The following is a 144,179-nucleotide window of genomic DNA, read 5'->3' on the forward strand; positions in this document are numbered from 1 at the left end:
GTCATGGAGAGAAAAGTAATACATGAAACAGTCCTTTCCTTCAGAGTGTTCATTTTTTTATTAAAATCACATGCTACCTATACACTGTAACCCTGGACCATGTACACAAAGATGGCTGAACCAAGGGGTAAGAGTCAAATGCCTACCATGTGCCAGGCTGTGTTAAACACATCACCAAATACTGGGGGAAAACCCTAAACCAATCAAAAACTTCCTTGGAAGAATGTTAATTTTTAAAAATAGTGTGCTCTCTACAATTCTATTTGCATCATAACCTATCAATAAAAGAATCTTAGCTCTCCAAGACAAATCCTAGAGCTTTCCAAGTGACAGGAACAATACGCTTACAACTGCATTTTGAGCTATTTAGAATAGATTCTAGAGGGGTCACATGTAAAGTTGAACCCCAATCTGGCCCAGTGTGGTTAGGGAAAACAACACACATTTTTATACATATCTTGTTTGTCCTTTGTTTTCGAAGAGGACCAGCAGCATTGGAGGTGATGTCTTGACTCTTGTATGAATTGGATTTCAGCGAGGCAGAGTTGCACAGTCATCAACCTCACTCTCTCTTCCACATTCAATGTGGTCCAATGGCCAAGACAAAAGTCAAGATGACGGGTGATGGCCTGGGATGCAGTGGATGACCTTGAAGTCTTCCATGTCTGACAAAGCTCTAGGTGCTCCATAGAACCTGCTTCAGTCATCTTCACGGCCATTGGAACAAATTATTCACATCCACCCATACCTTTGGGGAAAGTCTTCACATGGTTGGGGGTAGACATTCGCTGTAACTCACCAATGGATTTGAGTTGAGGCCTGTTGGTTATCCAACCCATACATATGCATGTGCATGTTCACATGTATATATATATATATTCATATGCATACATATATATGCATATGTATGTGTGTGTATATACACACAACAGTTTAAATTTACTAAACAGATGATGTTTGTTTTCTCATTTGGCTTTCACAAACAACCCTGTAAGGTAGGTATCTCCATCATCCAGGTGAGGACACTGAGCCCTAGAGGTGAAATAACTTGCTCAAAGTTACATTTGTTCAAGGTAACAGAACTTAGGATTCAAAACTAAACCTTTGGACTGGAGTCCCATGTTCTGCTCACATATCCTCCGCTATCCTCACTGAATTTTCACCAACCCTTCTTATCATATCTAATAAGAGGGAGCATCAGTAGCCTGGAGAAATACTGCATAGTAGAAACAGTAGTCCTTTGAATTGCATTTTCAAATTTTATTAAAACTCTCTAAGATGTCTTTCAGAACTGATCTCATTTCTCTTAGAACCAGGACAGGAGTTGAAACTCATTGGCAGGAATAATTTGTTTTGTTTTTTTTAAATGTTTCCATCCGTCCTTTAACTCTCCTTTAAGGAGCATAAAACCCAGAAATGTTTCAATTACATTTGTTGGATAGGATTAGACTATCCCTTGGGGATGCTGGGTGAATTTCCAGTGTTTGAGAGGCTGTTAAACTGCTCATTAGCACACTCTCTTAAGGTCTTTAGAAGAAATAAAATGAGATGGAACTCAAGCATACCAATTTGGCCACTTGCAAAATAAAGCTTTGGTTTATCTGTACATTTCATTTATTTATGCGACCTCTGACTTCCATGGTGGCAGGATGAAGAATATCCTGGCTAGACACAGGAATCTGGAAGAGCTAGGCTTAAATCCCCCCTTTTCTAGATATGAATTTGTGACCATGGATACCACCTAACCTCTAAGGCTGGTCTTCTAAGCTACAGGCAAGTTGTCATCTGCGTTGGTCACATATTGACATCGTCCTTCACCTCTAGCACTGTATATAACAAACTTTAAAGTTAAATCCACATGCATTTATTAAGGACTTGTTATGTGCTAGGCAGGCACTGTACTAGGCACCGGGGATATAAAGACAAACATATCCATCACATAACCCAACTGCTTCCAGTTGATTATTTGGAAGGTTGCGCTATACAGCATTTTATTGAGAAACTCTAGCAGTACGGATTCTCTCTCCAAACACACAGGCTACAACCCATCCATGCCCAAGGGTATAATACTCATGCATTTCCTTAAAACCTAACATGAGGGATCTACCCTAGATACCCAGAGTTCTCTCAACATGGCATGGATAAAGAATATGCAGATTAATTGCTCTCTCTCAGTTCTTGCTTCGTCACCAAGCCATCTTTTCTTCAAGTCATGAATCTCTTTGATTACATCTTTTCCACTGATTCTCGTTTAACTGTGCTAAAATGTTCTCATTCTCACCATGAATCTGTGTAGCAACGAGCTAAATTTTAAAAGTTACCTCTCTTTAATAGCTAGTCTAGAGGTTACCATCTCAGAGCAGGAAATTTGTGCTGTAGAGTATGAAGTCTTACTAGGTATTTCATTTCATTAAAAATATCCTGTTAAGGAGTTATATTTATAATCAAGAATGTACAAGATGAGAGGAAAGCTGTGAAAGGAAGATTCTCCAGAACATCAGGCCTTGCCCAGGGGAAGCTGATCTCATTTCCATGATGTCTGATTTGGTTTTTGATACATGACACTTTCTCAGGCTCCTCAGTTGCCTCTCCCCTCTGATTAGAGGACTGGAGGATGGAGCACTAAATTCTTCCCAAGCCTTCCAGTATAGGGACTGGGATCTGACCTTTCCAGATAACTCTCCATTTTCCATCAGCAGCTCTGCTTGGCTTTAACTCTGGAGAACATCATGCCCTGACACTGAGAGACCCTTGGTCATCCCTAATACTGGCTTTTCAGCTTTCTTTTGTGTTCTGTCTTTCCCCCTTATATTGTAAGTTCCATGAGGGCAGGGAAGTCTTTTTCTCATTTCTTCCTCAATGAGTTCGATCCTTAACTCACAATTTTCTCTCCTTCTGTCCTCATACTGGAGGACTTCTACAAGCATATTGATTTTCCTACAATATCCTAACCACTCATTTCTCCAACCTACTTACCTCCCATGAACCGCTCCTCCACACATCAGACACACACAAAGATGTTCATACCTTTGATCTTGCCATCACAAGTATACCACCTCTATGTTCAAGAATTCTGAAATCCTCCTTTTCAGTCATAATTTACTATGACTTTTCACCTCTCCCTCTGCCTTCTCTTACAAAATCAAAATCTTCATGTATAGTATGACCAACAATCCCTTGACCCCTCAACACTCTCCAAAGTCATCTTTGGGCTAGCCACTCTCTCTTTTTCTCCTCATCTTGACTCTTTGGTGATTCAGCTTAATTCTACAGTCTTCCTCTCTTGAATCCTTAGCTCCCTTATCATATCACCAATTATGTCCAACTAGGCCTCAGCCTTGATTACACCCACTATTCACCACCTTTGCTCTTACACACATGCTGTTGGATGAAGGTACAGAAAAATCTCACTAGTGTTCTCAGTCCATTACACATTTATGTTCTACAACCTAAACTGGTCCCTTGCCTTCCCTATCAACTTAATATCACACTTTCCACAGCATCTTTTCCAAACCTTTTAATCCTTGCTCAAACTTCCAATAGCTCCCCCTCCCCTCCCCTCTCAGCTGAGAACCTTGCTCTATATTTTACAGAAAAAATTGAGGCCATTCACCGTGAGGTCTTTTTTCTTCTCCTCTTCCTAGTCCCCAATCGGTTGACTTCTGCCACTCCCTTCTCCTTCACCCATCTCACATAATGTAGTAGCCTTAATCCTCACCAAGGTTTAACCCCTTTACTTGATCAAACCATCCCATTCTATCCCAACTCCTCCAATAGATTGCCCCCCTTGTCATCCCCACTCATTCATTTATTTTCAATTCCTCCCTGTCTACAGGGTCATTTCCTACTGCCCACACACATGCCCATGTCTCCCTATCCTGATGAAACCCTCACTGGACCCTTCCATTCCTGTTGACCATCATCCTAGATCTCTCCTTCCCTCTGTGGCCAAACTCTTCAGAAAGGTCACCTCCAGTAGGTACCTCCACTTCCTCTCCTCTTACTCTTTTCTTAATCCCTTGCAAACAGACATCAGACCTTTTCATTTCACCTAAACTTCTTTCTCCACAGTTACTAATGATCTCAACGATCTTTTCTCGGTCCTCATTCTTGACTTCTCTGCAAGCTTTGACACTACTGAGAACTCATTTCTCCTTGATATTCACTTCTCTCTGTTTTCAGGATATTCTCTGACTACCCCTCTGATTGTACCTTCTCTATCCCTTTTGCTGGATCCTCTTCCAGATCGTGTCTTCTAACTGCAAGTCTCTCTCAGGGTTCTGTCCTGGGCCCTATCTTATTAAAAATATAATTTTTACTGATGTTTTCTCCTTCTTACACCACCAGAGGATCTCATGTATCCTTCTCCCAATACTCATGATAAATAAGAGCAAGGGCAAGTAGGGTTATTTGCTTTTTAGTACAGAAAAAAAATCAGCTTAACCGATCAATACATGGAGAAATTCTGAAAACATGTGCCATGTGTAATAGCTCTAGACCTCCCACTTCCACCAAGGAGCAGGTCAGGCTATCTTCTCATATCTCTTCATTCAGGGCCCATTTGAGCTTTATAGTTTACTTTTGCATTCTTTCCTTTCACATTGTTGCAGCTATCATGCATTTCTTTTCTTGGCTCTGCTTACTTTCACTCTGCATCAGTCCACATAGGTCTTTCTACTTTTCCCTGTTTTCATCATAGGAATCATTTCTTACAGCAGTGTAGAGTATCCCATTCCATTCATGTACAACAAGCTGCTTAGTAATCTCTCAATGGACGAGAATCTACTTTGTTTTCAATTCCTCAATTCCCCAACATATATACTCTTGGAGCCACTGACACTTATTTCCTGGCTATTCCATAAACAACTCTCTCCATTTTTGGCTTTAGGCATTTTTTTTTCTGGCTATCCCTCATGTCTTCCTCCTCTACTCCAACCACTGATCCCCTTGGCTTCCTTTAAGTCCCAACTCAAATCTCACCTTCTACAGGAAGCTTTCCCCAGCCCCTCTTATTTCTAGTGTCCTCTCTCTGCTAATTATTTCCTATTTGTTCTGTATATAGCTTGCCTTGTGAGAGTGTGTAATATATATATGTATGTGTGCATGTATGTTTGTATGTATATATACATACACACATATATCATGTGATGTCTCTCCTATTAGGCAGGGACTGTCCTTTGACTCTTTTCATATCCCAAGTGCTTAGCATAGTGCCCAGCACATAGGTGCTTAATAAATGTATGTTGATTGATTATTTATATCCCCAGCACTTAGCATAGTGGCACATAGTAGGCTGTTGATATTTATTGACTTGGATTGAAAGATAATATTTCTAATATGTTATGTTTTTCTGGAAAGAGAAGTCTATACTAATTGTTTTCATTTACTACCTTTTCTTTCCTTGTGATCCACAAGTCAGCTGAACTTTTCTCTCCAAGGCCAACAATAAAATTCATGATTTCTAAATTCAATGATTTTTTCTCAGTCCTCGTCTTACTTGACATACATATTTCTTTGTCATGGCCTTCTATTCTGGAATACCTTGAATACTTGTCATATCCTCACTTATGTCTTGTTACTTCTAACCATGGATGATCCACACCATATATTTCCTGCACTTTTATTCACAGGCTGGGAAATAGAATTGAAGGAAGTCATTGAACTGAGATGATTGGGTGACATTACACATTCATGTCACTTAATATCACCTAAGCCCATCTCACTATAAGGAAATCTTTTTACTCCTCCCAAATCATGTTCCATTCCACTCACCACCATGGATGTTCCAAAGCCTTTGTCGTCTCTCTGCACACCTCCCATTCCTTTTTGACCCTTTCTCCCATTGTTAAGGTAGACCTTCTCCTTGCCAAGACCAGTACCTCTATATATGTTCTTGATTCCATCCCTTTTCTTTTTCCAGTTGATTGCCATTTCAGTCATCACCTCTTCCTGTCTTCTAATTCTTTCTCTGTTGTCTACAGAAAGGCCCAGGTGTCTCTCTCATCTTTAAAAAAATCCTCACTAGATTCTACCGTCCCCTAAAGTTATGGGTCTATATCTCCTCCTTTTCTCAGTCAACTCCTAAAAAAAAAAACCCACTGATACTTATTGTTTCCAGTTCCTCTCCTCGCAACTCCTCAACCCTTGGTAATCTGGCTTTCTTTCTCATCACTAAATGAAAAATTTCTCTCCAGTTAACAACAATTTCTTAACTTACAATTTAATGGCCTTTTACCAGTCTTCTCATTCTTGTTTCCCTCTATATTTGACAATAAGGACCACTCTTTCCTCCTGGACACTCTCTTTTCCATGTATTTATGACCCTACTTTCTCCTGGTTTTCCTACTTTTCTAACTCTTTACTACTGGCTCATCATCCATATCATTCCCTTCAAATGTGGACAGATTCCAAGGTTCTGGGTTATCTTTATCTATATCCTTTCTCATTTGGTGACTTCATCAGCTCCCATGAATTTAAATATCACTTGTATGCAGGTCAATCAGCAAGTATTTTTTTTTTAAAAATTGATTACTGCTATCTTTTATTTTTATATCCTCCTAGATTTTTCTCTCTCCTTCCCATTTTCAAAGAACAATCTTTTATAACAAATAATTTCTAAAAGAAAAAGAGGAAACGAACATTACATATACAATGTTTCACCTCCCCTCCATGTCTCTTCCTCCCTCCTCCCCCCTCCCCACTCCCTCTCCCTGCAAAGGATCAAGGGGAGATGTCTTCTCATATTTCTTCTTTGGCACCAAGCTTGTTCTTTATAATTCCACAACATTCATCTTTGTTTTCTGTCAACAACTTTTTTAAGCACCTACTCTTTGCCAGCTTTTGTATTACATACTGGGGATACAAAGACAAATTGACAGAAAACCTGCTCTCAAGGAGTTAACATTTAATCACATCCCAAATCTATACATTCAGCTCCAGTTTCTCTCTCCTGAATTTCAGTTCCACATCAACTGTGTATTGGACTTTTCAAACTGTATGTCCCACAGATGCCCAATAAAGAATTCATTATTCCCCTTCTCTCATCAACCCATCCCTCTTCCCAGTCTCCCGGACACTACCATCCTTCCAGGTACAGTATCAATGTCATCCTTGATCCCTCGTTCTCCCTCACCCAACATATCAATAGAGAAAAAGTCAAGCCTTTTCTACTTCCACATGTCTTGCAATCATCTTTTCACTCAACCACACCCTAACCCTAGCTCATACATTTTTTTCCTCTTGCAGGAAAATACAGGAATAGTGATACTCTATTTCTCCCAGAAATCAGTCTCCCAGTCTTGCCTCTCCCCATTTCAATTCATCCTTCACACAGCTGTTAAAGTGATCTTCCTTAAATGCAAGCTTGCCGGTCACTGCTCTTCTCAATCAATCCAAGTGCCTTTAGGATAAAAATAAAGTCCTCTGTTTTGCTAGTAGAGTCTTTCACAACCTGACCAAACCCACCTTTCTGAATGTATGGGACATCACCTCCTGTCCCACAGTTTTGGATCCAAACCGTCTTTGCTCTTCCTCACATGGCCTCCATCTCCTATGCCTTGTACTCCTTAGTCTCCACTAAATGCTATGGTGGAGGGTATTGCTGGCAGTGGGGAAAAGGCTGCGGGACCAGGAAACAATGAAGACAGCAAATTCCTTCTTTAGACAGAGCTTATCAGTTCCATTAATTCGGACAGGATGCCTACTTGCTTCAACACTCAGCTCAAGCATTACCTTCTACATGAAACTTTCCCTGAGAATACCCTCAAACTTTCCTGTCCTACTTTGAATCTTTCCTTTGCCCAGATTACATTTTAACTTGTATTCTACTGATGTATGTGTTGTTCTAGCAAACTGGAAGTGCCCTGAGAAGTGTCATTTTTTGAGTCTGTATACCCAAATCTATGATAATCTTGCACGCAACAGGCACTTAATAAAAGTTTGAGTAGTCTCTGGTGCCTTTGGAACGTTGAATTCCTACCACTTGAAGGGAGAGATTCTAAAACACTGCTCTAGAATGCTAATGTCAAATGCAATTGATGATCTGAATGAGAGGTATATGGTTGAAGGCAAATTCCAGGATATGACTCTTTGTGGGAGAATAGACCAATTCCATCCTTTTCCCCCTCAGTGTTATATAACCTGTAGTTGGTTATTATGAAAATTGCTTAGCCTGCTTTAATAGAATATTCTGATAAGGTATGAAAAGAATCTTGTCATTTCACAAACTGAAAACCCAGTCCTCAATGACTGTTAACTGTGTTAGATTGCATTTCCTTTAAGAAAACGAAAATCTTAACTGACTTGCATGGTTAATTTTCTTCTAAATTCTGGAGAATTTTTAAAAATTTTCACTTGTTCATTAATTTAACATTGATCTTTTATGATGTAATACAAAAGGTTTGTGGACCTTTGAACACACAGCAGAAAATTATTTCTGGTCACTATGACCCTAGGCAAAAGGCCTGTAAGACGTAGTGACTTGACAAAATGAGAGGAAAGAATGGCATTGGTAGAAGGTGTTAGGTTAGGGAGAGTCTGGGGACTAGCGGAAAATGAAGAAAGCAAATTGCTCCTTTGGACAGAGGTTAGGGGTTGAAAGTTTTATGCTTTTTTTTTTAAATCAAGGGCTGCAGCTCTACAGTAGAAATCAGACACATATTAAAATAACTTTTGCAAATGAAATTGTTCGAACTCAATTTTCATGTAAAAATTTACATATGAAAACAGGGAACATAAAAGTTGACTTTATTTCTTTGGTGGATCTTCCTCCTGCTGTGCTGGCTGCTTTCTTTTGGGTTTCATCCTTTGTGACCATTTTTCCATGTCTTTTATCAAACATCTATCTCAATACCAACAGCCATTCTACAGTTAGCATCTCAAAGATAATGACTCCTTTACTGTCGTCATCCATCCATTCTCCCTTATGGGCTCATCCTTATTTTAGGCCATAAAAGTCCTTAATATTTTTGTACTATTTAGATATCGCAACAATGTTGACATGCTGTAGACTTTGTATGTTTTCCTTGTGTCTTTAAAGGGCCCTTAATTTCCTTGCCATTCTTCTAGAATTGCGGTGTTCTAGTTCACAGCCTGGATAGGATCACACTGGTGTTTAAACAGGTGAGGCAATATGCAGTTTGGTCAAGATAAATTAAAAAAAAAAACAAACCCAGTATCTCTAAAATTTAATTTATTGTACTTTCTCCTAATCAATTCTATGTCTAGCTCATTGCTTGTCCAAGACTGTGATGAATTTGGCTGACTGTTCAATGGCCCATCAACTAGAAGCAGCTGGTAGTGCAGTGGATGGGGTACTGGACCTGGAGTCCGGAAACCCTGCATTCAAATTCATCCTTGGACATTTATGAGTTAGTGACCCTGGGCAAGTCACTCAACCTCTGTTCGTCTATTTCTTTCACTGTAAAATAGGGTTAACTAGTCCCTTACAGGGTTGTTGTGAAGATCAGGTATTTGTGAAAAGGGTTAGCACAACACCTGCTACATAGCAGGTATTATATGTTTATTCCCTTTCCCTCTTCCTTGTCAGTTTTGGCAATAGGCATTTTTCATCCATTTTGTTTCTCTACTGTGCATGGTGACACCAGTCTTTTTGTACTTCTGTGGATGTCACCGAGAGGAATTTGTAGTGTCCCAGCGCTGGCTATGATTAGCACAGCTGACCCTACAAAAAGCTTTTATTAAACCTTGCCATCAATAGGAAGTCTTTTTAAAATACACCTAACTTTTCAACAAATGTGTTGAAATATTTTTAAAAATGTAATCTGGTTTCATATTATAAAGGGAAGGGAAGACAGAAAATAACAGAGTAAAGGAAAGGGAGCAAGAGGTTCAAGATGGATGGATGAAGAGTCCTAGAGAGGCAAGAGGTTCATCAGACTGGAACATCATTCATTGTAGCTCACCTGGGCTGTGAAACAATTAACCATTATCAACAGTTCTTTGCATGAAGACAAGAAACTTCAGGGCAGGGTGGAAAACGGAACAGTTGTCTGATTGAAAGGTTGAAACTATTAAAGAATATTATAAGGAAAACTGTGAAGTGATAGCAGATTGTACAAGACCATGAAGGCCAATCACAGGAGCTGACACCTGCTTTGGTGGGTGAGTATCTATCACTGAGGCTTCCTGGGCAGAGGCAGTTATAATATCTATTGTATGGATTAGAGGGGTAATAATGATCAAAATATTATGTGTTAGCAGTGGGAAGAGGCAACAGACAAAAGGGAAGTTGCAGAAGTACAAGGGCCTCAGGGGCCATCTAGTCCAACTACATTTTATAGATAAGAAAACTGAGGTCTAGGGAGCTTAAGGGAACAGTCATACAAGTAGCGAGGCTGAGAGGCAGAGGAAATCAGAAAAGGCCTTTGTGTACAAGATGGTGGCACTTGTAAGACTTAAAGAGGGCAATGAAAACCTGGTGGAAAACCTACACAACAATATTGAAACAAGAGAAATGCAGCTTACTTTGAGGAGTACCAGACACCAATCTGGACCACTAAATGTGTGATAAACAATGTGAAACGCAGCTATAAAACATATCAGGACCAGGTCACAAAGGGCTTTAAATGACAACCAGATTTTATTTTATCCTCTAGATAATAAGGACAACTCACTGAAGTATAGTGAGCAAAGTGGTGACATGGTTTACTTCTATAGATGGCAGAGTGCTTAAAAACAATGGTAGACAGGTCAGTCTGATGTGGAGTCCTTGAAGGGCATGTACTGGGTTTCTAAGGGACCTTGCACAGTTTATCACCTGATGAAAATGGGACGATTCCTTTGGAGAAGAATGTGACTCTGTGTTCTTTTCCTCCCTCCTCCAATTTTACTCCTTCTCCCTCTTTCTATTCTACAGCAATCATAGGAAAGGCTGCATTTAACAGCATTTTACACTCAACGTGCCAGTGTGTTAGGAACTGGATTATATAAGGAACCTTTAACAAAATGCTGTCCCATAAAGTCACACCAAAATGTTTCAATAGTAAATTCTAAAAGCTACACGGCCACTTGACATCTCCAGCTGGAACAGATGCTCTAGCTAATGGTAGATAATTGCTGCTGTGCCAAACAAATATCAAGATAATCAATACTCTAACCATCAGAAACATAATTCTGAAATGTGTTATTTTAAAGGCATTTCTGATTCCACTCCCAAATGATATGTGTATATATAAAAATTTCTGTGTGTATATGCAACACATATGTATACACATACATACATATAATATATAAAAATTGTCTTTTTAAATAATAGATCCATGGTTTAAAACCCAAGTAAATAATTCCTACAGTAATCAGTAATACACTGTAAAAACTCAGTTTCATAAGAATAGCTTTTTCATATTTATTGCCCAGATATATTTAAAAAGTCCAGTCTTTTAATATAATATGGCAATAGCCCTAATACATCTGTAAACAGAATATTACTAAAAAAGGTTTAAATTGGCATGTAAAATACTATGATTATGGATGCATGAAATTATCAAATTTTAAAGCATCTTAACATAATCATGTACAACTATGTACAAAACATACATAAATCTCAATTTAAAACATATGAAAGAGGCAATTTCAAATCACACAAGACGTAATAAATATAGAGCTCGCTTTGTTAAAAATCTACATTGTACATTCAAGTAAAGGCAAAACTTCCAATGCCAGTTTACACTTGAGACAAAATTAAACATTTACAATAATTGGTTTCCTAAAAGTGCTACTTTTTATATCTATAAAAGGAAACGCTCCTTTTCTAGTGCTTCGATTTCCATCTGCAATGTCTCTACATTCCTTTGTTCACAGAACCAGAAGCTTCTGTTACTAAAAATCCAAAGCTTTTGTATCTTTTTCAATAGATAACATTTCAATTCTTTGGGGAAGACAGGAGAGGGAAGTCAGAACAAACAACTCAGACAATCTTTCTTAAAACCATTAAATATGATCAAGTTTATCCCACTTTGCATCTTAGACAAGACAATTTACGAACACATTAATTCCACTCGGTATGCCTATGGTAAGCCATCTCTGTGTTCTATGGATGAATCTGTACAAGCCAGAGAGCGTGAACCAGAGCAGCCTCCTTCCTGTGAGTCCGGTCTTGATGCCATGCTCCATTTCTGAGTTGTACATCCCCTTCCTATCTGATTTGGTGTAGCGTCTTCAGTAATCACATTCAGTACACTGCTTGAACTGTTGAAAAAAAAATGTCAGTATTACTCTATTTATATTTGCACTTCATTTCCAAGATGTTTTAAAAACTTCATGTCTCACAAGCAAAGTTTCCAAATTATAGGCTAACTGGAGGGGCAAATGATTTCACTGCAGTCTCCAAGTACGCCCTGACTTCCTGGCCCCCAGAAAACACCACAACAAATAGGAGTCAGTTCTGTCTCTCTGAAGACCGGGGCTCTTAACAGACTACAGGACCAGTGTTCCACTTTCTCCATGTCTTCCCCACATAACCACTTCATTTCTCCAGATTACCACTTAAAAGCAGCTAGTACAATTTCAATAATATAGTCCAAGATGTGTTAATTTAAAGTGATATCTACTATTGTCACTCAGAAATACAGGAAAGCTATTTATTTTTCTTAAACTAAAAGTACTGCCCCATTGAACAGTCATTTGTAAGTTGAGTCCAAGCTTTACAGAAGAAATCCTTTTATTAAGGGGATTTGTTCTACGAATTTTAGGTTCAGTCAAAAAGCCACACTTGAGGACCTGGAGGGCCATATGTGGTCTCAAGGCCACAGGTTCCCCACCCTTGGCTTAGAACATTTCTCAGAAGACTTAATTTTGGCTTCCTATATGCTATTTTCACATGATTGTAGGAACTAAAAGATGTGGGTTCAAATCCAGGCTCTGCTCCCACGAGGTTCTCTCCAGAATTCAACATCTGCATGGTAAAATGAGCTTTGTGGGCTGGATGTTCCCCCTAAGGTCCTTCTCCTTGTTCAATATTATATACTCCTCAAAAAGATTGTGGAAAGGTCTCAAAAACTGTTGTCTTGAGTAATAAAAATCTGAATTTTATTACTGAAATTACTGAAAAAAGGGCCATCTCTGTTAATAACTAAAACTTCTTCACATGCCAATACTGTAACAAATACACAACTGGACCTCTCTCAGATAATGTCCTTGAACTCTATGCCATGAAGATACAGGACAAATTAAATTACCTTAAGGATTTTTTAGGTCATTTAGTAATAGAATGCCCTGCACCAGAAGATTTAAGACACTTTTTACTGAATTCCACTTCATAGTGAAGTTACATTAAAGTTGTAGTAGCATGGTTTCTTTTTATAAACATATTTTTGACAGTTAACCTTGTTCTAGAATCACTTTTTACAGTTTTGTTCTAATTTCAAAGGCTGTTAAGTATGAAATAAGGTAATAATATCAACTTCATATGTTTTTATTATATTGGTGGGCCTTCAGAGTAACAGAAGAGGAAATGCTATTATCCATTTTATTGATATAAATCTACATTACTAATCAAATTCAAAGATAACTTTTGGAAGAGGATAATTAAGCCAACCATGTTGTTTTGTTGTTGTAATAAAATTCAAATTTTTCCACTCAAAAGAAAATCCTTACTTTTTACAGGTTAAGTAAAAAACATACTTAACAACAACTATGCCACACAATTCTTACTGGCCACTCCTGGTAGAAGACTTTTTAAAAGAGTTCCATAAGTATATTCTCTGGACTCATATTATTTCCATTTTGACTGACAATTAGTCACTCTTTCACTTAATTTAAAATTTTGTCTTGGATTTAGTTAAGATCCAACAAATAGTAAAAGACATTGTCAAGCTTGCTACTATCTTTCTTTAATTATCTATTTCAATTCTGATGAATGATAAACCAAAAACCTCATGTTTTTGCTAACATTTTCAATGATTTGACAAGCATTTTTTCCTTGGACATTTTTTTCTGTAACTGCACTCTTATGTTCCCTTAAATTCTCACCTTTCTTTTCAAATCATGTACAGATTAATACAGAGGGCTATTCTTTTTTCCCCCAGATTGGTACTTTTTCTTTTAAACAAAGCCAACCAATCCTGTGACTACTGAAGGAGAATTTTTTATCAGCATTCCTGTTGCATAGGGCTTGGCTGCTCTCACTCTCCTCAGCTCCCTGCTCCCTGAAACCCACATGCTCCAGAGTCCCTGAGCTCCAGCTCATGGCTGCTTCTACTCTACTCTTTTCTTTTCTGGGGTCTAGGCCACACCAATCAGCTCCTACCCTGCTGTTAACTGATGACCTTGCTTCTCTCCCAGTACTTGTTTCTGCTCCAACTCCCGACCTGCCCTTTTGTTTGCTCACTCACTCTTTGTCCCTATCATACATCCAGCATTTTCTTAACAGTCCACTGGGGAAAAGTCCAACCCAAAGTGTAGCATATGAACCCAAAAGAAAATAAACAGGATGTAAATGTAAGGATACTCTAACATAGGCAAAGGGGAAAGAGTAGAAAAGGTGAAATCTAAAACACATCAATAGACATCTCTCAGGTGATTCAGTTATTTTCCCATATCAGATTGACTCTTCTTCGAAACTCATACTTAGTAGACTGTTATATGTTCCTTCTTTTCCTATTTAAAGAAATTTTAAAAATAGATATACAATAGATGTTTTCCCCATAAACAAGCTTCTAATTGTTAGGAAAGGATTTGGTATTTGAAGTACTTTTTAAAAAGCTAACTAAATCTTGTCAGTCATCTTAAATCCCTGCATTTTAAGAGGATTTTAAGTAACTGAACTAACATTATCACGTCTGTATGTGATGCCTGTATTTGGTCATACGTTAAGTTACTTTCTTTGGACAATGGAAAGTTCTTCCGTGGGCAAAGCCTTTGACGTGGCAGCTTCGGCTTCACAAGTCTATAAAGATAAGGTCACCCATTTAATACCTAGATTCTGATATATGGTGAATTGTCTGGAAAAGCTCTGAAGTAGAAGGAGAAACAGGAAGAGATTTAGTGAGTTTAGACGCGCGTACTGAAGACTCGTTATACGCAGAATAAGGTTTTTGTCCAGGTTTGGAGTGCAGCGTTAGATTGTCCTGATCAGAACCTGAAAAAGAAAAAGAGTAAAAAATGTTCATTTCTTGAGAGATTCTGAACTGCAGAAAGAATAATCATGTGAAATGGCCTGGTGCAGGGTTGGGGAACCTATAGCCTCAAGGTCACATGTAGCTTTCTAAGTCTTCAGGTGCAGCCTTTTTGACTGATCCCAAGTTTTACAGAAGTAATACTTTAAAAAAAATTTTTTAATACATTTAAAAAAAATTAACATTCACCATTTTTTCTTTTATTAAATTTATTTTTAGTTTTCAATATTCACTTCTATAAAGATTTTGAGTTCTAAATTTTCTCCCACTTCCCTCCCTAGAAGATGGCATGTATAGATAGGCTATACAAATACATTCATGTTAAACATTTTCACATCAGTCATGTAGCAAAAAAGAATTAAAAGTTAAGGAGAAAATTACAAGAAAAACAAATCCTTTTATTAAAGGAATTTGTTCTGTCAAGTTTGGACTGAGTTAAAGGGTCACTCCTGAGGACTTAGAAGGCCCCAAGTTCCCTTTCCCTGGCCTAGTGATAGAGGTTTTGAGCATCCTTTCAGTCCTAGGATTCCAACTTCTTCAGGAATGCTTTTCGGTTATTAAAAATAACTCTGAGAAGTGTTTTGGAGTAAGGAACTCCACCGACACATATTTGGATGTGTCAGTGACTGGGCAATCCACTAATTTTTCAGTGACTCAGTTAATTTTAATCTACAATTAATCTCAGCTACAGATCAGTCATTGAATTGTAATGATGAAGGGAACTTCCATGTAGGGAGTTGTCCCCTGAACTGATAAAATCATAGAACTTGCCAGAGATTTTATAAGACTTTAAAATGAGTTACTCTGTACTTATTTCAAAAGGATAATTTTATCTGTCTGGATACTCCTTCCATTGATACGGCTCTAACTCCCTCTGGAATTATGTAAATAGTCATTAGGAGTTGTTTTGCCTGAAAAATTCATCACCTGATACGGCCAACCTTGCAATGAAGCTCTGAACTCAGGCCAGCTGGTGCTCAGACAGCAGTCATCATATCTGTCACTGCAACTGTAAGCTAAGAAGGATTTGCCACATCTTGTGTTCCACCGCAGGGCCTCCTACATCCTGCTCACTTTCATACCAAAATGAGGCATCAAAGGAGGAGCTCAGGAGGATTCTTCAGAATATTTAATATATTACAACTGAGTTGAAGGCTGTGAATTTTTAATTATCATTACTGATGCAGTCATGTTCAGTCTGATTGTAAGAAACAAAAATCCAAACTGATTTTGAAAAACAAAAATAACATCTGCATAGTAATTGCTTGCAGTAATAAACATGCAACCAAATGGATAAATATCCTCAAGTTTGTTTTTCATTTGCAAACTACTTACTTCCTGAGAAGGCACTTGGAGGTTTCCCATTTTCTGAGTTCTTATTGTCAAAAGAAGTCATGTTTAAGAACTGTTGCTTTAGCCAACCAGCTCGGTCTTCTTCAAAGGCCTTTCTCTATGAAAGGACAGACACAATCACATAAAAATCTAACAAATGCCTCTATACATGCCACCATTTCATTTATTTCCTTGTGGTCATCCCTGGAAACATTAGCTAAAGTGAGTTTTCCTAGAAATTTATGGAAAATCTATTAGTTCATTTAAGAGAGCTAGACTTCAAACTTACTATAGGCAACATTTACCCTCTGTCTAGTATATCCAAGTGTGAATGTCCTCTGAATTAAGCAGTTTAAAAAAAACAAGGCACAGTGGTGCATAACTTGTAAATAATATAAAATGTTAAGAATCTAAAGTTTCAAATGAAAGCAGAATACACTGATAGACTATGTTTCTGTACATCGTCAGTTATCAATGGGAGGCAATATCTGGTATTGAGAAAAAGTACTAGGCTAGTTCTAAGACAAAGGATTGAGTCTTCAGTCACTTATGTGCTGTGTGATCTTGATCATCACAATCACACCAATCAAACCAAATTTAGTTTCTATATTTGTAAAAGGAAGATATCTGCCTTTTCTACTTCACAGCGGGGTGTAGGGGTCAAGCAATAATATACGGAGAAATACCTTTTTATGTGTAACACATGACTGATCAATATAATGATCCAAAATAACTCCAAAGGACCCATGATAAAAAATGCTATCCACCTCCAGAGAGAGAGCTGAAGAACTCTCAGTGCAAAATGAAGCATATTATTTTTCACTTTATTTTTCTTTCCTTTTAGGGGGGGTGGTATGTGACATGGCTAAAATGGAAATATGTTTTCTAAGACTTTATATGTATAATGGGTATTGTATCACTTTTCTTCTCCATGGGCAGGGGAGAGAGATAATTTGGAACTCAAAAATTTTTAAATGAACGCTAAAAATTAATTATAAAAATAAAGGTAAAGCGTTTACCAATGTTAAATATTACATTAAATTGTCCTGTTAGGATCATTAGAACATAGTGAGTACTAAAAACTGGTAAACTTCCATTCCAGCTATAAAGGACAAGAGCCAAAGAAGTGGTTACAAGTAGCTTCTAAGCAGTTATGAGTGAGATCCCATAACCCTCTTCCCATATACACTAAAATAACCTCACAGAGGAAGGGACAGAAGTAAAATAGAGAACAAATCAATCTTGCTTTCCTTCCAGGAGATAGTAGACATACTGTCAAATAAGGAGGTCAAGCAGAAATGCTACTCTTTCTGGACACCGCCTCTTGATACAACATATATTTCTGACAAGAAATAACTGACTCTAATCAGTAAAGAGTTCCATTTTAAAATCAGTGTTAACCTTTAAAAAATAAGCTAGAAATGTTTGAAGAAACCAGGCATGGTAGAACACCCCTATAATTCCTGCCACTGGGGGAGGATGAGGCTAGTGGATCTCTTAGGCAATGGGGTACTGAAATGTAACAGGGTCAAAGCTGATCCAGGGCCTATAACCAAATATGGCCCCAGTACAGGGAGTCCCCAGGAGGAGAGAGATACCAGACTGCCTAAGGATGGAAAAACTTACCCAGAGCAGAAATATGGAAGTTAAAGCTTCCATGCCAAATGATATTTGAATCAGGCCCATGAGTGGCCACCGCACATCTAGCCTGGGTGAGATAGGGAAACTTGTTCTAAAAAAAAGTCTAAAGAGAAGTTTCCAAAAGATCCAGTGCACAGATTATTAATATGAACTAAACAATAAAAATAAAAATCCATGCTAATCCAAGAATATTCTAATTTGCTTCTAAAGAGTTTGAGCACAGACCATGCATTTGATTCGTTAGGTGAACACACAGAGAAGGCAGGAAGTGGTTTATAGTTTTTAAGGCACACTAATAATCATAATAAATGCTTTGGTATGGATGCTTTTTGAATATGACCATTCCAGCTCTAAACCTATGCTATGACTGACTCTTGGCAGAAATGCATACCTCTAGCCCCAGTCGGATAGCAGCTTCGGTAAAACTCCGTCTTTCTTTCTCAAAGTTCTTTTTTTGTTCTTTAAATAAGGCCCATTCCTCTTCAAGGCGTTCTTTTTCTTCCAACAAATAACAGTCTTGCAATAATGAGGAGGTGTCATCATCACATGCAGTGGTGAACTGCTGCTGCAAATCAGAAAGAAGCCTGTTACAATTCCAAGCTGCTCCCCCGGCAGGTGGAGGGCCCTGCAGCAGCCCTCTCTACAAGTCAGTTTGGAAAAACGCTTTCAGTACCATTAAAAGGAAAGAACACTATCTTCAGGGATCACAGGACACAGCAGTTAAACTAGGTACCAGAAATCTACCTACCTGTAAAAGTTGTTGCTGTGTTTGGATCATTTCCTTGCAATGCTGAATTTCCAACTCCAGTTTTTCAGTTTCTTGTTCATGATCCTGTCTTGAGATAACTTCTTCATCCTTAAAATCTCCTAAGTGTACCTTGGATACTGCGATTGAGAAATACATTTAACACTGGTATAAAAGTCTAATAAGGGTATCTAAGGTTCTCTTGCATATTCTTCCCATTCAAGACTTTTCATAGATTCTTATGCAATTTGACCATTTCTAAAGGAAGAGATCTTTCCTGTTCTAAATCTCAAAATGCACCTAAATAAATCTAGACTTCAAAATCAAATGCCTTCAGTATCACACACGTACAAAAATAAGTAGGTTCCACTGCGATTACAGCTAGCCTGCACCTTACTATGTTAGAAACTAAACAGAATAATTTCTTATGTATATCACAGTTTCCCACAAATTGTCCATCTAACACATGACTTTTACATTCATTTGTCCAAACACTTATCTTGGCTAAAGAAAGATAGTTTTCACAGCTATGGATATTACAGCAAGATTCTGCAATTAAATTCATGAATTATATTTTGTTGCCATTTTTATTTCAAAGCAAATTATTTAACTTGGGACTTACTACTGTATTACAGGCATCAGCACACAAAAATGTTAGCTGAGACTTGTTCTCTGGTATTAAATGCAAAATTTATAAACTTTAAGCCACTTGTAAAATCTAAGCACAATTTATTTATTGCTGATAATGGCTGAAATCAAAGTAATATAAACACTTAGTTTGGGGAATAGAAGTATAAACATTATCTTACTAGTCATTCTTCTCTGAAGACATTTGTCAGCACTGAGTTTATGGCTGGGCAATTTATGATGACTTTTTTCTGTAGAACAATAATTCCTTCAAATAAATAGGCTTGCCCAACAACCAATTTATTAATAACTAAAACTCTATGTAATTTCTGTTTGAAGTAAACATACAAAATATTAAAGAATGTATTCTAGAAATCTAAACTAAGAAATGCCTAAGGCATAAGGAAAGATGGAAACACTATGTCAATTGACATGGCATTATAATTAGTGCTTGATTTAAAAATGTTTAGAATAAAAACGAAATTACCTGATTCACTCCCATTGATAGACTATATTTATACTGCAGGCACCCAAATGTGCTTTTCTCAAAGATTTACTGTATATGCACAGTATGTTTCTCCAGGCAAAACAACACTAATAAAATGTCTAAAAGCAGACAAAATTTTGTATTTCTAAGTATCATGCTTTAAATATCTGTTCTAGGACATACGCTTGAATGTGACCCCTAACTAGTTTTCTAGGTATCTATTCAACAAAGGTTAAAAATTATATATGAACATAATACCACTATAACCTCTGCAATAAATATTTATATTCAAAGATGTTTCTGTAAGATTTATCAACACATTCATCTAAACACTTCTTTGGGAAGTGTTATCACATAAGGTGTCACAATTTAGCTAAAAATGGATAGAATCTACAATCACCTTGGTTATCAAGTTTTTCAACATGACTTTTCAGAATTCTCCACTGTTTTCTAATGCTATTAGTAAGCTGCTCTCTCACAGTTTCACAGGAGAGTTCCCACATATTTTCTTTACTTAGTTCTGAAGTATCTTCTTCAACATCCGACAGCACCTATACATAAATGGAAGAATTTATAGAAATAGAAAAAGAGAATAGAAAAAACAGAAAAACTTTGGATACATCAACATTGTAAGTCATTAATTGAACTGATGAAATGTTATCAATTTTTCCATGTCATCCTTACATAGGCTTTTTATAAATTTATTTTCTCCTGTTAATCATCATTTCTCTCCCTAACTTAGTCCTGCTGAGAAGTATATAGTGAATTCTATCTTAACACCTCACATAATATAGAAGTGACCCCAGCAATTCAAAAAGCTGCAGAGTAAGAGGAATGTGAACCCTTATAGCAGTCTAGGCCCTACAACAAACTGAAGAGCCCATGAGGAGCCCTTCCAAACCCAAGCCTATGATCCCAAGGACTCCCAGGGGCTAATTTTTCTGAGGATGAGTCTAGATAAACTAGAGAGTCTTTCATCACCAGGGTGACTGCAGAAGGACGAATCTGTAGATCCCATGTCCAAGGCAAGAGGCAGTATAGTATAGTGCAAGCGAAAAGACAGGCAGCTTTGACCTCAGGCAAAAGACTGGGTTTCAAGTCCTGCCACACACTGGCTGCGTGACTTGTCATCAGGCAATCACAACTTCATAAAACTTACTAGATTAAAAGAGAAATGAATATGCATGTGGAACCCAAAGAGTTCACAATCCAGACAGAAGTTTTCATTTTTCCAACAGCAGGACAAAGGAAGAAGGAAATAACAGAAATCACCACTCAAAGGTTCACGGCATGGAAGGGGGAAAAGGACAAAACCCCTCCTGAATGAAAGGAGCAAGGCAACGGCAAAAGACACGTTATTTTCCCTTGGGAACTGCTAGGGCCTAGATTGGATGGTCTCCTTATCTACAGGGTTCCAGCTGCAGAGTTTCTCAAGCCTAGCACAGAATGACTGACACCTGTCTTGACTCCCAAGGACAACACAGGGAGTCCAGCTTAGTATGCAAAGAACAAATAATGTCTGCTCAGGGGGGTGTAGGTGGGGAGGGGATGGGCTTCCTCCTTGACACATTCAGGGCCTCCTGCATTCTCTGGGTCCAGTGTTTCAGAAAAGTATGGCAACTCAAAAATACAAGTTTAGGGGAACCCCTAGCAATCCTTAATAGACTTCACAAGAGTTCCTGAAGCTCTCAGTGCTCCATGGAGCTCTCTTAGACTTCACAAGGCGCTGACCTGAACTAGTGGGTAGAGTCTCCTCCTGAGGAAGCATCACAGTCAAACCCAAAGAGAACATCTCAATCTGCAGGGCTGGGGGGTAGGAGGTCCTGATGCTAACTGAACAACAGACCCTGAAGTGCTGTGGAACAAGAAATACAATACACACACATTTGCTTTTTGATACTCCTTGGAACTAGTTAGATAACCATCAGGAGTAAGGCCCTTTATGTCTCTCAGATCCAGCTATCCTCTCTACAAAATGACTAAGTGGCTGTAAAATCTCTCCCAGCTCTAAAGTTCTATATACTATGTGTACCTCACAGAAAAGAAAGTAATGAATAATGAATTTCTTAACATTCTTTTTATTCCTCTGGTAGAAATCAGATTTAATCAAACCAGTATTTACCCAAATACAGGTCTCCTTAACAACAGGAGGGGGAAAAAAATCCATGAAGTTGTTTATAAAACAAAATGTACACATTAGCCCCTGCTTTCCAAATGACTTCCACTTTATAACTAGAGAAGCATTTCTTTGGAAAATTCCTCAGCCCACACATCAAATCACATTTAATGAGACTCTCTGAAATGTTAATAGCACTGAACCAAAGACAACCTAAACCTGAGCTCAAAAAACATCAAAAAATAAATGCCGAAGATAAAGTCAGCCTGAATAAATGGGAGCAACATACAGTATTTTTAAGTGACCAACCAAGAAATTAATTTTATAGTCCTAAAAATTAGAGGTGCAATGTCAATTTGCATTTTACTGAACAACATCAAATTCATTTTCTGTTACATTAAAATTTCATCTATTGAGCTTAAAGGAACTTTGTACTCACCCCCTGGTTTACCCATCATAGTGAAACTTAGAACCAACAAAAACTCATTCATACTAAATGGTGCTACATCATGTTACTTTTAAAACCCAGAATCTCGGATGTTTTTCTTTGACCTTTACCAAATTTCACCTCAATACAAACTGACCAGTCATGTTCCAGAATAAAGGGAAAATATTTTATTTGTGTCTTTGTATCTTTTAGGGCCTACCTACTACAGTGAATCAAACATTATGAGAATTTACTTAATGATTGCTGAATTGAAATAAACCACTGGTTTCAGGCTGCATTTTCTACAGATCACTCAGTCATGCACATAAACTGAGGGAAGAAAACCCTATACAGTTGTCTATCATACAATTAAATTAATATTTAAGCATGTTTAAAAAGATAAAATACAAAAGCTTCAAGCTGGGTTTCAAAGAGGAAAGGAAGACAGGAAAAGAGTTCTACAAGAAAACTTGGGTATTTTGGCTTCTCCAAAGTTAAATACAAAGACCCTAAAAAAATACAGCATGCTACTCACTTGCTAATTGATGATTTATAGCTAGTTTGCCCAATTATCAATTAAAGAGAGCTCCCTGGCTTAAGATCGTCTAGACCTGCCTAAAAAGAGAAGTTGGCAACATTGCCAATTAGGCAAAGGAAGGACATCTGAGAGGGCTTTACTGATACAGGCCACATGTGACTCTACAGGCCTAAGGTTACTGGTGTTAGTAAAATTCCTGCTTGTCTGAAAGCAACAGAAGTCTAGAAAGCAGCATGACACAAACCCCAAATTTACCTATCGAGTAAAAACCTAAATGTCTAAAGAAAAATGAAAATGACTCTGACTCAATCTAAATCACATCTGTAGAACTACTTGGATACAGATTAGAATCAAACGTTAGCTACACTTTAAAAAGTCAACCGCAGTCCCAGAAATGACCAAGGAGAATTGTCTACATTGGAGTGCCGGTCCTCTAAACAACAAAATCTAGAAGATTCAGGACACTGCAGCTCCTAACACCACAAAGCTCTAGACTGAGGCTCAGAGTAAGGGTCAATGCAAATAGACAAAGACTTGGATTCTGCATATATGGATATTTATAAGAAGACCTGGATTAAGAGCAGTACCTAGAAATAATAGTACCAACTGGAAATAGAGAAGCAGAGTTAGCATTTTTAAATAAACTTTACTGAAACAAGAGTCATAGCATATGCCCTCTGGTAGTCTGTCATACCTGCAGCCACGTTATTTGGAAACAAAAATAACCTCCTGCAGTCTTATGTATTAATGTCAAGGACCTGTGATTTCATCACTATGAAAACTCCCTCCTCCTCTGATACAGATTGTAGCTCCCTAATTTATAGCCTAAGAGAGCTGCCTGCCACTCAAAAGCTAAATGTCCTGTTCGTGGTCATTTGGATAATAAATAACAGTCAGAATTTGAACCCTGGTGTTGACTCCAAGTGCAGCACTCTATCAACTATACCCCACTGCCTTTTATTTTATAAATAGTCATAACAATAAATTAATGTTTACAAATGGCCCATTAAAGTTTGCAAATTACTTTTCACAACTTGTGTTGATGTATTGGGGTACAAGTGTTATCCCCATTTCTCACATGAGGAAACCAAGGTTCTAAGAGGTTGTGACTTGGCCATGCAAATATCTGAGGCAAGATTCACATCTCAGTAGGATAGTCAGTCCACTGTTCTCTCCATTACAGCACTGCCATCTCTCTACAGATATACAGAGCAATCATATTGGCTAGTAAGTGATTAGATCCTTTTTGGATGCAACAACTCAAGTTCTAAATTAAGCAATTCTTTTCACTAACCCATCTACCCTCTAACAGCATCCACCTAGCTTATGGGCTAGATACTTAATTTAATCTTTCCAGAAGACTTTTCATATCAAACTATTAAAATCAAGAAAAATTAATCACTATCTTAAATACTTTCAGAGAGAAACTGAGAAACAAATTCTACTTTCTATCAGTGTGAGGGCCATGTGCATACATTAAGGGCCATAGATATGGTACTAAAATCTCAGCAAAACCACTGTATCAAAATAACACATGTAGAGTTAGACAAAAGAATATGCTGTAATGGAAAAATCTATAAAGTGTTAATCAAAATACTTAAGCATGAGTCCCAGGTAAGCTATAAATTGGTTGTTACACCTTAAGTAAGGCCCTTAAGCAATGTAGGTCTTACTTTTCTCATCTGTAAAATTAAGGGGCTAAATAATATGATCTCTACAGACATCTTTTTATCTCTAAAATTCTAGGCTTTTATGAGCCAATTTCTTGGGTTTTAAAGTAGGTAGTATTTAAGGATATTTTACATTGTAACAGTAATATAAATATGCTTAGTAAAAAAACCAATATTTGCTAGGCACGTTATTAAAATTAAAGAAAAAATGACAAGAAATACTTCCATATGATATAAAACCTTCTGGTCTGAAATAAGAGCACATAGATGAGTTAAACATTGTTGTTCCCCCAATTCCTGGCTCCTAACTCTGGCAGTGACCACACAAGCTTAAGCTTTCCTTTATAGTAATGGCTGGGGTAGATCATTTCTAGCCACCATCCCCTCCCCTTGCCCAGCCACCAACTGAAGGGCATACCTAACCTGGACACTCAGAAGGCAACTAGATCACTCCATTCCATTCCTAACTCAAGGATCTGGAGCAAGAAAAAATTTAGGGAGGGGCATTAACTGAGAAGCCACAAAGTACAAACACAAGTGGCAGAGAGCAAGATGGCTAGAGAAAAGTATGGGGAAAAGTCAGACTTCTCAGGAGGAAAAAAACTGCAGGGAAACAGAGAAAAATGGATAGGCAGCCCAGGTCACAAGAAAACTAAGAAATATTACATAACAGAAAATATACTAAAATCTTCCAAAGACAAACAAAGCAAGGTAACAAATTTGACAGGTCTCCTAGATATAATGGAGCAACTAGTAGATGCTTTAGAATGGTTCAAAAAAAGGACTGGAAAAATTAAAACAGTAAGCAAGAACAGAAGAGCTCTCAATAACTCAGCAAGGTAAGACAATTTTCAAAATGTGGAAGACACACTACAAGGAACTGAGGTTCTGAAAAGGAGAATGGCAGGTGAATAACTCAAAACACATATCTAAAGAAAAAAACTGGCCAAACAAAAGGGGCAGGGGTTAGGAGGGAGTTGGAACACCTGAGTCCTATATAAGTCAAAGTAACTGACACGGAGAATGGAGTGAATAGAAATAATCTGAAGTCAAAGGGCTGCCAGAAAAACACGGAGGAAAGAGCCTGAACATTATAGAATAGTAAATAATTTAAAATAGAATAGGATTTAAAAGAATTCATAGGACACTGAATAAAAGACATCTCCAGCTTTGATCACCAAGGCATTATGGTTAAACTGTAGAATTTACACCCATCAAAACTACAAATATTGCAATCAAGTAAAAGTACTTATGCTCTCAAAAAAAAAAAATAAATTTGGGTAGTTCAGCACTATTTTTTGTCTAAAATGAACAAGCTATTGAAACATTTCAAACAGTAAGGGGATCAGGATAATATATCTTACAAAGGTAAGTCTGTAATATGTTCATCAACAAAAACAGAAACAATTTTAACAGGGGAGATATTAGAATTATTCCTTGAAAAGACTCCAAAAAATGAAAAGACTATTTGATGTGCAAATAATTCAAATGGCAGAAACACAAGAAATATAAATAAATAAAAGCAGTAAAATAAGTCTAAATAAGGAAAATAATTTTCTAGAGCTATCCCAGGCCATTGTTTAAACAGAAAATTTTTATATTGCTCAAGGAGTAAAGAGAATATATATTTATAATCCAGGGGCAAAAAGACTCTAAGAAGTTCTAATGGTCTAAGAGGAATAAAAAAATCGGGAAAAAGGAAGAAGAAAGGAATGGACAGACATTACAACACGTTACCTTATAAATTTTATTTTATTCCTTTTTTTTTTTTTTTTTTGGTTGGGGGAATTTGGAAGGAGGAAAAGGGTTGGAATTCAGAGGATAGTTTCAGGCCAGGATAAAGAAGAGAAATGATAAAAGGAGGTTGGGGACATGTCACCAGCAATTTGACTATAAAAAGGGAAGGAAAATGGGGCAAGTGGGATAAGAATATTGACAGGGATTTAGGATGAAGGAAACTGGAGGCATGCTGAAATGTACTTATAGAAAAGGAAAGAAAAAATCTAAAGGGAAGGATGACATCTTTGAGTCAAAGAACAAATCACAGAAATGATTAATAACTATGTAAAAAAATGACTATACACCTAAGATTGGGAATGTAGATACTAAGAGCTGTTAGAGGCAAAATTACCTTTGAAAGCATAATAAAAAAATAGAGAGAAAGTAAGCATATAATTTTAAAAGAAAGCCAGAAAATTAACAATTCTTAAGAAATCACAAACCAAACTGTCAAAATCACACAATAAAGAGACTAAATTAAAAATAAAAAGTTTATAGAAGTGAAAACAAAATCATGACTGCTTTTGGAAAATTCTAGTAACAGTTGGGGAAAATCAAATTATAAGAATAAAAAATGAACAAGGTGAATTCACAATGAATTATAAAATATAATTATAAAAATTACTAGAAATTACTATACTCCATTATAGGACAGAAAAAATGAAAATTTAAAGGTATTAGATGATTGTTTTTTACAAAAATATAAAATGACCAAATTAACAAAGACATTCCCCAATTGCAGAAAAAAAAAGTTAAGTCATAAATAAATTACCCCAGGGGAAAAATCCCTTGTATAGACAGATTTATGAGTAAATGTTATCAAATTTCCAAAAAGCAATTAATACCTATTGCAAAATCTATTCTCAATAATTAGAAAACATGGCACTCTTAACAACAAGCTCCTTAAATTCAGATGCCCAAATAAGGACATTATAAAATAAAGACAAAAAAGAGTCACACAGATCACTAGGATACTATCACAAGTAATGTGAAATAAAACTTTAGCAAAGGTACTCCTGCAATATATAAAAAAACTATTCACTAAAAATATACTTTATTAAGACCAAGCTGTTTTTCTACTAGGGGACACCAAGGATAGATCAACATTAGGATAAACAAAAATCACAGGATTATAACATATAGCATTAATTTATAGTGTTAATAAAAACCTAGCAAGTATAACCATGGAAAATTTCTTCTTTAATACATGAATATATGTACACGTACATACATATAGATACATTATATGTAATAGTTAAGGGGACAGAAAAAATAATCTGTAGTTGAAGATAAGATAGCCTACTTTAAAATCTCCAGATAAAGGAGAAATAACAGACAAAAAAAGCTTAAATAAAAGAAGAGGATAGAGAATAAAATAAAAATCATTGCTACTTCTATACAGAATCAACAAAAACTGAGAGAAAATAATAGAAATCCCACTCGAAATGATGAACTTCAGAAATGCAAAACTCTGAGAATAGGTAAGAATGTCACTCAGGACTTGGAATGGGGAAGCAGGAGGCTGTACCGGTAATGTATTGTTGCTTAAGGGAAGATCTCTGCCATCCATTAACAGGCGAACCTTCTGTCACGTGGAAGCCTGAGTCACATTAAGTCTACGTCACAGGAACAGGAGGGTGTGGAGCAGGAAGGTGAAACAGGAAGAGGCAGGGTCAGAGCAGTCAGAACTGAGAAGAGAGAAGCAGGCAGCTGGCTTGCTTGAGAGAGTGAGCTTTGTTTGTGATTTGTTGAAGGGAGCTGGTTTGTGGGAAGCCTAACAGAGGGAAGGCTTGGGATGTATGTTGCCCTCTGAATCGTGATTGTGCAAAGATTTCTTTGTTGCTGTGATGGGTGTTTGAATAAATGCTTTGGTTCTGTCTTCCATGTAAAAAGTCTGCTGTATTTTGCAACTCAGAATTGTGCTGGCATATGCCCCCACAGGTGCTATGAATATCACACTGGTGCTACTGAGCATTCTGAAATGTTCTTACAGAAGGAGAAGAAGAAGACACAGACACAAATGAAGAAGACGACGACATCCTGAACAAAGAGTGGGTCATGGAAATGATTAAGAGCCGTGTAAATACATATATACAAGTGATTAATAGCAACCTAAAGACACACATACTCAGGACTTAAACACAAATAAAAGGAGGCATTTATATAAACAAATAATTAAAGAATCATTTGTGTATAATAAAATCATGCCAGTATAATAAAAGTGACTATGCTACCTAAATTAATTTAGAGATTTGTGCTATACCAACCTGCCAAGGGAGAATGCTTTATAGAAATAAAGTAACAAAATTCATTTGAAACAACAAAAGAAGCCTTGACTCTCAAGGGCAGCAATCAACAAAAACTGGAGTGAAGGGGTCAATGGCATCATCAAGAAGTAATATCCAAGATTATTTAATGCTAATTACAAAATATAAACAATCAGTGGAACAAATTGGAAAGTAAGACCAGAAATCAGTGAACATAACAGTGCAGGTTTCATAAACCTAAGCCACCAACTAAAGAGGGCAAGGACTCCCTAGTCCAGCTGGACTGTTGGAAAAACTAAACTGAATGGAAGCTTGCCAGAATTTGAACTAACATCTTAGTCCATGTGCATACAGAAAGCTCCAAAATTATACACACCCCAAATATAAAAGACCACATTTTTAAGAAACCACGAGAAAATAGAATGAAGTGCCCACAAAAAGCAGGAGGCAAATTTGTAACCAAACACAAAAGAACACAAAAGAAAAACAGTGTTGGTCACATTAAAAGAAATTCTGCATAAATAAACTTAATGTAGAAGAGAAACAAGTGAATATGAAAAAAAGTCTTTCATTAAAGCTCTGATAAAAGTTTACTAAGACAAATAAGTAACTAGCATATACAGAAATAATCAACAAGCATATGAAAGCTTGCTCCGTCTCACTAGTAAGAGAAGCGCAATTAAAACAAGTTTTGCATCACACCAAGTAAATTGGCAAAGGTATTAAAAATAAAAGTAATCGATGTTAAAACAGCTGTGAGATGATAAAAACAATAATATTCTGTTGGTAGCCTATGAATCAGTCCAATCATTCTAAAAAACAATACGAAATTGTCTAAGTCACTTAACTGTTCAAACCTTTTAACCCAGAAAACCTACTAGTATATGCCCCCAAAAGAAGACAGACAAAAAAGGGGCAGAGGCAAGAGAGAAGATTTACTGTGACAGAAAATCCGGAAACAAAATAGATACTCCATAACTGGGGAATAGATCTGTCATGTCAACGCAGAAGCAAGCAGAAATGTTCTATGGCGAAATCAGCCATCACTGAACTTGAGGGCTGCAGGCCCTGAATTTGCCTGTCGCAGCTCAGGCTCTGCCTGCCTGTACTACTGGGGCAAGTCTTCTAAACTCCTCTGGTCTTCAGCCTCCTGATGTGTGAAGTGACAGAGTCAGACTCAACTCCTCTCTAGCTCTGGCTCTATGCTCCTCCTCCTGGAATGAAATGATTACTTTCTTCTCTCAAGAGAGGGCGGGATACAAAACACAGGGATAACTATGCATACAATATCCAACTATTAGAATCCACTGCTGTGTCATTTGGCTTGGCTTAAATGTTTTTTAGAAGAAAGGGTTCAGTGGAGATGGTAGCAGTTAAGAGAAAATAACCAGCATTATAAGCAAAAAGAAACTTAAAATTTCTTTCTAAAAGCCTTTTTATTTTTCAATTATACCAAAGAAGTCAGTGCTTACTTGCAATTATTAATCTGAACAAAAAGCTATTTAAACAAATTTGGCTGTATTATTCTACACTATTAGGGTTTTAACATTTATTCTTTTAAATGAAGAATAATCTTTATTGGGTAAAGACCATGTGCTACTGAACAAAATTATTTCATGGAGAGAACACTGAATTAGGAGTCAAGTAAAGCAGTAAATTTTAATACTGGTTCTATCACTAACTAGCTGGTACCTCTGGTGTTTCTATTTCCTCCCCTATAAAATGGGGATAATACTAAAATCAAGCAGTACCTATCTTACAAGACTGCCATCAGACAAAAATGAGATAATGTATCTATGAAAATGCTTAGAGAAGTGTGACTCACTTAAAGCCTGAAGGTTTTTTTAAGGAATAGTTATAAAACTGAGATACTTAGATGAAAAGTGTTACTAGTATTATTATGAATATAGTATGTCTCTGCATGCGGCTAACCTTGAAACAAACAACAATAAAAATCACTTCAAGTAGATTAAAATAATACAACCAATGAGATTCAAATTGTTTAAAAATCTTTGACAAATACATTTCTCTTCCAAGCCCATTCAAGCCAAGTAATTTGGTTTTTTGTTTTATTCTACAATGTTTAAAACCTTCCTTGGAGATGGGTTTTTTTCACCTGATGACCTCATCAGCTCTCAGAGATTCAATTACTATCTCCATGCAGATGACTCCCAAACCTACATATCCAGCCCTATGCTCTCTCTGAGAAGCTCTAGTCCTGAATTAACAATTGTCCCTACTAGACATGCTGACTGGATGCTCCTATTTCCCACCCAATGCAGCTCTCTTCTAAACTTCCTGTGTGCTGGTCAAGGGCATCAACCTAGCTTCCAATCCCCGAGGTTCATGAACCTGATGTCATCAATTCTTCACCCTCCCTCATCCAGTCGGCTGCCAAATCTCCTCATTTCTCTCTCCACCCCATCACTCCAATATGTCTCTTATTATCCACTCATCGAGTATTCATCACCTCTAGCCTGGAATGTTACAAATAAAACTCTTTTCTCTTCCCAGCCCAATTCATCTGCTACACAGTCACCAAAGCGGTTCTCCTTAAGTGAAGTTCTGATTAAGCAACGCACGTGGCCTCTCTCCCAGTTTAAGCAACTTCCAGTGGTCCTCCATTGCCACTAAGATCAAACATACACTACTGTTGGCCTCTGAATCTCTTCTAAAACTGGTCCCTTCCTAGCTTCCCAGTCTTCACACGCATTTCAGTTCTCCATGCACTGTGACACCGCACAATGAGGTCCTCTGTCCTGGCCGTCCCATACTCCTAGAATGCGTTTTCTTGCCTCCACCTCATAAGTCCTTTAATTTCAAGAATGCAGCTCAACAACCACTGTCTACACAAAACTTATCCCAATCTCTGTTCCCTACCTCCTAGTTCCTTCCCTAATGACCTTGTATTTATTTTAAATTTATTCTCTACATATTCTCTAACACTTATATATGTACAGGCTGGCTCTCTCAATAGAACCTAAGCTCCCTGAGAGAAAGGACTGCTTAACTTTTTGTCTTTATATCCCCGTGCCTAGCGTAGTCCCTGGCACACAGCAGATACTTAATAAATGCTTGCTGATTAAGACAGAGGATATTTTTTCCATGACATATTACAAAGAGCTGCGTGAGGCACTGAATATATAAGCAATAGTCCCTACCCACTGGGAACTAATACATTCAGGAGGGATACATTTAAAAAAAAATATAGGCTAGAATGGGATAAGTGTTTATGATATGATGAGAGCAGGATTATTTGTAGATGAGACAGAGGGAAAAAATCAGCACAGAGCTTTCATGAAAGAAATCAAAGAGGTAAAAGGAAGGAAATGAAACAAGTATTTATTAAGCACCTCCTTTGTGCCAGGCACTGTGCTAAATGCTTTAAAAAGATTATCTCATTTGATCCTCACAACAATCCTGAGAGGTAGATCCTATTATTATCCCCAATTTATAGTTGAGAAAACTGAAGTAAACAGAGATTAAGTGACTTTACCAGTGCTCACAACTAGTAAATGTCTGAGGCTAGATTTGAACTCAGGTTGTTCCTGACTCCAGGCCCAGTGCTCTATCCACTTTACCACCTAAATAAAAAAAAAAATCAACAAGTCGATGTGGAAATAATCCATTCTAGCAATAGGAAACAATGTGCACAAATGCAGGGGGTTGATCAAGAAAACCCCAGTTTGTCCATAATGAATTAAGTGTGAAAGGGAATAGTGTGAAATAAGGCTGAGTTAGACTTATAAGACCCTTAAAAATCTTCAATTCTTCTTGCAAGCAATGGGAACCACAGATTTTTGGCGACACTCACATGATTAGACTTATGTAAGAGGTCTAAAGAATGGATTGTGAAGGGGGAAAGGAGGCTGCTATAACAGTAATACAGACATGCCCAGGATGAGCTGATTATATTCCTTCCCAAAATGATCCCATCTAACCTTTCTATTTCTGGGCATCTCTATCATCCATGCTGAGTGGAAAAGAGGAAGAAATTAACAATGAAGCAAGAGAGGTGGTACCAGAGATACAAGAAGATAATGTGTAGTATGGTATCAGAAAAATTAAATAGATACATACAGTCCCAGGACTGTCTTCAGCTTTTCCTTTAGGTTTTTGCTTTTGTGGTGTCAGAAGAGAAATCATTTCCTTTTTCATTTGCTGAAGGACTTTCTTGAGTTCAGCATTTTCCAACAGAATTTGCTTCTGGCGTTGTTCATAGTCACTCAACAGAACTTTATACATTTCATCTTCATTCCTGTGAGAGAGGGGTCCAGTCAACATGAAGTGCATGATAAAAAGAAATTTAATTTAAATACATCAATTTGTCAATTTGAAGGAAATGTTACCTAGCTTCAGTTTTGCCAGTTCTCCAAGCACCTCTCTTTCCATCTGCTCTCCCTACATAGTTTAAAATATCCATAGCTAACAATAAGAAAAAAGAAAAGATATGTTACATGTTTTAAACTTATTGAAACCAGAATCTACACCATACAATGATAAGGAGGAAGAAAAGATTACAGGTCAACCTGAATCTTTACCAGGTTTCAAACTACATAATTCATGGGCCAGTCCAACTTTCTTCCCCCACAGAAGTTCCTACTGAGGGAAGATAAAATGGAAATGTTGAGAGGTGGGGGCTGAGATAAAGCTACAGCCCAATAAGAAGTAAAATAAAAATGAAAAAACCTATGATATAAACTTGTGTGTTTATGACTGGTTTTACATATTTGAATACCATCATTCTAAATGGCAGTCAAAACAATCTATGCAATTTTAGGCTATGCTGAGGCATAATAATGTCCATCTTGCTTAGTTCTGTGTATGCCATCCTAAGGAAGGGCACTGATAAACTGGAGAGTGCCTAGAAGAGAAAGACCAAGATGGCAAAAAGCTTCAAGATCATGCCTATATGAGCCTTGGTTGGAGGACCTGGGTTTACAGTGTCTGGAGAAATGAAGATTTTTGAGGGAGGGATATGAGAGCTTATTTCAAACATCTGAATAGCTGTCATATAACAGGGGGAACAGACCAGGGATGCTAAATCTGAGGTCTATAAACTTTCTAAAAATATTTGATAAATGCATTTCAAAATAATTGGTTATCCTTGTGATCCTAAATATTTTATTTTATGAATTTACAAACATTATTCTGCAAAGGGGTCTCTTGGCTTTATCAGATTACCAAGGGGGCCCAGGACAAAAAAAAGTTACAAACCAAACATATACAATTCACTGTTTCAGCCAAAACCTCTAAAAAAGCTTTGAGGAAAAGATGCTTTGTCATTTGCCATTTAAAAATTTTGTCATTACAATGTACTTTACAAAGATTAATATTTTTCATCCTCCTAATGTAAGTAGCATAAATGCTAGGGACTGGTGATCTCATCACCATAGGTATTCCTTTCAATAATGCAAATCACAATATATCTGGGTTCTTTAACCTTTGAGCCTTTGTCTATGCCCTCCTGTATATGGGATGTGGCTGGGGGCTAGAGAAGGTGAGCTTCCCATCCAACACACTAGGGAGCTTTCTTCCACATCTACCTCAGCTCTTCAAACTATATAGCTATCCATCAGCTATTTCTTGTTCTTGCTATATAACTTGCTTACCATCTTTTCCAGGTGTATATCAGATAACAGCCTTTATGCCATGTTTCTTGGGTAATTCTTGGTTGGTAAGAAGCATTAGGCTACTCACACACACAATGCACCTCATATACCTCATTATCCCCTGGGTGACTATAAGCTTTAATTTTTCAGAGAATGTATATCCAATGACTCATAGCCAAAGAGCCTCACCAGAACAGAAAAATACTGGTGTTTAAAAAACATCTTGTTTCAAGAAGAAAGTCTGGAATCATTAAACAGCAGTTGGTAAGACGTATTAGCCTACTCATACACACAGTGCACCTCATATCCTCCATTATCCCCTGGGTGACTGTAAGCTTTAATTTTTCAGAGAATGTAAATCCAATGACTCATAGCCAAAGAGCCTCACCAGAACAGAAGAATACTGGTGTTAAAAAAAAAAAAGTCTTGTTTCAAGAAGTCTGGAATTGTTAAAGAACAATACAATTTCCCAAAGACAATCTAAATCTAGGCTACTCTCAACTTCTTGTTCAATTCTAGTCCCAGCTCAGCATCCATTCGAGATACATATGTTGAATGATCAATTCCAAGGGATAAACCAACAAAGTACACATATCATAAACAGACAAACAGGCATTCTCCATCCTTTTTTTTGTCCCAGTGTGGAGAGTATCAGGCTGAAATGTAAGAAGGTCTGCAAAGTTCTAGGCTTGATCAAGAAAATGAGTGTGTAAAAAGTCCTACCCTTACAGATGAAAAATAAGTCTCAGAGAGGTTAATTTGCCAATTAGTAAGTTACAAAACAGAGATTTTAAGACTTACATCTCTTCAATATATGTACATACATACATATATATGTGTGTATATATATATATATATATATACACACACTACAATACTATACTATTATGTAGTACATGTGAATGCAAAGTCATGAACAAATGAAAGTTTCCAACTTTCAAGATTTAGGCAAAGTATATACTACTGAATGCTTGATTAGTTAGAAAGTATACAAAGTATACAAAATCTCAGAACTGGTAAAGAGTCATCAGCTACTCTACCTTAAAAGTTTTAATAGATGATGCTGAAGATGACTTCCAGCTCTACACATCCTATAGGCATATATTTATTTAGGCAGCTAGGTAGCACAGTGGATAGAGTGCTTAGCCTGGCCTCAGACATCTACTACCTGTGTGACCCTGGACAAGTCCTTTCACTTCTGTCAGTTTCACTTTCTCTAACTCTAAAATGAAGATCCTAACAGCAACTCTCTCTCAGGATTGATGTGAGGATCAAATGAAATAATATTGTAAACTGTTTAGCACAGTGCCTACCAAATCCTAGGCTCTACAGACATGCTAGCTGCTACTGTTATTCAGCTCTTATTAAATAGTATTAATAGTGAATAATTAATGGTGCTGATAATATTAATATTGCTAATATATATTTGAGGATGGTAGGGTATAAAGTCATGGAAAAATATTTCAGGTTTCAAGTTTCTTTTCCTTGATCTTTTTATCTTCCCTCTCTCTCCCAAATGTACACATTTTTAGCCACTTTGTATAATTAACATTTAGAACTTTAAATCAAAATTATATTGCAAGTTTTCAATTTTCTTACTGTAAAGGTGGTTACGTTGCTAATACAATGCTTCTAAAGTAGAGCTCAAACTCTTATAAAGCAAAGAAAAAGACCTAGTAAAGATATACACTGTGAAACAGGAAACTGTAAAATAATTCTCTAAAAAATATTTTGCCCCTCAATACTTTTGACAGTTGTGTGATCAATCCCCAAAGAACTTAAAATTCTCCTTGCCCAACCACAGCCCAAGTTAGTATGGTCTTCAAAAACAGTCCTGAAAGATTCTTGCAAGAAACATCAAAACTGCTACACCAGCAACAAAATTTTAAGGATTTGGTTTTAAATTACCATTGATGTTTTTTTTTTATATCCACAGCATCTACCACAGTGCTGTGCACATAGAAGGCATTTAATAACTTCATTTCATTAGCTCATAAATCATTTCCCAAGTAGGCAATCAACCAATCTTAAATTTCCCTAACAATTTTCTATCAAAATGTTTTGTTAGGTACATTAGACATAAGCTTTCCCAGATGGTATTACAATCAAAAGGGGGCAAAATATTCACTATCCCAAGCTCCAACAGTGGTCACCAATCTCCAAGTCATGCCCACTGAAACAATTGAATGCAGATTGGGATACCCATCTCAAACTGTGCCTCTCTTGCCAATCTAGCAAACTTTTATGATATTCCTAGGATAGATAATTTCCATTACTCTCTTTAATCTACTTTAGTTATCTGAAATAACACAAAAGCTTCAAGGTAATATCAACTAATAATTACTTTAAAAACACTAAAAAAGATTCATACAGAGTTAAAATAAGGAATAGCAACAAAATCTATTATGCTTCAGCTGAACTGAAACAAGGCCCAGCAAACATGATTTCAGAGAAGGTACCACAAGAGATAAGATGAACAGAGACAAACAAGAAAACCGTATTAGTTCTACAAGCACCACAGATGATGTAACGTGTATATACACCCCCCCCCACATACACCCACACATCTATATATACCAAATAGCAGAGCATCTAAATACTTAAGGAAAAAGTTAATTAAATTATAGGTGGAACTAGAGAGAAAAAACTATAATAATAATGGACCCTCAAATGGACTCCTTTAGACCTAGATAATTTAACAAAAATAAGAAATTAGGTATCTGAATAAAACTTTAGAAAAATTAAAAATTTTGGATCTGACTGATTACTGATTGAGAACAGAAAAAACCTCACTGAAATGCAAAAAAGTAGACATACTGAGCCCATCATTTACTGAGCACAATGCAGTAAAAATTATATGAAAGAATCCAAATTTAACTGTACACCAAATACTGAAAAAAAACTAGTGTGAAAGAACAAATCTTAGAAACAAAAAAAAATTCAATAAAATGACAATAATGAGATAACATACCAATGCCTAGAATTCAGCTAAAGTAGTCCTTAGAGAAAAAAAATATTTATAAACATTTTCAACAACAAAAGGAAGAAAAACTAAATCAACGAGCTGGGTATGTAACTAAAAGAACTAGGGCAAGAAATCAAAACACTTCAAAAATAAACAACTTCTAAAAGTCTAAGAGATGTGAAAACAAAATAAAAATGAATTGATGAATAAGCTTAGGAGCTGGTTAGAAAAGAAATTAATAAAATTGATAAAAAGTTAATAATTTAAGAAAGGAAAGCCAAAAAATAAAAAATGGAACTCACTGAAGAGCAAATAAAAAAATTGTTAGAAACTACCTTGTCTAATAATATGCCAACAAAACTTTCAACTTACAATAACTTAATGAATACTTACAAAAATATAAAACGGTAGACTAACAAAAAATAGACTAATTAAAATTCACTATCAGAAAAAGAAATTAAACAAAGTCATAAATGGACTTCCCAAGATAAAAGTTCTCAGACTAGATGGATTTACAAATAAATTCTATCAAAATTCAATGAATAAGTAATTCCAATATTACATAAACTGTTTGCAAAAATGGGGGGAGACTTCATAATTTCTTTACATGACACAAATATGGTCTTTAATACCTAAACAAAGAGGAAAGGTAAAGCAGAGAAATAAAACTACAGGCCAATATGCTTAATGAATACTGATGCCAAAATCTTAATATGAAATTGTAGCAGTCTACAACAACACAGTATTCAAGATCATATATACACTATAAGCAATTGAATTTACACCTGGAATGTGGAATTGTTCATTCAATGTAAGGAACACATAAATTAATATATAGTAAACCATTAACATTAATAATAAACCACATGATTATCTCAAGAGATGCTAAAAAAGACTTGACAAAACCCAATATTTCTATTAAAAACATTTAAAAAGGTAGAAATAAATTTTCCTTAACATAGCAAGCAGCAGTATCATTTAAACTAAGAATAAATATTAAATGTAAATGAGAAAAGTTGGAAGATTTTCTAATTAGGAAAGAAAGAATGTCCATTACTATAACTACTGTTTAATAACATATTGCTACAAATGCTAGTTAATAGTGATGAGAACTAGAAATGGAGTGAATAAAACATAGGCAAAGAGGAAATATACCATAGCTTTCTGCAAGATGATATAATTTTATCTAAAACTTTACAGTCAACTAAAAATTAATTGAAACAGTAAATTCAAAGTTGCAGGATACAATCTATAAAGATAAAAGCAAAATTTGTGGAATATAATAAATCCACATAAATCATCATGATTACTGTATGTTATTAACAAAATTATTCAGAAACAGAGAAATCTGCATTAAAATATCATATAAAATATTTGGGAGTTCATCTACCAAAACACAATCAGGAACTGTATACATATCCAAATACAGAATACTCTTTACAGAAATAAAGACAGCTCTAATTGGAGAAATACTACTCATTCATGAGTAGGATGAGCCAGCATAATAAAAATGACAATACTACTTGAGCTAACTGACTTATTCAGTGCCAAACCAATCAAACTATCAGAGGATTATTTTATAGAGCTAGGAAAAATAACTATGGTCATCTGGAGGAACCAACTGCTAAGAATACCAAGGGAAATTATGGAAAAAATAGGAACAAACAGGGCCTAAGCAGTACCCACTAATATCAGATCTACATTATAAATAACATATTATTATAAAGCAATAATCACTAAAACAACTGGGTACTAGTTAAAAAAAAGAAGCACTCAGTATGTGGAACAGAGTAGTTACATATGATAGAACAAATAAACACAGGAGAATAGTGTTCAATAAACTTCAAAACTCACTATTTGATAATAATTGTTAGAAAACCTGGAAAGTAATCTGGCAGATATTAGGTATGGATGAACATCTCATATCACAAATGAAGATAAATTCCAAATGGAGACATGAGTTAAGACATAAAAAGTGACCTCAAAAAGAAAGCAGAAGAGCAAGGAAGAAATTATCTTTCTGATCCGTAGATAAGGAGAGTTCATGGCCAAAAAAGGGACAGAATCAAAGAACATGAAAGGTACAATTATGATCATATACAATTTCTTATCTCTAAAACAAAGATAGTAAGAGTATCTACCTACAAGGGTTGCTGAGAGGATAAAATGCGATATGATTTGTAAACCCTTTGCAAACCTTCAAGCACTAACTATTGTTATTATTAGAAGTTTTCTACATAAACAAAACCAAGGCAGTTATAATAAGGAAAATAGGTAATAGGAGAAAAAAAATCTCTGTAAAAAGTTTCTATGACAAAATATCACATTCAAGATATGTATATATAAAATATATATATTCAAATTTTTACATCACTCACCAGTAGTAACACAGTTAAAGATTCGAAGTTTTAAAAGAAACAAATATAAGATATCAACATGAAAAAATTATGAAAATCACTAATAATTAGAGAAATGCAAATGAAAGCAACTTGGGATTCTACCTCACACCTATCAGAGGTTGGCAAAGATGACAAAAGAGGAAAATGACAAATGTCGGGGAAAATAGGCATAATAATGTACATAGTAGAGCTACATGTTACTTTAGTTATTCTGGAAAACAACTTGTAAAGATAGTTGAAAAATTATTAAACTGTGCATACAGTTTGATATACCCCAAAGAGATCAAAGACTCATATGTACAAAAATATTCATAGAGTCTCTTTTGGTAATGGCACAAATTGGAAACTAAGGGGTTGTTCATCTATTGGGAAATGGCTACACAAATTATGCCATATGGATGTAATTTAATATCATTTACTGTGCCATAAGAAATGATGAAATAATGGGAAGTTTCAGAGTATACTGGGAAGACACATATATCCTGATACATAGCGAAGTGAGCAGCAGCAGGGAAACACTTACACAATGACAGTAACATTAAAAATAACTTTAAAAGAACTTAGGAAATCTGACCTGTGCAATAACAAACCCCTATACCAGATCAATCACATAACCAGGTGATGGACTCATAAGGAGGGGCACACACATTTTTTTTAACATGACAAAAAAATCTGCTTAGTCTCATGAGGCATGTTCATTATGAGGGTTTTTTCTTTTTTGTTGCTGTTGTTTAACAGGGATGTGGGCAGAAAGAGGATGAAGTACAAATGTTTGGTAATGGAAAATGTTAAGAAAAAAACAATGCTATAAGAGGTTGCTTATTGCCTAACACAAAAGCTTTAAAATCTTTCTAAACAGATATTTTTTACAAAGCCAGAGCTACAGTTTGGACAGCACTCGATCTGCTTTGATTTCCTCCTTGATTCCTTGAAGCTATAAATGATCCGATTCCATAGGACTTAATGCTCATTTTTTATGTAAGCCACCTGCATTCTATTTTTTCCCCTCTACAAAACTATAAGGTCTTTGAGGGAAGTGACAAATATTTCACTTATCCATTTCCCCTAACACCTATCCCAATGAAAGACACACAGTAGGTACTTAAAGTGCGTATGGAATTAACTTTAAAAACTACATCCTTTTTCACTGTAATTTACTCTCACCCTGTTCTACCTTATTCTGAAGACCATGTCACAACTGTTCCTTGTCTTATCAGTTTTGTAATGGTCTTTGACCAAAATGAATTCAGAGCAGACTGTTTTGTATTACCTTTAAGGCTTATTATTTCTATACCTCCTCTCCAGTGTTAAAAAATAAACTATTAGCTGTTCACAGGCAAAGCAGATAATTCTCCTTTTCCACAAAGCAATACTCGGACTACTTTATGAATTTTCTCCATTTAAAACCATGAATGTATAAAGCATGAAAACACGTCACTCCAAATTAATGAGTATAGTCCCTTATATTTGAGTTCTCAAATCAAAATGTCCCCCCAATAATTACAATTTCTTTACCTCTTTACTACTTATTTGTCAGATGTTTACCTGTTTTTTTATCCTTTTTATTCATAACAAGTTGATGAAGACGTTCCTTTAGCTTGTTATATTCACGCTCTTTTCTCTTCATATCATGATTATACTGAGTTGCCCGACTCGCAATGATATTCTGTAATTTTTGTACCTTAAAAAAAGGCATTTGCTTTTAAATAGGTATTCCTTTAAACAATATATGCATTTGTATTAATAACTTCAAAAGTGAATAAGTATAAAGCCTTTTGCCCCTGGGTATTTTGGATGAGGACTATCTCATTCATCCCACCAGTCTCTATTAACTGGAAAGAAGCCAAATTTGAAGAATTAAAAAAACTAATCTTACATCAGTTCAAGAAATAATTCCCATACCTCCTGTGTGCAAAACGCCATACTAGTTTTAAGTCTTACTTTCTTCTATCAACTGAAATACTGCCTCATTAGAGGTGGCACAAAGAGGCAAAGACCATGTCTGCTGTCCAAGGAAAAGCCTAGCTAAGTTCGAAGAGCTCACTAACTGATATGGTGGGCCACCATTAGGTGATGAGATTTTTTTTTTTTGTCCAAAGCAACTCATCCAACCATTAATAAGCTGTGGAGAAAATGTAATCTGTATACACAACCTGAATAAATCACAAATCCTTGAGATTTTTTAATTTATCCAAAAATGTCGAAAAATGCTAAATTGCTTTAATTTTCAACTCAGATGAAAGTCCTTCTAGCTATACAATCTGCCCCCCAACACATAAAAAACACATAAAGGCCACAATTTTCCTATTTTTAAGACTTTTCTCCTAATTCTAAAGCAAGCTCACAAATTATTAATATAAGTCCAGTGCCAATATGGGAAAAAAATCCAGAACTGTTGTTCAATATTAGTATTTGTATGTCAAGAGGAGGACTCCTATGACAACAAATGATATTCTATCTATAATCACTTTCAAAATGAGAATATCCTTTAGGTCCTCAAGCCACAGTGCTATCTCAGAATTCTATACAAAATTGTCTAAATCAAAGTATTACATGGTTTTCACCTATTTACCACCTATTATATAATTTGTAAATATATAATATAAAATATATAAGGAGAGAGGAAAAATCATTTCAAAAATTATTTTTAAACCATTCTCTCATACTAGAAATTTTATACATTTATTGAAAATAAACAGGCATTCTGGATTTCTGAATTATCACCCAGCAGGAGTTATGTTGCAGGGCAATTAAGACAACAGCTTTCTTATACATAAATAAAAACTTTGAACTCTAATAACCAATTCTACAAACTTAAGTTTCAAGTCAGCAGGCCTAGATACAAAGCTAGAACTAAGAAATTAGGCCTGGAGACAAAAATGCTATTTGGGAGACAATATTCAATATTTTTGTAATGATCCTTATTATATAAAAAATCACTAATACGTGGGAATTCTGAGGGCATTATTAGGTGAAAAAGAGTGTGGGGCAGGAGTTGGAAACATCTGGTGGACATTAGGGGCTCAACTGTAAGAATAAGTGAAATTAAGTCACAAGAGCAGTTAGCCAGGAGAAGGAAGTTGATTAGCTATGACAAGTAAACCAAAAAGGATGGTAAATCTGGAGTGGAAACTTTATTGAATAAACTGAAACACGGCACACCGACCGACAATGTGGGACATGAGATTTTGCTCTTTCCTTCTTTAAGGAAAGAATGGACACAAAATCTATACACCTTATACTACCAGAAAAAAAATTCACTAGGACTTAATCAATAATAGCTATGACTCACCTCATCCTTCTCATTTTTAAGTAACTGGTGCAAGTTTCTGTTCTTGCCTTGCAGCTGTCTGTCTCTCTCCTGAAGCCCAATCATTTCCCTCCTAGATGTTTCTAGTTGTTCCTAAAACATCCATATTCAGCCTTAAGTAAAATTCAAATAGAATTCAAACTACCTACTTTTAGGAGTCTAAAGTAAGTTATAGATACATTTGAAATTTTTGCCATCTAAAATAAAAGATGGAGTTTATTCTCACACAAATTTTCTCTTTAAATGAAGAACGGCTATAAAATTAGGAAGACAAGTAGGTTTAAACAGCAGAATTTATACAGCCAAAGAAGTGTCATTCCTTGCAAGTTAAGCACTTCCAAAGGTAACACACTCCAAAAATGCTGCCATTTCTCAAAACGTTTTTGCCACTCCTAGAACCGGCTTCAAAGATTATGCCACAGTCTTAAGCATTCTCAGAAGAGACAAATCTTAACTCCTTCAGGTTCAATCTGGTTTTGGAAACGGACAAAAATAATTGAGTCAAATTTGGTGAAGATAGTTGATGACATGTTTCTGGATCAAAATTAGGTGACTATGAAGTAATATAACTGACTTTCTTACATGGTTTATTAACTCCAAAGACAATTTCTCAAAAAGGAATTATGAAAACGCTTTACACAAGAACATGATTAAAATAAAATACATAGCAACCCAAAGTGCCTGCCCTCTGAAGGGAACAGCATGCACTGTAGGACACAAGTTTTGGTGTTTGTGAATTTTTAACAAAATACAGACTTCATAGTCACACCTTCTATGCCTGCCTGGTGAGAACCCTCTGAAATGCTCCTGTTTTTCCAATCCTGGAGAGAAGTGACTATTAGAATACTGGCTCCCCTTCTGTTCTCAGCCCAAACTATTGAGGAAAATAGATCAGTTCCAGTTCCTAGCAGTTACTGTCTCAAAAATGAAGAAGGAATTCGACTCAGGGATCTATGTTGTAGTTCTGAGGTCTTCCAAATAAACTTTTGTCCTGGGAAGTGACTCTCATAATTAACTATCATGGTTTCTTCTAGAACCACAGAACCAGCCCAGAACCTGAACAGACCTGTTACAAAGCCTCTACCTAGCTACCCTAGGCCTGCAACTTTGATGATCCTGTGGGGCAGAGATAGTGTGCTAATTAGAGCACTGACCAAGGTTTTGTGTTACTTTCTGGACTATGAACTTTTCTGTTCAATGAGCCTTATATACTGAGCTAATCTCAAAAGATCTGCAGGATGTTAAATGAGGAAACATTCTTAAAACAAAAACAAACAACAAAAAATAAAACTGTTACTGTGAATGAGATGAGCTCAAGAGAAAATGGTTTTCAAAAGCAGCCAATATTAGGCTCTAAAGGGCCAGGCAGGCAGCAGGTGTGAGGAGCTGAGCAAGAAGCAGACTCTCTAAAATCCAAAAAGGAATCCAAAAGGTCACATAAAGGACAGACCAGTCACCATTCCAACATTCATAATATACCATTTCCCGGCAAGAAATATTAAAAAAGTTAATTTTTTTGTGTTGTTCAACAGAAGCAGGTAACAGACTGAGATAGATATGAGGAAATTGTCTGGGGGGAGAGAGAGAACGAGAGAGAGATAAGGAAGATGCTTGGATCATAAGACTATATTAAGAAAGATTCAGACTGAATATTGTCATTCTTATATAGTATACCTCATAAACAAAAGAAAACACATGGTATCCACTGCGCAATTAATTCAAAAGACCTTTTTTCTTAATAGACTGATTAGTAATTATTTAAAAAACTGCTATTGTGATGTAATAAATCAATGACCCAGAAAAACATTCTTCCATTTAAAAAAAGAAAAAAAAAGAAACAAGTAAAGCTATTATGACACTTTGCTATCGTCTTATCATTTGAAGACACAGGAGACTTCTGAAAGAAACAGCTCACCATCTAGGATCACTTTAACTCCTGGCCCACTATTACTCTAAGTACTGGCTCCTTTGGTACAAGCATTCTTTAAATACAAATGCTGCTCTCAAGGTTTCAGCTCTAAGCTTCTAAACAGGACTGTTTTCATTAGTGTTATCCACTTGGTTAGGAAACAAGTTCTTTAAAATTATAAATTTCATCATTATTATTCCTTAACTGTATCTGCCATATCCAGATGGTCACAAAAACAGTTCATAAAGTAAACATCTTCACTATAAATATTAAGATGTAAAAATTATTGCCTTCTTGCATTAAGTACTTGCATTAACACACAAACAACAATAGTAAGATAATTATCACTAACGTTTATTTAACATGTTTGGCAAATAAAACAATTGAAACTGTCTAGCATTAATTTATATAACATAATTCGAATGCAAATTGAATATAATTTCTACCTTCAGCTTGGAATAGCAGTTCTGCAGATGGTCCATATCACTTCCCAGTTTCAAATTCTGTGTTTCCACATTTTCCTGAGCTAGAAGGTTCTTTCGGTGAAGTACAAGTAGTTCATGGATACAATTTAAAACTGCAACTATATTTAAGTCTCTTTTAACCTCTTTACCTTTGGACTCTTCATATAATGAAGGAAAACCTAAAGTAGTCAGCTCCTGGTAGGAAAAAAATAATTTTTTTCTAAAAGCATTTGTTGAACAAACTTTAAGAAGTAGATAATGACTTTCCAATCTATCCCTGAAACACTTAAACATCACAATATACTTAATCTTTACTACAAAATTTTCTCTTTGAGCTATTAGATGCTAAGGTTGAAGAAACTGATTTCTGCCAGTTCTTTGTTTTTAAAATTACCTGATCAAGATAGGATATACTCTGGTCAACATTCTCTTCTGTGCAGAAAGCCCTGAAAAAATTGTGCACACTCTTTGCCAAAGGTAGTGAAGGACACAGAACTTGCTGTGAGTATAAACTTGAAGGAGACATATTGGTTTCTGAGGTAAACTGAGAAATATTTTTGCTTTCTGAAAGTCAAGAAAAAATACTTAATATAAATTATTTAGAATATTTACCAAAAAGCACTCTAAGTTACATGGATTTTAAGAGCATTTTCAAATAAAAATCAGAATTTTATTTAAAAAAATACAGTTATATTTATTCTCACAAAGGGCCAATGTGTAGAATAGCTTTTAAATCATTTTCTCTCCTTTTATCTCAACCACCATTAAATTAGAATATAAAGCTTTAATTTACACTTTACCATCAATTTGGGTCTAATAAATAACACAAATCTACTCAAACCATACCACACACAATTTATAAAAATGGTCATAGTCAATAAGCACTGATATTACGCAGTTACTATGTGTAAGTCCCTGCCCACAAGGAGCTCATAATCTAATGGATGAGATAACATGTAAATAATTAAATATATTTAAGATATACACAGAGTAGATGGAAGATAATGATAAGGGGCAAGACACTAACAGTAAGAAGAGGGTTTGAGCTGAGTCTTAAAGAAAACTGTGAAAATTAAGAGGCAGAAGTGAAGGAACAGAGAATTCTAGGCTATGTTCAAATAACTGCTAATTTAACAGAAGGATCAAGAGATAATATATGTAGACAATTGCGATATAGTCATTAAGTATTTAGAAAGCACAGAATTGCCAAAAATATCTTAACATCCGTAATTCATAATTCATCTCAAACTCTACCTGTCCATTATAACATATAACACCCTCTGAATTTCACTTGAAATGACAACTAGATTATTTATATGTAACAGCAGAAAACTGAGAATCCTGGGCTTAGAATCAAACAAAAAGAAAGTTCAAGTCCCACCTAACACATACTGTGTTTGACTATCACCAATTCACTTAACCTTTTGAGTCTCAATTTCCACATCTATAAAATGGAGACAATGTTTATAGTATCCATCTCATACACACATGTGTATGTATATATGGAGATATAAATGCATTAATGTTAGCTATTATAATATAGGATTAGGTTAAAAAAAAGGATTGATGATATAGTGAGAGAAGGGGATAACCAATTGACAGCCCACGTGATACCCTGGTAATGAAGCAATATTATGAGATCTAAATGAAAGCCTCAAGGACAAAAGGAAGGGATAAATGAGAGCTACGCAAGATGGACAAGCATGTAAGAGGGAGTACAAACCTCAGTGAAACACTGGCTTCAATGAAGCAGTCAATAAGCATTTATTAAGTGCCTACTACATACTGGGGGGCAGCTAGGTGGTGAAGAGGATAGAGCACCAGTGCAGGAGTCAGGAGGACCTGAGTTCAAATCTCACCTCAGACACTTGACACTCACTAGCTGGGTGACCTTGGGCAAGTCACTTAACCCCAAATGCCTCATCCTGGGACATCTCCAGTCATGCTGATGAATATCTAGTCACTGGATTCAGATGGCTCTGGAGGAGAAGTGAGGCTGGTGACCTGCACAGCCCTCCCTCATTCAAAACAAAGTCAAATGCAAGTCACATCATTATTTCTCTGATGGCATGGTCTTCTTCGGCAATGAAGGGCGAACACACTATGTACTGGGCATTTTGTTAAGTGTTGGGGATACAAAAAAAAGCAGGACAGTCCTTGCCCTCAAGAAGCTCATCATCAAGTATATATGTAGAGATTTTGGCCTTAGCAAAGAGGACCACATCTTTGTCAAAGAAAGGGAAAAAAAGATGATTTCCAAGTGTTTTAAGATGAGAAGAATGGGAAAAAATGATGCTAATACTAAATGGCTTCAATTATCTCAGTAAAGGGTAAGATCCACTGCCAAGTGACAGGGTAAGAGAGGGGAGAGGTAGGAATAGGAGGTGGATAAAGGGAAGAGAAGCTCTGGAACAGTTTCTGTGAGGAGTGGGCTAGGCAATCAATTAGGGAGGAATAAAGACTGCCTTGCTGCAATGAGGGCCAAGTTGAGGTTGTATAATGATTTTTTTAATATAATTTTATTATATTATTATTTATTTTTTTCCCTCCTATCTCCTCTATCCTCCACTGAACTACAACAAAAAAGAAAAAAAAAACCAGTACCAAATATGCATAGTTAAGCAAGCGAAGCAGATTCCAGCACTGAGCATGTCAAAAAACGTGTATTACGTTCACCTCTTGGTTAGGTATCTCTTTAGTCACGTTTTCAACAAACTATTTAGTCAAGGTAAGAATTTAAGTTCATTTAAGATACTACCTTTATTCTTTTTTAAACTATAATTACCTGATGATGGAATTGGCACTGTAATAGTCTTCCAATCTCCCATAGCAACCAAAACAGCTAGGATACCTGAGTGACTGGCTCAGCAATAATGCATTCGGTCCAACTGTTTTGAAAATCTTCTATGTAGGCATCATCTAAAAACAGAAAGAACATTTTGGCCACAATAGCAACTAGTAGAGCCATAGGATGTAGGTATATGAAAACCTAATACCCAACCAAACGATTATACTTATCGTCTCAAAAAAAAAAATCAAAGAAATGTCAACTATTTAGAACAAGAACAGACATAAACCAACGTATTACAGAATTCTACTACAGTGGGGTTACTATATAGCAAGACAAGAGGCAACTAAGTGGTAGGGTGGATAGACCACTGAGTCTGCAGTTCAAGTTTGGCCTCAGACATTTCCCAGATGCATGATCCTGGGCAAGTCACTTAGCCTCCGTCTGTCTCAGTCTCCTAATCTGTAATTTACAGATAATAACATCTACCTTACAGTGTTGTTTTGAGGATCAAATGAGACAACTGTAAAGCTCTCAGCACAATACCTGGTACACAGTAAGCACTATGTAAATGTTAACTGGGATTATTATGACAATCATGATGATGATTAAAAAGCACTTAGCACAGTCCCATGGCACATAGTAAGTACTCTATTAAATGTTTATTCCCTGCCTGCAATAGTCTTACAGGTTTTGCATGCTATACCGCGTCGCACTTGAGTGTTTCCATAAATGCCTTCGTTTATTCAATGCAGTAAAATGCATATATTATGAAGGCTGTGATGAAGCCTACAGAATCAACCTCTTTAGTACAGAAAGGTACTTTGTAATAGAATTATACTTTATATTTATTTCTTCTTAGATTCAAATATAAGTGCAACACAGTTTTAAAAACAACAATGACCAGAAACCCTGTTCTATGGACAAATGAAGTCCAATCTTTGTTCTGTAGCAATAGCTAATGAGTCTAGAACACACAGCACCTGAGGTTTTTTTTTTAAATGCTGCATGCTAAATAAAAAATAATATTCCTCTCTATGTAATTTCAAATTTTGTAAGTATTTAAACCATGATTTTGCTTGCAACAATATTAAAAAAACATAGTGAACCAAATGATGATCTTACTTGAATTAATGTTAAGATATATTAGCACATTTAAAAAAGTATTCTTTTAAACAGTATAAAACAAAATTCCATAATATCAAAATGCTATTTTTCCTGCCCATTTTCCTTATGAAAAAGTGGAAAGAGGCATATAGAAAACGTAAAAAAGTATTTATTTTTCAGTTAGGGTGACAGTTATGCAAGTAACAATTTTTTTAAAGAACAAAGACACCCACTTCTCTATATGAAACAAAAGAACATATATGGGGAGGACAGCAATAAAGGGCAAGTCAACCAATGCCTAGAAATTCTTCCTGGATTGGTCTCCTAATGCCATGAAGATCTAAGAAAAGGAAGCAGTCTCTGATTTCTTCCTGTTTTCTGCACACAACTCTGAAACAATGACAGGTGGAGATAAAAAGAAGATTCTTCCAATAAAAGATAGTACCCCATTTGGTGCAGCTAGGTGGTGCAGTGGATAGAGCACCAGTGCAGGAGTCAGGAGGACCTAGTTCAAATCTCACCTCAGACACTTGACACTCACGGGTGACCTTGGGCAAGTCACTTAACCCCAATTGCCTCATCCTGGGTCATCTCCAGTCATCCTGATGAATATCTGGGTCACTGGATTCAGATGGCTCTGGAGGACAAGTGAGGCTGATGACCTGCACAGCCCTCCCCTCACTCAAAACATAGTCAAATACAAGTCATGTCATTGTTTCTCTGATGGCAATGGTCTTCTTTGGCAACGAAGTTTTAAAAGCAGAGGTGTTTTCATTTTTGGTCCTGTTCTTGAGAGGTTTCAGTTTATCCCTGGATCCAAGCGGATCATCCCTCTCCTACTGTCCATCCATCCTCATCATTTTTATTACCTCTATGTCTGGGCAGTATTTTTAGGCAAATGGGAGAGGCAAGTGATAGCCTGCTTTATTTGAGTTCAGGAAAACGAAAACACAGTATTCATTCTATAAACACCATGTCAAAATAATTGTGCTTCTCTGCTCCCAGCCAGCAAAATATATAAGTTAAAATGAGAAAACCTTTACCATTTTACATTCTGAAATCTTCATGTCAAGGGAAATTAAAAATTCTTAAGATTAAAAAAACTCAATACATAGATCTAACTTTAAATTTACATTAAAGAATGAGTACTAAAAGTGGATCTATCTTTAAAAAATGAAATAAGAAAAACATCTATAGTAAAACAGCAGTACATTTTATTGAATTTTCATCTTCCACAAAGGTTAGTATGTGAGATGGTCCCACTAAGACTGCTCAAGATCTCAGTTTGGACTCAAGAGTCCCATTACACTATTTCTTGAACTTGTCATCCAAATCTGACACCAATCCTTTGTCCTACAAAATATGATACATATCAGTCTTTCTGAGAACACCAGACACTATATATGAAGTACTTCCCACTTTGGGAACCAAGGTAGAAGAGTGAGGACTACTCAGCAGAATAAACAGTTAAGAGTCCAGGCGTTAGGTGGGAGAGGTGGTCCAGTAAATTTTCGCCTGTGGCTTTCAAGAACAAGGGAACAGGTCACAAAAGGTGACACTCCAGAAGAGGATGTTCAGCACACCAAAAGGTCAATATATTCTTCTTAGTCTTTGGGACAAAATGTGACATGAGATGGGAAGAACTGTATGTTTACATCTTCAGGTTCTTGATCATTTTCTTAACAATCCACAATGATCAATGATCTCCATAGTGTTACGTACATACCCCAAAGAAAAAGTAAAATTCTCTACTGGAATATATATGTGGTTTTTATTTTCACAACTTTTTCAAAGAAATTAAATTTACTAATATTTATTCTACAGTTTGAAGCTAGTACTCTGTGAGGTCAAAAGTGAAATGGTCACAGTATATACTCTATGCTAACCTATACTAACCTCCAACAAGGAGGAAATTAAAACAATAATTAGAAATTACTTTCCCAATTGTATGTCCGTAAATTCAACAATCTAAATGAGATGGATGATTATTTTAAAAAATATAAATTGCCCAGAATAACAGAAGAGGAAGTTGAGTACTTAAATAGCCCCATCTCAGAAAAAGAAATTGAATAAGTCATCAATGAACTCCCTAGGAAAAAAATCTCCAGGGCCAGATGAATTTACAAGTGAATTCTATCAAACATTTAAAAAAACAGTTAATTTCAATACTATTATATAGACTATTTGGGAAAATCTTTTTATGATACAAATATGGTTCTGATACCTAAACCAGGAAGAACCAAAACAGAGAAAGAAAATTATACACCAATTTCTCTAATGAATACAGATGCAAAAATTTTAAATAAGACATTAGCAAAAAGAGTACAGCAAGTTATCACAAGAATAATATATGATCAGGTAGGATTTACACCTGGAATGCAGGGCTTGTTCAATATTAGGAAACTATTAGCATTATTGATCATATCAACAACAAAACTACTAGAAACCACATGATTATCTCAACAGATGCAGAAAAAGCTTTTAACAAAATACAACACCCATTTCTATTGAAAACACTGGAAAGCCTAGGAATAAAGGGAACTTTCCATAAAATAATATGCAGCATCCACCTAAAACTATCAGTAAGCATTATATGCAATGGCGACAAGCTAGATGCATTTTTAATAAGATCAGGGTTGAAACAAGGATGTCCATTATCACCACTGTTGTTCAATGTGGTATTAGAAATGTCAGCTGTAGCAATGAGAAGAAAAAGAAATTGAAGGAATTAGAATAGGCAAAGAAGAAACTAAGTTATCACCCTTTGCAGACGATATGATGGTGAAACAACTTTGGCAAAGTTGCAGGTCACAAAATAAAACCCAGATAAATAATCTGCATTTCTATATATTACTAACAAAGCCCAACAGCAGGAGATAGAAAGAGAAACACATTTAAAGCTATGGTAGGCACCATAAAATATCTGGGAGTCTACCTTCCAAAATAAACCCAAGGACTATATGAACACAATTACAAAACACTTTTTCACACAAATAAAGTCAGACCTAAGTAAGTGGAAAAACATCAGTTGCTCTTGGGTAGGTCGAGCCAATATAATAAAAATGACAATCCTGCTTAATTAATTTACGTATTCAGTGCCATACCAATCAAACTACCAGATAACTATTTTCTACAGCTGGAAAAAATAATATCAAAATTCATTGGGAAGAACAAAAGGTCCAGACTATCAAGGGAACTAATGAAAAGAAATGCTAGGGAAGATGGCCTAGCCCTACCAGATTTCAAATTGTACTATAAAGCAGCAATCATCAAAACCACTTGGTACTGGCTGAGAAACAGAGGGGGTAGACCAATAGAATAGGTTAGGTACTCAAAACACAGTAGTCAATGAATATAGCAATCTACTGTTTGATAAACCGAAGAACCCCAACTTCTGGGATAAGAACTCGCTGAATGACAAAAATTGCTGGGAAAACTGGATAACAGCGTGGCAGAAACTGGACATAGACCAATGCCTGCCACCATAACACAAGAATAAAGTGCAAATGGATACATGATCTAGGTACAAAGATTGATACTATAAACAAATTAGGGGAGCAAGGAATAGTGTATTTGTCAGATTTATGGAGAATGGAGAAATATATGACCAAACAAGAGACAGACAGCATTATGAAGTGCAAAATGGATAATTTTGATTATATTAAATTGAAAAGTTTTTGCACAAACAAAACCCAATGAGACCAAGATTAGGAGGGAAGCAGAAAACTGGGAAAGAATTTTTGCACCTAGTATCTGTGATAAAGGCTTCATTTCTAAAATACATAGAGAACTGAGTCAAATGTACAAGAATACAAGTCATTCCTCAATTGATAAATTGTCAAAGGATTGACAAAATTGTCAAACGGAGTTTTCAGAAGAAATTAAAGCTATGTATAATCATATGAAAAAATTCTCTAAATCACTATTGATTAGAGAGATGCAAATCAAAACAACGCTGAGGTATCACATCACACCTATCAGATTGGCTAACATGACAAAACAGGAAGATGATAAACGTTAGAGAATATGTGGGAAAGTTGGAACACTAATTCACTGTTGGTGGAGCTGTGAGCTGATCCAACCATTCTGGAGAGCAATTTGGAACTATGCCCAAAGGGCTACAAAAATCTGTATACCCTTTGACCCAGCAATATCACTTCTGGGACTCTATCCCAAAGAGATGGTGAAAATGGGAAAGGGTCCCACATGTACAAAAATATTTATAGCAGCTCTCTTTGTGGTGGCCAAAAACTATAAATCAAGGGGATGCCCATCAATTAGGGAATGGCTGAACAAGTTGTGGTATATGAATGTAATGGAATACTATTGTGCTATGAGAAACGATGAACAGGAAGACTTCAGAGAAGCCTGGAAAGACTTATATGAACTGATGCTTGAGGAAAAGGAGCAGAAATAGGAGGACTTTGTACACAGCAACAACCACAATGTGAGAGGAATTTTTCTGGTAGACTTAGTACTTCATTGAAATGCATGGACTTAAAAAATTTCCAACGGACTCTTGAGGCAAAACGCCTTCCACATCCAGAGAAAGAACTATGGAATTAGATAGCACATACAAACAGACTGTTTTCTTTTGTATTATGTTTTCTTTTGTTTTATGGCTTCTCCCATTCATTTTAATTTTCTATGCAACATGTATTTAATAGGAATGTATGTGTAGAACCTATATAAGACTGTACGCTGTCTCAGGGAGGGAGTGGGGAAGGGAAGGAGAATAACGCGAAGGGAGGGGAAAAAAATCTAAGATATATGGAAGTGATTGTCGAACACTGAAAACAAATAAAATATTTTAATTTAATTTAAAAAAGAAGAAGTAGAAGAAAACGTAAAGTACCTCATTCGAAAAACAATTGACCTGGAAAATAGATTCATTAGAGATAATTTAAGAATTATTGGACTACTTGAAAGCCATGATCAAAGAAAGAGCCTGGACAGTATCTTTCAAGAAATTATCAAGGAAAACTGTCCTAAAAATAGTCATTGAAAGAATCCATTGATCACCTCCTGAAAGAGATTTGAAAATGAAAATTCTAAGGAATATTGTAGCCCAAATTCCAGGACTATGAGGTCAAGGAGAAAATACTGCAAACAGCCACAATAAATTCAATAAACAAATTCAAATATCAAAATATCCTCTCAGGAATACACAGGATTCAACAGCTTCTACATTAAAGATCTGGAGGGCTAGTGATAGGGTATTCCAGAAGGCAAAGGAGCTTGGGTTACAATCAAGAATTGACTACCCAGCATAACTGAGCATAATCTTTCAGGGGAAAAGATAGTATTCAGTGAAATAAGGGACTTTCAAACGAAGTGTATCTCTATTAGGGCAGTTAGAAGAAGTATATATATAGACAGAGGGTGTGGGTATAAGCTGACTTTGATGTGATGATATAAAAAAAATTAAGACGTGAAAAAAAGAATTAATTGTACTAGAGAAGAGAGGAAACGGGGAGGCAGAATAAGGCATATGACATCACATGAAGAAGCACAAAAGACCTATTACAGCAGAGGGAAAGAAAGGAGGGGGTGAACACTGAACCTTACTTTCATCAGATTTATCTCAAAGAAGAAATAACATAAACAAACAGTTGGGTATAGAAACTTATCTTACCCTATAAGGGAAGGAGGGGAAAGGGGAAAGAAAGAAAAGGTGGTGCTGATAGAAGAGTAGGCAAATTGAGGGAGGTGGGGATCAGAATCAAAACAATGGTGAGAAGGGTCAGGGTAAAAGGAGAGAGAAAAGTACAAATGGGGTAAATAGAATGGAGGGAAATAATCAAAACTGTAATCAAAACTGTCAATGTGAATCGGATAAACTCTCCCATAAAACAGAAGCAAATAGAGTGGATTAAAAACCAAATGTAGTTTCCTTCCTTGTCTTTTTAAATTAGATCTGTTTTTGTTTTTTTCTTTGTGTTAGATCAAGATTGCTACCCATGCTTCTTTACTTCAACTGAAACATAACATGTTCTCCTCTAATCTTTTTCCTTTACTCTGTGTGTATCTTTTTGCTTCAAATGTGTTTCCTGTACAGGTAGCAATCCTGAACTAATACAAAGAAAAAAGGAAAACGAGATCTAATTAAAGGAGATAATGAAGGAAACTACATCTTGCCAAAAGGTACCATAAACAATGAAGCAATATGAATACTAAACATATATGCACCAAATGACATAGCATCCAAATTCTCAGAGGAGAAGTTAGTGAGTTACAGGAAGAAACATAAAACAAAATTATACTAGTGTGGGATCTCAACTCACTCCCTCTCAAAACTAGATAAATTGAATCACAAAATAAACAAGAAAGAAGTAGAAAGTGAACAGAATTTTAGAAAAGTAAGATATAATAGACCTCTGGAGCAAAGTAAATGAGGATAAAAAGGAATATATTTTCTCTGCGGTATACGGCACCTACACCAAAAATGGACCATGTACTACGGCTTTTAAAAATCTCACAATCAAATGCAGAAAGGTAGACGTATTAACTACAACCTTTTCAGATCATGATGCAACAGAAATTATGTCATGGAAAGATGCACTAAAAATTAAGTGGAAACTAAATAATCTAATTCTAAAGAATAAGTGGGTCAAACAACAAATCACAGAAACAAATCAATAATTTCATGAAAGAGAACAACAATAATGAGACAACATATCCAAAATTATGGGATGCAGCCAAAGCAGTTCTTAGGGGAAATTTTATATCTCTAAATGTTTACAAGAATAACAGAGAACGAGGAGAGCAATGAATTAGGCATGCAACTAGAAAAAGAACAAATTAAAAATACCCAGTTAAAATATCAAATTAGAAATTCTGAAAATCAAAGGAGATTTTAATAAAATTGAAAGGACACTACTGAGTTTAATAAAATTGAAAGGATACTATTCAACTAATAAATAAAACTATGAGATGGTTCTATGGAAAAAAAAATAAAACAAAAAAAGAAAACCAAATTGTCAGCATCAAAAATGAAAAGGGTGAATTCACCTCCAATGAAGAGGAAATTAAAGTATTAATTAAGAGCTATTTTTCCCAACTGTATGCCAATAAATCTGACAATTTAAGTGAAATGGATTAACATTTACAAAAAAATATAAATTATCCAAGTTAACAGAAAAGAAAATGAAATAACTTAACCCCATTTTAGAAAAAGAAATTAAACAAGCCATCTATGAACTCCCTAAGAAAAACTTTCCAGGGCCAGGTGGATTTACAAGTGAATTCTACTAAATATTTAAAGAACAATTAATTCCAATACTACATAAACTATCTGGAAAAACAGATGAAGAAAGAATCCTACCAAATTCCTTTTATGACATACATAGGGTGTGGACACCTGCATACGAGCCAAAACAGAGAAAGAAAATTAGAGACCAATTTCCCTAATAAATATTGCTGCAAAAAATTTAAAATATTAGCAAAGAGATTACAGCAACTTATCACTAGAATAATACACAATGAGATTTATGCTAGGAATGCAGGGCTGGTTCAATATTGAGAAAACTATCAGTATAAATGACTATATCTATAACAAAATTAAAGAAATAATGATTATCTCAATAGATACAGAAAAAATTTTTGACAAAATACAGCACATGAGAATAAACGGACTTTTCCTTAAAATGATAAGCATTATCTATCTAAAACTATTAGCATGCTTTATTATCACCACTATTATTCAATATTGTATTAGGAATGTTAGTTTTAGCAATAAGAAAAGAAAAAGATATTAAAGGAATTAGAATAGACTATAAGGAAACACAACTATCACTCTTTGCAGATGATATAATGGTATATTTACAGAATCCTAGAAAATCAACTAAAAAACTACCTGAAACAATTAACAACTTTAGCAAGTTGCAGGATATAAAATCAACCCATATAAATCATCAGCATTTCTATATATTAACAACAAAGGCCAGCAGTAAGAGAAAGAAAGCGAAATTCCAATTAAAATAACTGTAGACAACATAAAGTATTTGGGAGTCTAAATGCCAAGACAAACCCAAAAACTATATGAACACAATTACAAAACACATTTGACACAAATAAAGTCAGATCTGAACTGGAAAAATATCAATTGCTTATGGATAAGCTGAGCTAATATAACAAAATGAAAAGTTACCTAAATTAATTCGCTTAGTGTCATACCAAACTATCAAAATTTTAATTTACAGAGAATTTATAGAGCTAGAAAAAATATTAACAACATTCATCTGGAAGAACAAAAAGGTCAAGAACATCAAGGGAATTAGTGAAAAAAATGCAAAGGAAGGGTGACCTAGCCATACCAGATCTAAAAAGGGGCAATCATCAAAACTGTTGGTTACTGGCTAAGAATAGGTTAGGCACACAGGACATAGAAGTAAATGACTACAGTAATCTACTATTTGATAAACCAGACTCCAGTTTCTGGACCAAGAACTCATTACTTGACAAAAACTGCTGGGAAAACTGGAAAATAATATGGCAGAAACTAAGCACAGCCCAATAACTCACATTCAGGGGTGGGGGAACCTGCAGGTTCGAGGCCACATATGGCCCTCTAGGTCCTCAAGTGTGACCCTTTGACCAAAGTCTGGATTCAGTCAAAGGGCTGCACTTCAGGATCTAAAGGGCCACATGTGGCTTCAAGGTCGCAGGTTACCCACCCCTATATACCAAGATAAGGTCGAAATGGGTACATGATTTAGACATAAAAGGTAATAAAGCAGATTAGAGAGCAAGGAATAGTTTGCCCGTCAGATCTAAGAAGAAGGGAAAAATTTATGACCACACAAGAGACAGAGAATGTTATGAAGCGCAAAATGGATAATTTTGATTATCTTAAATTAAAAAGTTTTTGCACAAACAAAACCAATGCAACTAAGATAAGAAAATGCTGAGGGAAGTGAGCAGAACCAGGAAAACATTCTACACAGTAACAGTAATATTGTGCAGTAATCAACTAGGACACACTGAGCCCTTTTTTCAGCAATACAAAGATCCAAGATGGGTTAACCACATACAGGGTAAGAACTATGGAATCCAAATACATATTGAAGCACATTGTTTTCACGTTTTTTTGTTGTTTTTACTTTCTCATGGCTTTTCCCTTTTGTTCTGATTCTTGTTTCACAACATGACTAATGTGGAAATGTTTAACATGACCGTACATGTATATTAAGATTGCTTGCTGTCTTGGGAAGAGGGAAGGGAAGTGAAAGAGGGAGAAAAATTTGGAACTCAAAATCTTATAAAATGAATGTTGAAAACTTCTTTATATATAAATGGAAGAATAAAATACTGTTAAGAGAAAAAATTATCAAATCTGATAAAAAATGTTCCAAATGAGGCATATAAAATGAGGCATTTAGGGGGCACGTGGGGGGGAATGTAGGGGATTTGAATCCTTTTGTTAAAAACATAAAAATCCAACACCTTGCAACTAGTTTGTAAGTACAACTGATTGACACCAGGAAAAAATGGAAACTTATTAGTCAAATTTAAACAACTATCTTTGCATATCTAGTGAATGAGCATCACAAATTGGTAAGTCAATGATTGTCCTACATTTAAATCTACACTGAAGCTATTTTTTTCTAGCTATAAGTACTAAAACTAAATATCAAAATAAACTTAGTTTAGAACCAGTGTTAAAACAAGATTTTTCAAAAATAACAAAGCATATCTAATCATATTACAACTCACTAAAAATGTTTTATGAGAACAAAAATTTTTTACTCCATTAATTAGTTTTTAAAAAACGCTTTATTTTCATCTTCTCTTTTTAATTTATATTTCTGTATGTACATTATATGTAATGTGTATGTGTATACAAAATAAAGATATTATGGATATGTGCTCGAAGAATTTTGATTGACAATGGTAGCACAATAAAAATTACTTGAATACCACTGCTGTAAAACCAAGAAAATTAGGCATCTCCATATCCAGCAAAAGGAAGCCAATAAATTTATATTAGTTTATTTTATATCTAAATTAATGAATCAAACACTAATAAAATGCCTTGTCTTTTAAAACTATTTCATTCTTACCTGTGAACTTGCTTGTTCTTCTATCTATAAATTCAAAAATGATGTCTCCACTGTAGTCCTGTTAAAGAGGAAAAAAATCAAACTGCAGAGCATTCTGACAACTATTTGGAATGCTTTCCTGCACTATATTCTTGTCCAAATGGCCCTCTGAAGGCCAAAAAAATTCATTTTGGCTTCTCATTTGTTTCACATACTAAAAATACAAAAAACGTCTTTTGTTAAAAGGTGCAAACTACTCAGGTTTCTATTAAATGAATGTTACAGCTGAGTCCCTCCAAAAAGGGATTAGAGATTAAGGAAGCAAAATGATGTGCTTAATCTACAATTTCAGTCAAAAAGGCAAATTCTAACTTCCAAAGATAGTCATTTTGGATAAATCCTTAGCCAACTTCAAGAAAAACTGAACAAAAGAAAAAAATTTGCTTTAAAAAGTTCACATTGCCACAAAACATTTTGCCCTAAAAGTTCCAAAAAAAAAAATCACATTGTATTAGGCATTTGTTAGATACAATTTTCTTTTCAAAGGCATGATGGGGGTGTGTATATGTAAGTACATATGTGTATGTGGGTATATATTCATGTAATAATAAATCTGATTATAATAAGGTTCTATTATTGTATTCTCTTTAGTTCATGATTCATTACAACAGAATTCAAACAAAAAAGTCCTTTAAAAGTTCATATGGCTACAAAATATTTTATCCTAAAAATTTCAGCTTCACTAAAAGTAATCATATTTTATATTAGACATTTGTAATATATAATTTTATTTGCAAGAGCATGATGGCTGTGCATACATATATGTCAATTAATGCAATAAAAATCTTGTTATAATAGGGTTGTATTATTATAACATTCTCTCCTTAGAAGATCAAGATTCATTATATTACAACACATTTCACACACACACAAATCTTTTCCTTTAAAAGTTTACATTGCCACAAAATCATTTTATCCTCAAACCTTCTGAAGAAATACTGTCAAAGTAATCACACTATATTAGACATCTGCTTTATATAATTTTATTTGCAAGGACATAATGGTTGCATACATATATAGCTACACAAATATTGTAATAATCCATGCAATAAAAATATTGCTATAAGGATTTATTATTATATTCTCCTTAGCTCAAATTCATTGTAACACAATTCAAACAAAACTTCTCCTTTAAAAAGTTATTACTACCTGCCACAAAATCATTTTATCCTAAAAGCTTAAGAAAAATACTATAAAATTAATCACACCATATTAGATATTTGTTATATATAATTTCATTTGCAAGAGTACGATGGTTTTATATATATATACATGCTAATTTGTGCAATAAGAAATATTGTTATAATAGAGTTCTATTATTTTCTCTCCTTAGATATTCAAGACTCACTATTCTACAACAGAAACCAAACCAGAAAAACCTCTCCTTTAAAAAGTCCACGCTGCCACAGAATCATTTTATCCTTCATAAGAAACACCAGAAAATGAATCACATCATATTAGCCATTTGTTACATATAATTTTCCTTGTAAGGGTACGATGGTTGTACATTGACATAGATGTACAAACAAATACATGCATATATACACAGAGATATATATTAGCTCATGAAATAAAAAATCTTCTTATAAAAAGTTCTATTATATTCTCCTTTTTGCACCAATCATTATAATGTAACTCAAACCAAAAAAAGTTTTAAAAAATTCACACTGCCACAAAATCATTTTGTCCTAAAAGCTTCAGAAGATACTATAAAACTAATCACATTATATTAGACATTTGTCATATATAAGTTTATTTACAAGGGAATGATGATGTGTGTCTATAAATCTAAATATATACATACATATATGCTAATTCAAGTAAACTAATCTTGTTATAATAGGCTCTATTATTATATTCTCCTTAGAAGCTAGAAATTCACTATATTACAATGTCATTTTTAAAAAAATCCCTCTCCTTTAGAAAGTTCATACTGCCACAAAAGCTTGAGAAGAAACAATATAAATTTAATCACATTATGTTGGACATTTGTTATGTGTTATTTGCAAGGGAATGATGGTTTTAATATGTATATACACATATTCATATACATAAATACACATATGCACACATATATGCTAATTTATGTAAAAATAAATCTTTATAGTCTCCTTAGCTCAAGATTCATTATAACATAATATAACAAAATCTCTGCTTTAAAAAATTTAAACAATGCTACAAAAACCATTTTGTTATAAAAGCTTCAGAAGAAATACTATCTAATCATATTAGGCATTTGTTATAATTTTATTTAAAGAGAATGATGGCATATATTACAGACATACATTACATATATATACATACACTATATACACACACACATTTTTGTGTCTACACTAATTCATGTAAAAGCAAATCTTTTTATAAGATTTTATTTTTTTATATTATCCTTAGTAGCTTAAAATTTACTAAAACATAATTCAAAAAAAATTACCTGCTTTAAAAAGTTAAAACACTGCCACAAACTCATCTTGTCCTCAAAGCTTCTGAAGAAATACTATTTTTAAAAAAGTAGTCACATTACATTAGGCATTTCTTATAAATGATTGTATTTGAAAAAACATGATGGTGTGTGTATATATCTATCTATCTAACCTGTAGATCTATGCACACATACTAATTCACATTAATAGATCAGGTTACAACAGTTTTATTGTATTCTATGTAAAAGCTCAAGATTCATTAAAACATAATTCAAACAAAAAAAGTTTTAAAAAGTTAATGCTGCCACAAAATCATTTTCTCCTAAAAGCTTCAGAATACTGTAAAAAAAAATCCTAATCACATTTGTCATATGTAATTTTATTTGTGAAGGCATGATGGCATATATGTATAGATATATATGTACATACAGATATACTAATTCAAATTAATAACAAATGTCATAATAGTTCTATTATATTTTACTTAAAAGGTCAAGATTTGTTATATTATAAAATAACTGAAACCAAAAAAACCTTTGCTTTAAAAATTTAATACTGCCACAAGATCATTTTATCCTAAAAGCTTCAAAAGAAATAAATATAAAAATGTCACATTATATTAGATATTTGTGACCTACAAAATATTATTTGAAAAGGTATGATATGTATGTATATATACAATTCATGTTAATAACAAATTATGTTACAATAGTTTTATTATATTCTATTTAAAAGCTCAAGATTCATTAAAACATAAGTCAAACAAAAAAAAAATCTGTTCCAGAAGACATATTTTAAAAGCTAGTCATATTACATTAAGCATCGTTATATGAAATTTTGTTTGCAAGTGAATTATGCAGAGTATATAAAAATATGCATATATAACATACACACCAATTCATTTAATAACAAATCTTGTTATAATAAGGCTCTATTATTAGAGTCTACTTAGAAGTTCAAGATTCATTATAACAAATTTCAAACAAACAAAAAGTGTCTCCTTTAAAAAGTTACCAGATCCACAAAATCATTTTGTTCTAAAAGCCTCAGAAAAATACTGTAAAACTAGTCACACTGTATTAGGTATTTGCTATATATAATTTTATTTGCAAAGGCTTGATGGTGTATGCACTTATAAATAAAAACATTTACACATTAATTCATGTTAATGATAAATAAATCTTATTAAAATAGTTTTAGTATACTCTACTTAAAAGCTTAAGATTAATTATAATTCAGACAAAAAAATTCTGTTCCAAAAGAAATAATATAAAAAAAGCTAGTCACATTATATTAGGCATTTGTTATATAAAATTTTATTTGCATGGCCATGATGCTGTGTGTACAAATATGTATAAAATACACATGTAAATATACATACATGTATGTATGCTAATTTGTGTAATAACAAATCTTGTTATAACAGGATTCTATTATTATATTTTACTTAGAAGTTCAAGATTCATTATAACACAAACAAAAATCTCTCCTTTAAAAAGACATACCAGGAGTCACAGAATCATTTTGCTCTAAAAACTTCAGAATCCTATAAAACTAACCCCATCATATTAAGCATTTGTTTTACGTCATTTTATTTGTGAGGGCATGGTGGTGTACGTATATAAAACACACATATATTTATATAGTAATTAATGTCATAATAAATGTCATAGGTTTCTAATAGCACATTTTCCTCAGGAACTCAAGATTCACTATATGGTAAAATGATTCAAAGAACAAAAACACCCTCTACTTAAAAAAATTCATACTGCCACACAATCATTTTGTCCTAAAAGCTTCAGAAGAAATACTATAAAACTGATAACATTCTATTATTCATTTACTGTATATAATTTTATTTGAAAGGGCATGACTATGTACACATGTATAGTAATTCATGTAATAACAAAGCTTCTTATAATAGGGCTTTACTATATACATACATACACACACACACACACACACACACACATTCTCCTTAGAACCTCAAGATTCTTTTTAAACAATTTAACAACAAAAATTCTCTTCTTTAAAAAGTAACACTGCCACAAACTCATTTTATCCTACTAAAAGCCTTAGAAGAAATACTGTAAGACTAATCATATTAGGCATTTGGTCAAGATTAAGGGAGTTGTCATTTTTTTAAAGGTAAATTTGAATATGACAACCAAAAGTGAAAAAAGTCCCTAAGAATACAAAATTCTCCTTTATAAAAATAAATCATTTTCCTCATCCAACTCAAATACAGGTAGAGAGCCCAAGCTAACTTTTTTCTATGCTTGACATAGCAATAAGGGAAGGAAACCAGACCTACAAAGAAATCATGAAATAAAGAAAACAGGTGTCCTCTTTCTCCTGTATTCCCAATGGCATAGGGGAGGTTTTGTTGCAGTCATGTAGCATTCTCATAACCTTCTAAGCTCCAAAGCACTTTTTTCTCAGAGATTCAAATCGGTGAATTATAGGGTCCAGAGAAATCTTCCCCAAGTCACTTCACTGCAAGTCCATCTTTGTAGAGTTTCAAAGTATGCTTTTTATTACCTTTTATATTCCTTTAACCTTTATTTCAGAGTAAAAAAATTTCAGAGTATTAAATGAACAACAATGGTAAAGTTGTGTACTTAATGTTTAATTAAAAAATGGCTATTTGGGTCATTTCTTATAAAAAATACTGGGTTTTAAAAAAAATCTTAGCACCATTTATAGGTGAAAAAAATTTACAAGACAGATTCCAGTAGGTATATATGGGGCAAAATAAACTGGAAAGCTGTATAGCATTTCTTTCTGAAATTATACAAGGGTACCCCCAATGTACTCTCAAGATGTATTCTATTTGGCCTTAGGTACAAGAATTTAGCAGGAATGGGAAGGTATTACAGATAAAAGAGATTATTGTTCTACACAAGGAAAAACTTATAAACAATCAGAACTAAGCAGTGATGCAAAGGGTCAGCCAGCTCTGCTGTAGAGAAAAGTGTAGGGCTCCCCAAGATTGTGAGACTGCCCAAGAGATTGTGAGATTCCTTCCCCACACACACTCCACCCATCCATCTGGGAAGCCATGGAGGGAGCAGAATCCTGCCTGCACTGGGAGTAAGAGTAGACTACTAGATATCTGATGTCCCTTTCCAACTCTGAAAAATCTGGGATTTTATCAGGGGCCCTTCCAGTTTTCTTGAAGCTGAAATCTATATGTTCTCCTTACCCCTAAGCCCTTTAAAATGGGAACCCCTTAAGATAGGGACTGTTTCTCTTTTCAATTTGTTCATCCAGGGCTTACCACAGTGCTTTAAATATGGTAAATGCTTAAGAAATTAATTTTAATTAACTCATAAGACATTAGTCATGTGCTATATGAATACATATAAACATATGAAATAAAAATTACTCTCCCATCTGCCTCGTGGTCTGAGCTCCCCAAGGCAGACTTGTCTCAGTCTCTCCAAAAGAATATAGTACACCCTGGGGTACCACTAATAAGACTCAGGAAATATTTGTTGAATGGAATACACAAAGCATTCCATCTCTCCTCTCCTTGCCCTGGTACAGCTGTCTCCCTTCCCTCCCTTCATCTCCTAAAACCTGGAATATTCTCCCCTCCACCATCTTCACTTCCTTGGGTCCCTAGCTCCCTTGTTCAAGTGCCACAACCTTCAAGAGATCTTTTTAATGATATCTACCCTTTCTGTACCCTACCTTTTACTTTATCTCCTTTGGTGACCAGGATTCCCACCTCTCACCCAGAATATCAAGACAATATTAATATTATAGAAGAAATTTGGTATGACCCGTTCTCCTTTTCTTTAAAATTGTTTATGCAATATTTGAATTACTTGTTCTTAGAATGATGACATTTGTTTATAAATATTTGTTTCTGTAGTTTCCTCCTTTAGTAGTCTATTTATGGCTAGCTTGATGATTCCCCCCACCCCAAGATTGTTACTTAAATTCCCTGTTTCTTAGTCTGTTTTTCTGGGTACCTTGTGTTTTTACATACATTCATCTATTTCATTTAAGTTGCTGATTTCATTGGCATGGAAATGGGACAAACTGTTTCTAAAAATTTTCTTCACTTTTTAAATGCAGATACTGGCAATTTGGTTTTCCTCTTTTTTAAAAAAATCAAATTAGCTAATGATGTTTTTTATTTTTATTTAAAGTCAATTTACAACTCTGTTAATTCAGTGGGGCTTTTTGTTTTTGCTTTGAATTTTGTTGTTCTCTGATATTCAAAATTTATCTAAGTTTTTCATTGAGATTTCATAATTAATTAATTTTCTATTTCTTTGCATTCCCAGTTCACTGATTTGTTTGTTCTCTTTTTTTGTGATTAAAGTATTTTAAAATAAAACTTTGCCTTAGGAGGCTCCTTATGTTGTATCCCCTAAATTTTGTTATGTTGTCTCATTACTGTCATGATCTTCAAAGAAATTATCTATTGTTTCTGTGGTCTGCTCTTTGACTTTATGATTATGCTTAGTCTCCAGTTAATTTTTAATCCTTTCTTCAGTCTTTTACTAACTATAAATGAGGGGCAGCTAGGTGATGCAGTGGATGGAGCACCAGTGCAGGAGTCAGGAGAACCTGAGTTCAAATCTCACCTCAGACACTTGACGCTCACTAGCTGTGTGACCTTGGGCAAGTCACTTAACCCCAACTGCCTCATCCTGGATCATCTCTAGCCATCCTGATGAATATCTGGGTCACTGGATTCAGGAGGAAGAAGGCTCTGGAGGAGAAGTGAGGCTGGTGACCTGCACAGCCCTCCCTCATTCAAAACAAAGTCAAGTGTAAGTCATGTCATCATTTCTCTGATGGCATGGTCTTCTTCGGCAACAAAGGACGAACATACACATGTTCCTCGAGGGCAGGGTTATTACATTTCTGTCCATTCCTAGTAAAAAAGTCCTAAGCACTTAATGCTTGAAATGAATTACGAGTAAAAGGTAGCTGAAAATATGAGAAAAAAATGAGAATATACATATTTAAATTAAAACAAACTAGAAAACATTTAAGTTATTTTAGCCAGGGAGCCACTCGCTGCTTAAAAAAAGCAAAAAGTATTTCTATGCTACTCCACAAACAAGAATCTTCACACTATTACTATAATGTTTCTCATTTCTTAAAGTACTTTGTTTAAAATGCATTATTAAAAAACAGAAGTCCATTTCATAAAAATTTAACAGAGGTTGGATTAAAGCATTATTTTTCCCTTCTGTCTGTCTAAGAGCAAGCAAGGATGTAGTGACCACTGAAGATAAAGTACATGTTTATAAACTTACAAGCAAAAACCAATTCTGTTGTGGAACTCAAGTTAATTACTGCGGTACCAAGGCTTTGGACCTGGCCACTTCAGGTTGTTATGCTTGACTATACAGATTTGCTACAAGGTCTTCTTCTTCTTCTTTTTTTTTTTTTTACCAAAGGAACTAGGGATGGGAAAGTGAGAAAAAATGGATTTTGGGTCATTAAAAAATTTTCATTTAAAAAATAAAAACAGGTTTTTGACATGACGTGACATGAGGTTTGGTTAAGTCTTTCTTCTCTTTCTGTCCCACAGGTACCCCTCAAGTCTGTCCAACTCCTTGCCCTTTCATTTGCATTCTAACCTAATTTTTAGTGCCTAAAGGGTATCTCTGCTTGGATGTCCCTTCACTTCAAACTGAACATTTCCAAAACTCTATTTCCCTTCATATCACTATTATCCCCTCCCACCTCAAACCTAGTTCTTTCTTATAGACCAAATACACTATTTCTGTCACTTGGTAAAAGTCCCAAGTCATGTGCTATTTTTGCTACCTGGCTGTCAAGGGCCTCCTTAAAAGTTCCACCCCACATGCCCAAAAATCCCAACATGTGCCCTTAACTTCAAAGAGACCTCCTCTTCATTGAATTCCATATATGCCATATATTTATTCCAGTCAGTCTCTAGACTTCTGCTTGTAGCCACACTACACAGTCCTACCTAACCAAACTGGCTACAACCTTCACAAGGCTTTCCAGCTACTCCAGTTCAATAGCGAATGTTCTGTATTCTCTGTATTATGCATTCATAGCCTGAACCAGATGTTCTTTCACTGTTTCAGAGTGGTTAGTTTTTTTTATCTCACCAACTAGATGGTAAGATCCTTGAAGGAGAATAACCCCATCCCTTCTACATTTTCTGTATTGCCCAAAACATTTAATAGTAAGGGCATAATATGTCAATAATAAGAAATAACTTCTGGGTTCGATCTTACTTAGGAAAATCTTTCTTCTTCCTTACAGTTTTCTCTTGTATTCAAATTAAAAAGATCAGCACCATAAGTAGCATCCTGATTACCAGCCTTAATGGAATACAATCCCCTGCTTTAAGGCTTATTTCAAGTCCACACCACTGTACATAAATGACAAATTTAAACATGAGTAGTAACTCCCTACTTAATTTTAATTCTAAAACGAACTTCCAAAATCAAGCATCATATGATAACATTTCATAGTACTGCATTCAAGTTACATTATACCATCTGGCCCTCCAAACATTTCACAGGCTATTTCACAAACAGCAAAATACTAATCTTTGCTCAAATATTTAAAACAAAGTTACTTACCAAAATGTTAAACTATCTGGGAAACTATAAAAACTAAATTCCAGGGTGTACTGACTTACAATAGAGAAAATCAAATTCTATTGTGAATTGCAACTCTAGGATATTTAAAAATATTACTGCATAAAAAAATGCATGTTAACTTATAACATTATTCCAACAGGCTGCTAGAATAGTAAACAAGTTGGCAGTTTTTAGCGTCCTCTAGAAGACACTTCTTAACTGTATTAAACAAAAGAAAAATCAACTATTCAAATCAAAGCACAAAAAAAAAAATTCTAAGTCAGTGTAAAAAAGTGCATTTTTCATTTCAAAGTTCTAATTTAATAAACTTTATCTTAGAATTGTTTAAAGTAAAAATAAAATTTTCTATCAAATTGCACTGAAGTTTGAATGGTTTAAAAAGAGACTATATTTTTAAAGATTTAAGCTAAGGATTTGTTTTTTTCCCAGTCAAAAGTTAAACAGGTATATCATTAGGAAATGCCTATCTTTCCTGATAGCCTATTTTATATTTAAGTTCTAAATGAGAAACAAATCAACTCAAAATATTTAAATGTTGGCAAAATAATTTCAATCTTGCCCTGGGGTTAGGGATATAAATAATATTTTCACAACATTCACTGTTCATTTGAAAGCTACATTCTTTTATAAAGCTAAGTATCTCTTCTCCTAGAAATTATTAATTCTATTATTGATGCCTTATGCATCATAAAAAAATAGACAACTCCTAGGATAAGAATTCTGTCCATTTTAGCAAATATCTCATATATTCTTGAATAACAACTAGGATGATTCCAATAGTGAAAAACAGGCAAAGAGTACAACTGTCAGTAATCGATTCTAATGAATAGTGGCAATAGCACAATTAACCCAAAATATTGGATAATTCGAAATCATTTATTTTGTGTTAGGGTAAATTATTTATACGTATATAGGTCTATACATAGGCATTTATACAAATATATGTAACATGTATATATAATATTCTAGGAGATTTAGTTCTCTGAATATTGTGCTAGTAACAAGTTTATCTGCATGTCTGAATACACACAGGCTAGCTGTTGGAAAAATAAACTGATAAGGGATTTTAAAATCACTAGGGATAATGATCCATTTATGTAAACAACTAGTAGTGAAAATAACACTTTCGAAAGGAGGTTAACATATGTGGATTCTGATCTAGATTTTTATCAACTAATGTGGCTTTAAGGCAATTCACTTAATGCATCTGTTGCTTCAACAAAAATTAACAGAACCAAAAGAATTTTTGATATTATCAGGGTAAAAATTAAAATACAGAAAGCACTACATTTATAGTTTTAACATCTTAAAAGAATTCAATGCATAAAACCAAATTATTGTGATTCTGAGTTTAGAATACTAATCTTAAAATTTTATACCAACAATAAAAAACACTGCCTCTCCAAAAAAAAATTAATTTCCAAGATTAAGGCAGGACTAGCTCCTATATTATTACAAACAATACCAAGTACTCAAGTGTTTTACACTAAAATATATCTCAAGTAGAGGTAATGACTGCTGAGTTCAAAAAAAGCAGCAAACTTAAACTGGGAACAAACAGATATAATGAGTGATTAAGGTATCAACAGGGAACAAATAAAAACTAAACTAAAACAAAGATGGCTAAATTTTAAAACAATGGGGTTCGAGGAGCAATTCAGTGAAGCTGCAGAGAGGAATATATATTTCAGTAAATCATAAGGAAAAGCTGCCTAAAAAAGAGCACTGTCCCAGAGTTGCCCCCTGGCCTTCTGATCTGAGGAGGGCAGTTCCTTATCACTTAGGGTACGAGGAGAACAACTTTCCAGGCAAAGCTAGGCCCTTTCAACTTCAATTCTGCAAGGTAACTGACTGTTTTGTCATTTAACCATGATACCTACAAGAGATTTTATTTTAATTCACCTAGCTTAGTTTAATTTAAAAGACAGCTCATATAGGTGAACTAATTTTGTAAAAAAAAAAAACGAAAGCATGACATTTAATACATAGTAAAATAACCTAAAAACTGCCATTATAAAAGTAGGAGATAACAAAAAGCCCTATCTCCCCAAAACAGCAAGATTTCTAAGTCTCATAAAGCAATCAGCAAATTGTACCTGAGTTTTTACTTCCATTCTGAAAGGTACTGGAGTTTATCTCCAGCTCAGTTATGGTAACTAGCAAACAATTTTTTAAAAAAGATTTACACTACTTTCCATATCACACAAAGGAAAACAACTCTTATCACACTTTTAACTAAGAATGACATTTACCAAGGAAAGTAAGTAAGTAAGCAGAACAAGCATAGCCCCAAAGAGTAGAAGTCATAAATAAAATTCATTAGGTTCTACCCTGCTTCAATCCAGTCAGTATTTAGTTATTACAACAACAAAAAACATAGGAACCTTACTGTAAACACCATTCGCTGTAAAGCAAATTGAGTTACGTCCATCTCAGAGAAAAAGGCATCTTTATTCCAAAAAATCCTTTCTTCTGCCTCCATCAGATTTATTCCAGCAATCACTCCCTCTTTTTTTCCCACACCTTTAAGCCCTCTGCATCAGTCTTTTCCCGTCTGGAGTTGTGAGTATATTAAGAGTTTCTAACGCGGGTCAGAAAGGCCTGAGTTGAAATCCTACCTCACACACACTTACCCACCTATTTTCAACTACCTAACTTTTAACTACCTAAAATAATGAAACTACCTAATATAACTACTTACTATTTGTGTGACCCTGGGCAAGTCTCAAGCTCTTTCAGTCTCTATTTCCGTCTTCATTTGAAAAATTTAAATAATGAGCTCTACGTGTGAAGTCCTTTGGCAAACCTGAAAAGCACTATATAAATATTAGCTATTATTATTATAAATATGAGCATCTCCTGCCATTCCTAAAGCACCCTTTCAAGGAACACTAGTAATTTACCCAGAATTTATATAGTGTTTTATGCGGAACCACCCTTTGAGGAAGGTAAGTATTCTCTTCATTTTAGAGATAAGAAAAGTGGCATTCAATGAGATAACATTTGTCCAAAGATGCACAGCATAACATTTTAGAGTTGAATGGAACTTTGAGGTCATCTAGATCAACCCCTCATCTTACAAATGAGAAAACTGAAACCTAAAAACTGTTAAAAAACGACTTGTCCAAAGTCACAGTTAAGTGTGCAGCTCGGAGATTCATTCAGTTCATCTGCCTATGGAAACTAGCGCTTTCCACCATTAACTTTCCATGCTGACTCTTGTCCCATCCATCTCACCATCTTCACTGCCAAACTCTCCAAAAGAGTTCTCTGTCCATTTATTACCATTCACTGACTCAACCTTTTGCAATCTGACCTCCTCTTGCCACCACTCTATAGAAACTGTCTTCTTGATGATTCCGTTGACTTTCTAATTAATAAACCGAATCCCTCTTTTTTCAGTCCTTATTCTCCTTGGCCTCTCAAAAATATTTCACACTCAAAACAACCTCCAGATCACTCTCACGCCCTAGCTTCAGAAACTACAACTCTCTCCTGATTTTTCCACTCTTCCCTCTTGTTTTTCTTCATAGGCCCTGTATAATTTTCAACCCTTTAATGTCAGTGTTTCAAAAGTATCTGTTCAGTTGCTTTAACAGTATATCCTCATCTACCTCTTCACAGGTGAATCCTCAACATTGTAGTTTCTAGTCTGGCTCCAAAACCCACATCTCTAATGACATGTAAGTCAGTCATGTGATCTAGACCATTAATACATCAAATGCAAGTGATCCAAAACCAAGCTTTATGCTCCCTCTCCTTCTGGTTATTTATATTGGTGGGACCACCATTCACAGACCATCAAAAACTTTGGTGTTATCTCTGACTTCTCTCTATCCCTCTCAAATCCAACTCTTCAACAAGTTCTGGCAGTTCTATGTTTATGGTATCTCATGAAGCTCCCATAATCAAAAACCCACCACCTCCTCCCAAGGCAATCCATTCTGCTTCTAGACAGCTTTCCAGCCTACTTTCTTCCATATATTCTATGTTCATGCCAAATGGAACTTACACTTACAAACTGACATTTTCATGCCTCTATACCTTTGGTTATGCTATCCCCTATACCTGGAATGTTCTCTCTCTCCTCACTAAAAAGCCTTCTTCTGAGGAAGGGCTATCTATAAGCTGCTTTACCAATTAACTCCTACTCAACCTTTAAAATTCAACTCAAATGCCACCTCCTCCAAAAATCTTCCGTGGTCACCCGCAATTGGTAATGAATTATCCTTCTTAGAGCACTCTCCACCTCTCATACATTTATCATGTGTATCTGCCATATCTCTTACTTGACAACATCCAACTCAATTATCCATATTAATGAAGGGACCCAAAAGATCATTTAAAAATAATTTATATTTAGCACTGAAATCCAGGCAGACACACATAATCTGCCACCCCATCTTTTCCATGCTGTGCCTCCCTACCAGGTGAGACTCACACCCCACCCACCTCCATCAATGCTGACTCTTGACTCTCTACTAACTGAACTTTACTTTCAGGAGCCTAGGACTCAGCTTGTAGGGTAGGCAGCCACAATGAGAAGTCACATAAGAGAAAATCAGTGGTGCATAATCAAGAGTTGACAGCAGCTTTTGATTACAGTTTGCGATGTTTAAACAAAACTACTTTCAGTGTTCACTGTTTAGAAGATCCATTGATTGATTCTGTCTTTTTAAATCCCCTAGTGATTCTGGCATTTTTTCCTCTTCAGGACCCTAAAGTGTTGGGTGTGTGTCTTTTCTTCAAGTACCTGTGTGAGTTTTCTGAGTTCGACAAAATTTTAAAAACAATTCAAGACTCTTGTGAATGAATTACTTCAAAAAATATACACACATATAAAAATTACTCAGTCATGGTATTGCTACCATTCTCAAGTGAAAATAACCATCAAAAGGATGTATACTGATTCACTCATTTTCTATAACTAATTTAAAACAACCAACAGCAGCAGCAGCAGCAGGATTTGGAGTTTGAAATGCAGCTCTGGTTTTTTATTTTCCATGACCTTGACAGGTCAATCAAGCTCTCTAGGCCTTTTTCCTGATCTATATAGTGAGATGATCTTCCAAGTTTTCTTTTGAGATCTCCAACATTCTATTACTCTCTGATCCCCTAAAGAAAAAAAATTTAAAAACGACTAGCTGGAATTAGAAAACACATGGAAAATAGCCTGAGTGCCATTTTATTTTGTTGTTTAAATCAAATGGCTTCATCAGTCACATATCCAAATATACAGTGAAAGGTAATGATGAAATTTTTTTGAAAGGTTTTATGATTATTGAAGAAACACATGAATGATCAAATTTGGGTAAGTGAAAAGCTATTTAAATCAATATTCTAAAAAGTCATTAGGGCCTAATTGTATAAATGTGTGTTTGGAAAATATAATGTTGGTCCTGTGCCAGTCTTGGACAGGTAATTTAAAACTGTTAATGCTTCAATCTTTGTGATTTGCTTCAGGGGAATGTTTAGAACATTAAGTGCTTTGAAGGTGCTAATATGTTTGTGATGAGCAAGTACTTCGGCACATTGAAATCATCCAAGTTATTTAACTAAGCCTTTGCAGAGCTCTTTTCCAGCTGCTGTATAACGTTACTGAATCTGCGGCTGTATTATCTCACTGTGCATACGGGGAGGAGAGTTTCAAATGATTTGATTAAACCATCTTATCACTCAAAAAATCTTAAAATTTCTAACTCTCAATTCCTGATGATATTCTAAGTGTGCTAATGACAATAACAAATGTCAAACTATTCAGTGATTATTAATCTGTTGTTGATTGAGTTAGGATGAAAAGGCTAAGCTTGCTAGTTATGTCTTGGTATCCCCAACACTTGTATTAAGTTTTGCCTAATGCATCTACATCCATAAATCTACCTCTTGTTTCTTTCAAATCAGTGAAGTGTTTTTTAACTTCCATGATTAAGTCTTTTAAATAAAAGCCTTTTTTTCTAGTCCAAGCTGAAAATTTTAAAAAATAGTATTTACTCATTATGTCTCTTTACAAGTGTTGGATTCATTCTATTTCAAAACCAAATTTAAAGCTGGCAGATGTCTTAATATTTCAGTATTCAAATTACTTTTACCTAATTTCACTTAATTTTCACAACAAACCAAAGAGAGTAAGTAGGCAAACCCTGAAGCTTGGAGTAATATCCCCAAAGCCACATAGCCAGTACTTATTTGTGATTAATTAATCCAAATCTTTGGATTCTCAATCCAGCGCCCCAAAATTACACCACACCACAATCACATCAAAACGATGTGCGATCACCTTTCTAAAACACGTCCACTGCATCATTCAGGTCCAATTCCAAAATATTTTCCTTAGGATTTGAAATTGCTAGGAATTAAATTCCATGGGTTACTCAAGTCTAAGAAATTCCCAAAGATTACTGATTCCTCCACATCTTTAATGACTCGCTATGAGTATACTTGTAGAGAAACTACAATTACCTCAGGCAGCAATCACCTAACAAGCCTTCACTAAGCACCTAGAATGTGCCAGACACTATACTAGGTGTTGAGGATACAAATATAAAAATGAAACAATCTCTGACCTCAAGAAGACTATATTCTATAGAGGAGCTGGGGAATTTGGGAAGAGAACATATAGTTCTAATACAAAGTAAACAAATATAAGGTAATTTTTTGGAAGCACAAATGCCTTTAATCTTTAGCACTTAACACAAAGCTGTGAAGCAATATAGTAACATTAACTAGGGAGTTAAAACTATTGCTACATTGTATTACTACAATGCGGAATAGTGGATTGAATGCTAGAAGAACTGAGCCCAAAATTCTGACTAAGACACCTATATTAGCTGTATGACCCTGAATAAGAGCTACCCCAATTGTGTTACCATAGGGCAGCCAGTTACTTAACCATTACCTCCATAAAATAGGAATAACAATAAGTGAGTCATAGCAGTTATTGCAGTAGCTTATATGATTAAATCAGATAATGCAGGTAAAGAGCTCTGCAAACCTTGCCCTTATGTGAATGCCAGCTAGTTTTCATTATATATTACCATGTGTTACTACATAATTATGTTGCTATATATTATACAATTATAGTACTCTATGTGGATTACAGCAGTCTAAGTAGTGTGTTGTGTGTATGTATAGTGGCACTGTAAATAAATATGATGTTATATATTATAGTATTCTAGGTAATATATTATTATACTACTACAGTACTATAAACATAATAGTCACTCTGCAAAAACATCTATTATTACATTACTCTCTAATAATATATTATAGTAGTCTAAACAGTATACTGTATTATTACACTACTCTGTAATATTATATATTATAGTATTATCAGGATAATGTTATAATATACCATACAGTACTCTTCATATACTATGCTATACTGGTATGACATTATGTATTATGTATTATATAATATTATCACAGTATTCTAAACAGATAGTATTCTAAGTAGTATATCATTAGGACATTATTCTGACTATAATGCTAAAATATGCTTCATAGTACTCTGTACCATATATATATATATATATATATACACATATATTTTTATAATACTCTGTGTATTCTCTATAGTACGCAGCATGGCGCACCTTTGTCAGAGAAGGCGATGTATTCTATGAGCACAGGAAAGATGTGCAGATCTAGAGAACCCACCCCAAATGTTCACATGGACTATGTGTGCCTAACCAAGTTCATACTGGTCTGAGGGGCCACAGTCAGACACACTGTAACTTGACTCTAGCATAGTGATGTCATTTTGGTTCTCTTTGAGAATGAAAGACAACCACCAACCAACCAACCAGTATTCTGTTATAATAGGTTATACTACACACCATTTAAGTAGAAGATATATTATTATGTTACTCTAATAATATACTATATTACATTACTCTAAGTAGTATATTATTAAAGTACTTTATGTTACATTGGGGCAACTAGGTAGTGCCATGAAGGCACTGCTGTGCCTGGAGTATGGAAAATTCATCTTTCTGAGTTCAAATCCAGTCTCAGACACTAGCTGTGGGACCTCAAGCAAGTTACTTAAACCTGTCTGCCTCGGTTTCTTCACCTGTAAAATAAGCTGGTGAAGAAAACAGCAAACTACTCCAGGATCTTTGCCAAGAAAACCCCAACTGGAGTCATGAAGAGTCAGACGCAACTGAACAAAAGCAAATTATATACTTTAAGTAGTACACGTTGTACTCTAAGTCTAATATGTTTTATAGTACTCTTAGTATGGAATATTACATAGCATTGAATAGCGTAACAATTTTATCACAGAACTCTTAAACATACTATGTTACATATTACAGTGCTTGAGTTTTTATATCATAATTACATATATATTATTACAGTAATTAAATACGTTGTAATATTATGGTGTCCTAAATAGTATTTTATATCATTGCAGTACTAAAAGCACATCACGCTATATAACAAGCTAACCCTAGTACGGTACCATTCCAGTACCCTCTGGTAGCATGCTACAATATTATTACAGCACTGACTATGATATCACATTATATAATATCACGTTGCCCCTTGAAGTAGTCTAATGCCGTATTATCTAACCGCTCTAAGCTGTAGGCCACATTAGGATCAGCGCAGCCCAAGCAGAGTACCGTTAGATAAGCAGGACAGCGTTATACAACACGCCGCGTGCCACAGCATGACTACAGCGCTCCGAGCGCAACGCCACGTTCCCTGACACCTCACTGCCCAGGTGCCCACACTCTATAAAACCGCGCGCCAGGGCAGCCCCGCCGGCCCGGCACTGCACGTGGCCCGGCAGCACCCTCCGGCACCGCTCGGGAGCCCAGCACGCCGTGCGCTCGCAGCAGCACCCTAGTGCGGCCCTGCGCCACGCGGGCCCTTCCCGAGCTTTCTGTGCTCCGAGCGCGGCCGCCTGGCAGCACGCACCCGGCTGCTGCAGCACGAGCCTCTGGCACCAGGCCTCGTTCCACACTTCTCCATCTGCTCGCGGCACCCAGCACCGCACCACATCGCACGGCCGTGCCCGGGCCCGGCGCGCTGGGCTCGGCAGCCGCAGCACGCCAGGGCCCGGCTCCGAGCGGTGCACCTAGCCGAGCCGCGCAGCACAGCACAGCACCTCTCCGAGCCCGGGTCCTCGTTACACAGCCCCCACGCCCCTGCCCCCGGCCCCCCGGGCCCCCCGACCGCGGCCAGCCCGGGGCAATGCCCTCAGCCCGCGGCCGGCCCCCCCCCGAGCCCCGGGCCCCCGCTCTGAGCCCTACTCGCTCGCCCGACACCGCTCCGAAAACACACAGCAGAAGGACGACTCCCGGCAGTCCACTATCGCATCTCAGCCTTCCAGAGCCGAGCCGCCTCCTCGCGGCCCCCCCGGGCCCCGGCCCCGCGCTGCCCACGACAGGGGGCCTCCCCGGAGGGAGCCGGAGGGGCTGGCCCAGGGCTGGGGTCCCCCGGGCCGCCCCCAGCCCCAGGGGGGCTTTCCCACCGCCGAGCCTCGTCCAGGCCACCAGGCAAGCATGGGGCTGCCAGCCTCGAGCGGAGCGGCTCCGACAGCAGCATCGCCGCGACTGAGGGTCCTCCCAGGGAGACCCCTCCCCACCGCGTCAAGGGGATCCTCCCACTCGTCCCTCCTTTGTCCCTCCAGCAGGGAGGGAGCGAGGCGATGGCCCTGCCCACGCCGCCTCCCCCCACGTCGATGCTCGGCCCTTCCTCCCTCCGGTGTCTGGCACCTGTCCGTCGCGTGGGTCGTGCCCCCCCCGCCCCCGCCCTCCCTTCCCCCCTCATCTGGAGCGCTCTCCTCTAGCGCCCCTCACCCCTGCAGGGCGGGGGGGATGGGCTTGGGGGAGGGGGGCAGGAGCCGATCTGGGCCTCGGGGCCCACCCCACCCCCCACCCCGGGCCAGCTGCCCCAACGGCGCCTCCCAGAGGGGGAGGGGCAGAGATCCAGGTGCCAGGGCGGCGGCCACACTCACCTCCCTGCCCTGCCCCCACCTCGCTGCATACCCAGCCGCAGAGAAGGCACTTCTTCCCACCCCCCCACCCCCACCCCAGCCCCCCACCTCCAACCCCAACCCCCTCCCCCAACCAATGGTTTCCTTTTCACCCAGGCTCTTGGGCCCTTGTTGGGCACGTCACAGTGACCCCACCCTAAGGGGGGGGGGACGCTCACCAGTCATGGCCCCCCCCATGGGCGGGGGGGGGTGCGTGGGGGAGGGGGCTCCTTGCCTTACGACCACCAGACTCCCCTCTGCAGCTACAATCCCCAACTGCCAGGCCCGAGAATGAGGCGCCTCAGGCTGAGACTCCCTCCTGCAAGCCCCGCCTCCTCTACTGTCTCCCCAGCTTAGGCTCCGCCCCCTTCTGCGCTTCCTCCCCTCCCTAGGGCCGCAGGTTTGAGCTGTTCCCACCCCTCCCCCTCGCCTTCCACCACCTAGGCTCCTTCCCATTGGTTCCCTCGGTTGCTAGGAGATAAATAACGGGGCCTACTTGACCTGATTGGGCCTCCCCATTGGCTCCACCCCCTTCCCCTTGCACTTGAAAAGTCTTATTCCCTACACTCCAGGCTTGGGATGGGAGCGCAGCTGCAGCGACGCACCTGTTAGAGCCTGCGAATCCCTGGGAGCGCTTGTCCAGGCTCTTCCTGCTCTCTGCTCCACTCACACTCCAAGTCCTTGCTCGGGATAAGCAAGAAAAGGCATTTCTTGGCTTTGTTTTCTAAAGAGGCGAAGCGAACACGCGCCAACAACTCTAGACGAGAAGGTTTTTTTCCTCTTCTGGAGCCCAACCATGAGCTTTGGCAAAGGGAGACCGACAGGATGACAATACTTGACTTCCAGAATTAGGTCAGGCTCCCAGGACGCCTGGATGCAGACTCCAGCCCCAAAGGAAGAAGTCAGCACTCCAAAAATAGACCAGAAAGGCTAGAGAAAGAAAGGAAGAGCGACTCCTGCCCAGAAAAAAATTGGACAAGATGAGAGACGTGCCTCTGAGAGTGGTAGAAGCAGAAGAGATGCCAAAGTTACGCCTGCACAGTGAAAAAGTGTCGACCCTACCCATTTCGGTGGCTTGGCATGCCAGAAATATGAAAAACAAGGATTCGATGCGCAAATCTTCTTTTCGATTAGCTTCTGTGTGCCCCTATATCTGCTCTGAAGGGTGAAAAAACAAGTCGAAACACTCCTAAAGCAGAGGACAGAGGAATTCGGCAGGACAGGGATGGGAGCTTTAAAATAAAATCCGAGATGCCTTGTAAAATGCAGAGGATGGTGAATTTTATTGAAGGAAAGGAAGAGGAGGCATGAAAATGCAGGCTTCACATTTTCGTAGGATTTTTGGCAGTTTGCTGTAACTAAAATAAGAAATCGGGACAAGGACAAAGGAGTTCGTCAGCTTGAAAAACTGTTTCGGGGCTTTTTTCCAAATCCGAGACTTCCCGTAAAGGTATAATAGAGTAAGAAGAAGAAAATGGAGCTGTGAAAAGTGCACATTCCATCCCCAAAAGATCTTCCAGTTGGCCCGACTTGCGACTTTGGGGAATGGACGATGTTGGGAGCGGGCAGTGGTAGCATCGAAATATGGCATCTAACCGGTGGCACGTGGGAATAGGGTTCTGAGTGGAAAATGGAGTAATTCTCTTACCTTCCAACCCCCTCCTTCTGATTTGGGGATGAAAAAGTGCAAAAAGAAAGGAAAAAGAAGAGAAACTTGGGAGGTGTACTCCAAAGAGTGATGCTGAAAAGAAAACTGTCCAAAGAACCACCAAAATAGCCATCCCGGATCAAGATCTCGATAAGCCTCATCTACCTGTCTGGATAAGTCACAAGTCCATAAGCACCTACTATGTGCCCAGCACTTAAGATACAAAGAAAGGCAAAACCATGACTACTCTCCTTTTAAAATAACCTCAAATACACTTAGTACTTTCTTTGGGCTATTTTCCTTTCTTAAATAGTAACACGTTAGGTGTTACTGTAGCCAAACATGGGCAAACATAAAAAGTCCAATAGGTGAATTTAACCATAGTTTCCCGTTGGTAATGATGAACCATTAAGGGTAGGGCAAGGAGATGTAAAGAAGCTAAGGTCAGCATATTTGGGGGGTTGCCTTCAGAACACATTGTTTGTGAAGTGATTCTTCTAGGCGACATTGGATAATGAGCTGGTCTTAAAACCAAGTCTTTGACCCATATTGTGTGACTCTGGGTAAGTAATTTAACCTCTCCACACTCAAGGCAACTCTCTTAGGACATAAATTGTCAAGAAAGTACCCATTGGTATTACTACGGGGTGCTTCCTCTTCTGGGAGTAGTTAAACGAATTTGAAATCACAGGTCTAGGCCTTTTCCCTATTGTTAAGTGATGGAGAAGCAGCCTCTGTCATTGGACAAATTTGTTAGGAAGTTTTTCCTATATTAAGACAAAATCTGTCTCTGCAATCTGCCTATTCCTCCACTTTGCCCCAGCTCCGGACCAAAGAGAACACTTCTAATCCATTTTGCACATAACCACTCTTCAAATCCTTGAAGACAGATTTCCTGTCACTCCAAATTCTCTTCTCCAGACTTAGTTCCTTCAACTGATCTTCCTTTGGCATAGTTTCTAACCTTCTTACCATAATAGACAATCTCCATCAAGCAACTGTCCATGTTCCACCAGAGCTTATCGAAATATTCCAACTGATCAAAACAGAAAGTAGCATGATCAGTCTCCCCCATATTCTTTACGCTCTGCTTCTCTAAATTCTACATAAGATTACATTACCTTTTTTTTTTTATCATCCATATCCTATCATTTGTTGACTCATATTGAGGTTACTGTACACCAATACAGAATTTTTTCACTCATACTATTGACTATTCATCCTTCCTCTGTAATGGTGGTTTTAGAAATGTGATATTTCTGCAGTTTATTTTTTAAACTTGCCCAAGTGAATGGTTTTTAAAAATATTTTTACTTCTATCTTCCTTATTTTACTTACTGAGCTTTTTCTTATTAGATCTTGCCCATCCTTCCAGCTTGTCAATATTAAATCTTGATGTGTCACCCACCCCTCTCCAGCTTAAACCTGCTTAGTGGACATAGGAAACTCTCTTATTCCATCAGATTGTTCATAGTATATCATTTACATTTCTCTTATCTATAAAGATATCATGATAATTTATCAACTGCCTGCTAAGGCTTAAGTATATCGTGTCTGTGGCATTTCCCTTATCCACTGAATCAATCAGAAAAACGAACTGAATTTAGTTTAGCACAAGTTAATCTTGATAAACCTGTGCCTACTCTTAGGGAACATGATTTTTCTTTCTAAATTGTTATAAATTCTCTCTTTATTAATATATTCTGGAATTTTCCAGAAATCAAAGTAAGGCTCACCAATCAATCACTTGATGAATTATCCTATTTCTTTTTTGGAAAACTGGGACCTTAATCCCTCTCCAATCCTGTACTACTTCTCTCATTTTCCACAATTTTCTAAAAAATTGGGGGGTGATTACAACTCAGTGGGCAATGACACCTGTTAGTTCTCCTAGTATTCAGAAATGTAGTTTATCTGCACTTAGAGTTGAGCTTATTCGAGGCAAGGAGGCACTTTCTTACCATTTCCTTAATTATCATGGATTTCAGTTCCTCATTAATCATTTTTCTTCTATCTGTGTCCAACTGAAGATTGTTCTTCCTAGTAAAAATAAAATAGAAAAAATGTGTTGAGTAGTTCTGTCTTATCTCCATCATCTGTTCTTTTTGTTTTCCTTAGCATACTTTGAAAGCTTTTGCTTGTTCTGAGCTTTAGTACACCTAGCACTATTCTTGTAGGACCATGCTACTGTTTTGCATTCATCCTCAGTAAACTTCTCTTGCTTTCATCTTCTTTCATCCCTTTTTTGGAGTTCAAGTTGGTCCAGAAGTTTTCTGTGCATCCACATCACTCTTTTAAGACTTTTCTCCCTTTTATTCTTCATCAGAATCACTAGCGTTTGTGTCATCAAATTTTTTCCTTAACAGCATCCCATCACTTTTGATCCAACTTCCCCTATAAAATTTGAAGGAATGGGATCCTATCTATACAATCTGTGAAATCTATTCTTCCCAAGTTCAGGGTTTGCCCTGCATTCCTTCCCTTACTTATCACAAACTCTAAGATATACTGATCACTTCTTTCCAAGGTTCCTATCACTTCAACTTTGGCAGCCAACTCCTCTTTATTGGGCAGAATCAGTTCACAAATAACTGGGTACTCTGATTTTAATGACTCATACCAGTTATCTAGACAGAAATAGCCATGGTGTAGAGGAAGGCAAGGCCATCAAAATACTGCCTTCTTACAGAGGCTAGCCTGAGCAACTAGCTAGCTGATCTGCGCTATCTCTCTCTCTCTCTCTCTCTCTCTCTCTCTCTCTCTCTCTCTCTCTCTCTCTCTCTCTCTCTCTTGTCTCTTTCTGTCCATTTTCAATGTCAACATATCTTATTTCCCTTACTAAATCATAAAGAACTTGTATAGGACTACCTACCTATGTCTTATTCAGATATATATTCTTCACAGTGGCTTGCACACAGTAACTCCTCAGTAAATTTTTATTGAATAAATAAATGAATTGATGAATGAAGCCATTGTCAATTATTTAGGATTCCCCAGCAATTATTTGTCACCACAGCTTCTGCTCCTGAGCATACACAAATATAAGTAATAATGAATATACTATAATTGTGTTCTACTCTAAATTACGTCATCTAATGATTCTATCAACAACCATTCCAGGATACAGTGTGAGGAACAGGTAAATGGAGGAGAGCTATTCCCATAGAAAGTTCTAGCTCTTTTTGCTCTGATTCAGTGCTTACCAAACAACCTTCTGATATATAATCACAGACTGGAATAGGCTGGGGATCTGGACTGAGTCATCACCATTTAAGAGTATCTGTGCATGATATTTTGCCTTCAGGTTTAGGCCACCTCTGCAGGAAAAACAGCTTGGCAAATAATCACGAAGAGAACTGAACGTGGGCTATTTCATTTGTCTGTTTAAACATGCTCAGCATCTTTAGTGGAAACCGTTCTGTGAGCCAGTAGAAGCAAAGAGAAAGTTTTTATTAAGCTAAAATGATAGTATGAGTGAACAAAGTGGTGAAATATGAAGCAAGAAAGAACCTGAAATGCCCCGAATATGATTTGAATTATAATACATAGGAGATCATATCTTAATACTATCTAAATTACATTTTTTCCTTTTCTCATTTACCACAGACATTAAACACACACACACACACACACACACACATTAATAGACCGAAGTTTCCAATGAGTAATAGTGTTCTAAGAAAATTTCTAATCTTTTCCTGTGTTTTCCTACTTAATACAGAAATACTTTGTTTTATGTTATAGATTCATTGTTTTTTAAAAAGTATGTATTGAATTTTTATAAATCAAATCATATAATAAAATTCTGAAGGCAAAAAACAAAATTATTCCGAAAACTAGAAAAAAAGTAAAGGTGAAATAAATTACCTGAGTTATTTGCGAATGAATACAGAAGGATAATGCTGACCTGCCCTAAAGTCCAGAAAGAATTCAGGTTAGCAATGATTGCACAAGACAGAAAAAGGGGTTGTTTTTAACATTTTTGTCTTTGTTTTTGCATTAGCTATGTTGGAATTAAGGAAACGCCCAAAGGAGGGATAGTCTTATTGCCCAGGGGATAGTACAAAATGGTTAGCATGAAGTAGAAACCCAAGATAATGAAGAGATGGTCAAAAAGTATTTATATTTTCTTAATGAGTTTAAGTCACCAGGTCCAGAGGACCTATATCCTAAAGAACTGGCTGAGCTACTATCAGTCATCTCTGAGAGGACTTAGGACTGGAAAAAGGCAAATAGAAATGAGGTTGGAGTCTGCCAACTACACATAAATGACCCCAACTTTTATTCTAGGTAAAATTCTAAAACATTATTAAGGGGATGGTCTGTGAAAATTTAGCAGTGAATACTAAAAAGGAAAATAATTGCCTCATAAACCAGTCATACTAACTTCATATATTTTTCTAACAGTAACTAGACTGGTAGATCAGAAGTATGCTCTAGACATTGTATACTTAGATTTGAGAAAAATACTTGACAACCTCTTTCTTGCTATGCTTGCCCATAACATGGAGGGATGTGGACTACATGAAAGTACAATTAGGTAGATTTGGAACTTATTGACTGGATCCAAGGCTAAGTTGTCTAATTTTTCTCCTAATTTGAACTACTTGCCTCAGTTCTCTCCCTGCTGCAATTCGACCTCCACATAGCTCCCAAAACATCATTTTCCTAAAGCACAGGTCTAATCATTTCACTCCCCTTCTCAATAATGTCCAGTGGCTTCCAGCTATCTTTAGGATTAAATATAAACTCATGTTTAGTCTTTCATGACCTGGCTTTAATCTACCTTTCCAACTTTATTATACATGACTCTCCTTCTATAGTCCAACCAAAGCACCTTTCTTAGGTTTCTCCCCAATGACCTTCTATCTTCTGTCTCTGTGTCTTTGAGAAGACTTGTCTCCCATGCCTGAACTTTGCTTCCTCCTCATCTCTGCTTCTTAGAATCCCTAGTTTCCTTCAAAACTCAGTTTATATACCACTTTCTAAATGAAACCTTCTATCATGTTCCTCAGCTGCTAATGCTTCCTTACTGTCCCACCACCACCAAAAAAGCATGTTGCTACTGTTCACTCCTCCCCACCCCCAGAAAAAAGGCATTGTTTGTTGTTGTTGTTTCATTTCAGTCGTTCAATTGTTTGTGAGCCCATTTGGGGTTTTCTTGACAAAGAGACTGGAGTGGTTTCCCATTTCCTTCTTCAGCTCACTTTACAAGATGAGGAAACTAAGGTAAACATGGGTCAGTGACTTGTCCAGGGTCACACAGCTAGTTAGTGTCTGAGGCCAGATATGAATTTATGAAGATAAGTCTTCCTGATCCCAAGCCCAGTGCCCAAGGTTGTATGGGTAGCAAGTAAGTGGAAGGAAGAGCCAACATTCAAACTCAGGTCTTGTGATTCCAAGTTCAATAAATGAAATCACAGGTCTGGACCAACACCTCCTTCTACTCACCATCCACCCCCAAAATCACATTACTTTGCTAAGTGCTTTGGATTCAAATAAAGCTATGATGTAGACCTTTACTTTCAAAGAGTTTGGATTCTAATAAAGAAATGGAGTTAGGTGGGAACTTGTACATGCTATAATCTAAGAAATTCTTCAGTATTTTATTTTTTAAAAGTTGAATACATTACTTAATCTCCCTACATACCCACTCACCAAAATTTATACTTTCATTACTGAACACTTCTAGGAAGTGACAAAGGAAATTAGGGAATCCAATGAGAAAGGTCTTTGATGACTAACTTACCCTCTTCTTGAGACTGCATTTTGCTCTTTTGATAAAGCTCTGTATTATATTCACTGATCTCAGAAAAATATTTGCCACCATCAACCGACTTAGATTCTGGCAGATCCTAGTTCAGTGTGGGTGTGTAATGAAGTACCCTGGCAGTCTATTCTCTACAATGATTCAATGACCAGTCAAGTCAAGGGAAGAATGCTCTGACTGACCCATTCCTCCTGAAGAGTAGGGTGAGTGACTCATTCTTTCATAATAGGTCTGGCATTATTCATTCTCTTTGATGTACCATTCTTGTGGATTTAATAAAGCACCCAGAAGCCACAAATACCTGGGAATACAAAATGCACTTGCAGATATCTGAGAAACCTTTTCAGTGACACAATTGAGAAGCATCTTGAAAGGAATGACAGGAAATGAGAAATGGCTGAGTGCTGATGTAGAGTTCTTCAATCACAAACCTGAGAGCATACGTTTGTTTTTAGATCATGCTACTGACTGACAAGCCAGATGGGACATGATGCCTGTCTTCTCCAGGCATGTCCCATCTGGCTGTTTCATCAACACCACCTATGCAGGTTATTAAATGTCAGGGCCATTATAACATTTTTTTTAATGACAGATTAGCTCTGCATGTGTTCCTCCTACTTTCCAGGACAACACTTTCACCTCCATCCTATCTCTCCATCTCTAGGGTCTTGTTCTATTATCTCCTTCTGTTTTGCATCTTAATCTTTTTTTCCTTGCTTTTTCCTTTCTTTTTGACTGCATCAGGAAAACTTAACCTAGGGTACCAGAATTTTAAAAATATATTATTGATAACTCTATTTCAATATAGTTTTCCTTTTTAATATTTGTTTTATTTTATGCATTTAAAAGTATTATTCTAAAAATGGGTTCATGAAAATCTCTAGACTGCTAAAGGGGTCCATGACAAAAAATAAGATTGAGAACCTCCTGGTCTAGAGAACTACTTCACATATAACACTGATTCAAATCTCAACCCTACCACATACTTCCTATGTGTCTTGTGAAAATTATTTAACCTCTCCAGACCATAGGTTTCCTTATCTGTTTAAAAAAAAGTGGTTGGACTAGATAGGTTTGGAAATCTCTTCCAGTCTTCAGTCTAGAAATCTTCTGCTCTTACCACTTCTAGGTCTGTATCCCAAAGATATCATAAAAATGGGGAAAGGACCCACATGTACAAAAATATAGCAATTCTTTCTGTGGTGGCCAAGAAATGGAAATTGAGGGGATGCTTATAAATTGGAGAATGACTGAACAAGTTGTGCTATATGAACATAATGGAATACTGTTGTTTCATAAGAAATGATGAGTACTCAGACTTCAGAGAAGCCTGGAAAGATTTGCATGAACTGATGCTAAGTGAAGTGAGCAGAACCAGGAAGACATTGTACACAGTAACAACATTATGCAATGACCATCTTTGATACAGTTCCTCTTCTCAGCAGTGCCAGATCTAAGACAATTCCAAAAGACTCATAATAAAAAATGTTATTCACATTCAAAGAAAGAACTATGGAGTCTGAATGCAGATAGAAGCATACTATTTTTTCCTATTTGTTGTTGTTTTTCTCATTATTTTTCCCTTTGGTTCTAATTCTCCTTAGAATTATTTGGAAATAGGTTTAATATAATAGTGACATGCATGGCCTGTATCAGATTGCACATTGTCTTGGGGGGGAAGGGGGAGGAGGGGGAAAAATGTAAAACTTAAAATCTTATGAAAGTGAATATTGAAAACTAAAAATAAATATAAAAAAATCCTTTCCTCCTTCAAACTGTCATCCTATTTTTTTCCTTTCTTTTGCTACTAAACTTCTCTCTATACTTCCTCATCCACTTACTCCTTAAGCATTAGAAATGTGTTATCTCCCATCTACTGAAATTGCCCTCCAACATCACCAGTGACATTCTAATAACCAAATCTAATCAGAGATATAATCAGGTTGAGGACAGTGGAATTTTACCCCAAGAAAGCTGAATTTAGAAAACTGTTAAATTGGCATACTGGGATATGGATTCCGCACTGAAGGATGAAGCAGAAAAAGTAGACATTCCAACATTCAGAGGTCCTCCAGCAAACTCAGTTCAACCACTGTTGCCCCTCCACTAGGGTCTGGGAAAATCAAATACAGGCAATTCCTCTTTCCCTCTCTCTTACCCTCCCTTCCAAACTGCTTTTTCAACATTCAACATGCCTCCCACACAAACTGAGATTCAGAGAAGGGCAAAGAGATGGTAATGTTCTGTGTGCCCTGCTCTTTAAACCTTTAAGCATGGAGGAAATGGGGTTGACTACCAACAAATGGTGGGCTCAAAAGAGCAACTTCATTACTTGCCCAGCCAAGATCTATCCTACACTCAGTGGATAGGGGCTGGACAGGAAGGACCACCCAATTGGCATGGAAATGCCACTTCCATAAACTCTCACCTCTTTTGTCCATTTCAATGAGACCCCTTCTGCCATTTCCCCCCAGAGAGTGGCAGGAGGCATACTCCTGGAGCATACATCTGCTTGGCTTGGGTAGGATAAGTCACTCAGTCACATTCCCACCACCTTTAATCCTCAGTGGGTGATTCTGATCCTTTGCTACCCCCTTCCTGTGGCTGTTCCACATCCACCATCATGGGAAGAAAGGAAAGATGAGGGCCCTGATCATAGTTGCATTCAGACCTGGGGGAGGCCAAAGATGAGGGTGTATAGAGAAAAGTGTTGGACCTTCCCCAACCCTCAACAGGTGCTACGCTGGCCCTGCTGAAGTAGCTCCTAATTAGGAAAAATAGTTCAAATTGGAATAGACTGTTCTATCACATTCCTCCTTTTCCCAGCAAAATGCCTAGAAAAAGTCATCTTCTCTCTCTTTTCCTCCTATTCCCTTCTTAACCTCTTGCAATCTGGCTTCTAACCTTACCGCTCAATTAAAAATCTCTTAATTGCTGAATCCTATAGACTTTTCTCAGCCCTCATCCTTCTTGACTTTTCACACTATTGATCATCCTCCCCTCCTGGACATTCTTTTCTCACTCAGCTTTCTCATAACAGTCTTCTCTCTAGTTTTGTTTTGTTTTTTTAACCTTTCTGACCCCTTCATCTCAGTTGTTTTTGCACATACTAAATACCTACCTATGCATGTCCCTCCAAGATTCTGTTCAGGACCTTCTTCTTTCTCTATACCTTCCCTCTTAGTGATTTCATCACCTTCCATAGGTTCAATTATCTCTATGCAGATGTCTCTTGGATCTAAATAATCAGGCCTATTCTCCATCCTGTGCTCCATATCCATTAGACATTTCTACCTGGATATTCCATAGACTTGTTCAAAATGGAACTCACCCAAACTCATTGCTCATTCAAACTTGCCTATTTATTTTAAGGGAAATATCCTCCTTTCTGTGCACATACTAGGCATCATCCTTGATTTTTCTCTCTACTTTAACCCCATCCTTCCTTTATCCAATCACCAAGGCTTAGAGAGTTAACCTCTATGATATTTCTTGCATGCATCCCCTTGTCCTTCCTCAGCTACCACTCCACAGAAGTAGTTCAAGCCTTCATTGACCTCCCTCCCTTAAATCCGGTCCACTTGTAAGTCATGGCATTACCTTCCTGACACCATGGTCCTCTTCTAGAAAAAAGGACAAAAACTACAGCCCAAGATTTACTGTAACATCTTGTCTTGCTCAGGGTAAGTGCTTAACATGTGCTGGTTGAATTAGGTTGTATTGAATTAGAAACTACCAAATGATTAGGTGGGTTTTCCCAGGGTCTTTGCCTCAAACATCACCTCCTGAGGGAGCCTTTTGACTTCTTGTCCAAGATGCAAAAAATCCTCATTAAGGTTCTGAATCTAATAAACCTACTCAGTTCTGATCATACTGGACATCTCTGTGACATTTTCTACGGCAGACAACTCCTTTCTTCTCAAAACTGTCCTCCTTTGGGTTTTCTCTTATTTCTTTGTTTTTCTTTCAGTGGCAGACTCCTCTTCTTACTCCTAAGTCCCAAACTAACCTATTTCCTCAAACTCTGTCCTCAGACCTCTATGCCATTTCTCTTGTCAATCGATTCTATTTCCTTGGCTTCAATTATCACCTCTAGCTCAAATCTCCATTACATTCTACAGCACCCTATTTTCAACTGCCTGCTGGACATTTCCACTTCAGTGTCATAGAACACCTCTACACTCCAGGTATCCAAACTTGGATTCATCATCTTTCCTCCCAAGATGAGCTCCTCCTCTTGACCTTTCTGGTAATCTTACCCATCATGTAGGCTTGAAACTCTGAAGTCAGTTTTAACTCTCCGTTCCTTCACCACCTACACCTAATTCTCTTGTCTTTGGTCTCATGCCTATCCTATCCTTTCCATTTCTGTCTCCACCCTTAAAATCAAGCCCTTTTAACCACTCCCCCAGTATATTTCGGGAGGCCAGGTCCAGTTACTCTTTCCTCTACCCATTCTGCTTTCCATATTCAAATCAAATTCTTGTCTGATCAAATGATTCATGTTTTAGTTGAGAAATTTCCAGTGGTTTCTTATTGCCAAATGAATACAATTCAACCTCCTTAGCCAGGTAATAAAGGACTTCAGTGATCTGGCCTCTCTACCTTCCTTTTCTGTTACCCTTACCTTCCACTATTCCCTTCTATATACTCTATACGGGGTCTCACAGGTAATTATATGCCAGAAACGGGATTTGAACCTGACTCCAGTGCTAGTATGTTTTCCCATTATACCCTGCTAAATCTTGGTTCCCCAGCAGAGCTGAATCTGTAATTCTATGAGCTTAAAATGGAGCTATTTATAGACCAAAGCCTAGCTTCTTGTGGGTAAACCAATAAGGAACAGACACAATTTCAGATGTGGACAAACATCACCACTATGGGAGTATTGGCCCTATGAAGAGCGTTAGCTGGATCACTTGAGTTCTATGGGAGTCTACATTGTCCCTTTAAAAAAGGAGAGCCCTTTGCTTCTGGTGTTTGGGTTCTCTTGGTGTATTTGATCCCAGCAGCTGTTCCCCAACCAGATGCTATTCAGAGATTTTCTCCAGCTCTTCCTGGTGCTTTTTAGCGACACTGTGCTTTTATTTTCTTATAGTATGGACTCTCAGACATATCTACACATTTGGGGGGTGAGACAGTTGGCAGATAGAAAAGGAAATAAAGTTCTTCACAACTAGTGTTGCCATTTCCTTTTTCTTAAGATCAAAATAAGTTAACTTACTCTACAAGAAGCCCTGATAACAACTGGAAAGGGAAAACTCCATCCTCCCTAATTTGATGCATCAAAAGTTGAGTTGATATATTTAGGAATTGGGGGGTAGGGTGGGGAGGAGAGTCCCAAATGGAAATGTCTGTTGTTATAGAACCCAAGGGAGGAACACGTCAAATATTTCTTGTCCTTCTAGAAATAAACATATTTTACATTTCCCCTAACAGATGACAACCTTCAGGTTTAAAATGGACATACCATTTTACAGCTCATAAATCTTCTATTTAAAGCCCATTTCATTTGTACTTTTCATGTAATATAATAATTAGTTGCAAACCCAGTTTAGCTTTGGTTAGTAGCAAAGTATATTGGCTCCCTAGAAAGTTGTTTTCCCCATTCCTGTGTCATATGCATTAATTTCTTAGTCAGGGACTCATTAATGCCTTTAAGTATATAGTTTTAGTCTGTGCATGTCCATTGATAGAAAGGCAGCTTGGTAGAACACGCCGATGGAAGGAAGGAAGGAAGAAGCATTTATATAGTATCTACAATGTGCCACATACTATACTAAGCCCTTTTTACAAATATTTTCTCATTTGATCCTCATAATAACCCTTCAAGGCAGGTACTATTATTATCCCCATTTTACAGTTGAGGAAACTAAGGCAAACAGAACTTAAATGACTTTCTCAGGGCCACATAGCTAGTAAGTATCTGAGGCTGTGTTTGAACTCAGGTCTTCCTGATTCTAGACCCAGTGTTCCATCTACTGCACCACCAACTGCCTTTAGGGAGAATGCTTGATCTGGAATCTGGAAGACCTGGGTTCCAATTCTCCCTCAGATGTTACCATAAGCAAGTTTCTAAATGTCTCTAAGCCTCAGGCAACTCTTTAAAGATTATAAATTGTGGGTAGGTCTTATTGGCCATAAGACACAGGACCTTGATACATCTGGGTCACATTTTTGTTCAAATGTTAATTGCAATGATTAGTGAAATTGAAAGAGTTCAACTGATAAACCCCATTCCCTTTTTAATTTTTTATTGGGCTTGTGATTCTATTGTTACAGGAAACTTATAATCTTAGAGAGGTGTTTGCCCACAACCCAGAAGTGAAATGACTTGCCTAGAGTCATGTAGCCAAACAGAGGGGTGTTAAGGCCCTAAGGTACTGAAATAGGAATTAGCATTCTTCAAGTTTATTTTACACTTTTAAGTAACTAGATTGGCATGTAAAGGGAAGTACTTAAGCCTTTGTGTTTGGCAATCACACTCCTTTAAGTCAGTAATGCTGAAGAATGAATTAAAATTGTGTTTACAACAATAAATTGGTACAAGTGACATTAAAATGGTATCCTTTCATCTGTCAAGATACCAAATGTCACAGAAACTAATCTAGAACACTGAGGTGGAGCCGTTTTAAAAATATTATCTTTATTATTTCATAGGATTTAGGACCAGAAGGGACCTTAAAGGATATCTAGTTCATTGCACACGTAAGGATATTGGAACTTAGGGCAGTTAAATGACTTAACTAAGGTCACATGGATAATCATTATAATTGACACATGCAGAGCTTTAAGGTTTGCAAAGTACTACATATGTGTGTATGTGTATATTATATATGTATACATATATCTTCATTTGATCCTCATAACAAAGCTAAAAAACAATTGCTACTATTATCCTCATTTTACAGAGAAGGAAACTGAGGCTGAAAAAAGTTTTTTTAAAGTGGTTTGCCCAGAGTTACACATGTAGTGTCTGAAGCCTGTGTATGTGTGTGTGTTTGTTCTTCGTTCCTGAAGAAGACCATGCCATCAGAGAAATAATGACATGACTTGCACTTGACTGCAGCTCACCAGCCTCACTTCTCCTCCAGAGCCACCTGAATCCAGTGACCAGATATTCATCAGGATGACTGGAGATAACCCAGGATGAGGCAATTGGGGTTAAGTGACTGGCCCCAGGTCACACAGCTAGTGAGTGTCAAGTGTCTGAGGTGAGATTTGAACTCAGCTCCTCCTCACTCCTGCACTGGTGCTCTATCCACTGTACCACCTAGCTGCCCTAGTGTCCAAGGCAGGATTTGCCTAAAGCAAATTTTGACTCTAACACTGTCAATCTATCCACTACATCAGCTAGCTATTTCTTGTCTAGGCACGCATATCATGCCATTGAAAGGACAGATGAAAGGGCTGGTTCATAAGTAAGTCTATCTTGAACTGATGCTGAAGTTGGATAATGAATCTGAATCAGACCTGAACAGGAGGCAAGCAGGTTAGTTGCCTGACCACTGTTTATAGCATCCTCATGCTTTGGCCTGTAATGCAAACCCATCTTTTTAACACAGGTACCCATCCAATGGCACTGTATGCTTTCAAGTCATACAGTCCTGCAACTATTCAAAAATCAAAACTATGGGTCAACCCAAGTGCAAGAGAGAGATGAGCAATGGTTGTGAATAGATGGTAACACATTAGCAGTGATCAACTGCTCAGGTAGAATGGTGTCAATGATATCATCTGAGAAATAGACATATAACTGGAAAAAGAAATTGACCCTTCATGTAGTGAGAGCAAAGACTAACAGAAGGACCTTGCTAGTCGCAATATATCAAAATAACCAGCACAATGGGTGGAGCACACTAGAGACTATAAAGAAGGCATAGATAAGAGTTCCACTGCATGGGAAGGAACAGACAGGCTGCAATCTGTATCATGGGACAGATCATCCACATCTATGAAATTACAGATCCATCAGAGGTGTCCATGTTTTTTGAAACTAATGTTGAAGTCATTAAGCAACCTAATTGTATGTATCCATGCTTTCTACAAGGAAGCATACTGAGCAGTGAGCCTAGAAAGAGTTCTACTTTAGGAATACAAAATCTTAGCAGTACATACACCTGAAATAAAAGCAATCCATCAAATGAGGTTTCTTGTCGATCTTCTAATGAAATATAATTTACTGTAGTTAGCATCAGTTAGCATTCATCTACGAGAGAAAACAAATACATCTTGAGAATTCCAAATAATTTGGTCTTTAAAACCACAAAAGTGTATGTGTGTGTGTGTCTATAAAGAAAATTTTCCTCCATTTATTGAGTGTGAGAACAACTGCATTATTGAAAATGAAAGTTTCTTAGAATATGTGTTTAGGCCAACATACCCCCACCCCCAACGGGAGAAACCTCAATCATACCCCACCACCCCACCAGTCCTGGAGATGCTGACAGACTGAACTTTCTAGGTTTCAATTTGGGAATATGATGATTGGTTTAAAATGGTAACATTTTCAGACTTAGTGTGTTAAAATTATTTTCCTTTGGTAGTAATACAACAAAATTCAACAAATATTTCCTAAGCACCTACTCTGTGCATCATGGCACAGTGGCATCATTGGCTGGATCTGAGCTCAGGATGACATGGGTTAGAATGACCTCTCTGGCAGTAGGCAACTCTGTACCATTTAGAGTTATAGATGGGTTGTTTCTATACTTGTCAGTTACTAAATAAATCTTGACATTCCTTCTTCCTGTCCTTCCTACCCTCTGCCACAAAATGGAATTCTAAATATTGAACTTGAACTATTGAACTTGTCATTCAAGAAAACAACAGCATATAGCCAGAGTTCTACAATGTAAAGAGAACTGTTTTTAAATATACAAAATAAAATTCATTGGATTACAAAGGAAAGCAATTGTATTGAAAAAATAATGATTGAAAATATTAGCAAATTCACAAACTTTAAATTAAAACTTCAGCACTATATTATCTATGAAATCCCACCAGGTCTAAAACTTTGTATACATATATTAAATTCTTCAATAAAAATAAAAATACTTTAAAATAGATTTTCCATTCATTTCTTTCATTAAAAGTAAATCCACATTAAGAAATTGTATCTGAAGAAAGATTCATAAATGTTAGGTAAAATACATCTAATAATTTAAAATTGCAAAACTGAAGATAAACTGTAATTGTTCTTTCTCACTCACTAATTTTTCCATCTGTGGAGTTTGAGATGACATGATTTTTTTGCCTCGATTTTAATATTGTCAAAATAGTTACTTGCTGACAGTAATTCAAAAAGCAATTAAATACAAAGTCTTCACAAGTGATTGTCAACCAATAAACTTTTTAAAAAGTTCTTTGGCATTTCATTTCAAGACACATTCATTTGAAAAATTGATTAATTTCCTCCTCCCCTAATTCTTAAAGTTTTGTTTTCATATGTTGAAAAAGCTTCTTCTGGCCTCTTTGTCTTTGTTTTGTCTTGGGGATGTTATTCCTCTCCAAGGAAAGTGTCTCCCTCTGGTCTTAGCAAGTTCTCTCTATCCAAAGTAGAAGGAATCCCAGGTTTTCATGGGTAGAACAGTACACCTGGGGGAAAGTGGGGTGGTGCTACAAGTTATAAAGTAATACCAGCTACTTCCTCCTAAATCTGACAGGTGGCTAAAGTCAGATTTGAATGTTGGACTTTCTGATTCTAAGTCCAACACCATGGGCGTTGCTCCACCTAGGTGCCACCCAACAAATGGTTATCTAGTCTGTGCTGGAAGACCTTGAAGCAGGGGAAAGCCACCAACTCCTAAGTAACATATTACACTTTGGTTGTTGCTCAGTTGTTAGTACTGTAGTTTGCTGTTTCCTTCTCCAGTGTGTCCCCATTTTGTTGATGAGGAACGGAGGCAAATAGGCAGTCAAGTGACTTGCCCAGGGTCACATAGCTAGTAAGTGTCTGAGGCCAGATTTGAACCCAAAAGGATGAGTCTTCCTGACGCCAGGCTAGATGCTCTATCCACTGCACCACCTAGCTTCATGCATTCTACTTTTGGATAGCTCTAATTATTAGGATGTTTTAGTTAGGGTCACTCTCAATTTGCCTCTGCATCTTCTGCCCACTACTCCCTATCAGAGCCAAACAGAGTAAATGTAATTCTTCTACCTCACAGCCCTTCAAATACCTGAAAAGAATTGTGATGTCCCAACTAATGCATTCTCTGCTTCAGGATAAACATCCTCAGTTCCTTCAACAGCTCCTCATACGACATTATCTAAAGGCCCTTCACCACCCTAGCTGTCCTCCCCTGGATCATCTCTGTTTAGTTTCTTGACTAAAACATGACCCAGAAACTGAACACAAAACTCTGGAAATGACCTAACCAGGAAACAGTACAGTGGAATAAAATAGCACAAGGTCACTCATAGATCTATGGGACTCTCAACTTGGAACATCCTTTTAAGATAATAGGAAATCATGAAAGATTATTCTTTAGAGCACTGACCATGTACTAAACTATTTTATCAACCAGTTCACATATCTCTATCTTTTCTATAAGTAAAAACATAGAACACTTTGTCAAATGCATTGCTATAATGTGGGCAAATGCTTGGTATAGCATTTTCCAAATGGACTCATCAAGTAACTCTGTCAAAAAAGGAAATGAAGGTAGTCTAGCAAGTCTTAGTCTTGATGAAGTCATGGCGGGTCTTTGTGGTCATTACTTCCTTTTCTAGATGTTCATTGACCTCTTTAAAAATATGTTCTAGAATTTTGCCAGGAATCAAAGTCAAACTCATTGGCCTGTAGTTTTCAGATGGTATTCTGTTCCACTTTTAAAAAATAAAGACAATTGCCTTCCTTTAATCCTGTAGTACCCCTCCACATCTCCACAATTTTTGAAGATCGATAACAGAGAGCTAGCATCATATTTGCCATCTATTTTTAGTATCCTAGGACATTTATCTAGGCCCAGTGATTTGAATTCTTTGGTAGTGAGAATCAGACATAGAATACAATATTTTCTGGTTGCTTCTTCCAATTTTTAAAGAATAAGATCATTAAGGCAAGTCAGAAATTGTTAATTTCTTTACTTTTGTCTGAGAGAGCTACAGCAGGTATCTGGATAACTGAAGTTTTGCATCATTACTATGCTAGCATCTTCATGCTAGACATGAAATCTATTTTCTGAGCTACTCATCTATTTTCTTCTTTCTGTCCAAGTGGTCTGTATTATTTTTAATTGAACATATCATTTCTATTTCAGCCTTTATTTGTCTTTACCCAAAATGCTCCCCAATTCTATGACTCTAGTTCCTAGATTTTCTGTGATTATTTTTAATTTTAATACATAATGCCACTTTTCTTCCTCCTTTATTTTTTTTTATTTTACTTTTTTGCATACTCAACAAATTTAATGACACAAAGCTAGGAAATATTGTAGCTCATATGCTGGAGAACAGAATCAGAATACAAAAATATGGCATCCTTAGGACTCATGGTAGGGTCACAACTAAGCTCTGGTGGACACCCAAGGACCTCCCTTGTTTTTAGTTCATCTTGCTTGTTACTTATACTTGGCACATTTATGTATAGACATTTGAGGCCATGGGTTTCATTGCTGAATTAATAGGCGTCTTTCTCTGTAATATCCAGCTTGGTTTATGTTTGTTCCTTTTCAATTTAAAATTCTTTTGATCAGAGGTGAAGACTTCAAGCAAATACATTCTTAACATTTTTTATTAGTTATACTTCATCCCTGACCAGGAGCCTGTCATTTCTATATTTTAAGTCATAGTCCAAAAATCCAAATCCCATCCTTAGATACCCTCTTCTTAAACAGTTGTTCAATTCCCTTAACCAGCTGCTTATTTCTTCCTTTAATTTTTCTAGGGGAAAGGAACACGTCATTTTCCAATTTTTGTATCCCCAGTGCCTAGCACAATGCCTTGGACCTATTAAGTATTTAACAAATGTTTAGTGAATTAAATAGAATTGCTTTTTTTGCTATTGTTTGCCTTAGCCCAACCTGAAATATTCAATTCACTTCATATTTGTGGTCAAGACCCAGCAACATGCTTATATTTTAATAGTTTAATCCAAGGCTAACAATATTCTTTGCTTTTCCATTCATCTAAAAATTAATTTTTTAAAATTAAATTTTCCATTCATTTAAAAATCACCCCTATATTTTGTTACATGTTGAGTCAATCCCATCAGACTAGAATAATTTTAAAAACTTAATGACACATCTGAAAAATGACTATCTCCCATTGCCTGCTGGGATATTATCTCGAGACAGACTCCAGAGCACTGACACATGGCGCAGACATGATAAATGACCCCTCTGACCTAGGTGTGCAGTCACCGCAGTTTTCCATCCAAGAAATTAATTGGGAGTTAAGGCCTGTTCACATTGATCAAACTGAGTTAAGTTGTAATTCACTTTGTCTGACAAGAGTCAGTAATTTATATGTTTTAAGAAGTAAAGACCTTTGGCGATAAAAGTTTTGCGGACCATTAAAATATTTGCCACAGAGAAGAGCTGGCCCACAGCCCAGCCCTTGGGAGACGGCTCACTTTTGTGTCACAACCCTTAAGTCAAACTACAAGTAATATCAAATCCTAGGTAGTTTTTAGGAGTATTCCTAGTGAATGGTCCCTGTAACACATTTGCAAAAGCGATATACACTGGGTTTAGGACCTGGGAAACTGCCTTACTCATTTGCCTTACTGCAAAACTCATTCATTCACAAGGCTGGGATGACAGTTTTCTGACTTCCTTGTCTATGTATGACAGATATAGATACTTCCTTGCAAACCAAGTTATTGGCCTGAGGCAGTATGGTGTAGCTCCTTTCCTGGGAGCTAGAAGTAGTGGCTTCAAGAGCAGGCTTTTTGGCTACCTTTGTGAATTTTAGGCAAAGTATTTCAGATGTATAGGCTTCTGCATCATAACTTGTAAAATAAAGAATTTGAATTAGACAACCTCCAAAATCCCTTCCTGCTCTCAATCTATGGTCTTTTCAGTTCTGAGTGGCTCATCACCATGTTAGTCATGGCATGTGCTCCCTTTCTCACATCAAAATTACTTTTTGTGTATATCTCTCTCTCTATATATATATCTATATATATGTATATATGTACATATATATCTGTGTGTATATATGTATACTTTGAATTTACTGATTTATACACATTTTACTGATCTATACATATATTGTATCCCTACCCCCAGTGAAATGAATACTCTTTGAAATCAATTATTTTTCACTGTTTCCTCAGTGCTTAATAATTACGTTTATATAAACTTAATAAGTGCTTGTTGAACTGAGCAGAATTCAGGTAATATTTTAGCCATGTTGTCATTGAGTCGTTTCAGTTGTGTCTGACTCTTCGTGACCCCACTTGATGTTTTCTTGGCAAAGATGCCTTTCCTTTTCCTCATCCAGCTCATTTTATAGATAAGGAAACTGAGGCAAACAAGGTTAAGTGATTTGTCCAGGCTCATTTAGCTAATAAGTGTCTGAGGTCACATTTGAACACAGACCTTCTTGACTCCAGGCCCAGAGCTCTATCCACTGCTCCCTCCTAACTGTGCCCTTTTAACCATAGTAACTCTTAAAGTTGAGAAATTCATTTGTGGAGAGAGTACCTACACTGACGAGATTACCCATCCTTAAAATATTGAAGGAAATATAGGATGCCTAGGGCATTGATCAACACCATCCTGTTTTTAAATCAGTCATACTTTTTCTTTCAAAGAACTTTACTGACACATACGTATATCAGAGACCTGTGATTTTGTCCACATGAGAACTTTCCCTAGTCATCTAGTTTACAAGTCTGCAACTTAAAGTTTCAGAGATCTATTGGATCCTCAGATAAGACAAGTTAAATGACTTACCCAGGATCACATAGCAGTTAAGTATCAGAGGCAGGATTTGAAGGGGGAGAAGAAATAAATGTTCATTAAGTACCTACTATCTACAAAGCACTGTGCTAAGTGCTTTACAAAATAATTATCTCATTTGAACCTAGGTCTTCTTGACTACAAGCCCATTGTTTTTATATAGCCTCCCTTTTCTGACATTTGAGATGATTTTTGGAGGGAGTTGGGATTTGGACCTGCCATTTTATGAGTGCAGGGAACTCTGAATTTAGGAATTTCTGTACAAATGCGCATCATCTCATCTGTAATCTAGCATCTTAGAGAGTAGCTTGGGGGCCCTGAGAGGTTACAAGATTTGCTGAGAGGTCCGTAAAGGCAAGAATAAAACTCAGGTTTCCTAGCTGATAGTCTGTAAAATTAACTGTGTGAGAGACTCCTCCAAGCCTTACAATACCTGTAATGCCGTCAAAGTTCACTGTGTTTTCTAATTCACAGGATGTGAGGGTTCAGAGTTGGAGTGAAAATTACCAAACATCCCAACCTGAAAAGTACCTTTTCTTTTCTCGAAAGAGAAAATAATACATTTGAAACCATGCAAGAGAAAAAGAATTATTTCTCACAAAGTTAGTTTATGTGTGCAATGGACGTGTGTGTGTGTGTGTGTGTGTGTGTGTGTGTATAAAACCTCCTAGTCTTCAAAGTAATCCATGTCTATATCTATGTTTATGTGTATTTCTCATAAGAGGAAAAAACTATATACATATATGTCAGAAAACACACGCCATATATATGTATCTATATATATGTGTATATATGTAAATTTCCTTTCAAAAATCTTAGCTAAGTTTTAGTATGGAATGTCTATCTGAGTCACTAGAACCATAATTCAAAAGAAAAACATTATAGATGCATTATTCTCTCAGTATCCATGCCCATGAATGACAACAACTTGATAATTTAGAGGATAATTAAACTGTAGCATCTAGGCAGAATGCCGCTGACCTCCTTGTTTTGTCGGTGGTCTCAGCTGCTGCTACCTAGAATTAGACCCACCTCTTCATAGGGGAAGGTCTGTGAGTCAATCTTCTTAGGCTAAGCCAGTTCTGTAATGAGATTGTTGTTAAACATGGCCAAGCAAATAAGGACCCTGTTTCCTTAGGGATGACCTCAATCTCAGCAGTGAATCTAGAATAGATTAGTGCAGCCCTGATCCCTCAATACTGAATAGTTTCTGGTAAACAAGGAAAATATTGGAAACATATGAGAGCATTATAAAACCAGGGCTAAATTCATGTTTTGCGAGTGTTTATTAATGTTTGTCTTTGTCCAAATAGAGACTTTGAGCTATGAGTTGAGTCATCAATAAACACAGGGCCTTGTAATAGGCATTTGAAGGGTAGGAAGAGGTATGGCTATCACCCCAGAGACAACAATAACATTTACTTCATGAATGCAGGAGTTTCAGCTTTTAAAGGTTAAAGATTTAGAAAGAAAAAGATCATCATGGATAAAAACAACACTTCTGATCTTTCATTAGCCACAAATTGTTTGTATTCCCTTCTCTTTTGCATCACAGATATATGTATGCAGCTAATGAGGCAAAGAAAACAGAGAAAATGATTACCCATGTACCTGATGAGTATGCCTTGACCAAAGAAACAAAGAATCAAAAGGCAGAAAGTAGTTGGCATAGAAATTTATTTCCAAATTCTGTCTTTAGTCTTGAGGATGGGAAAACCAACCAGTGATTTGCACTGGTGTAGAGAATTCCCAATGTAGAGACCATCTCCAAAAATACATATTGGCAATACATCTGTAGCTTAAAATCTTAGAGTTATCACTGAGAGGTTGAATCGCTTGTCTAGGATCACACAGTGGCGTGTTTCAGAAATAGAATTAGATTCCAGGTCTTTCTGACTCCAGGACTGACTCTCTACCCACTGTGCCATGATCTAATCTATATTGTCTTTAAAAAAATCAAAACTTCCAAGTAACAGAATTCAAGAAAGCAACTGTGTTAAAGAGTCTTAATTTGAAATTCAAAGACAGGCAGGATCATTCAGGATGCAAGGCAGTCTACCCTGAGAGCAAAGAGATACTGATCTATCAGGGAGTTGGAATCTCTCAGCTCAAGAGAGTGTGGCCCAGTTCAGTCTAGTCAGGAGTTAGGTGGAAAAGGACAAGTTTTCCTATCTAGTCTAGATCAAGACTGCAATCATTATCTCTTGGGGATTAAGAACAAGCTGGCAAACAAAGATGAAACAAAATGTAACCAGATGGCATCCTGAAGTACCATTCTTTTCCCACTATGGTTTACATGCATGCCATACCAACCTGGTAAAAATTTCATAAAATTTACAGTTATTCTGTTGGGAAAAGCCAAGAATATTATTGGAACCTTTGGGTTCTGTTGGTCCATTCTGAAGCATATTTAGAAACTACAGATGAGTAATTAATGGCTCACATTTCTATATATCTTTAAGGTCTATAATACCACATTTTCACTGAATCATAGAATTTCAAAATTGGAAGGGATCTCGCAAGGCATCTTTCCCAACTCATACACAAGAGAAAATCCCAATTTGCAAAACATTTGAAGCATTCTCTTTAACACCTCCAATAAGGCTGGCAGATTGGGAGGGAGACATCCACTGATTTCCAAAGACTTATTCCACTTCTGGACAGATTTAATTGTCATCAAACCTAAATTTACATTTTTTGGAATGTTCAACCATTGCTGCTAATTCTGTTTTCTGGGGTCAAATGGAACTTGTCTAAATTCCTCTTATAGATATAATCCCTTTCAAATAATTTCAGGCGGCTATTATGTTTCCCCATGAGTCTACTCTTCTCAAGGCTAAACATCCCCAGTTCTTTTAACTGAATATTTTATAGCATTGACTCAAGGCTTTTCTTTCTCTTAGTTGTTCTCCAGTACTAAGAATTGCACACTGTACTCCAGATATGGTCTGATCAGAGTGAAATAGAATAGGGTCATCACCTCTTTGTTCTTGGGAGCTATGCCTCTCAATGCAGCTCAAGATTATGTTAGCTTATTATGGAAGTCATTTGCAAAACTACACAGATATGGCCTATATTGAATTGCTTGCCTTCCCAAAGGGAATGGTTGGGGAGGGAGGGAAGAAGAGAAGTTGGAAGTCAAAGTTTTAGGAACAGCTGTCGAAGAAATTGTTCTTGCTACTAGGAAATAAGAAATACAGGTAATGGGGTATGGAAAGTTATCTGGCCCTACAGGACAAAAGAGAAGATGGGGACAAGGAAAGGGAGGGATGTTAGAAGAAAGGGTAGATTTGTGATAGGGGCAATTAGAATGCTTGGCGTTTTGGAGTGAGGGGAGGGGAGAAATGGGGAGAAAATTTGGAACCCAACATTTTGTGAAAATGAATGTTGAAAGTCAAACAAACAAACAAACAGATAAATAAATAGATGAATAAATGAATGGATGAATGAATAAATAAATAAACATCTTAAATGTCAAAAAAAGATTACATTAGTTTTTAAAAATGTTTTTGTTTTTTATGTGATGTTACTCATATATTGAGTTTTCAGTCCACTGAAACCCCCAGATCTTTTTCAGCCAAGCTATTATCTAATTGTGCCTCTTCCATTCCTGTATTTGTAAAAGTCCCCCCTTTTTTTTTAAATCTAAGAGTTTGCCTTTACATTGATTTCCTATTAAACTTCATCTTGTTATTTTCAGGCCAGTCTTCTAACCTTTTTAAGATCCTTAAGGATCCTGACTATATCATCCAGTATGTTAGCTATCTCCCCAGAGCTTTGTGTCATATGTGAATTTTATTAGCTTGCCAATTGCCTTTAACCAAATCATTGGCAAGTGTTAAGTAATATAAGATGAAGTCTTGGGTACGCTACTGGAGACTTCTTTCTAAGTGACATCAGACCATTAATGTCTTTTTTTTTCTTCTGCAGTCTGGTCATCTCAAGGCAAGTCAAGTTATCTAACCCATTAATTCCATGTCCATCTCATTGTACTATTGTCTAGACACCATCTTGCCATCTTTCCTATGAGAATACCATGTGGAACTTTATCAAATGCTTCGCTGAAATTGAGGCCATCATTCCCCTCATCAACCAGTTTACTAATATTCTCAAAAAAGGCAATGGTGAAACCACATTAGTTCTTGTTAATGACCACTAGACGTCCACTAACCGTCTCTTAAATAATATGCTCTAGTATTTTTCCAGGAGTTTCTTGACTATTTATTTCCCTTTCCTGAAAATTTTTATCATATTTGCTCTTCTCCAGTATGGTGGTACTTCTCTAATTTGCCAGACTTTTTCATCTATTATAAACAGTGATTCAGCAATCACATCTACCTGATCTTTTGGCTCCCAAATATAGAGCCAGGAGATGTGAATTCATCAGGAGTAGCTAGATGCACTCTTATTATCACCCTATTTATTGTGAGGATCAATTTCTTACTGACTGGTTTTGTTCTGGCCTTTCCAATAGCAAAGGTCATTCTTGTCTGAGAAAAGTGAAATAAATAAGAATCTGTCTTCGCTCTGTTGTCGGTTATTGTTCTCTGATTCAGCCCAAGCATCAGTGTTCGTGTTTCTTTGAACCATCTCTTTCACCAAATATAGCTAAGTCCCCTTCTAATACACACTGCTTTTTGTCATCTCTCAACTTTCCTTAGCTAAGACCAACACCATTCTTATAGTAGAGTACTACGTTTTTTAATCTGTCTTCTGTCATTTGTTGTTGCTCCCAACTTACGTACATATCTTTTTAAAAATCTGCTTTTCAATGAGTTTCCTGTGTATCCACATCTTGGCTTTCTGACAACTCCCATTGCTCCCCCTTATCTCTTCATCCTTAGGAATTTTCCAACCTTCTGAGCTTACTTATCTTTTAGAATTTTAGTCCATTATATCCTACCACCCTTCCTCTGAACCTTTTGAAATCTGTTCTCCCAGAATTGAAAGAATATGTCAAACTATACCTGGCTTTCCTCTCCTCAGTCACAATCTCTGAGAAGGTGAACACTCCTTACATAGTTTCCATGATTTCCACCCCAGTTACTAGTTCATCTCTATTGATGATAGACTCAGAATAGAATTTCCTCTTTTTCATTCTTTGATAAAAAAAACTCTACACTTTTTGAAAGATGAAATTATCATGAGGGCAAGTCAAGAAATTACAATCTATTCTGTTTCTCTCTCACACACATACACACACATACAGACAGACAGATGGGGCAGTGATGGGTATAGATATCTTGGTAACTGAAGTCTTCTATCACTACTAGATAATATCTCTTTGTCATTCTCAGGATGTATTTCTAGACCCCTCATATAGGGCCTCCTTCCATCCAGGTGGTCTGTAATATATTCCAATGACAAAGTCGTTTCTGTTTGATCCTCCAGCTTCCCATAATATTCCAAGCCAGGCTTCCTCTAGCTCTAGTTCCTGTTATTTTGCCTATATGGCATGGGTTCTTACTAGGTTTTTTGGGGGGAGGGGGTGTGCATGTATGTGTGTGTGTGTGTGTGTGTGTGTGTGTGTGTGTGTGTGTGTGTGAGAGAGAGAGAGAGAGAGAGAGAGAGAGAGAGAGAGAGAGAGAGAGAGAGAGAGAGAGAGACATGCATCCCTTGATCAGCAGGGGAACCCTATGGGTTCCTTCTTAGAATCATATCGTATTAAAATACAGTTACCAAAATATATTTAAAAACAAGTTCATAAGCCCCAAGTTAAGAATCCCTGCTCTATAGTACCTAGATTGATGGATATAACTATGCAGTTTTCTCCCATGCCATCTTTTCCCATATAAATCCCTTAAAACATGTTCTTCAAAAACAATTCTTTAAGGTAAGTGGTGAAAAGGATTATTATCCCTGTTTCATAGGTGAGGAAACTGAGACAGGGGAATATAAATATGTTGCTTGTGCTTACAAAACAGTTTAGTGTCTGTGCTCTGTGTTGAGCCCAAGTCCCGGGGGGTCATAGACCTTAGACCTGGAAGGAATTGTGGGAATCATCCAGTTTCACTCCTTTTCACAGTTGAGGGTAGTGAGGCTGAGAGCTGAAAAACTTGCCAGAGGTTACCTGAATTCAAATCCAGTGTTCTTTTCCAATATGTCACAGCATCGTTGGTTTACTCCCACAGTGCTTCACAAAAGAAACCTTACTTTGTGACTAATCCTAATTGATATGTCTGTGGGCGCTGACTTGAAAAAAATCATTAAATCGCAGTTCTGGCCAGAACCATTAGTTATCGTAAGCTAAGGAATTTGTAGCTTAGAGACGTGTGTGACTAACGAAACACTGAAAATGGTTTTCAACTGAGCTTAGGGAGGGTGTGCGTGGGGGGAGAAGGTGGGGGAAACAACATAATTTCAAAGTGTTTTCTCTGAGCATAAACACACAGAAGGATGGACTATGTGGTAAAAAGGGCACAGGACCCTATCAGTATAAAATTAAGTATCTATTACGTTCTTCTTTATCTCAATCATTTTCAAAGTATTATTAAAGTAGATACGAGGAGAATAAAAAAAACAGGTAAACTGATACCATACCTCTCCATCCTAGTCTGTTCCTGAAGCCTTTGGAAAAGCTTTGGAAACACTTTGGGAGTGCCTTCTACTTTGGATTCCTTAGACACTCCCTCCAATGAGCCATTATTAAGGTTAGCATCCAAAAGAGAGAACTTTCTCTAATGTTACCTAAGGGAGTGAAGGACCACCATCTGCAGTCTCAGGATTTCTAGTATTTGTACAAAGCTAAAAGAAAAATAAATTTCTCTACCACCAAGTGTTTGTTTTCTATACCAAAATGAAAATACATAACTTCCTTTTTATGGATGACAATAAGAATCATCTGTACATAGAATGGTGAGGTTTCCATCATGGAGTCTTAGATACAGAGCTGGAAGAACCAGTCCTCTACTCCAAATTTGGGATGTAATCTCAACGTGACTTATAATGCTCACTGACTGATTGATTAAGATTAAGATTGCACACTACTCCCATCTTCCACAATTGACACTGATTAAAAATGACCCAGTAAGCGTTTATTAAGCATGGACTACATGCCAGGCATTGGGCATACCAAGACAAAAAGGAAGCTGCCCCCACTCCAGTGAGCTTATGGTTATTTTTATTAGTAGAGAATGTTCTGTGATATATGCAGTATTTCATAGTTAGTTGTGAAACATACAGGATCCAAGGCTTATACCAAAATGGAAAGATTTAACCTGACCTATTTAAAGAGAAAAGTTCTTCTGTGTCATCATGTATATGGCTACCTGGTCTTCCTGACTCTAGACTCAGTGTTCTATCCATTAAGCAACCTAGCTACCCCATGGAATACCCTACCTTGTTATTTAGCAATATTACATGTATAGCTTGTCTTCCAAACATAACTGAAAGTTCTTTGAATCTTAATTATTTTTTATTTCTCTCATTACTCCTAGAGTAGTAGTACATGCAGTAGTATCTTAACAAACATGTGTTGATGGATGGATGGATGACTGAATGAATAAATGAACTGAAGTAATTTAACCTTCCTGTGATTCACTTTCTTTACCTGTAAAATACAGAAGCAGTATATTGCTCATTTCAGAATTTTACTTTACAACCAAAATATCAATTTCGAAATGATACCAGCTATTTGTCATGCTAATGGAAAGAGACTGCATGTATTTCATCAGCACAATATAACGTTCAGTGCTTGAAGTGGGAATGTCACCAGGAAGAGAGGAAGAGGCAAAGGAACTGGGGTTGTTTAGTCAAAATGCTATCCATATCTTTCTTTTTCAAGGGAAAGTAATGAATCTTTCCTTCCTCCCACCCTATCCTCTATCCCTAGCAGTGACCCAAAGATCAAGAAGAGAAGAGGGTTAAAGCATTGACTTGGGATGCTCTGAGGACAACAGTCAACCAACCAATGAATACATGTTGATTAAGCCATGACTATATGCCAGGCTACATATACAAAGATAAATGAGAAATAGCCTTTTCCCTCAAGGAACTTAATTCTCTTGGGAAAGACAACATGTTCATATATAAATTTATATAAATGTGAAATATTTTCAAAATAAATGCAATGTAACTTTTAAAGTAGAAGGATAACTTCTCTTCTTAGCATCTCCTTTTTCCTGAAGATTACACATGTCTACTGTCATGTCATATTATCCAAGCCTTGTTATTTACCCTTTGATCTCAAAGGGGACCAATGACATCAAGAGAGTGATATCTTGACTTGCCTAGAACTAGCACAAAGTCATAATCTATTGAGTATGTATATTCAATCACTGTACTTCCAGGCCTAAGTAACTGCTTTTAATGCTAACAAAGAGGAGACAAGACCAGAAGATGACACCTTCAGATGTGGTCTAAAACCACTGATGACCTCTCTGGTCCCTTCCAACTCTGCCTGATACTAAGCTGTTGTCTCTGTGTTTGTCCTTCTTTCTCGAAGAGGACCATGACATCAAGAGGATGATATAACTTGCACTTGACTTTGATCTGAGTGAGGAAGGGCTATGCAAGATCATCAGCCTCCCTTTCTCCTCCAGAGCCCTCTGAGTCCAGTGGCCTGATTTTCATCAGGACAACTAGAGATGACCCTGGATGCAATGTGAAACTCTTGCCATTTTAGGCTAAGGTCTTATCACATTCTCATTTTGAGTGAGATACACCCATTCAGTGAATAAGCCTCTTGAAGATTAATCTTCACTGATAAAGGAGACTTCCTCACCAAGAATTCCCAATGTCATTAAAATCTCATGTCTCAAGTAAAATCAAAGAAAAGTAGAGCTGTCAGGCACAGAAGCCTTAATAAAGGGGGTGACTACCTAGCAGCAAAATAGAAATTTTTCCACTTGGGTGTAGAATCCTAGGATCCTTGGAGCTAGAGGGCACTTGGAGATCCTCTAGTTCAGCTCCCTCATTTTACAGATGAAGACATTGAAACCAGGAGAGGTCAAATGTCTTTCCCAAGGTTGCAGGGATGGCAGAGCTAGTATTTGACCCAAGTCTCCAATTTAAAATCTAGCACTCTTTGGACTGCTTTTTGGACCCATCAACATCCTTCAATAACTTTGCAATCCCTCCACAGCCAGAAGGCATGTAACAGAGGAAGCAGCAAGTTCCAAGCTGGTGATCCAGGATCTGGATGCTCCATCTGGTTGGGTGATGTTGTATAAGTCTTTATCTCAGAGCCTGTTTTCTCACCTGTAAAATTGGAATGGGGAAGAAGGGGAAGGAGAGGAAATGGTATTAGACTAGAATATGGCTAAAGTTCTTTCCAGTTCTAACACTGTAAGGTGAGGTTGAAACAAAGTAATGATGATGATGGTGATTATAGCTAACATTAATATAGCACTTAGTGTGACCCAGACACTATGCTAAGGGTTTTACAATTATTACCTCATTTGAGACTCACAACAACCCTGGGAGATAGGTGCTGTTATTATCTCTATTTTACTGGTGAGCAAATTGAAGTCAAGTGACTTGCCCAGGGTCATCCAGCTAGTGTCTAAGGCTGGATTTGAATTCAGGTCTTCCCGGCTCTAATCCTTGCATTCTATCCACTGTGCCATCTAGCTGGCAGCGTCAGAGGCAGGAATGAGATATTTTCAGACAGCTTTTCTTTCATCTTCCTGCTGACTGGCATCTGCTTTACCACATCTCTACAAGATCAGGTGATGGGGAGATTTAGGGAGCAAAGGAGGTAGTCAGGGTACAAGGCAAAGATTGTCCAACTCAAAATCAGTCCATATTTTCCCTAGTGAGCCTTAGTTATGAGGGTATACAAGGAGGGGATCATGAGAAACTTAGGGAAATTATCCTTGCTTGCCTCTTCTTCTTCAACACAAATGATTCATTTGTGTGTTCTGTCTCTGAAATGACATTCTTCCCCAAATTAATGCTTTCAACCATACAATGGATCTTTTTGCTCTCCCCAGGGTCAGGACCTGGCAGTGGCCTCAGCTGTAGGGTAGGGGGGATTACTGATGGAAGATCTCCCACCAAGGGAGGAGCAGAGATGAGATTTCAGCCAGGATCAGGGCGTGGGATGGAGGTGAGTCATAGCACAAGCAATCGGAGGTCAGTGCTCGACAGAGTTAATAGGTCCAAGCAGCAGCATATGTGAAGCTAGGTTCAATAGCCAGGATTATCAGTTATGAAACTGAAGGGGCCCGCAGTAGTGGCTGTGGAATTGAAAGAGGTTAGTCCAAAACCAGGGGTGGAATCAGATGCAGAAGGACTACTGGGTGCCTCAGAGACTGAGGTTTAGGAATCAAAAACTCTGTTTTGTCTCTCAAGTGAGCCATGCAGAGCTGAGAAACCAGAAAATAACAATAAAAAATAGCCAGCACTTGAAGGCTGTGGAAGGTGGAGCTGCAAACTGGTCCAGGCACTCTGGAAGCAATTTGGTACTACATCCCCCAGAGATATAAAACTGTATATACCCTTTGACCCAGGAATACTGGCACTAGGTAGCTACATTCCAAGGAGATTTAAGAAAGAAGGAAAGGGCTCATCTGCATAAAAGTATTAGTAGCATCTCTTTTTGTTGTGGCAAAGATGTGGAAACAGGGGATAACCATCAATTGGGGAATGTCTGAACATGTCATGATATATGAAAGTGATGGAATACTATTGTGCTGTAAAAATAATGAAGGGGATAGACTCAGAGAAACCTGAGAAGAGCTGCATGAAACTGATTCAAAGTGAAATGAGCTGAACCAGGAGAACAATTCATACAATAAGACAATATTGTAAAGATCATACATTTTGAAAGACTCAGAAACTCTGATCCACACAATGACCAATCTTAATTCCAAAGGACTCATGATGAAACCTGCTATTCACCTTTAAAAAGAGAATTGATAGATTTTTTAAAAATCATGGCCAGTTTGGGAATTTGTTTTGCATAAATATAACCAACCAGAATTCCAAAGGACTCATGATGAAACATGTTATACACTTCCAGAAAGAGAACTGTTAGATTTTTTTTTTAAAAAAAGACTAATTTAGGAATTTGTCTTGCATAACATATTTATAATGGATTTGCTTTTCATGCCTTCTCAATGGATGGGGAAGAGAACACAGAATTTGGAACTGAAAATAAAATAAAACTGAATAAAAAGTTTTAGAGAATAAAATATGTAAAGTACTCTAAAACATTATTTCATTTTATCCTCGCAACAAGTCTAGAGGTAAGTGCTATCATTATCGCCATTTTACAAATGAGGAAACTGAGACTGAGAGAGGTTAAGTGCCTTGGTCAGGGGCACACAGCTAGTAAGTGTCTGAGGCCAGATCTTCTTGACTCTAAATTCAGCACTCTACCCACTGTACCTCCTGACATAACTGGCATTTGAGGTTCTATTAGCCTGTACTAGTTTTCAGCCCTGACTCTAAAAGACAAATTTATTCCCTCACACTCTGGCAAAAAGGAAAAGAAAAAATATTCTCAGCATCATCGTATATTGAACAACTGAATAACATCCTATTTCAGTTTGCTTTTTACTACCAAAAAACAAAAACAAAAACAAAAAACCCAACAACAACCACAGCATGGGAAAAAGACTTAAAAAAAACACAATTTGTATGAAATGAAATTATGAACGCCATGTTGTAATAAGGAGGATGGGAAGTCATCTGGGCTAAATCCTGCCTTGTGTTTCTTGGGCTATGGTAGGCTGCTTCTCTTTGTGGCTAAACCCTGTGATTGACTAACTATTGATAATGTGATTCTCTGGAGTCCTTGGTACAGAAAGAAGATGAGCAGTCAGTGTAATCCTATCGGTTCATTTAGAAAACTCATTTTGCACAGAGGTTAATACGAATTCACCTCTTTTTTTCATTAATGAGTCTTTCCTTTCCTCTGCTGTTCCATTCCCAACTGCTCGAAGGATAATTCTCTGCATGGTGAATTGATTGCCATCTCTGTAAGCTTCACAACATGGCTCACATGACAGTGAGTATGCTTGTCCACTGTCTAATCGAGCGTCCCAAACAATAAGAACAGCGTCTTTCCCCTTCTCAGATGACGTAAAACGCTTCTTGTGAATCATAAAGTCAGAGATTTGGCACTAGAAGGGGCTTCAGAATCTGTCTAGTTAGTCCAGCTCTTTTCAGATTACTTTCATATACTGAGGGAGAGAAGGGAATAGGCAATTACATAGAACCTACTACATGCCAGGATCTGTGCTAAGTGCTTTTTACAAATATTGTCTTATTTGATTCTCATGATAACCCTGAAAGGTGGATGCTATCATTATCCCTATTTTGCAGATGGGGAAACTGAGGCAGAGAGTAGTTAAGTGACTTTCCTAGGGTCATACAACTAATAAGTGTCTGAAGTTGGATTTGAACTTAGGTCTTCTTGATTCCAGATTCACTTCCTCATATATTCAAGGTGTGTATCTTTCTTGTGCCTGGATATTCCTACATTCTTTCCCTCATTAGAATGCTTGCTGCTTGAGAGAAGGGCCTGCTGTTTGGGGATTTGTTATTGCAGTTTGCTTTTCTTTGTATTCCCCAGTGCTTAGCACAGTGCTTAGCACATAGTAAGTACTTGATTAATGTTTATTGGCTATCTCCCTCACATGAAGAAACTGGGGCCCAGGGTACTTAAGCAACTTGTCCATGGTCACACAGGTACCAAACATCAGAGCCAGGATTTGAACCCAGATTCTTGTACTCCAAGACCACAACTCTTTCCACTGTATTAGTTAACTCCTATCTCTAGGTCAGGTATTTCTGACTATCAGCTAGCCCTTAGGTCAGGTTTTCACTCATCTTTAAGAACAATTTCCATTTTTTTCCAGATTTGTATCATACTCTCAAGTATCAGCTTCTGGTTTTGTGGGATGAGAAGAAAATGTTACTTTATTTCCCCATTCCCATGTATCAAAAGAATAACCAAGCTGGACATTGACTTTAATGACTTGCAGAAGGATGGAGGAAATCATAAAACTTTAGCCTGAGGCCACTACAAATTCAGGCTATCTTACCCACAACAGGGCATTTGTAGATGAAGCCCAATTCTGGGACTGACTACCTCCTCTCTTCCTAAATCCACAATGCCTTTCTTCTCAACCATGCTACTACAGGAAGAAGATTGAGGCTATCTGCCATGAGCTTCCTCTTCCCTCTTTCTCCATACCTTGAAACCTCCTTGCTCATTCTCTTTCTTCCCTTCAGTCTCAGAGGCAGCCCACCTTCTTACCCAGGCTGATCTCTTCATTCCTCTGTTTTCCTCCAGGAGAATGCCACAACCTTGGCAGGTAAGTACTATAGGTGTTAGCTACGTTTTAGAGATGAGAAAACAGGCTCTGAAGGGCAGAGTGATTTTCCCCGTGGCTACACAGCTAGCAAGTGTTAGAGGCAAGGTTTGAATCATGGTATTCCTCATTTCAAGTAAGGGCAAAATTCTGTCTGATTGACATATAACACTTCCAGGTGAGTTCTTGGCAATTACTCAGAAATTTCAAGTTAGAACAGATCTGCTGTAAGACAGTTAGAAATCATCTGGTCTAGCCTCAAAAAGCCTCTTAGATTGCTGTTTTGTGATAGAATATTTCATGAGTTGAAAATCAGTAGAGAGTTCTATAACCAGTCCCTTCCTCTGTCAGTGACAGTTGAGTATTCAAACTCTAACCACTGTTCCAAAAGATCTACATCAGGAGATAGGAAAAAAACACTACAGAAAACAAAGATGGAAAAAGTGCTAGACCCAAAGATAAACAGAGGTCTGTGGACTTGTGAAGGTGGGAAGGAACTGCTCAAAAGAGCCCACTACAATAACAACATATTTCTACTTTAGAGCTTTATGGTTTGCAAAAGTCTTTCTTCACAGCAACCCTGTGAAGCAGATAACTCAGGTATTCATAAAATTTTTTAATTAAAAAGAATTTTAGAGTTCCTCTCTTCCAACATTCTCCTTTTACAGATAAGGAAACTGAGGCCCAGAAGGGTCAAGTCAAAACCCCAAGCTTACACACCTATAAAATGGTAGGATTGGGATTTGGAGCCAGGTGTCTGATTCCTAAACCAGTATTCTTTCCACATTATCACAGCTGTCTCTATGTTCTCCTTTGGTTCTTAAGAGTTAATAGAGATTGGATTAAGGAAAAACATGGTCTTTGTAGTTAGAACTCTTGTCCAGGATTTCTTCTTCTGTTGACCACTTTTTCTGCTTTATTGATCACTGTCTGTGCACATAGTGTCTAAGCTCCCTCCCAGGAGACCATGTGTGAGTCACAGATAGAAGAAGGGAGGGAATTGATTAATGTCTGCTCATACTTGCTTTAATATAAAATTGGATTGTCTGCAATTCCAAATCCAGACAGTTTGTATTGTGTAGCTAAAACTTTGATACTTGGTTGTTGACTGAGTCTGGTTTGGAACTTCTAATGTGATGTCAAGAGAATTTAAGTAACTACTATGTGCCAGGCACTGTGTTAGAGAATCAAAAGAAGGCAAAAATATTGTCACAGCTCTCAAGGAGATCCCAGACTCCTGGAGGAGACACCATGCAAACCATTAAGTGCAAAACAAGCTATAGACAGGATACATTGTAGAGAATCACAGGGAAGCCACTCTCCTTAAAAGGGATCAGGAAAGGTTTAGGACTATGTAACAATGAGACTAATTTAATAAACCCCAAAGGAAAATCATCTGATTTCATTACTGACACAGCTCCTATGTTGTTCTGAATAATTTTAAAATGACTGGATCTGGTCATCTCATCCAACCTTATCATTTTTACAGATAAGGTAGAGAAAGGTGGATAGACTTGCCCAAATGGGAAAGTCAAGTCTTGAACCCACATAATCTGAATCTCAGTTGAATGTTCTTTTTGGTATGACTGCTCTGTGATGTGCTCTTCTTCTGGGAAGAAAACTGTCCTCCTGTGGCCAACTGACCACAGACCCTGCAAGGGAGCTCTCTGTCACACACCTGATATGAACCCCCAGAGGCCAGAAACCAAGGTCTCTGACAGACAAACCCTTTGGAATCTTTGGGGATAAAATAATCAGGTTCACCCCTAAATTCTTGGGGTTTCTGGGTCACCCAGATATTGGCTATCGTACCCTGGCCTTTATCTCTGAGAGGCATGGCTGTTCACCAATCTTGAATTTGGAAAGCCTGAGGCTGTTTGTGTGGGTATAGAGATGAAAGCCCCTTGGCCACACTGAAATCGAAGGAGTCAGCCTCTCATCTCCTTTTTAACAAGGTGTGTTCAGAGATAAAACAGTCACTGCGTCAGTGTGAACTTTGAGCACCCTGAGGGAGAGCCCCTCATCAGCAAGGCTCATGGGTTTTATCTCATGCTGCTGTCCCCTACAGACTCTATAACATATTTCTGTGTCTTTCTTCCCACCACTGTCTCTCCTAAAATATACCTCTCCCCCTGCCTTCTTCCACTTGACACCTAACCCCACCATGGTAGATTGAATGTCTACCCATTTTTATAGTCCAACTCAATTACTGCCCCCCCCTTCAAAAATCCCCCAATTTCACCAGGATATAATGGCCTTCCTTCTCCCTGAGAGCACATTTCACCTCTCTTGTGCACTTATATTATTTTCTATTATCCTGATCTGTATATGTGTCACACAATAATAGAACATTAGACTAGGAAGGGACTTTCAATATCTCTAGTCTGGAGGACCTTAATTTTTTTGTGTATGTCTTGGATCCCTTGGGCAGCCAGCTATCTCTTGCAGCCTAGGACCATTTCTCAAAATCATGTTTTTTAAAGGCATGAGAGAAAATGTAAAGGATTGGATAGGAATCCAATTATATTGAAATACAGTTACATATATGTATACACACAGATAGATAGATCACCCTCCTCCAGGTTAAAAACCCCTGATTTGGTCCAAATTCCCTCATTTTACCAATTAAAAAACTAAAGTTCAGGCAGGGCTAGCTGCTAACTCTAGGTTATACAGCTGGAAAGTGGTAGAACCTGGACCCAAACCCAGACATCCTGAGTCCAAAACCAGTATCCCTTTAACATCGCAGGTGCCTTTACTTTTTTGGCTGTAAGCTTTACAAAGGAGGGGACTTCTCATACCCAAATTTTCAGATCTACCTCCAAACCCTCCTCTTCCTCCTATCTACTCCCAGGTAAGTGCCTGGCTGGGAGCAGTTGCTTGATAAGTGTCTATCAAAGTAAAATTATATAATCACAGAATGTGAGTTGGAAGCAACTATGACAGATCCAACCTGTTTATTTCCTATACAAGGACACGGAGATCTCCCAGGTCAAGGGACATGTTTGAGGTTTCACTGTGGAGATGTCTGGGAGCCAGTCTGGTCCCCACTGCCCAGCACCACATTGAAATGAATTGAACTCTATTGAATGGAATTGAAATGATCCAGTCTCTGCAGAGCACAAAGTACATAATTTTGAGAGTTGAGAGTTGAAAAAGAACTTGACGACAGAGGGGGCTTAGCAAATGAGCCCCAACGTTCTATAGAGGGGAAAAAAAAGTAATTTTATTCCTGCCTAGTCATCCTCAAACCCTTTGCTATTCAGGACTTGTTTTTCCCTGTCCTGACGGCTGGGTCAAAGTAGTCGTAGTGAAACAACAGCTCCACCAACCGGTCATTTATCTCAATTCAAGCTGTTTGTTTCATTTTTCTAGGACTCTCTGGACGGATGGAATTGACTATTTGATTTCTGATTTTAATAATGATTGATCCTTTCCCAGCTTAGTCCCTTTCCTGCTTGTTTCCCCTCCAAAACAAATAAAAATAATAAGCAAAATCCTACAAACTGGTACCTTGCAGGCACATTCCCTTCCTTTCCTTTCCTGAAACATTAGACTGGAATAAATTTAACAGTTGCTATGGTGACTTTGCTTTTGGTTAAGTACTCTGTGAAACTCACATTTACACATTCTTTTGCCTTTTTTCCCTCCAAATACCCACCTCTGTTTTTAGAGATGTTTTTCAAGCTTTGTTTTGCTTTGTTTAATGGTAGAAGAACCCAGTGTGATTTGATTTATTTTTTCCCTAAATGCTTTGTTTTGAACATGTATAGGGGTAGGAGTGATTGGGAAGGGGCTGGAAGAAGAGGATTGGAGGGGAGAGAGAGAGAGCAGCGTTTGTTATTGAAAGAAAGGGTACCACAGATTGTGTGTCAGTAATTCACATCTAAGCACAACTTTTTGAAAACCAGTTTGGATAGAACTGCTAAGCTGCTGTGAGCATAATCCACTCCAGGCCCAAAGGCTACATTAAGCACCTCCAGTCTTTAGGCAACGTGGGACTGACCTGATCAATTTCACTTAGCTCCCCGTGTTCATTAGGAAACTGGTCTCTGACAGCTGCTGATCGTCAGCCGGAGAAAAATGACACTCCGTGCCCAGTGTACCTGCCTGTTCTTTCTTGAACACACACATCCCCCTCCCCAATAACCAGAGAACACTGAGCAAGCTGAAAGAGTACAGAAGGTTTTGTAACCCTTCACCCCTGTTCCCCATGCTCACCCCCCAAATGGATCTGTTGGATTTGAGAATCCCAGGTATCAGATCATCAAGGCACCAGAGCAGGCTGTCAATCTTCCTCTGTTTGCCCTGTTGCTACAGGGCCCCTGGACGTGGCTATGATGCTGAACAGCCAGACAGGGCCTCTGTCTTAGCCTCAGCTAAGCAAACTGCTTTGGAAAGGATTCAAACAACTTTTGCCCATGAAATTGTTTTATCTCCTGATGCACAGATGAGATGACAAGTTGGCAAGTCATAGAAGAAAGCGCACTGGAAAGAACTCAAGTCAGAGGCTTTGGGCTCAATCCCCCTTCACACCCCGCTAATGCTTCCTACCTGTGTGACCTTAAGCAAATCACTAAACTTTCTGGAGCCTTCTGCTTCTAAGACTATGATCCCAAGAACATGATTGCCCAAGATTAAAAGTAGATGTAACCTTTCCTGATTAACTCTAAGTACCTTGTATGGATTCTCTTTATATGTTTTTCTTGTATATACACTTATAAATGTACCTTTCATCTCTTCCATTACAATGTAAATTCCTTGAGAGTAGAGACTATTCTTTGCATTTGTATCCCTAGTGCCCGGCACATAGTAGGCTCTTAATACTTGCTTGCTGATTGATTATTTGATGGGATAGGGCAGGTCACAACAATAATGTGGTCTAACAGAGTAAGGAAGACTTGGGCTTATATTCCTCCTTAATAACTTACTAGCTGTGTATAACCCTGGACAAGTCTTGTTTTCCTCATCTGTAAAATGGGGATAAACAGTGTTTTCCCTCACAGGGCTGTTGTGGGCATCAAGTGTGATCATATATCTGGCTTTGCCTGATTGAAAACAGATGCTATCTGGTTTTATTCTTGAATGCTTCAACAATTCAGGGGTTAAATGAAAAGAGGTGGGGGGCATTTTCCTCAGCAAAGACCAATTACCTGGGAACAGTTTCGCCCCCATTCCCTCAGGAGCCTTCACCAGTAGCTCTTTTACTCAGCAGGGTTGTTTGTGAGGCCAGCACTTTGTAAAAGCTAAAAGAGTGTGCAAATTGGAGGCATTAGTATGACTCACCACCTTGCCCACTGCAGTCCAGAACACAATGACGATTTAGGTGCACAATTAAACTTGACTCCAGTGGGAGGGAATTTTGGGCTACAAACCATATATAATTGTGGCACCTCATAAGCATAGTTTATGTTATTTAATTAGCTTGATTCAGAGTTAAAGCAGTGGGTCCCCTGATGGCCACAGGGTGAGGGCCCAGTTTAAAGTAACAAATAGTTCCTTCCAGGTACAGAGACTCATCACTTCCCTTTAGTTTCCTGGCCTTTTTTCAAGTCCCTGACCCTGAGGAGTTATGGCCTCCATGGCCACATTCACCCTATTTCCACTTTATTTTCTTTGCCTGAGCCTACTTTTTGGCCTCTGGAAGAGTAGGACTATTTCCTGCTTGGGTTCCCACTATATTCAGATTTACTTCTGGTCTAAATTCCCTGAATTAGTATCTGACTCCCTCATCAACTTTGCCTGTGACCTCTGGCACTTCTAGGATTTTGTTTGCTTGGGTTTTGCTCTTCATACTTACTCTGGGCTCAGGTATAGCCTCAAAGGACCCTGTAGGTTTGATGAGTACACCCTAGTCATCTTTACTTTCTCCTTTCTTTTTTCCTAGCAACCTAATTTTCCCTAAAAGGATCCATTTGTTTCTCTCTCTCTCTCTCTCTCTCTCTCTCTCTCTCTCTCTCTCTCTCTCTCTCTCTGTGTCTCTCTCTCTCTCTCTCTCTCTCTCTCACACACACACACACACATACACATACATTCCTCTCATCAGCCCCTCTCTAAAAAAGTACTTTTTTCCTTCTTATGATTCACAAATAGAGCTGTAACTAGCATGAAATGAATGGGGTTTTGCCCCAAGGTGCCGAAATAGAATTGGTGCAGTAGAATAAGGTACCTTTTCTCCACTTGGTGATAGACATCCTCTGTTGATCCATGCCTCCTCCTGGTGTGATAGCTCCCACTCAGCCACCCTCAGGGTCCCATTGCAATAGTATCCTTTTTCAAGGTCCGCCATCTTACCTAACAGAACATGCCATCTTACTGTCCTCACTGTCGCAATAGACTTGCCCCTTCCTTTCCTGAGCTTACCAAATTTCTGGCATTTGGAAAACAGGTCCTATTCTCATGTCAATTCAACAAGCCCTTATTGTTTACTTTGTGCCAGGCATTTTGTTAAATACTGGTCATACAAATATAAAAATAAAAACAGTCCTTGCCCTGGAGAAACTTACAGTCTGCTGAGGAAAGGAAACTGAGACTCTGAGAGGTGAAATATATAGTGAGTGATAGAACTAGCGTTTGAACCCAAGACTTCCAAATCCAAGACCAATACTCTTTCAGTACCCTTAAAATCATAGATTCAAAGCTAGAAAGGACCTTAGAAGTCATCCTAGTCTACCCTCATTTTACAAATGGAGACACTACAAATCACTATCCTTCATCTTGTAGATACTATAAATGTATTAGATATTGCCTGGCATTTTTTTTAAAGAATAAAGGAGATATTTTGCTTTTAAGCTATTTGTGCTACTATATTTGCTATCCAATAATGATATTTCTTTTAAAAGTGGAATTTTTATATTTGTGGAGCCTAGGTTTTTTTTTTATACATTTGCTCTTCATTTTTACATTCAATTTATTCAACAATAATTTAACAAGTATTAATTTAATGCTTACTGTGTGCAGGGCACCATGCAGCAGACAGAGGTAAGCAAAAGACATGGCCCTCATTTTCAGAGATCATAATTTCCCTGGGAAGACAAGACACATAGACTATAAAATTCCTAGAGAACAGGGAGCCAGGAAGACCAGGGTTCAAGTTCTGCCTTGACATATCCTGGCTATGTGACCCAGGATGGATCATTGAATCCCACAGTGACTCAGAAAAAACTCTCTAGGATGATTAGTTGCCAACAGGTACCAATCTGTTGGTAGAGGATGTTTCCTCCCTACAGCATGGAAATCACAGGACTACTCTGCACCCCTCCCCCAAAAATGATTTTCCTTTCACCTAGCATGTGCCTAACAGATAAAAGCTACCTAATAGATATTTATAGAATTGAAGATAGACATAAATACATATGTGCTTATGCGTGTGTACATACATACAGACCATGTATGCATATGTATATATGTATATATTTATATACACATATATTTGATGAACAGGACAAGAAATAAGAGACAAAACTAGCCTTTTGTTCTTGGCACCAGACAGCAGAGAAGCAATGAGCGGAGGTGGTAAGTGGGGAGATTTGGCTTTATGTAAGGAAAATTGGTAACAATTAAAGCTATTTAAGGGCAGCTAGGTGACACAGTGGATAGAGTGCCAAGTCTGAAGTCAGGAAGTCCTGAGTTCAAATCCAACCTCAGACACTAACTCTGTGACCCTGGGCAAGTCACTTTACCCTGTTTGCCTCAGTTTCGTTACCTGTAAAATGAGCTGGATAAGGAAATGGCAAACCACTCCAATATCTCTACTAAGAAATCCCAAATGGGGTCACAAAGAGTTGGACATGACCGAACAACAACAACAAATACAGAAGGAAATATAAAATTTGAATTGATAGGAAAAAGACAACAAGATTACAGCTGATGGGAAGTGATAGGGACAAAGACATGCAAGACCAGACAGGTGGCCAAGCAGTGCTTCTCTGATGTGCCATACACATAATGGAATCTTTCTGGTAACACTCAGACTGGCAGGTCTGGTGCAGAGTTTGTGTTGGGGAGAAGTAGAAAAGAAAGCAAAATATTTTCAGTATCAGACACTTCAACATCTGGTCAGTGTGTTCATCCTGGGATTTGCTTAGTCTTTTCAGCCACCTTCTTGCTATGCAGTTAGCTACATCTCTCTCCCATTAGACTATGGCCCAATGGTCACTTCTTTCAGGAAACATTCTTTGGTTGATGCTAACTATTCTCCAATCCATTAGTCTTGTTTATGACATCCCTTCCATTAAATACATTATATTTGTGCATATTTATATTAGCAACATGTTAGCTTATCAACTTCAACAACCTCCATCAGAATTTATGGCACAGGAGGAAGAGAATTGGCTTCTGGGTCAGAGAATCTGTACTCAAATTCCACCTCAGTTTCCTTATTTGTCAAATGAAGGGATTGAGCTAGATGACTTCTTAAATTTCTTCAAGTTTTAGATCTATGAGGCTATGTCCAGAGCACTGTGACTTAGAGCATATGGCATGACCCCTGCTCTTGTGGTATTTGTAATATACAAGGGGTTAAGACACATGCTTGTTTAACTGTAATGCATAATAGAACGTAAGAGCATACGAGAGGTCCAAAGCATTGTGTGATGGCTAATCAATCATTTCAATCATACCTCCACTCAAGGAAATCAGGGAAGGCTTCTCAGTGATGGTTACATATGAGCTTAGCAGTGAAGAATGGTAGGATTTCAAAAGGCACAGATGGCAAGTGGAGGCTAGGACCTTCCACAGACTGGGCATGGCATCAACGAAGGCACAGATATAGGAAAGTACAGGGTATCATCTATGGTGGATGCCAAGTAGCTCCATTAGGGTTGAATATAAAGAACATATTGAGAGAAGGGAGAAAGCAGTAGTTGAGATAGACAGTGAAAGTCTTAGATGGTGAAATAAAGAGCTTGAGCTTTCTTCAGTAGGTATTAGGGAAACACTGAAGTGTTTTGAGCATAGGAGGTACATCATCAGAATCAATTTGGCATTAAGATAAATAGTGGAATAGAAGGGGAAAGACTGGAGGCAGAAGGATTTGTTAGGAGGTTACTGCAACAGTCCAGGCTTCCCCATTAACTGTAAGTATCTTGAGGGCAGGGACCACATATGGTTTTTGCAGGACATTGAAATACAGCATTACTTCAACAATAACTAATCAATCAACAAGCCACACAGGAGCTCTGCTTTGTCCACAGGTAGAATTTCCTTCACTTTACAACAATCAAATTGTCATATCTACTGAATTGTCACTCACAAATGGTACTGCTTACCAGTAACAGCTCACGCATATAGACTTTAACGTTTGCAGAGCATTTTATACACATCTCTTTCAGTGTGACTCACTACACCCCATCAGGCAGGTGCTATCATGATTTTCACTCTACTGTTGGGGAAACTGAGACTCAGAAACCAGCAAAGGAGTTACACAGCTAGCAAGATCTTGGGCAGAATCAAAATACCAGTGTTCCTGGCTCCAAATCCAATGCTCCATCTCCTATGCCATGCTGCCTCTTCACGTGACAACACCCGTCCAATCTTATGCAATCCATCTCCCCCAGTGCCCAAGGCTTTTGACCAAGGCTTTTTTCATCCCTTTTTTCTTTTTTAAGGCAAACTGTTAATTGAATTTTTCCAGAATAAAAACCCCATGGTATTTTATTTCCTAAGGTTGATTCTCACAGCTGACTTGGTTTGCCCATTTAATGTAATTTGGTTCTCATGGTGAGCTTCTGTAAAGTGATTATTAAGACATTCTGAGTTACTCCAGCCAAGCATTGCCATAATCATTACCTGCCTCCTGAGAGCGATGAGAGGGGTAATTGGTTAATGTTCACTGTTACCTGAAACATCCTTAGCCACCAGCAGAAACAATTGCTATCACCTGAGTCTGGTCTAGGTACAGATATAAAAGACAAGCTTCTTCCCTTATTTATCCAAAACACATGAGCATGCCTCTGATGATGGGCAACATTAATAGTCAGACTATGCATGTGTGCTCTAATGGATAAAGGATAGTGGATAATAGTTAACTTCTGGATTGGAAGTTAGGAAAAAATATGGGTTTGAATCTCAGCTTTGGTGCTTACTTGTCAAGGGACCATAAAATGGAGTTAAAAACACCTTCAGTATCTCCAAGAGCTGCTGTGGAGCTCCAATGAGATGAAGTATGCAAAGTGCCCGGCAAACTTTAAAGTGCTACAGTGTTACAAATGTTACAATTATTAAATGACTTCCCAGCAGTCTAATTTCTTTTGGTTCCTGGGCTGGCTCGTGTTCATAAAAAATGCAAACCCTAAAAATAAAAATCTACAGAAATGAATGTTCCCCTAACACAGCAGTTACATAAATGAAAATCCTTAATCAATTTTCAACAAACCACACAAGCGACAGTAGGGTTCCAGGCAGAAAGGAGGCAATGGAAGGATTGATGGATCTGGGGGCCGAGAATCTAGCTTTGACACATGGCTCTGCTATGTCACTAGCCGAGAGACCTTGGATGAGTAATTTTTACCCTCTGGGTCTCAGTTTCCCCATCTGTAAAATGAGAGGGTTGGATTAGCTGACCTCTGAGGTTCTTCCAGATGCAGTATCTTCTTCAGGTTCTTTTTTCCCATTTCTAAAATGACTTCATGGTCCCTCAGGTATCTTCTGGTTCTAACATTCTACAATTAAGTATAATAAGATGATAAATGCAGAAGAGAAGTGCTAATAAAGTGTTGTTTGAGATCTAACAGGGGAAAAAGGTATGACCTCCTGGAGAAGCAGGGAGAACTTTGAATTGGACTTCAACTGAACCTACCAACCCGGGTCACAATCTATTCATAACTTAATAGATGTCTTAAAGAGTTCCCTTCTTGGTCACTCTAAGACTTCAAGTCTGGCCTCTATCCAGCCTTCCACATGGATGGGAACAGTGTGAAAGAAACTTCAAAATCTCACAAATGAGGTACAATCTCCCCATGAGATCAAATTCCATACAGCCACAGTGGCTGTGTCTTATCTGTGAATTAGTAGTAGTTGTAGTAGTAGTGGTAGTAGTGGTAGTAGTAGTAGTAGTAGAAATAGTAGCAGGAATAGTAGTGGTAGCAGTAGCAGCAGCAGGAATAGTTGTTTTTATTGTTGTAGCTAACATTCACATAGTATCTACTACATGCCAGGCACTGTGCTAAGCACTCTACAATTATTACCTTAGCTTGTCCTCATAACATCTGAAAGGTAGGCTCTTTTATTATTTCCATTTTCCATGTACATTTACAGATGAGAACACTGAGGCAGCCAGCAGTTTAGTGACTTGCGCAGAATCGCACAGCTAGTAAGGAAGTGTCTGAGGCCAGATTTGAACACAGGTCTTCCTGATTCCAAGCCTCTGTATCACTTAGTTGTTACAAAGGATATGAGAGAGATTCCTTCAGACCCTGCCCCATCCCTCTCACCTACCTAACCCACTCAGGCTGCTTCTATCTTAGTAAACACAGAGCAGTTTCAGCCTCCAAGTTCAAGGCCTGTGGCCAGAGACTTCCCTCAGTATTATGTCCAGGTCAGCACAGCTACTTTCTGAATGCTGCTGACCTAGAAATTCTAATAACTTGGTAGTAGAGCTGGTCACAACATCCCTGAGCCTTCCAAAGGGCTTTGAGGGTACCTATCAAAGATTTGGTTTCTGGACCCTGCAGGCCCATGTTATGTTGAAGGGACGATTCCTGCAAGACATAAGAGGCCAATGTTCTTTCCAGAAGGTGAGCACCCTACCCTAGGGGCCCTCCCAAACCCTTGCGGAATGAAGGAACATTGAACTTATCTCTTCTCTGAGGTTCCCTGAGCCAGCTCTTTCACTCTACAAGAATTTGGAAGGGTAGAGTATCTACCTTCTAGAACAGGGCTTCTTAACTGTGTGTGTGTATGTGTGTTTGTGTTGAACTTTTCTGGTAGATTGGTGAAGCCAATGGATCCCTTCTCACAATAATGTTTCAGATGCATAAAATACATAGGATTAAAAAGAAAACCAATTATATTGAAATACAACTATCAAAATGTTAAAAAAGAAAAAAGACCCCAGGTTAAGAGCCCTTGTTTTAGGAAGAAAACCAAGGAATGCTAGAAGCCCACTTGAACATTGGAATGATCTTAAGAGCTCTGAACAAGGATTCAAGAGATGAGGGTTCTAGGCCTGTATTTGCCACTGACCTGGGGCAAGTGACAGCACAGTTTTGGACCTCATCCTTCTCACCCATAAAAGGAGGGAGTTGGACCAGATGATCAAATCATTTTTAACTAATCAGAACAACAAACAAGATGTAACAATAAAATAAGGAGTCTGCTTTTCCGGTCTGGTTCATGAAATCAATCTCATTGTCACAATTTCTTTATTCAAGACCTAAACCAACCTCCAGAGTTGGTCAACACAGAGTATTAAAGTTTTAGCTACACAAAACAAATTGTCTGAATTTGTGATGCAGACAATTCAATTTCATATTAAGGCGAGTATGAGCAGACATTAATCAATTCACCACCACCACCCTCAGCCCTAGGCTATCTGTGACTCACATATGGTCCCCTAGGAGGGAGCTTAGACACTGTGTACACAGACAATGATCAATAAGGCAGGAAAAGGAGGTCAACAATCCTGGACAAGAATTCTAAGTACAAAGACCATGTTTCCCCTTAACTCAATCAACATTGGTTCCCAGTAGGACACCATGAGAAGATGAAGTAGTGAATTCAACCATGGTATACTAGAGAGAGTCTTGGACTGGGAGTCAGAATATCTGGCTTCATTTCTCAGATTCACACTTATACTTATCTCTGAGAGTCTGAACAAGTCACTTAATCTCTCTGGGCCTCAGTTTCCCCATCTATAAAATGAAAGGGCTGGATCAGATGACTTTTTAGGTCCCTTCTAGTTCTAAGTCTATGATTCTCTGTTCCAATGACCTTATCTGTCAAAAAAGGAGAAATGGAATGAGTGACCTCTTCATTCCCTTCCTAATCTAGCATTCTATGATTATATTCATGTTACATATATGCATACATGCATACATACAAAAACTCCATACATACAAAGCAACCTACTTGGGCAGGGAATGAACTCATTGCCCTTCCACAAAGCTTTGGAGTTGAGGTGATGACAGAACAAGCCAAAGGTATGAGAATGTTTTAAAAAGAAGGGGCTGAACTAAGTTTTAAAGAGGAGCCTTTGGGTAACGACACTTGGCTTAGGGGTGATTTTGTCTTCTTTCCCTCTGGCCTTTTGGATCAGACTGAAAGATCTTCACCGTGTGTAAGCTGTGGGAAACTCCCTCTCCTCACACCTAACCATCTGAAAGAAGGATAGAAAGTAGAGCATCAAGAGTGTGGGGAAAAAAAGAACTGGGGGTTCAGAGACAGAGAGATGTGGGAGGGAGGGGGGGAGAGAGGGAGGGAGGGGGGGAGAGAGGGAGGGAGGGGGAGAGAGAGAGAGAGAGAGAGAGAGAGAGAGAGAGAGAGAGAGAGAGAGAGAGAGAGAGAGAGATAAATGAGAATCCTTTAGTGCTTCTCCAATGACAGGCGACCAGGCTGTTGTTTGTAGCACGTGTTTGGACATCTCTGTTCAAGGCAACTCTAAGATTCTAAGGACAGAGTAAGTGCTGACTTGTATTATAAAGGTTTTATCAATGGTCTAGTCCCTATCCCTTTTCACATATATATATTCCCCCCATTTCTACCTCTTTATGGAATATAAGCTCTTTGAGGGCAGGGACTGTCCAGCATATGATAGCCACTGATTAAAAGCTTGTTGGTTGACAGGTTGATTCAAGTGACTAGACCCTTACTCTTTGGGAAGCTTAGCCATGAGTGTGAAAACCACACTGTGGAATGATGGAAGGTGCTGAATCTGGAATCAGGAGAGGTGAGCTCTTCCCCTTAATAGCTGTATAACTTTGAGGAAGTCACTCAATCACTCTGGACCTCAGTTTCCTCATCTGTAAAATAAGGGTAGACTAGAGGGCCTCTTAGGGCCCTTCTGGGTCTAAGCCTTTGTTCCTTTCACCGTCCTAGCCTCCCCTAACAGGAGCTGAAGGAGTTACTATGCTCCTCTGTTTTTTGGTTTGTATGCTAAAGATGGGATAGTCTCACCCCAAAGAGAGTCTCATGAGCTGGGAAGGGATGTCTATGCAAGGTACGTAGATGTACCTGATCTATTCTTTTTTAATATTACTATTAAAGTTCAGTATATAATTCTGCCTTTGTAAACAAGGTCAGTTAAAATATGGTAGAAATAGGATGAGGGTAGATTTTTAAAGTGGATATCAGCGTTGAGAATCATGATCTCTTTGGATAGATTAGGTAAATTCACACCCAGACCCTAATACCAAAAAGTTGTGTTGCCACCAGATCAGTTAGTTAATAAACATTTATTAAACTAGCTATGTATTAAGTACCTACTATGTTCCAGGCCCTATGCTAAGGGCTAGAGACAGAAAAAAGAGAGTCTCTGCCCTCAAGGAGCTCATAATCTAATGAAAGATACAGTAAGCAATCAAATATGCACAAACAATCTATATATGGGATAAATAAAAAATAATTAACTAGGAAGACATTAGAATCAAGAAGAGTTGGAAAATGCATCGTGTAGAAGATCAAATTTACTTGAGACTTGAAGGAAACAAAGGTGGAGATGAGGAGGGAGATAATTCCTGGCAAAAGGGAGTCGGAGAAAATGTCCAGAGCTTAGAGACAGTGTTTTTTTGTGAAACAGGAAGGTGGCCATTGTTACTGGGTCGAAGAGCACATGGCAGAGAATAAGGTATAAGAAAACTGGAAAGGTGGGAGAGGGTACCCTCAAAGGAGCAGAGCTAAGGGGATAGAGGGAGCCAGCTCTCTGAGGGCTAGAGAGAACCAAGGTGCTTCCCCAGAACACCCTCCCCAGTGGGGCAGAGGCCATAACATCTGCATAACACCATCCATTGACAACATGATCACTATATGTGTTTGCTGTATATTACCTCACCCTGACTCTGACAGTGCTATGAAAAAAAGTGATTTGAGAGATGGGACAAGGGAGAATGTCATTACCTATTAGAGAGACCAGAGGAAATTATGAGAAGGAAGTGGCATCTGAGTCATAATTAAATAAAAGCTATTGTTTCAACAGATGAGGAGGAGGCAGACGTGGGGAAGCAGGCATAGGGGATAGCTTAGGAGAACAGTCCAATTTAGAGGCAGAATAGAACAGGTGGAGGGCTAAAGCCTCATTTCATGAGAGCTAAAGTCCATGAGTCTGGGGGTGGGGATGATGCCCAGGTACCCTTTCTGTTCCAAGTCCCCATTGCGTCAGAGATTGCTCCTTTCCAGGATGTCTTATCCTTGAATAAACCTTGTTATGAAGATGACAGGGAGACTTCTCCCTCCCCTCCCCTAAATGAGTCTCCACATACACAGCAGTCTCGCTTCCAAGTTCAAGGTCTCATAATTGGCTGACACAAAGTAGAGGAGTTCTAGCTAGACTGAATAATCTGACAGGATTTGGAATGCAAGCAATCCTATTTTATATTAAGACAAGTATGAGCAGACGTTAATCAATCCTTCTTCTATCTATGACTCACACATGGTCCCCTGGGAAGGAGCTTACACAATATGTACGCAGGCAAGGAATCAATACGGAAGGGAAAGGTGTTCAGCAGAAAAAGAAATCGTGAACAAGAATTGCAAGTCTAAAGATCATGTTGCTACACAGCCCAATCAGTATTAGCTCCCAGCCTGTGATGCAGAATAGGAAGATGTCAGGTGGCAGAGGCAGCTGTCTCTACATATTGGATTAAGCACAAGAATTGGAGTTAGACTCAGATTTCTGGGTTTGAATCTGGGCTTCATCATTTACTGGTTATGTGCAAAGTGTTTTGGATAAATCACTTTGCCTCTGTGGGACTCAGTTTCCTCGTCTGTAGAAGCATGGAAATTGACTAGATGATCTCATTTCAATCAATTCATTCACAGTCATTTGTCAAGTGCATATAATGTACTTTGGGGCTTGAGGTTACAAAAATGAAACAGTCCCTGCTCTCAAGGAGTTTACATTCTTTCAGTGGACATAGTAGTAGTGACCCTAAGTCCTGTGAGCTTTAGGTTAGATTTATGGGAAAGTGGACCGTACAAAACCTAGTCACCAAAGAAGTAAAATCACAAAATTTTAGAATTGGAAGGTACATTAAAGGCCATTTAGCTCAACCCATACCTAATGAATGGTCCTCTAGACTCTTTTTGAAGACCTCTTTTGCAAAGGAGGCAGCCTATTCCAGGCTTGGATAGCTCTACCTATTAATCACTCAGTCAATAAACATTATTAAGCACCTACTATGTGCCAGGAGTTTTTTCCCTGACATCAAACTTAAATCAACTTCTTTGTAATTTTCACCCATTTCTGCTAGTTTTGCCTTTTGAGACAAAACAGAAGTCTACTCCCCTTTCCTCATGACAGCCCTTCAAGTACTTGGAAGCACCTATCATGTTACTTCCAAACCTTCATTTCTCTAGGCTAAATAACCCCAATTCCTTCAACTGATCTTCTTTTACAGCAAATGGAGAAATTTTGAATGCTGTGAATAAGTTCACTTGCCTTGGAAATATACTTTTCAGGGATGTCCATGTGGATGATGAGGTTTATGCACACATTCCTGGAGCTAGCCCAGAATTTGGGAATCTCTGAAGGAAAATGTGGGAGAGAAAAGGTATTAGGCTGCCTATCAAACTGAAGGTATACAGAGTCATTGTACTGACCTCATTATTGTATGCCTGTGAAACCTGGACAATATACCAGTGCCATGCCAGGAGACTGAATCACTAAAATTTGGATTGTCTTAGGAAGATTCTGAATATCACCTGGCAAGATAAGGTAGCAGATGCTGAGGTTCTTTTTTGAACTAAACTGCCAAGCAGAGAGCACAACTCTGATGGGTTAGCCACATTGTTTGAATTTGTTTGCCTAAAAGACTATTTTATGGAGAACTCACACAAGGCAAGTGCTCATGTGGAGGTCAGAAGAAGTGATACAAGGACACTCTGAAGGTCTCTCTGAAGAACTTGGGAATAGGTTGTGAGACATGGGAGATGGTGGCCCAGGACCACCAAGCATTGCGTGTCCACATCAAAGAAGGCACTGTACTCTATGAGCAAAGCAGAGTTGTAGTAGCTCAAAAGAAACATGAGACATCTTCACTCCAAATATTCATATGAATTATTTGTGCCTGACCTGTGGTAGAGCCTTCTGAGCTCATATTGGTATGAACAATCACAGTCAGAGATACTGTACCATGTCCCCAACATAGTGGTGTCATTTTGGTCTTCTTCAAGCATGAAGGACAGCAACCATATGCCCCTATATGACTCATGACATGACATGATATGGACTCAAAACCTTTCACTATCCCAGTTACTTTTTTCTAGATTAGTGTTTCTTAAACTTGTCATGGACCCCTCCTCAAAATAATGTTTTTAAAACAATTTATAATTGAAGAGATGGTAGAGATGAGTGAAATGAAAATTTTTTCCCATTCAAGTTTGTGAACCACCTGGAAGCTATCCACAACACCTTGGGGGTGTTGGGGTCCATAGACCCCAGGTGAAGAACCTCTGTTACAGATATTCTTTAGCTTATTAATATCCTTCCTAACCTGTGGAATCTGGAACTGAGTCCATTGGGACCATTATCTCCTTATTCCTTAAAGCTATGCAGCTCAATATTACATTAGACTTTTTTGGCTATTACATCATGCTACCTACTCACAGTAGCCCCAGACATGTTGCCTATAGAGGTGAAGTTGATTTTTTAACCCTAGGATAAGACTTTATATTTATTCCAATTAAATATCATCTCATTAAGATTTAACCCAGTGTTTCAGAATGTCACGATCTTTTTTAGGAGCCTGACTCATTTAAGGTGTTAGTTTTCTCCCCAAACTTTGTGTCATCTGCAAATCTAATGAGCATGCCATCTATGCTTTGATTCTGGTCATTGATGAAACTGTTAAACAGCACAGGGAACAGGAACAGAGCCCTGGGGTACTGTACACCTCCTGCCACGTTGACATTGAACCATTAATGACTGTTCTTTGAGTCTGGCCATTAAACCAGTTCTCAATCGATCTAATTGTACAATTATCTAGTGCACATCTTTCCATCGTTTCCAGAAGAACAAAATGAGAAATAACCTCAAATAACCTAAAGTCCAGGTAAATTGCCTCTCCGGCATTATCCCTGTCTACTATTGTAGAAACCTGTTCGCAAAAGGATATAAGGTGAATCTGTCACAACCTGATCTTGAGGAAGCCAGGCTAGAGGGATCTTCTCTGAGATCTACTCTACTTCTTCTTTTTCTAGACATTCATCGATCATCTCTTTAATGATACAGTCTAGAATTTTGCCAGGAATGGCAGTCAAACTCACTTGCATTCGCTTTTCATACTCTGTTCTCTACCTTTCTTTCTTTTTCAAACATTAGTTCAACATTTGCCCTTCTGCTGTCCTATGGCGTTTTGTCTGCTTTCCACAATCTTTCACCTAACACTGACGGGGGCTCAGCAATCATAACTGCCAGACCTTTCAGGGCTTGAAGTAATTCATCTTGGCCAAATGACTTGAATCTATCAAAAGCAGCTAGGTGCTCTCCCACTACCTTCTTATTTATAGTGGGTATTAACTTCTCAAGAGGCAGACTGACTTAATGAATAGACAGTCAGCCTCAGATTTAAGGAGACTTCTATTTGAGTTCTATCCTTGACATGTAGTAGGTACATGACCACCAGCAAGTGACCTAACCTCTCAGCTTCCCCAAGAAACTGTCCAAAACTACAAAATAGAAAGCAGGTGCATATCTGGATTGATAGAGGTATTTTCCTCACTAGGAGTTCCCTATACCAACTAACTCATATATTCAGGAGGATTTTGTTTGTTTGTTTTTCTCTAGGGCAGCTACATGGCACAGTGAGAAAAGAGTCAGAGCTGGAGTCGGAAGACCTGAATTCAAATCTGGCCTCAGACACTTACTAGCTGTGTGACCCTAGGTAAGTCATTTAACCTTGTTTGCCTCAGTTCCTCATCTGTAAAATGAACTAGAGAAGGAAATGGCAAACCACTCCAGGGTCTTTGCAAAGAAAATTCCATATGAGATCATGAAGAGTCAAATAACTGAATAATTCCATGTTTTTTTTAAACAACTTCCTATTAGTCATTTCTTGTTTGTCCTTTCCAATTCAGAGGTTATATTACTTGGCCTATTAAAAACAGGAAATGTGTAGTCTTTGTTCCTCTGTGTTTTTGTTGTCATTATCTTATCCAAAGTAGAAGACCCATTCCTTCTTTGAGTGTCCTCCCTTACCACTGTAGTTAAACCAAAACCCATTTTGTTGTCTTGATTTTCCTCTTCAATCTCAGTTCATTCTAAGTTTTGAAACTTCTGACATTATTATATTTTATAGATAAGGTGCCTCACCCTTATCATATTCTTCCTCTGTTACCTACCCTTATATCCCTTTCTAGGACACCTCTCCTCCCCTCCCCACCCCTCCCCTCTCCCTCCCCACCCTCCCCTCTCCCTCCTCACCCCTCCTTCTCCTCTCCTCTCCTCTCCTCTTCTCTCCTGTCCTCTCCTCTCCCCACATAGGGTATAATACCCTTACTTGTGGGTGCTCTGCCCAAAGGAATGTAAATTTTGATCCTGAAATTTCGAAAGATATCTTGGGATTTACAGGTTAAACTTCTTTCTTAAGGACCATAACAAATCCAAATCATTCTCTTTCTCATTGATTAGCCCAAGCCTCACTTGGTCACTGTGTGGACCCTAATATCTCAGAATGAATGCAAATAGAAATTGTTTCTGCTTTGTCCAGAAACCCTAAGGGTTTCCTCTCCCAAACTGATTTTTTTTTTTGGACTAGGTAAAAGAGGGCATTCTCTGCCTCATTTCTTACCTAATCTTAATCACTGAATGGATGTTGCCTCAGTCAAAATGAGACCTGTGAAAGACCTTAATTTAAAAAGGCCAAGTTCTTCCACTGCATCCAGGGCCATCTCCAGTTGTCCTCATCTATTATCTTGACACTGGGCCCAGATGATTCCAGAGAAGAGAGTGAGGCTGGTGACTTTTCACAACCCTCTCTCACTTAAATCCAATTTACTGCTAAGTCATACCATCTGCTTCTTGATGTCGTAGTCCTCTTTGAAAATGAAGGACGAAACAACAACGCCTTCTAGATCCTGGATTTCCTCTCATGAGTGCTCTTCCTTACTTTTTAAACTTTTCCTATTCCTCCTCCCTTCACTATTTTACTTATTTCATTTCTTTTATTTAAATAGTATCTATTTAAAGCCATGTTGTAGTCACAGGTTTCACCTTGTCAATGCTCACTCTGACCCACCAGATCAAAGTTACCTCTTAATGTGAGCAGCAATAATTCTTCTGCTTACTGCCTAAAAGTTGACTGATTTGTGGATAAATGTTTAAAGACATAGGTTATTCTGCCATCTTCTTTCTTGGATTTTTAAGTCCTTTTTTTTTAGTTCCTTTTCATTATAGCTCCTCTCTATGACAACTTCCCTAATCGACACACTTTAAAGCTCTCTTGGTTAGATTTGAAAGACACCAGGCATAATTACATTGTTGACTGGCTTCTGTAGTATTCATTCATTTTGGAAAACACTAACAGGATTTGGAAACCAGCGCCAATCCCATTGGCAGTGCCCTTTGAGAATAAACCATACTCTATCATCGCTCAAACTCACAGGTCTTTCTCTCCTTATCATACCCTTTTGAAAATTTAATTTCATACTTTGAGGTCTTATTTACTGGTTGAGGTAAGAATTGTTCTACCTCATGAGCTCTATTAGACAAGTACAAACTAAGTATGATTTAAGGTAATCTCATATTGAGAGCATTTTGACAATTTTCCTAGTATCATAGATTAGAACTGGAAAGGACCTTAGAGGTCATTTGGTCCAATCTCCTCATCTTACAGAAAAAAAAATGAGGCTCAGGGAAGTTAAGGGGCTTCCTTGAAGTGTTCAGCTAGTAAGTGCCAGGGGCAGGATTTGAACCCAAATCTTCCTGACTATCTATAATGACAAACACTCTTTCTGTCCTTTCTGAAAGATGTCTAACACAATGGTTTTTTTGGTCTCCAGAGATAGTGTGGAGGCCTGAACTTGGAGTCAGGAAGAACTAGGTATCTCTGATAACTCCTGTATAAAGATACACTGATATCTTAATCTAACTGAGGTCTAGTTTCTCCACTGAGAGGATAATCTACAGCTTCTCAATTTACAGTCTTAGAGAGTTTTCTAGAGAAAGAAGGGAAGAAGGAAATAAGCATTTATTAAGCACCTACTCTCTGCTAGGCACTATGTTAATATTAGCTCAATTGATCCTCATAACAACCCTGCAAAGTAGGGGAGGTTATTATGTTAATTTTAGAGTTGATGAAATTGAGACCAAAAAAGCTAAGTGACTTATCTAGGGTCACATAGCTAGCAAGTGTCCAAGCCCAAATTTCAACCCAGGTCCTGACTCCAGTCCCAGCTCTCTATCTACTGAGAAGGAAGGTAAAATGCTATACCAGGTTCACATTGCTAGAAGATATCAGAAACTTGTGGGTTCCCATTGACAATGCATGCTAAGTAACTTTAAAATTCAGCATAAAAGCCATTTATTATTGTCTCCAAATGGAGTAGGGGAGGACTTGAATAACAATTGTTCTATTTTTGCCCCCAGAGAGAAAGACACTTAGGGAAATGAAAATGTTCCAGAGATTGCTTTTATCCTGTGTACTTTTCCCCATGAGTGAAGAAGAAAAGACCAGCTTAAAGAAATGCCACCCCAGCTGTTATAATAGAAATCGTTTGTGAGCTAAATATTTAGATAACAGGGCCTATTTCTTAGACCAGCGGTTTGCAACTTCTGAAAAGTGCAGAGCCAAAACAGAGAGCCATGTCTTTCTGGCATGCTGGGGATGGAAAACAGGCCTGAGAGTGAGGAGGGGAATTCAGATCTTCAGTTCTGAAGTGGGGCTGTGGTGACTGGGGAAGGGTATGGTCAAGCGTCCCTGGCAGCAGTGAGTAGCTTCCATGCTTCTCACAGAGAAGATATTGGAAAGCATCTGGGGATTCTTGCCAGTGGCAGCCAGTCTCTGAGGTAGATATTTACCCTGACTGCCAGAGAACCCAACTGCAAGACTGGAAGAGGTCTTGTGAGGTTCACTGTTTCAAGATGTGGTGGAAAGAACATTAAAGTAAGAAGAGACTTACCTTTTAACTCAATTTCCTCATCTGTAAAATGGGGTTAATACTATCTAACATCCTTAACTCACAGAGCTTTTTCCAGGTTCACACAAGATATCACATGTAGGGTTTCTTGGGGGAAAAAGAGTTATATGATAATATCTAGCATTATACGGGGCTATAAGCACTGTATATTATCTCATTTGATCCTCACAAGAACATTGAGAGACAGGTGCTATTATTATCCCCATTTTACAGATAAGGAAACTGAGGCTCAGTGAGGTTAAATGACTTATCTGGGGTCACACAACTAGGGAGTATCTGAAGCAGGATTTGAACTCAGATCCTCCTGACTCTAGTGGATTCTATTCATTTCACCACCTAGCGGTTGCCTTATAATTCCAATAATGATGACGATGATGATGATGATAAAAGTCATATGTATTTTGGAAGGAAATCTAAACTAGTGTCAAAGGTAGATTTATCAGATTTTCCTGGAAAGTAGTTTGGGGTTTAAAGTAGTCATCCCCCCTTCCCTCAGGCGACCTCATTATTCTTGTATGTGTTTTATATATATACTTACAGATATACACTTATAGATATATATTTATATAACATATAACTAAATACAAACATGTTTATATTATACATTATATCACATGTATGTGTTTTATATTTAAAATATGTACATATTATATATAATAGAGTATATAAATATATACATATATCTATATAATTAGCCATTCCCTCTCCCTCAGATTGCCTTGTCATTCTTGTATATGTTACATATTTATACATATCAGAATATTTATATAAATATATATGTATTTATATTATATAATTTATATTAAAACATATAGTGCCACTCCCTAAGAGTACTCCAGTCAATGTTTGAACTTTTCTTCTCCCCCACATTGCCGAGTACGTACAGGTGTTCTCTTCCTTTCTCTTCGGAACTGCATGGAAGCTTGTCTCTGCCTGCTTCCCACTAAATTTAATCCACTGCTGGGTGGAGCTTCTCCAATGGTCATGGATGACTTGAAGTACTACACTGGAGTTGTAGAAGAAATGCCTTCCAGCTATGATTGGGGAGAGGTGTCTTTTGAAAAGACATATCATTAATCTAGGATGGAAGAAAGAAGAGTTCATCTGTGTCGCAACATAACCACGAGGCTAGGGATCTTTGGTGAACTCAATTCTCACTTGGAACATGGACTCAACTAGCAGGGTTTGTCTTAGAGGCCCTGGTGGCCTTCCCTCTTCTTTGCTATTTCCTTTCCTCTAGTATCAATCTTATAAATATCAAAAGGTCCTGGAAACCCTGGGAGTGACAGAGATAAGAGTGGTATCTACCTAAAATGGTTGTAGTGGCAGCAGAGGAATAAGATGTAGCTTGTTACCAGGAAAGAGTCAGCCTTGGAGAGAAAGATCCTTGAAAGATGATCCTGCTAGAATTGGACTTGATTGTGCTTAGTAAAAGTGAAAAGTAAAAAACTGCTAATTAGCTACCTTACAAAGAAACTCTATTCCAGAGCTGCTTAAATAATAGCCTCTCAACTGACTGTCCTAGTAGCTACAAGTTAATGGATTCTTTTGTATGACTCTCTATTACTTAGTATTTCTTTTTTTCTATGTGGGAATAACCTGGTTTTGTTGTAATATTGGATATTACTTTTAATCTCCATATTTTTTAGAGGGGTGGGGGAGGAGAAGGAAACCTAAACTAGAGTGAAAGGTAGATGTTTCCCCTCAAGAATCCCAGGTTAGGGAAGGCAAGATAAAGGGGTAGGGAGCCTAATTCCCCTACTAAGAAGACAGATAACCCCAGAGCAATGAACCTAGGGAAAGAGCAGGAAAAGGATAGGGATTGACCCAGGTCATCAGCCCTTATGGCCTTAGCCAAGTGGTACATAGCTATCCACTGTGTTAGATCTATATATGTGTTTTGTAAATACTTATATACACAGTAAACCATTAATAAATATGTGCTTTTCATGAACTCATTCAGGACTTGGAACAAGGACGATATCACTTCAAATTCTGCCTCAGACATTCACAAGTGTGAGCCTGGGAAAGGCAGTCTTAGTTTCCTCATCTCTAAAGGGGATAATAATAGCACCTGTCTCTTTAGGCTGTTGTGAGAATTCAATGCGTTAAAGTGCTTTAGCAACCCTAGAGACTGTATAAATGCTAGCTACTACCTATCTATGAGTTGTCTCCCCATGAGAATGTAAAGTTCCTAGAGGGCCCAGATTTTTTTTTTTGACTCTATCACTAGTGCCCAGCACAGTGCCTAGTATACAGTAGGGGCTTAATGAATGCCTGAATGGTTGGTTGCATCTCTACAGGGACCTTTCTACAAGGTCTGTTTCCCCAGAATATTTTACAAAAGCTAGCCAAAGAGCATTTTCTAGGGTTAAATATGATTGGCCAGTGAAATATGAACAGTGGTTTGTCCATCACTGTCCTTCTTTCCCTTATCTTTTTTCTCCACTTCCTAAGCCTCTCTCTTTTGCATGCTGGTGCATTTCTTGGATAAATGAACCTGGCCTACATACATAATCAAAGGGCTGTCTGCATTCATTGCCTGGAATAATCTGTATCTTTCCTCCATTAAAACATGCACCCCTTCCAGCCCCTTGTCCCTCATATTTTGGTCACAGTAAGGATCTGCCTCAGAGTCCATCAGCAGATGGCTCTGTGAAGTACTTTGATTCAACCTGATCTTCCACCCCTCCACACAAAGGACCCAATGAGTTCCATATACTCAGGCTGCTTTCGTGGACAAGCCAAGAGAGGCTTTTTGGTTTATTTGGAAGGAAAGGGGTAGATAGGAACAATACACACTCCCTTTTCCTCTCAGTCTGCTCTGAACCTGCTGGCAGTCATGGAGAGGTCTTGGAGTGACCCAATTGTTCCCTGGTTGAAGCTAGGTAGAAGTGCAGCCCTTACCACGGAATGGATTAATCGTCCTTAATTGCCAGCACAAAGTCATGTTTCTCCAACTTTTCTCTTATTTAATCAGTCAGAGAAAGATTTTCCACGGGTTTTTTCTTTAGAATGATCCTGCCTCCCTCTGGCATTTGGGCGATTTGTTCTCCAACAACTCAAAGGAATGTTCACAAAGGCAATTAATACAACTTGATTTGGTTTTGTGCTGGTAATTTTTTCTCTTTGGTAAATATCTGTGTCTAAAAGGGAGAAAGGAGGAAAAAGGAGAAAGAGGAAAGGGTCCGAATTTTCCTCCCATCCCATCCCACCTCAAATCCTGATGAAAAAGATTATCCATAGAAGAAACTGAGAATGGTGAGGCCTTTGGCAGCCAAGTCCACATGGGTTCAGTGAACAAATATCCAAAGTCACTCATTTTAAGCAGTGAGACATTCCAAAATTTTCTTAGCAAGATGAAGTCTTAGTTCTTAGAAAAGTACATTTTTTTAAAATCCTGAGAAAGAACATGGAATGCCTTGTTCTTCCAGATTTTTTAGAGCCTAAAGAGACAAAGTATGAAATGAACAAAGCCAATCATAATGTCAATTATCTATTATAGTTAATAAATGTACATATGTCTGGGGTTCAATCAAAGCTCATCATCCTCTTAGCTACAAGACAATTTAGGAGAATTGCTAGCAGACTCAGAAGGAGGTCATACATAATATGCAGTATGATTTGAATAATTCTATGCAGTACTGAAGGAGGCTAAACTTGGGGGAAAGATTTTGGAAACCTGAAATCATAGGACTAAAGCTAGAAGGGACCTTAGAGATTGCCTAATCCAATACTTAACGGAAACTGCCTTCTTCAAAATCATCAGTGATTTCTTGTTGGCTAAATCATGGGCATTCGACATTATATGGAGAATCTAAGCACTCTCTTCTCTCTGAGTTTCCATGATCCCTGCTCTTTTCCTCCTCTTCCTGCCTTTCTCTCTGCTCTTCCTCAGTCTCCTTTGCTGGATCTTCATCCATGTCACCTCCCTAACTATTTGGCTCTGCCCTAGGCCCTTTCCTCTTTCTACATCATGTCTCTTGATGACCTCATCAGCTCCCATGGGTTTCATGATTACTTTTCTGCTGATAACTCAGCCCTCTATATATCCAACCCTAGTCTGTCTCCTGAACTATGGTTCCAAATCACCAACTGCCTTTTGAACATTTCAAACTAGATGCCCTAGGAGCATCTCAAACTCCACAAGTACAAAACAGAATTCAACCTTCTCCTCAATCTCACCCTTCTCCCAAATGTCCTTATTTCTGTTGAGAATACTGAGATCTTTCTAGGAACCCAGGTGTTATCCTTGACTCCTCCCTCTTTCTTGTTCCACAGATCCAATCTGTGCTAAATTTAATGACTTTTACTTTCACAATGTTACTCATGTAAGTCTGTTTTCTCTACACTCACCACCTTTGTTCAGGCCATCACCACCTTCAGCAGCCTCCTAACTAGTCTTCCTACCTTTAGTGTCTCTCACTAAATCCATCCTCCGCACAGTTTCCAAAGCAGTCTTCTAAAAGCCTAGGACTGACCATTTTATTCTCTTATCCAATAAACTCCAGTGCCTTGAATTGAATATAAACCTTTTACAAGCTGGCCCCATTCTACCATTCTATCTTCATTATACATTACTCCTCCTTCATACATACTACAGTCCTGACCATCCTTCACACATAACTCTCCAGTTCTTGTCTCTGTGCCTTTACAATAGCTATCCCTGACACCTAGAATACATTTTCTACTCATTACCACCTCTTCAAATCTTTAGCTTCCCTCTAGGCAGAGCTCAAGTGTTACCTTCTACATGAAGGCTTTCCTGAGCTATCAGCTCCTTCTGCCTGCCCCACTGAATTTTTATTCTATACCAATTTTCTATATTTCTATATATGTACATGGGGCAGCTAGGTGGCACAGTGGATAAGGTGCTAGGACTGAGGTCAGGAAGATTCATCTTCCTGAGTTCAAATTTGGCCTCAGACAGTAGCTGCGTGACCCCAGGCAGTTCACTTAAACCTGTTTGTCTCAGTTTTTTCATCTGTTAAATGAGCTGGAGAAGAAAATGGACAACCACTTACATATCTTTGCCAAAAAAAACTCCAAATAGGTCACGAAGACTCAGACATGACTGAAATTGAACAACAACAATATATGTGTACATGTCTCACATTGCAAGCTCAAGCTAGCCACCGTATTAGACCTATATGTGTGTTTTGTATATGACTATATCATATCCATAGTAAGCACTTAATAAATTATTTTTCATTCATTCATTTGTTTATTCATGTGTACATTAGAAAGTTCAGTTCCTTGAGAACAGGGACTGTTTTACTTCTTTCCATGTGTACCTAGTACCAACACAGAATTGAAAAAATACTTGTCAATTGATTTGTTTGTTGATTAAATCAAAGTGGGCAGCTTAGGGGACTCTGTCAACGATTTGTAGAGGATTCAATTATGAAAGATTCCCTCAAATCAAGATTTGTCTCTGACCAAGGGGAATATTCAGTGTGGGACTTTACGGGACTTGGGATTTCTGGTAGAGTATATAATGCTCATTTAGTTTTTTATTTAAAATTATTTGGACAAGTCATAGCTGTTTCTTTCCTTTGTTTCATGAATTCCCTGGCCAAAGAATTCAATGTAGCGTCATGGGTTAATAGTTATCAAGTTGAAAGGGACCTCAGAAATTACCTTGTCCACTTCTCTCTTTTTGAAGATGAAGAAACTGAGAATCAAGCAGCTCATGTGACTTCCCAAAAGTCATATAGTTAGTAAGCATCAGTAAACTTTGAACTTCTAACTCCATGCCAAATAGTCTTTCCACATGCCCTACAAGGCGCTAGTGTGTCTCCTAAATTTGCAACCTCCTGGTGATGAGTTTCACTGTGTTTAGCTAAGGTAATTCTTAAAAAGAAGATTCATTTTATGGACAGGACTGTATTTGAACCCACAATTCATAGAATCAAATTATTATAATCATGGAGCTTACAAGTCCAGTAAACAATGGATAGGACAATGGACTTGGAATTAGGAAGATCATGGAAAGATAATTCTTAAATTATTTTAATTAAATAAATTAATTAAATCTTAAACTAATTTAAGAATTATTGAACTGCTTGAAAGTCATGATCAAAAAGAGAGCCTGGACATCATATTTAATAAATTATCAAGGAAAACTGTCTGGATATCATAGATCCAGAGGATAAAATAGAAATTGAAAGAATCCATCAATCACCTCCTTAAAGAGGTCCCTAAATGAGATTATAACCAAATCCTAGAGCTTCCAGGTGAAGGAAAAGATATTTCTGGCAACCAAAAAGAAACAATTCAAATATCATGGAGCCATAGTCAGGATAGCATGATTTAGCAGTGTCTACATGAAAGGATCAGAGGGCTTGGAATATGATATTACAGAGGGAAAAGGATCTAGGAAGGTAACCAAAAATCACCTACTCGGAAAAACTGAGTATAGTCCTTCAAGGGAAAAAATGGATATTTAATAAAATAGAGGACTTTCAAGCATTCCTGATGGAAAGAACAGAGCTGAATAGAAAATTTGACTTTCAAATACAGAACTTAAGATAACTATAAAAAAGTAAACAGGGAAGAGAAATCATAGGAGATTCAATAAGGTTAAGCTGTTTACATTCCTACATGGGAAGATAATACTTATAACTCCTAAGAACTTTACTATTATTAAGGCAGTTAAAAGGAGTATATATAGACAGAGGGCATTGGTATGAGTTGACTACAATGGGATGATATCTAAAAAATAATTAAGGCATGAGAAATAGAGATGCACTGGGAAAAGGGGAAAGGGTAAGTGGGGCAAATTACCTCATATAAAAGAGGCATGAAAGAACTTTTATAGTAGAGGGAAAGATGGGGTTGGGGTTTTAAGTGGACAAAACTTGAACCTTGCTCTTATTGGAATTGGCTCAAAGAGGGAAAAACTTACATGCTCAGTTGGATATAGGAATCTATCTTAGCCTACAGGGAAGTAGAGAAAAAGGGGATAAGAGAAGGGAGAATGGATTGGGGAAGGCAGGGGGTCAGAAAGAGAACAATTTTGAGGAGGGCCAGGGTGAAAGGAAAGAAAGAGAAAAATAAATGGGAAAAATAGAATGGAGGAAAATATACAATCATCATAACGGAAAAATTTTACAGCATGTTTTTTCATTAAAGATCTTATTTTTCAAATGTATAAAGAATTGAGTCAAATCTGTAAGAATACAAAATATTCCTCAATTGACAAATGATCAAAGGATATGAACAGGCAGTTTTCAGATGAAGAAATCAAACCTATCTATAATCAGAGAAAAAATTTTCTAAATCTATTAATTAGGGAAATGTAAATTAAAATAATTCTGAAGTACCACCTCACACCTGCCAAATTGGCTAATGTGACAGAAAAAGAAAATGACAAGTGTTGAAGGTAATGTGGGAAAATCGACACACTAAAACATTGTTGGTGGAGTTGTGAACTGATACAACCATTCTGGAGAAAAATTTGGAGCTATGGCCAAAGGTCTATAAAACCATGCATACCCTTTGACCCAATAATACCACTACTAGGTCTGTGATTTAAAAAGAGATTATCAAAAAGAGGAAAAGAAAATATAGCACCTCTTTTTGTGGTGGCAAAGTATTGAAAATTGAGGGGATGCCCATAAATTGGAGAATGGCTAAACAAGGTGTGGTATACGAATGTGATGGAATACTATTGTGCTATAAGAAATGACAATCTGGATGATTTCAAAAAACCTGGAAAAACTTACATGATCTGATACAAGGTGAAGTGAGCAGAACCAGGAGAACTGTGCACAGGAACAGCGATATTGTACAATGATTAATTGTGAACGACTTGGCTATTCTCAGCAATACAATGATGCAAGACAATTCCTAAGGACTAGAGATGAAAAATTCTGTCCACCTCCAGAGAAAGAGGGAGTATGAATACAGATTAAAGCATACTTTTTTGTTTGTTCTAAACTTTCTTCATGTTTCTTGTTTTGTTTATTTTTGGTCTGTGCTTTTTTCACAACATGACTAATATGGAAATAGGTTTTGTATGACTGCACAGGTAAAACCAATATCAAATTGCTTGACTTCTCAATGAAGTGGGAAGGGAGAAAATTTGAAACTCTAAATTTTTTAAATGAATGTTAAAAATTGTTTTTACATGTAATTGGAAAAAAAATATAAAAACATATGCAAAAAAGAAATGCAAGTTATGATTCATGCCATAGTCTGTTTCCATTAGGAAAGTTATGCATAAATTTCTACAATGCAATTAACAGAAATTGAATGTTGCAACAATTTCCAAGGAAAGTAGCATGGTGTACTGTATAGAGGGCTGACCTTTGACACAGGAAGACCTAGATTTAAGCCCTGCACACAACAAAAACTTAAACTTTCAATGCCCTAGGCAACTCCCAAATTCCAATTTGCAGGAGAAGAGGTAATCACTACCCTGGTAGTTTCTAGCACCGGATGAAATCACATTAAAACAAAGCTAAATTGGATATTTAGTTACATCCTATAACTATAACTATAACTAAAAACTCTGCTTTGAGGTCCTCAAAAAAGTGGTAACATCCACTGGACCTCTGTAGGACACCTTCTGCAGCTAAGCTCAACTGCCTGTGTAATCGAGATGTTGGAAATTTCACATCTCAAGATACCAAAGGTCACTTTAGTATGTAAACTCAGGACCAGTCTTCTCCAGTTCCCAAAGATCTTACCTGTACTCTTCTATGAGAGAGAAATCAACCAAGATCTTGGTTTCTCTTTTACATTAAGTCTAAATCCACCTCTCTCATCATTGTTCCCAACTGAACTCTGGGACCAAGCAGAATAAATCTAATTTCTCTTCTACTTGGCAACCCTAAAAATACTCAGAGAGCTATAATGTTCTCAC

General features: G+C 37.4%; 1 protein-coding gene across 23 annotated transcripts; it reads right to left on the reverse strand.

The window, feature by feature from the left end:
• Positions 1–11,340: 11,340 nt before the first annotated feature.
• Positions 11,341–79,542, reverse strand: SSX2IP (SSX family member 2 interacting protein). 23 transcript variants are annotated; one of them, XM_072648882.1, is made up of 17 exons: positions 67,123–69,746; positions 61,852–61,914; positions 59,379–59,436; positions 48,208–48,341; positions 45,817–45,986; positions 45,405–45,617; positions 43,032–43,142; positions 41,285–41,420; positions 33,113–33,188; positions 32,844–33,021; positions 20,367–20,517; positions 19,662–19,730; positions 18,856–18,992; positions 18,499–18,672; positions 16,470–16,584; positions 14,935–15,097; positions 11,341–12,207 (listed from the first exon to the last, which is right to left on the reverse strand). In XM_072648882.1, the coding sequence occupies exons 4-17, from the start codon at positions 48,248–48,250 to the stop codon at positions 12,027–12,029; spliced, it is 1,917 nt and encodes a 638-aa protein (XP_072504983.1). In that variant the 5' UTR covers positions 48,251–48,341; positions 59,379–59,436; positions 61,852–61,914; positions 67,123–69,746; the 3' UTR covers positions 11,341–12,026. The 23 variants fall into 23 exon arrangements, 22 of the variants coding, with proteins under 22 accessions (XP_072504983.1, XP_072504987.1, XP_072504986.1 ...); XM_072648886.1 differs by lacking the exons at positions 61,852–61,914; positions 67,123–69,746 and adding an exon at positions 78,613–79,542; XM_072648885.1 differs by lacking the exons at positions 61,852–61,914; positions 67,123–69,746 and adding an exon at positions 78,416–78,453.
• Between the last annotated feature and the right edge of the window lie 64,637 nt (positions 79,543–144,179).

This window comes from Notamacropus eugenii, chromosome 2, assembly GCF_028372415.1.
Source record: "Notamacropus eugenii isolate mMacEug1 chromosome 2, mMacEug1.pri_v2, whole genome shotgun sequence".
NCBI lineage: Eukaryota > Metazoa > Chordata > Mammalia > Diprotodontia > Macropodidae > Notamacropus > Notamacropus eugenii.

Excerpts from the sequence above, each read along its gene's own strand:
- SSX2IP (XM_072648887.1), bottom strand. The coding sequence starts at position 48,250 with ATGGGAGATTGGAAGACTATTACAGTGCCAATTCCATCATCAG. Across the intron at positions 33,022-33,112 it reads ACTGGCAAAACTGAAGCTAG|GAATGAAGATGAAATGTATA; the intron begins GTAACATTTCCT and ends CCTCTCTCACAG. Across the intron at positions 15,098-16,469 it reads TCCAAGTGCCTTCTCAGGAA|GTTCTGATCAGGACAATCTA; the intron begins GTAAGTAGTTTG and ends TTTCTTTTTCAG.